The following is a 144,179-nucleotide window of genomic DNA, read 5'->3' as shown; positions in this document are numbered from 1 at the left end:
GGATTGGATTAAAAAAAAAGTACCAGGCAAGCTGGGATTCAAAACATTCAAATAAAAAAATAACTTTTTGAAAGGCATAGGGACCCTGGGAAAATATTCTAAACCTCTTAATCTTGAAATGGTATTTTGTCGAGCTCAACTACATCTTGAACAGCTGCAGTGCCCACAAGCCTACTGCAGGCTATCATCATGTGTACAGCAAAGGAAAGAGGAGACATTAGAATTGCTGATTCTAAAAAGATAGTCATGTAAGTATGAGGAAAGCAACCTAACTATCTACAGATGTCTCAATTCATATAGAGAAATATATCGAGGCTGACGCTAATCTCATCAAGTTCACAAAAGCGTTGCCTGGAGAGAACCAGGTGGACTGCAGTTAGTGCAGGTACAGGTTCAGGGCAAACTGCTGGACTCATTGCTGTCTCAAAAGGCCTAAGTCAAGGTCCTGGCCTAGCTCAGCTGCTTTCTGGAGGCTGGAGTGGGGTGGTGGAAGTGGGGGAGAATAATTAGCTTCTGAGGTCATTAGGGTGTCATCAATATATAGTTCCTTAGAGTTGCTGGCCTGACTTTCCCTTTTCCTAGATATCTAACAGTTACTCTATTTTTAGTCCCAATTCGTTTTCACATGCCTTCCTCCTTTTCATGTTTCAAATTTCTCTCCCTTTTCCTCTGTCCCAGAGAAATCTGTTTTCTAGGAAGCCTGTGCTTAGATTGGAAACACCTGGTATTCATCCCTTGCTACATACATGCTCCATTTTCCCATATGATTGCAATTAACCAAAGACAAGTCTAAGTTAAAATGAAGAGTTCAGAGAAGGTGAAAGCACAACCAAGCACACAGTATTTCTACAAACGGGAACCTGTACAAGCTGTACACCCTTGCAGCTTGCACTGGGCAAGAGTCACACAACAGCTTTCTTCAGTCTTATGTAAGCATGCTGAATATTTCAGGGTAATGGTCAAAGTTATAGAGCTCTGGGCTGTAAAGAACAGACTACACAGTAAGGGTAGGTTGGGGGAAGTAAATAAAACTCTTCCAAATATGGAGGATGCATTATGGACTGAAATGATTCACTCCATACTCACAGTAGTAAGTTTAAGCCTAATGTTGCTTCTATGTTGAGTGTTTACGTGACAAACTGAAACCTGGACTGACCAACCTAGCCCAACCGAAAGCCTAAGTTGCCAGTATACTCTTAACTGCTGACAGCCTATCAGTCAATCACAGTAGCTGAGCATCGATCTCAGGTAACCACCTGATTCAAATAGCGCAGAACACTCAGGTGTAACTCTTTATGCTACGTCTGTATGTCACTTCTGCTTTCCGCCTTAACTATCTAACCAGTTTACCGCTTGGAAAGTTGTTGGGTACGCTCGGGTTCTGAGGTCTGCTGGTTCTAGAATCGTGAGTAAAAGCCAGTTCACATTCTTCTTTCTTTCATTTTTAATTTGTTATAATTTTGTGCTTTGGTGATGGTTACAGCTGTTGAAACGATTTGAGGGCAGAATTGAGAATTCTGTCAGGGAAAAATGTGGGTTTATCAATTGTCTATTATTTCTTTAAATGAAAAATAAAAACAGGCAAAATGAAAACATTTATTTGGATAGGGGTAGTGGGTGTAAATTGTAGTGTTTATATTGTATATAGATGTATAAGAGTTAAAATAATATAACACATCTTCAAGACACTATAGAACTCAGAAGAGCAAGAAGGCAGATGTCATATGTGAAACTGCTCTCTCAAAATGAACAAAAACTTACAATCTTGAGACATTACAAATGTTGCAAAGTAATCCTGAAAGTTCACGTGAAAATTTAAATATGTATATATATAAATTACACATTTCTCAACATCTCTAATATTCCCAATGTATTTTCTGCTTTCCATTATGATTGTAGGATGCTTTTGATGAAATTCGAAATTTGTAGAGAATTAGTAAATCTTGACAGGTCTGAAATAAAGATAAACTGTAATTTGTTAACTTAAGCATTTACAAATCGTTTGGGGCATAAAGTGAAGTAGAAAACAAGGGGATGCTGCTTCTGGAACCACTGGTGCTGAATGTATGATTCTGTATAAAACTAAGAAAATGAAGATGTCAGAACTTAAAAAGAAAAACTGCCATCATTTATGCTACATAGTTTAAGATGATTATGTCCTTGAAAAATAGAAGAAAACAAATATCATAACACTTTTTTAAGCTTTATTTTATTTATTTGAAATTCAGAGTTATTCAGAGAGAGAAGGAGAGGCACACAGAAAGAGAGGTCTTCGATCTGCTGGCCAGAGCTGTGCCAATCGGAAGCCAGGAGCCAGGAGCTTCTTCTGGGTCTCCCACATGGGTGCAGAGTCCCAAGCACTTGGGCCATCTTCTGCTGCTTTCCCAGGCCATAGCAGAGAGCTGGGTCGGAAGTGGAGCAGCCGGGACCCAAACCAGCGCCCATATAGGATGTTGGCACTTCAGGCCAGGGCTTTAACCAGCTGTGCCACAGCACCGGCCCCATATCATAACACTTATTAAAGAGTGTTGTAACACATTTATGTAAAATATGCTTAAAAATCAGTGACAACAAACCAAAATTAAAAAGAAAAAATATTTATAAAAGCAACACAAAACATAAAGTCTTTTAAGCAATACAGATGCCCTCTTATGATAGTGTATTAACATTTGAGGAATATTTAAGAAGATGTGAAGCAAAGTGGGCCGTTTTATACTTTTTTACAATGAATCAATATTACAAAGAACTATTTCATGCCAGCTTATATATTAAAAAAAAAAAAACCTTTGTGTGCTCAGTGAACACCTCTTTATACTTTTCTATATTGTTTGCAATCTTTTAAAATAAAATCAAAAAACCAAATCTAGCAATCTGTAGAAGAAAACAATTAAAAGAACAACCTAGTAAGAGGGTGTGGAATTTGTCAACTAGATAAGGACTACAGATTCCAGTAACAGACCAATAGATGAATCAGATTCTGACTTACATTGAAACTGAGAGAAAAGAACATTGGTAGTAAAAGGTGAATAAATTAATGTTTTCCAAAGATAGACTCAATAATATCTCCCATCTCACAGGCTTTTTTTTTTTTCAATGTGACCTGTGAATGAACTAGTAATTAAAATACAAACCCCAAAGGGCCTTCAAGCATGTGGAGAGATTCTGAAATGTATTAGTAATTATACCCAGGCAAATTAAAGTAATAATGAAGCATCCCAGATCTGCACTGAGTGAAAAGGTGTGCATTACCAGTTAGTAAGGATATGGAGAAAAAAGGCTGACACATCTACTGAATAAGGCAGTCCAGATCAGATTTATCATAAGAATATGCGTGTGCTTTTGAGCCAATAATAACACCATTCTTTAGAGATCCAAAAAGAAATATGTAGACGATATAGGTTTCAGTTTGGTTTCTGGAAACTAATTTGAAGACATCTTGTGGGGGACATTACTTAACTTGATCAAGTCTACGAGTCATTATTAAGAAGATTTACTTATGCTGGGTTATTATTGTGATTGAATGTTTGAAGAATCATGCTCTATATAAAACTCTGCAAGTGTTTATGGTTCTGGTGCCAAATATTTCTTTGTATACTTCTTGATATCAAAGTCAAGTGTTTAAAAAATAAAGGCACATATCTACTTAATAAAGTACAAATTTGTATATAATTAACATTTATATCTGAACCTACCATGAAAGCCAAATCTCTGTTCTAAATTAGGTGAAACAGGATGCGTTCAGAGTGGTATGGCCATTAAACTAAACATTAATTAAACATTAAATTAAACATTCTTATTTTTCTATTTTATGTATACATAAATGTATTTTTCTTGTGTTAAATTTGTTCAAAAAGGATTGTATTGCATATATACTATCTAGAAACATGACTTTGTTTACATGACAAGAAATGATGAATTTTATATATTTGCCCTTTTAAGTTTAGAAATCCATAATTAGGATTTAATTTTTGTTTCTCATTATCTAACTGTGGAAGATGACATTTAATTAGTATTAGTCTATCAACTTGATTTGAGGAAAAATTCTAATTAATGTTACAGTGGTTTTCTCTCCTTTGAAAAAATACAAAATGAAATTATGCTCTAAGTGTTTAGAGTTCACAGTATGTAAAATTTTGTAAATTTATGGTGAAATGAAAATGCATTTGAACTAGTCAATATAACTTAGAAGATATTGTAATTCATTGTTTTCCTATGACACATTAGATTGAGTAAATTTTGCCTAGACTTTCTCACTTTTCCTTTGTACTATAGATGAAAGATAAACCTCTATTTCTGATGTACAGTCACTGTACAAGACAATGTGTTAAATGACTAACATTTCAAAGTAAGCAGTTTAAAAAGCCATCTTCTCATCATAAACTAATACAGAACATTTGACATTGTCATAAATCCTTTCACTTAGTATATTGTGAATCTCAAACGTCATGCTTCAGTTCTTTGAGAAGCTGAGCTCTCCTACCATGACCCACAGATTCATGCAAGGGTTCAGAGGGAGCCATTAATGTAGGCTCTGGCGTCAGCCTTATGGGTCAAGGAGGGAAATGGCCAGAACTGGGAAAATATTCTATACTGAGACCAGGCATACACATGTTGGACTGAAGGTGAGGATAAAGTAAGGGTCCCAGGCACAGGCAGGGACAAGTTTGATTTATTGTTGCCATAGCTATAGTTTCATTTTCACACACAGCAATATATCACCCTCAAATCATTCATTATTATGTATTTAATTTTGTTGAGAAATGCGTTTCATTTAGGTTAGCAGTTGGCATTATTTTTTTTCATGCAAGACCAGGGAGTAAATATTTCAGACTTGCTAGCCTTACACTCTATAAAATGATTCAATACCACACTGTGTCATGAAAACTGCCATATACAAAAACAATATCTAAATGAGTGGATGTGAGTGTGTTCCAATGCAGCTTCATTTCTAGAAACTGACATGTGAATTTCATTAATTTTCACATGCTATGATACATTCTTGAGTTTTTAAATTTAGAAATGTAAGCATCATTCTTAGCTCATGTAGCATATAAAAGTAGCACTATAATAAGCTTAAATATATATAATTTGGATTTTATCCAAGGGATGTAATCTGAAAGATACATCCTACCATCTTTAAAAGCAATGTATGACTTAGATGTATATATAATAGATACGTGTACAATATATGTCATACAGAACAGTGCTTATTCACGAAACATTTACTGTCTCAGGCTCTGGTGGAAAACACAAAGTAAAATTTGAAAACTTCAAGCATTTTCTTATTTTATTTGGTGAAGACTCATAACATAAGAATAAATGCAATAAATATTATAAAATATGTACACTTTGTTTTCAAATATAAGAATGAAAAGTTACAGATTAAATTAATAAGGCGTTATTATATAGAGATGGTAGAATTTTACAGAGAATTTAAATGTGTAGAATATCAAAGCAAAATATTTCATTCACATGGAATGAGAGAAACAAAAGTAAGCTGAGGCATTTGAAGGTATACAGAAAATAACAGTTGAAAAAATTGAGTCTTACGTGAGAATGAAGGCTAGATAGAATAAAATAGTCTGAAATTAAAAACCATTGATATTTGAATTTTTATTAAAATGTTAAAAATTGTACATATTTGTAGTACAATACATTTGTAAATTCCATACATGTGTACATTGTGTAATGTCTATTCAGGGTCAGTATATCTATGGACTCAAACATTTAGCATTTCTTTATGGTGAAGACACACAAAATTTGTTGTCTCATTTTTATTCACTAGAAAAATACACAGTTCTTTTTCTATATTTACTCTTCCATGCAGTAGTACTTCAGAATGTCTTATTTATGTCTACCTATGACATAGTGGGTTTCAAACACTGGCATTTATGGAAAATTATACATAGAAACAGATAATTGGTGTGCATGGATAACAAGTTGGAAGGGATATAATAATCAAGAAATGAGCATAAATCAGAAAGGTATTAGTTCACTCTTGGCAAGAAGTAAATGCTTAAACCAAGGCATTGGCAGGAGAAACAAATGTGTCACTTTAGAAAAATAGTTTTGAAATACTGTTTATTCCAAAGAAATGGCAGCAAAAAGGAATTTGAGGCTAACTCAGCTTTTGGTCTTGGTGACAAGAGGTTTAATACCAGGTATTTGGTACTTTTCACTTCCAATGTACTTTTACATATGGTATCTCATTGGAACTTGAATTCAATCAAATAAACATTGTTTCTTCTTGTTTTGTTATGAAACTTCAGTGAATTAAAACCTTAGCTATACAGTATTAAACAGGCTGTTTAACGGGCCGTGTTTGAATTGAGCTCTACTTTTTTCACCATTTGAGTGTTCCTTAACAATATTAACTTTGGAGGAGCAAAGATGCAGAGTGAGGCGGGCCGTGGCCTGCTGTCCTCTGGGCCGGGGGCGTAAGGCACCCGGGAGGCCAAGTGTAGCAGTTGGGCCGTGTAAGGTTCCTTATCACAGGAAGAACATTTCCCTTGACATTTAGGTGCTTTTTATTCATCTGGAAAACAAGATTCTGAACTCAGGATTTGGCAAATATTTCTGTGTTGACTCCTAGAGTGGGTAGTCCTGCTTCCTTTATCCAGTCACTTTCCTCGTTCTTGAAATATGGATATTCTTCTCTGCACATTACCTCCATGATTTGGGATGGAAAAGACTGCTTTTCTTTTGTTCCGCCTCTCAGATTCAACAGAGAACCCCGTGGCCTGCAGCTGGCAGGCTGACTTCCCCAGAAAGGAAGAAGCCACTGAGAAGGAATCTTCTGCTGCAGTTTTCCTAATTATAAAGAAATTATTTTACACACTGAAGGCTGATGTTTAGTTTGAAGCGGGTGCTTAGGTAGGGGTACTTGTCAGTTCTCTACCTGTTGTTCCAAACAAGAAGACTAAATACAAGGATGGGTGACTGCAGAGCTTGTCTTCCAGATCAGCTACTACCGTGAGGAGCACAGTTAAGACTGCAGCAGTAGATTCCAAATCTGCATTCGAATTTGAAATGAAAAGAGATGCTAAAAGTGACACATATTTATATATTTGAATCCTGGCTCATCCTGTGACATAGATTTCCTGGATAAGATCAAAGGTCCAGTTTAGCTGTTAAAGAAGAGTGAGGACAAGATTTCAAGGTTCATTTTATGTGTGAATAAAGCACCACAATTTCTTTTCAAATACACATTTTACATGTGTAAATCCACATTTTTGGATAAAAAGAGGGATTTTTCTCCTAGAGAAGAAAGTTGTTGACTTCTTTCTTAGAAGTCTGAACGGTTGAGTTTTTACAATGTGTTTTCATTGTTCTAAGGAAGGACCAGATTGTGCAGTGGCTAACCCTGTGAATGAATGCTTGGATTTAGTTGCAAGGATGCTGAAAGAAAGCAAAAGTTTTGTGTTCAGTATGAAACCTCTTCACCTCTCTAGATGGGAGGCCGCTGTGTTATAAATTACTTCATTTGTTGTGGACTCTTAATAGCACATGAGACTGTTTTCTGTGTTGCTATGGCTAGAATAAAAATGGCATAAGTGGTTTTTCAGTTCGGAAGATGTGATGGACCTTATAATATAACCTGCCTACAACTTTGGACATAGAGGAATGAAAAAATGAAAAAAAAAGTATCCATATAGTTTCTTTCTCCCAAGAAAAAGATACAAAGATATCTTATGTAGCACCATTGACATTATGGCATTTTGTATTATATCCCACATTTTATATAAAAGCATAGATGACTCTTAAAAAATATTAACTTTGGAAAGGCTTTAGTGTAGTAGACTTAAAGAGACTTTCTCAAAGTTAGAAATGTGGACCATGTGAAATAATTTTAATGATGTCACTACAGAGTTAGAAGCAGAAGTAGAGAGAATGAAGTTCTCCATGGGCAGAAAGTCTAATATTGTAAGAATACAGAAACCAGTTTTTTTCAATAGCATTTATTTGTTATGTGAATTTGAAGTGAAAATATAGAGTGGTGATTGCTAAGCCTGTTTGTTGTCTAGGGGTATTGCATGATAAAATCCCTGATGAATGGCTGCATTATCAAGTAACCCTGTATGATCAGATGAGATAGGCACAAGGCAAGTGAGAGAATAAAGAAATCCTCCAAGCAAAAACAACTTAAAGCAATTTTGTGTAGCTGCAGGGAGCTAGAGAGGGCAGGAACAGGCAAGTTAACCTTACATACTCCCATTAGCAATAGGGAAGGTTCTTTGGGAAAGCTGCATATCTCAGATAATGATAAAGAGAATGTGGATTAACATAAATATCTGTATTTTATCAAACAAATTATCTCTTGGAAGATGAACTGTTTTTTTATAAAGCAATAATACAGAAAAAACCACTATTGGTTAACTATTGGGAAAAATCTGATTTTTTTTCATACAGAATTTTCTTTTATGCTTAATGAAAGAAATCTTTAGGTGGACTTGGGTTTATATTTCTTTGTGCACATGGTATGATCCATTAAATCACTTTTCTACCTTGAGTCATCATTTATAATGTCATCTATGCTACTTTGAAAGTTGATTATAAGGCATTTTATTAAAACACACACACACACACATTTAGGCTGGCGTTTTGGCAAAGCCAATTAAGCCACTGCTTGTGGTGCCCATTCCAGCCTGAGTTGCCCTGCTTCCTGTACAGCTCTCTGTTGATTGTCCTGGAGAGGCAGCATATGATGAACCAAGAACTTGTACCCCTGCCACTTGCGAGGGAGGCAAGGATGGAATTCTGGGCTCCTGGCATAGGCCTAGCCAAGTCTGGCTGTTGTGGCCATTTGGAGAGTAAACCAGTGGGTGGAATAACTCTTTGTATCTTCCACTCTATCTTTGTCACTCTAACTGTGGAATAAATAAACACATGTTTTTAAAGAAAAAAATGCTCTTATAATGCCTGGGGGTTTTCCTCAAAAATGCTAAATAGCATGAAGTGATATTATATATGTCTCATACTTAAGTGGCTAGGGAAAAATAGTAGAGACATGGATGGATAGATAGATGGATGCACAGATAAGATGCTGGATGATAGACTCTGGTCCAAACTCCTGCAGCCACATAATGATACCTGAGACTTGGAAGGAATCCCCTCTTCCTAGAGACTGTGTCTTAGCTGACTTCCATTTTTTGTTTTTAAGATTTATTTATTTATTTGAAAGAGTTAAAGAAAGGGGGAGAGACAGAGGGATTTATTCCCCAGAAGGATACAACAGCCAGGGCTGGGTCAGTTCAAAGCCAGAGCTCCATCCAGGTCTCTCGGGTGGCAGAGACCCAGACACTTGGGCCTTTTTCTGCTGATTTTCCTAGGCCATTAGTAGGGAGCTGGATCAGAAGTGAAGCAACCAGGACTCAAACCAGCCCCCACATGGGACATCAGCTTTGCAAGCCACAGCTTTACCTGCTATGCCACAATGTGGCCCTGGCTCACTTCATTTTTCCAAGTATTCTAGTCTTTAAAAAAGGAAGTATTCATAGTAGAGTCAAGAAAATATCAGAAAAGGAATAGATATTTTTGTTTGTCTTTTTGATTTAACCATACAGTAAGATGAGGAATTAGCTCGCTGTTTATGACTTTCACACTCTATCAAATAGTGTGATTTAAGAACAAGTATTCACCTGCACCGAGGCTCAATAGGCTAATCCTCCACCTGTGGCGCCGGCACACCAAGTTCTAGTCCCGCTTGGGGCGCCGGATTCTGTCCTGGTTGCTCCCCTTCCAGACCAGCTCTCTGCTGTGGCTCGGGAGGGCAGTGGAGGATGGCCCAAGTCCTTGGGCCCTGTACCTGCATGGGAGACCAGGAGAAGCACCTGGCTCCTGGCTTTGGATCGGCACGGTGCACCGGCCACAGCGACCACTGGGGGGTGAACCAACAGAAAAGGAAGACCTTTCTCTCTGTCTCTCTCACTGTCCACTCTGCCTGTCAAAAAAAAAAAAAAAAAAGTATGTACTCTTCATGACATATTCTGTCCTCCTCCCCAGAAGTATGAAGCACAGTCTAGTTTTCCCAGCTGTGATAGCTTGTGTTACTGAAATGATTAGCACTGTTTAACAAGTAAAGGGCTAAGAAAAATAGTTAAGTATCTGTTTTAGCAGAAATTCATATCAACATATAAAATACATTTTAATACTCTGAACTATGATACTTTAATAACACATAAAATGGGTCATTTAAGCAAATGAGAACATAAGATTTTAGTAGTTATACATTTTATAGTTCTGTGAATTTTTGTGCCTTTCCTTATTTAGTTAGCACTTATAGATTTAAGCAAATTTATATATTATCAAAGAAGAGAATTTTCCTATAAAATGTGGTTTTGCATTTTTTTTTGACAGGCAGAGTGGACAGTGAGAGAGAGAGAGAGACAGAGAGAAAGGTCTTCCTTTTCTGTTGGTTCACCCCCAACAGCCACTGCGGCTGGTGCGCTGTGGCCTGCACACTGTGCTGATCCTAAGCCATGAGCCAGGTGCTTCTCCTGGTCTCCCATGCAGGTGCAGGGCCCAAGGGCCTGAGCCATCCTCCACTGCACTCCCGAGCCACAGCAGAGAGCTGGACTGGAAGAGGAGCAACCGGGACTAGAACCCCAGGGTGCCGGCGCTGCAGGTGGAGGATTAGCCTATTGAGCCGCGGCGCCAGCCTTGCATTTATTTTTAACTTTATGAATTAACCCTTAAGTCTGAAAAAAATGAAATTGTGTCTGATTTTTCATAGAAGGAACATGTGCTTGTTAATGGTAAATACTTATATTAAAAAACATTCATCGTTTAGTCTGAGATCTTAGGGCTGATGAGGTATTACTACTAAGATTCTCTAACATTGTTCCTTTGATGGCATCAACAGGGTCCATCAATAATAAAGCAAATCGTATGTGTGAGTATTTGGAAACTTAAGTTGCTTTATTTGTTCTGAAATAGTTATTGTCCAGTTTGGTTTTTAAGAAAAATCAAATTCTTCTTGAGATACTATCTTCAATATTCAAAATGCTATGTAGGACCCAACAAATTGTAACATAAGATTTGGGAATAAATCAAAGGTGATTTCCTTTTCAAGTGGGAATATTTTTCATATGTGTAAGTTTGTTTTTACTTTGCAGAAATATTTGTTTTTAATATATATTTTAGCAGAAATTCGCATGAATGTAAAAAATATATTGAACACTTTTTCTTAACCTAATATTTGAATTCCTAATATCTGAATTCTAGGGTATTTTAATTATGTTACATTTTGAATTTTTGTCTCTTATAATTATGAAAATCTCAATATATATTTATTTGAATTAGTTTTTCATATATAGACTTGTTTCTCTTGATTCTTACATCAGTTGATTAAAATATTTACCTTAATCAATACTGAAGCTATTTGATGAATTCAAGTGGACTTACTAATACAGTGAATATTACATTAATTCTATAAATAATACATATTATAAGAACCATCACAATTGTATTGATTTAGAGGTTTTTAAACATTACAACATTTCCACTAAGTTGAAGAAAATGAAGGAACTCAATATTTTAATGCTTTTGAAATATTTGGGAAAGACCTACCTAAATCTGGAAAATAATAAAGCAAGCAATAATTTGTTTGTAAAGAAATAACTAGTTATCACAGATATGCATAGTTATGGACATATAACTTTTCCTATGTAGTATCACAATTTTGGAACACTTCATAATAAGCCCCCGTGTGGAGGCCTGTGACTTTGACATACATTTGTAGCTGACTAAAGATGAGTCCTTGCTCATCTTTGTATTCGGTGGGTTAAAGAATATTTACTTGTAATTGTTTCTTAAATGTGGTTCAGAATTCATAAATACTTCATTAAAATTTCAAAGTACAGTTTGAACTGTGCCTGAAAAATTAAGCACATTAAAATATATTTTATTTTAAATTATTTAAAGAAATTTTGATTAACATGTAATGACTGTACATTTTATAGGGTACTTAGCAATATTTCAGCAATTATTCACAGCATAAAATCATCATGCTGGGCAATCAGCCTTTCTATTTCATTTTCCCTGTGTTTGTGCCAACCAGATCCTCTCTCCCAGTTCTGTATACAGGATATAATAGATCATTTTGAGCTGCAGACAACCCACTGTGTTATGGAACACTAGAACTCATTACTTCTATCTGTATTTTGAAAGCTGTTGTTGAGTCTCTTCTAGTCCCATTCACCCACCCTTCTCAGTCTTTAGCAATTTGTACTTTAAGTTTGGATGAACTGTTTTGCTTTAAAATACTACAAGTGAGAGAGAACAGGTGATATGTGTCTTTCTGTGTCTGGATTATTTCATTTAAAATAATAATCCCAGGGCCCGGCGCTGTGGTGCAGTGGGTTAATGCCCTGGCCTGAAGCACCAGCATCCCGTATGGGCGCCGGTTCGAGTCCTGGCTGCTCCACTTCCTATCCAGCTCTCTGCTATGGCCTGGGATGGCAGTAGAAGATGGCCCAAATCCTTGGACCCCTGCACCCACGTGGGAGAACTGGAAGAAGCTCCTGGCTCCTGGCTTTGGATCAGTGCAGCTCTGGCCATTGCAGCCAATTGAGGAGTAAATCATCGGATGGAAGACCTCTCTCTCTCTCTCTGCCTCTCCTCTCTCTGTGTAACTCTTTCAAATAAATAAAAATGAATCTTCGAAAAAATAATAATCCCAAGTTTTCTCCATTCTGCAAATGTCAGGATTAAGTAATGTTCCATTGTGCACATATATTACCTTCTTTATCATTTCATCCATGAAAAGCACTAGATTGATTTCCTATTGATTTCCTGTGCTGTAGTTAACATATAAATGCATTTAGTTATCTTTCATTTGCTGATTAGACTTCCTTTAGTTATATATCCCCAAAACTGTAATACTTGGGCATATGGTAGAGCTATTTTTAGTTACTTTAAAGTTATTTTCTTTATTTGAATGACAGAATCACAAGGGTATGGGTTGGAAGGTGGTGGTAGAGAGGAAGAGAGAGAGAGAGCAATAGAATCTTGCATCTGCTAGAGAGAGACAGAGAACAATAGAATTCTGGATCTACTGATTCATTCTCCAAATGCCCACAAAAATCAGAACTGGAATAGCATGAAGCCAGGAGCCACGAATTCCATCCAGGTGTCGCACTCACATGGGTGGCAAGAATCCAAGTACATGGGCTGTTACCTGCTCCCTCCTTGACCATTAGTCAGGAACTGATTTGGAGGTAGAGATCAGAATTGATCCTAAGTACTGCTGTCTGGAATGTGGGCATTTCATGTGTGGCTTAAATTACTTGTGCCACAACCCCTGCCCCTATTCTTAACTTTATGAAGAGCCTATATACTATTCCCTATAATGGATGTGCTAATTTGCATTCCCACCAACAGTTTATAAGGATGTCCTTTGCTATACATTCTTGACAGCATTTGTTAAAGTTTATCTTTTTAATAATACCCAGTCTAACTGGTGTTAGAGGATTGCTTGTTTTGGTTTTGATTTTCATTTTCCTGATGGCTTATGATGTTGAATATTTTATTCATTTTTTGCCATTTGTATTTCCTTTGTGAAGTGTATGGTCAAATCCTTTGTTCATTCTGTGTACGTGTGTGTGTGTGTGTGTGTTTTCCCATTGAAGTTTTTAAGCTCATGTGTACTCTGGGTATTAATACTTCGTTAGATGAATTGTTTGCAAATATAATTTCTCCCATTCCATTAGTTGTCTCTTAAGTCACAATAGTTTCCATTATTGTGTAGAAGCTTTTTAGTTTCATACAATCCCATAGTGCTTATGTTGCCTTTGCTTTTGGGATCTTAACCAAAATGTTACCTATGCCAATGTCTTGAAGTTTTTCTGCATTTTCTTCTAGTAGTTTCATACTTTCATGTCTTATATTTAGTACTTGATGAATTTCTAGTTTACTTTTGTATCAGATCAATGCCACACTGTGACACATTTTAGACTTCAAATTTATTATTGAAATTCTTCCCTGGTTAATTTGGGTTGCCAACAATTTGGTAGAATTTCTTACCATCTCAGGTGACTGCCAACATTCTGGTTAATTGGATATTAATTGGAAATGTGACATTCTGTACAGAATCTTTTTTCTAAGAATTTTTCTGCATATATTCATTCATAGAAAATGGTGCAAATAATTAAAAATATAGAGCCCATTTATGCAAACCTCAATGTTAAATGTCCTGGTACTGTTGGATATTTCTTCATTAATGTTGCTCTCCAGCTTCTGGAATACTGCTCAAGAAATATTTGTGCTTAAGAAGTGTTGTTCGAAAGAGAATGAGACATCAGCCAAGAGGCTTATCTGCTGAAGATTTCATATTCTAATATAATAAATGTGCAATAATTAAATTTATAGTATATTAAACTTGATCATATCAAAATATAAATGTTTGATTGTGGCATGACTTTTACTAAATGGTATGATTTCCTGTTAAAATATTACTTGAAAATTTGGAGAAGGATAACCTAGTAAAAAGTAAAAAAAAGTAATTAAAAAATAGAAGCTGGATATTGGAAGTAAAAGTTTCATCAAGTTCAAGAAAAGTGGATTTCATACTCTCTGAGGATTATTTCCTCACTATTATGAATTTTTCTGACGTTATCATTCAAAATTAAAAATAGCCAATCAAAGGTCACCAAAAAGGTCTAGAAAGGAAACATTCTAAGACTATATTAACACCTATTTGGCCTTTGTTGTGGCAACTTCCCAAGCAGTTGAAGTATCTTCATTGACTTTAGAATTCAGCTTTATAGTCAGAAATAGAAACAAGAAATAAATGCAGAGACAAAATTTCAGTAGCAGTATTACATGGTACCATTAATTGAAAATAGTCTTTAGATTTTGAATTTTTTCATCTATGTTCTGTGGGCTCTTCCCCTCACCCACAAAAGTGATGTAGTGAGTCTTTAGGAAGTAAGGTATCTGAGGCTAAGTACTCAGCTCCAGCCCTTGGCTTAGCAGGAGTTGAGATTCAGTGGTAGGGTAGATTGTTGTCATTGCCCATGTGAGCTCACCACAAGGAACAATATAGATGAACAGAAGCGATGAGACTGGCTTGAGTAAAAATGGATCCGTTAAGATTATTGTATTGTAGCAGAAGATTCTTTTTAATTAATATCATTTCATGGGGCCAGCATTATGGCATAGCGGATAAAGCCCCAGCCTGCAGTGCCAGCATCCCATATGGGCACTAGTTCAAGTCCCGGCTGTTCCACTTCTGATTTATCTATGGCCTGGGAAAGCAGTAGAAGATGGCTCAAGGCCTTGGTTCCCTACACCCAATAGGAGACATGGAAGAAGCTCCTGGCTCCAGGTTTCGGCTTAGCCTACCTCCCGCCTTTGAGGCCACTTAAGGAGTGAACCAGAGGTGGAAGACCTTTCTCTCATCTTTCTCTCTCTCTCTTTCCCTCTTCCTGTCTGTAACTATGACTTTCAAATAAATAAATAAATCTTTAATTGGCTAAGTGAAATGATCTTTTTTTAAACATTTTAAAAATGAAATCCTATATTCACTATATATTTCTTAGGAATTTAAAAGTATGATAGGAGTAGATTTAGATTTTTAAGGATAAGCTACACATTTTCATTGTATATCAACTTATCTGCAAAGAGAAAAATGCCCTTTCACTGATTATTTTAGGAGAAAAATGTGACACACTCAAGTGAAATGTTGAGTTTTTAATTAATGATAGATGGCTATATTTGTAACCACTTTTCTCAGTTTAATATTGATGTCTTGGGAACTTTTTGTATCTTAAATAACATTATTGAAACTGTCAGTTCTCTGGAGGCAATTATGTTTCTTCGTATCAAGTTCCCCTTTAAATTTTTAAGAAAATCACCATCAAAGGTGCTAATAATTTATTATCTTTTTTTCAAACTAGTTATGGGACTTTAATAGCTTCCAATCCTTTGACAGTATCATTTTTACCCCAGACAGAAAAATAATCAAGCAAGTATTTGTGACGATCTCTCTCTCTGTCTCTCAGTTTCTCTTTCTAATTTCCTATTTAAAATGTCCTCTACACTTAGAAAGGACAATCATCTTTAAATTTGAAATGATTCTCAAAATTGATTTATTTCCCTACTCACTGCTTTTATTATTGCTCCCATTCCCATGAGCTTAAGAATTCTTTATAAATATTTCCATTTTAAATGCTTTAAAAATTTAATGTAAAGAGTGATGCTTCTGGGACAAGACACTTGACTCTTTTGGATATCTAAATTTGTCTTTGAAATAACTCAATCAATATTTAAAAAGTCTGTAGCTAGAAAACGTACCTCTAACTCTCCAAAATTTAAAGGGATATTTTCCAAAAGAAAAAGTTCAGGGTGAATGGAGAAAAATGGAACACTAACTAAGTATATTTCATTAGGTACCAATGAGAAGTCTACTGCTATAATAAGTAAAATGTTCCTATTATCTCATGAGCCCACCTATCCATTTGCACTACCTAAAATGGGAATTAGTGATGAAGACAGGATGCAATGAGAGAAACAGATCTTACCAATCTTAGCAGGTGTGCATTTAAGTGATCTGCTCAGAGCTTAATATTCCTCCACCCCCTACTTTCCATGTCTTGATGTCCTATCATTTCCATACATCACTTTGCCTCTAGCTAGAAAAAGGACTGCTTCTTCTCCTTCAAAACTCAAACGTGCTCAAATCTGTTTATGTTCTCAGCACGTAACATACCTCCCCATTGTCGTATGTTGAGAATATTGTATTTGCGTAATTATTTGATGAAAACTGTCTCTTGTGCTTAAATTAAAATGCAAGCTTCGTGAAGCTAGGGTTCTCTTTTTTTTTTTTTTTTTTAGATTTATTTTTATTTATTTGGAAGGCAGAGTTACAGAGAGAGGTATAGAGGTAGAGGTCTTTGATCCGCTGGTTAACTCCCCATATGGCCACAACAGCCGGAGATGAGCCACTCTGAAATTGGGAGTTAGGAGTTTTCTTTGGGGTTTCCCACCTGGATGCAGGTGCCCAAGCTCTTGGGCTATCCTCCCCTGCTTTTCCAGGCGTATTAGCAAGGAGCTGGATTGGGATTGGAGCATCCAGGACTCAAACCAGCACCCGTATGGGATGCCTGTACTGCAGGCCCCAAAGGTAGCATTCTTAAATGCTTTTGCTCACCACTTCATAGCAGTACAATGCCAATCATTTCATATATGATCTATAAATACACACTGAAGGAAGGAAAAGTTATCTATATTTGAACCCATAACATAGAGTGAATGTATGCTAACAAACAAATTAATACTGCGTTTGGGGAATTATTGCCCTAAAGTCCGTAAGTAATACTTCGCTGCAATACATTCATTGACTAAATCACTTTTGGACTTTTAGACCTAAGATTACTGCAACCTTATTCATTTTGTCTTTTCTATCACTACTGCAGATTCCACCCTACCAAATCTTATCCCTTTGCTTTGAAAAGTAAATCATATGTAATTTTTTTTCTTTTGAACTTATGATTTATTTGCTAGATGAGGAGTGTTACTCATTTACATTCATGGATATCACATAGCTATTTTCTAAATTAAGTTGCTTATTCCTTTGAAATGAGCAGTATTGATAAAATGTGAAAATCACGACACTACTTTTTTTTTTTTTTTTTGACAGGCAGAGTGGACAGTGAGAGAGAGCGAGAGAGAGAGAGAGAGAGAGAGAGAAAGGTCTTCCTTTTGCCGTTGGTTTACCCTCCAGTGGCCGCCGCGGCTGGCACGCTGCGGCCGGCGCACCGCGCCGATCCGATGGCAGGAGCCAGGTGCTATCCTGGTCTCCCATGGGGTGCAGGGCCCAAGCACTTGGGCCATCCTCCACTGCACTCCCTGGCCACAGCAGAGAGCTGGCCTGGAAGAGGGGCAACCGGGACAGAATCCAGTGCCCCACTACTTTTATAATGTATTTTGGAGTTCTACATAGACATTCACATATATATTTGTCTATATTTGTGTTACATAAGAATACATATGTATGAACTTAAGAGCACTTATTTATGAATGGCAAATCTTTTATTATATGTAGTTTTTAAAGTTTCTTGACTATGATAGTTTTGAAATAATCAAAAAGTTGTATTAAAATGATCTTTAGGAAGCTGAGTTTTTGTAGTGATTTTTCTCTTATTTTTTTTTAACAAAGCAAACTAGGTATGTCTAATTTTTTATGTATTGCTAAATATGTTCTCAAATTATCGATTTTGAAACACTAATAATTTGAATTACCCTGAAAATTAATTCACAATATTAAACTAAACTGCTAAGAGTAGTACTTAGATTGTATCCATATTCTCTCCTCCAACTATAATAACCTCTCTTCCCACTGTACTTAAGACCAGAATAAAAGGCTCTCACTGTGGCATAGTAGGTAAAGCCTCCACCTGAGGTGCCGGTATCTTTTATGGTCGTTGGTTGAGTCCTAGCTATTCCACTTCCCATCCAGCTCCCTGCTGATGACCTGGAAAAGCAGTGGAAGGTGGTCCAAGTATTTGGGCCCCTCCATCTGTGTAAGAGACCTGGAAGAGGTTCCTGGCTCCTGCCTTCAAATTGGCCCAGCTCTGGCACTTGCAGCCATTTAGGGAGTAAACCAGCAGATAGGAGATTTCTCTATCCTTCCTTCTCTCTGTAACTCTGCCTTTCAAGTAAATACATTCATCTTAAAAAACAATAACAACAACAACAAAAAGACTAGAACAAAAGTACTGATATCCCTAAACACGTATATATCCCTAAACACTGACAGGAGCCGAACACTGAAAAAGGCAAGAACAAAAAAAAATCTTTTCATTCTCAGTCTACCCTTGTGCCACTAATGAAGCTATTTCATGTAAGAAAGCTCAGGCCACTTGGAAACTCACACCTTTGCTAAACTTCCCTTCTTGTAGTTGTACATCTAAAATTGGTCGTTTCCAGCACAGATGGTTATAGGGTAATGGACAGCACATGTATCTGCAAGAACCCTTTCTCCAAAGCACAGGTGCTAACTTACTTTTCCTAGCTCTGACTGAAGCTTCATGAAAACCCCTGGGTGGCAGGGGTAGTGGTAGAGTGGTAGGAATAAAGGACTTTGCAAATGTCAAAAATGACTAAATGGAGTCAGAACAATAAGGAGTCAGTGGTGATAACTCAAGTTACTGGATTTCTCCCACCAGTGTTCCCAGCTCCTGTCTCATACATTATCCCAGTCCAGGTCACTGTGAGTATTTCGGGAGTGAACTGGAGAAGGGAGTGTCTGTTCGTTCTTTAACTCCCTTTCTCTCTCTGCCTCTAAAACAAGTTAAAAATATTTAAAAAAATACTAATACTTTCATCTTCCAAGAAATTGAAAAAATTATCAAGTTTCTAATTTAATTTTAATGCAAATGAAAACCAGGGTAATCCTGTGCCATATAAACACAGATGGTTAATAAACATGAATTTAGTTTATGTGGCTCTTTAAGGATGTTTATGTTAAAATGTTATTTATTTTTTGAAATTCTAACACATATAGTGCAGAATATAAAATATACAAAAGTAATAGTTTTCTTAAAACATTATAAAGTATATAGCTTATTTCTGAACTAGCCTTGAAGAAATGGGAAAAAGACATGAACAATTTGCAGAAGGTAAAATGGCTAATTAATGATATTGACATATAGATAAGGTTTATACAGGTTAACCTTGAGTCATCTTAATGAACTTGGAAATATGTGAATGCAATGAGTTATAGAAGATAATAAATTTTCAGTACTCATGTTGTGTTCAGTTTTCCAAAATGTATTTCAGAAATTTCTGAAACATTATTTGACCAAGAGCACAGACTCATTGTTCTGACCCCATTTAGTCATTTTTGACATCTCTCAGTTGTTTGTGTAGCAAAGAAGTATGCATGCTTCAAGTCACTCTTTGGTCCTCATCCTTTGTTTGCAGGATCTTTCAGGTCCTCATTCGTTTTCTTGTTTTGCAGTCAGGTTTAAAGATGTATGTGAACAATCCTCCTGTGCTGCTTTAGTTGTTCTGGCTATTGCTTGAGCTTTTATGATTTTTCTCCAAATACTTGAATGTAATTACACTGAACCTTTGCTGTTGAAGTTAGTTTTCTCATTCTTCCTGTCTTTGGTCTGTTCTCCACTTATGTTTCTCTTGAAACATTCTCTAAGAGACTCCCTGCCTAAGTGAGCAAAGAGGAAAGTACACATGCAACATTGAGAATGTTCTGTCTGGCTTCCACTGACCTTCATCTGTGTCTCTAAAGAGGATTTTATGCTAATTATTAACTCTTTTGTGTTCTCTTCTAAGGCTTCCCTTCCCAATCTCTTTGCATAAGCTGGATGTACATTGTAAGGACCAGCCACCCATTTAGCTTCTTCCAGTATCAAATGCTTTGTATTCATACTGCAGTCAAAGAAAATACAATTTTCCTGTACTAAATACAGAAACATTTTTGCAAAGAATGAAAACTTTGGATTACAAAAGTAAGTTGAGTTATATTGTGTTTGCTTTTAAATTAGTTTTGGATCTATTTTATAACTCAAGTAATATTCAAGCACATTAATGTGGTGAAGATTTAAGTTAATAAGGCAAGTCTCAAAGTTTTATAAAGTTTGGGAGGATCAAATATTAACATGTTTCATAAATAACATTTTGTGTGGAACATTGTTTGGCAATGTTTTCTCTATTTCACATAAAATTAAGCCTATTTAATGATTTTAAAAGTGTAGACAACATTGAAATAGTTAATACTGAAGAACTGGAAGCATATATAAACTATTTATTTAGATGAAATTAAGTAATAGCAATTGCAGAAAAGTTAAGCACACATACCTTTTCATACCTCTATTGGGATAGCATATATATATATTCATATTGGTTAATATATTTTTTAAAAACAGTATTTTACTATAGGTGCAATTATGTTTCTTCAGTGTAGCATGTGGAACATTGTTTATGTTTTTAAATGAGCAAAAAAAATGATAAACCATGTCTACTTTTTCCCTTAAGACATTCTTTGGGTTCAAGCTGTTTGATTTCCAATTCCCTGTATTTTCTGAAGTTTTATGTTCAAATTGCATTTCTCATTAAAAACAAATTAAGTCATAATTCCCTTCCAGCAAACACACACATACACAAAAGCAAGCATGATTTGCATTACAATTAGGATTCTTCCCACATTGAGTTTAAGAATATGAGAGTTAAAGGATTGGCACATTTGGATGATATTTGAAATCATAACTCAAAATATAAGTCAATATACACAGAGTATTAAAAATTCATTTCAAATATCAGCCCAAACTATCAGGTAATTAAGCTACCATTTTATTGCCTGGCATGTTGATAGTGACCTCTGGCTTCTCTATTATATTGACAGCAATAAAATGCCTTGAAAACAAATTCACTGAAAGTAATTGCCAGCAGAAGAGAAATTTGAAAAATCTGCCTATTAAAATAAGTAAATCTATCAATATCACTACTAATCTTTAAAATACTTAGAAAACAGGTAAATAGTTTATATATGTGATGCTGTGTAACTCTGAAAATAATTTTACAATAATTATTGGATTTGATCATCTCATGGGAATATGACCATTTTTAGTACAAATATGAATACATAGAAAATTGATATCATTGGATATATTTTAGATAATTAATAACTTATTTAATGGCATGAAATGCGGCCAACATTTAAATTCAAAAATTGAGAGCAAATTGTTTAACATGCATTCTTTTTAAAATGTATACTCTCAACTTTTTTTTTGGTTATTGTTATAGAAATACGATTAAATGTTATTGGTAGAAATGTGAAATGGTTCTCATTTTGGGAGAGAGCTATGTTAACCTTTTCTCGTGACATATTTCAGAAAAATTTAATTTCTTAGTATTTTGAAAAAAAATAGTTAAAAATGCTAGGCTAAATTTCAACATAAGTACCTGAGGAATGTGCAAACTACAATTATCTATTAGTATTCAAGGTAGACTGGTTTTGGATTCCTCCATGGATTCTAAGATCTGTAGACACTCAAGTTCCTTATATAAAATGCATATAGCCTATGCACATCCGCCTATATATGTTAAATCATGTCTATATTTTTTATAATACAATTTAAATGCTATGTAATATTTTTATACCATATTGTTTAGGAAATAATAAGAAAAAAGGCTGAAAATGCTCAGTACAAACACAGCAATCATAAGCCCAAATAAGTTTTATTCTGTGTTTGGTTGAATCCACAGGTGGAGAACTCAGTCATGGTGGACTGACTATATACTGTTTCTTATATTAAATAACTTTAATAATTACTCACAGACATGGATTTGGGAGCTAATACACTGGTTCCACACAAGTTCCATTTTTGTCCAGTAATTGTGAGCCCTGGCTAATTTTAGAACGAGTTATAAATTCTGCTTTCTTTTTTTTTTCAAACTTTTATTTAGTAAATATAATTTACAAAGTACAGTTTATGGATTACAATGGCTTTTTCCCCACCCATAACTTCCCTCCCACCCACACCCCTCCCATCTCCCGCTCCCTCTCCCATTCCATTCACATCAAGATTCATTTTCAATTATCTTTATATACAGAAGATCAATTTAGTATATAGTAAGTAAAGATTTCATCAGTTTGCACCCACACAGAACATAAAGTGTAAAATACTGTTTGAGTAGTAGTTATAGCATTGATTCCCATTGGGCAACACATTAAGGACAGAGATCCCCCATGAGGAGTAAGTACACAGTGACTCCTGTTGTTGACTTAACAAATTGACACTCTTGTTTATGGTGTTCAGTAAGACAAAGACCATAACCTAATGTATAGGCTGATAAGGAGTCAGCCAGCAAAACGTTAGTATAAGGTAATTTTGTTACAAACTATAGCTCTTTCCATTTAATAATATCCAACTCAGACTTGTTTATAGAATGCCAACTTACAATACTATATTTGTTTTAAGAACTGCTAGTTAGTAATTAGATCCTATATTCGTATACTTTTTAATCTACATTGTGAATAATTGTGGACTTGATATTTTCAGGGTGAAGGGCATAAATTACAACCAATAGACACATCGAATTGTGTCCTATCAAAGCCAACCTTTGTTATGTCCTTATCCATTACTTGTGCTTCTTGTTGATGTCTCTTATAAACAACTACTTCATGAAGTAAAATAACATTTTTCTGTATTCCACCAATGGCACGCGATGTCTAATTGTGATTATTGAAGGTCATAATTAACTCAAGGGAATATTTAATATTTAAATGAAAATTCATGTAGTTTTTTGTTTTTGTTTTTGTTTTTTTGGCAGAGTCTAGGAATGGGGAAATGTCTGGGGAAGATTACCTACATGCAATCATTGGAATTAGGTTTTCTAAAGAGTGTTCTGTTGATGTTAATGGGCATTACACATAGTTAAATGGTATTGGGAAATGACAAAGATTCCTGTTGTAATTCCTAAAGTCCATCTCCAAGTGGAGGTGAGGAATTTTTCTCAGAGTATTTAACAGAGAATTTTTTTTTAAAAGATTTCAGAGACAAAGATTTTGCACTGCCATCCATTAGTACACTCCCAGAATGACCAAAATGAGTGGGAATCAGCCAGGCCAATGCTAGGTGCTGGGAACTCAATCCAGGTCTCACCCGTGGGTGGCAGGGACCCAACTGCTTGAGCCATTTACCTGCTGCTTCCCACAATCTACACCAGCAGGATATTTGAATTAGAAGCTGGAGTTTGGATTAAAGTCCAGGGTGAACTATTTTGGTGACACACCCCATTGAACAATTTTGAGAAATCTCAGTGTAGACTATTCATACACATTATCTAGCTGAGTCCATTTATTTTATAGATGAAATTGAAGCAGAGAAAAACCTCTAAATTTCCCTCATTTCTACTTAGTGATAGAGGAATTAGTTCATATTGATCTAGGCTAGGGATTTTTTCCAATATAGTATTTCGCTTTAGAAATTAATTTCACTACATTTTTAAATAATCCAGTTTATGTCAGTGATTTTAATAAAAATGTTGGTATATAACAAAATACAGCAATGCTGACCATCAAAACTTCCAGCCTAAAAGAAAATTGTGATACTTAAACTATGAAAACTTGGAATAAGTTCTTCAAGACATGATATACTTGAGGTATGATTAGAGGATACTGGTAGCTTTGGGATCCGCATGGAAGGAAGGCCTACTTTTCACATAAAGTATGTTGTCATTCAGGAATTGTTTATATTTAGAATTGCTCATATTTAGAAGTTATGAGGTCTGTGTTGTGTTTGAGGATTTACTGCATATGTTTTTAAATCATTGTGCTCCATGAATGTGTAATTTCTTTTTCCTGATTTTTCCTTTGTTGGGCATCCTTGTTTGAGTATGTGTGTGATAGCTTTGGGATCCGCATGGAAGGAAGGCCTACACTTCCGGGAAAGGAGAGGCCTACTTCCAGGGAAGAAAGTCCTTGTCAAGGTCCCTGCAGGTGCCTAAAGGTCAACCAATGAGGATCAGACCCGCCTCAACCTTTAACCCCCATGCCCTGAATCTTTTATAGGAGCACTCCCAATCTCTGACGTGTGACTTCCCCGGCCCCCCACTCTATTGCTCTGTTGGGACCGGGGAAGCTTGCCCGGGAGTGGAACCCCAATAAAAGCCTGTGAATGAATTGATTCGTCTGCCTGGGAAGATCTGTTACGCGCCAGACACCTTACAGATACTTTGTGTAATTCACAGGAACACTGGGCTGTAAGAGAATTGAACCTTAGCAGAACTACAGTAACATCAAGCAGAGTTATGAAAGGGCTAAATTATGAGTCTATGAGAAGCAGTTTAAAGGGAACAGAAGCTCTACTCTGGCTAATTCTTTCTTTTTAAAAATTATTTTATTTATTTGAAAGACAGAGTTACAGAGAGAGGTCGAGTCAGAGAGACAGAGAGGTTTTCCATTCTGTTGGTTTACTCCCCCAATGACCGCAACAGCCAGAGCTGAGCTGATCCAAAGCCAGGAGCCAGGTACCTCCTAAGGGTCCCCCATGTGGGTGCAGAGACTCAAGGACTTGGGCCATCTTCCACTGCTTTCCCAGGCCATAGCAGAGAGCTGGATTGGAAGAGGAGCAGCCTGGACATGAACCAACGCCCGTATGGGATACTGGCACTGCAGGCTGGGGCTTTAACCGTTTCACCACAGTTAGCCCCTCTGGGTAACTCTTAATGAGATTAGATTTAGCAATTAGTACTGTCAGGATTGGTAAATAAAATTCTTAGTAAGTTTGGTTTCGGCTAGAAAGAATTTGAAAGAAATTTGGAATACAGAATCCTGAATATTAGTGTTGCTGTAGCCACTGCTGTGTGATTTCACTGAGGTACAGCATTAAGGGGAGAATGGAAAATTTGTTTTTCTGAAGGTGAGTACAAAGAAAAGAAAATGTCACTTTCAGTTTTCCCCTATTTTTTCTTTGTTTGCTATTGAGATCTAGAGTCTACCAGTGATATGTTTGTAGTTTATTGGTCTGCCAATGATTTCATGGAAAAACTTTGTATACATTCATCTGGTGTCAGTGAGGTGGAAAATTAAGTCTCTCAATGCCATTTTGGAGCCTCTTTGGTTTATCCTTCAGAAACCTGTGAAATATGTAACAGTTGGATATGATTTCAATTCATTTTAATTAAAAGCCACACTATACACTAGGTTATTAAGCCACTTGCTCTATTCTTATGCCAACATTATTTACTGTAGATACACAAAGTAGAATATCAGGAACAAAAAATTTTCCAATTATATGTCATCCATTTTAAAGCACTTCCCTTGATCTCACAGAAAGCAGCCCTTTCCTGAAAGTAATTCTGTCATTTATTCTTAAAAATAAAGTTTCTTTGTGTCAAAACAAAACTATTTGTGCCTTCTTTTTTTATTTGTGTTTCTTTATCTCCTCATTTTATTTTTTAATTTTTTTAAAGATTTTATTTATTTGAAAGGTAGAGTTACAGAAGGAGAGAGGGGGAGAGAGAAAGGGCTTCCACCTGCTGGTTCATTCCCCCAAATGGCCCCAACAGCTGGAGTCAGACCAATCTAAAGCCAGGAGCCAGGAAATTCTTCCAGGTCTCCTACATGGATGCAGGGGCCCAAACATTTGTAAATTAAAGGCTTTTGTCCACCCTATGAAATTCCAGTGTGTATTTCTTGGGAAAAAAAGAAAATTTTAATATTGAGGAAATATTGCAATTTTGCTAAGCCTCACTTTGGTGGTGAACTTTGAAGAACTTTGAGGAACTACCCGCTTGGAAATAAACTTTCCACATCTTTTCAAGATTTTAGGAATTCACCTTTTTTCACATCCATATCAACCACAGGAAGTTGCTTCTATTTTATTTATTTATTTATTTATTTATTTATTTATTTTTGAAAGAGAAACAGAGAAAGAGAGGAAGAGTGGCAGGTAAACAGGGAGATCTTCCATCCACTGGTTTACTCCCCAAATGGCTGCAGTGGCCAGGGCTGAGCCAGGCCAAATCCTGGAGCCAGGAACTTCATGCAGGTCTCCCATGTGGGTGGCAGGTGCCCAATTACTTGGGCCATCTTTGACTGCTTTTTCTTTTCTTTTTTTTTAAATTTATTTTTTATTTTTTTTATTTTTTTGCCAGGCAGAGTGGATAGTGAGAGAGACAGAGAGAAAGGTCTTCCTTTTTGCCGTTGGTTCACCCTCCAATGGCCACTGCTGCCAGCGCATCTCGCTGATCCGAAGCCAGGAGCCAGGTGCTTGTCCTGGTCTCCCATGCGGGTACAGGGCCCAAGCACTTGGGCCATCCTCCATTGCACTCCCAGGCCATAGCAGAGAGCTGGCCTGGAAGAGGGGTGACCAGGATAGAATCCGGCGCCCCAACCGGGACCAGAACCCGGTGTGCCAGCGCCGCAAGGCGGAGGATTAGCCTGTTAAGCCACGGCGCCGGCCTTGACTGCTTTTTCTAAACCATTACAAGGGAACTGGATCAGAAGTGGAGCAGCTGGGACTCCAATTGGCACCCATTTAGCTTTCCTGTGTCAGAGGTGATGGCTTTACCTGCTGCTCTACAAAACTGGCTCAATGAAGTTATTTATCTTTTTCTGGATGCTTTCTGTGGAGAGGGACCTGAGATTCATTAAAGGAAAGCACTTAACAGGCCACACAGCAAACTCATAGAATGACAAAGGCCTAAATAGCACTTTGACCTCAGAATCAGCCCTAAAGGCATTCGGATCTGGCTGAAAAGCCCAAGAGCATTTCAGGCATGGAAAGCCAAGACATTGTGGCAAAAAGTTTCATAAATTTTGTTCAGATAAGTTTGGAGATAATTTTAAAAAGGCCTCAAAAAGATTTGTGTCCACATATATACATTTCTCAGTAGAATTTTTATTAAAATAGATTTCTATCCATCTGTAAATAAAATTATTTGTGGTTTTGTCTAAATGAAATAAAACATTATATTGCTAAGTGAATGTTTTAAATGTGAAAGAAGAAAAGTTCATAACCTACTTGCTCTGCCAGTTATCTACAGGAAAATCCCACAGAACATGTAGAATTGCAGACCTTTATGTCATGTAGAAAACACAGCTCTATACATGTAGGACTGCACACGCCTAGTAAAAGATCCAGGAGCAGGCTTGAAAATCAAACATTTAGCTCTACAATTCTACTTTGAAATCAAGTAATGTTCAAAGCTTGTTCACAAACCGAAATGTTTTCACTTCTGTATACCTCAAGCCAACCTGTGTATACTGTTTTACTGCAGCTATAATAGGAACTGTAGCAGATGGGATGAAAAGTTGATACCCAAGGATGGCATATTCAGTTATCCCTAAGGAAATGTGATTTAAAGAGCATCTTGATAAAGACAGGACTGAACTAAACAGCTGCAATTGCAAAACAAAGTAACAACTCAAATGCATCCTTTATGTGACATACATTCTCTTGGCAATATAACAGTATACAGAAGAGTGTGTATGTGTGTGTGTGTGTGCACATTCATAGCAGACTATAGCCAGAGTTTACACAAAGGACAGCAACAGCAGCTACTCTTCACAAACTGAGTGATAAAGACTTTTCATTGTTCTTATTATAGTAATTCATTTTGATACTCCTTAGTTCTTTAAGTCCCTGAGCTACAAAGACATAAAAAAAATTAGCCTACTTTATTTTGAGCATATGGTTAAAGAATGACTTTTCATGAAGATGAATTAATTTATACCTGCACCTGGTAAGAGCAACTAGAAAATAATCTGTCTAACCAACAAAAATTGGCCAGACTAATGTAAATGGAAAATAATATTCAACATTGTTTTATAAATCAATATTATTAATAGCAGAAGGTTAGTCAATCAGAACTTTGGAACAGAAGCAAAATTTTGGCTACTAAAATACTTAAGTGAAAAAAAAAATTGGGGCCAGCGCTGAGGCACAGAGGATTAATGCCCTGGCCTGAAGCTCTGGCATCCCATATGGGCACCGGTTCAAGACCCGGCTGCTCCACTTTCCATCCAGCTCTCTGCTATGGCCTGGGAAAGCAGTAGAAGATGGCACAAGTCCTTGGGCCCCTGCAACCCTTGTGAGAGACATGGAAGAACTCATGGCTCCTGGCTTCAGATCAGCACAGCTCCGGCCATTGCGGTCAGTTGGAGTGAACCACTCGATGGAAGACCTCTCTCTCTGCCTCTCCTCTTCCTGTGTAACTCTGACTTTCAAATAAATAAATAAATCTTTTTAAAACAAAAACAAAAAGATGGTTTATTACCAGTCCTTTGTTGAATGAAAATACCAAATTTTCTAAGGGATTTGTCAAGACTCCAAAATCTGACTCCATTAAAGATGCATCTTTATTATTTTAATCATTGTCCCTCACAAAAAGATAGTAAGGGAGCATCCTTTTTACTGTGTTTTATATGGGAACTTTGAGAGACAGAAAACATACTTGGAAAGTAACTGTGTCAGCAAACTAGCCATAGAGAATCTCAGGCGTTATCATGTTGTTATTGGACTTCTGGAGCCCTCAAACAACAACTTGCTTCTGAGGTTTTTGTCTGTGATTAGGAAACTCGCTAAAAGGAATTGTGATGACTAATTATGAATGGAAACAATTCTATTTGGAAGAATTTTTGCTGAGTTAACAACTTTCAAAACATTTCAGTCTCAAGAGAAATAATTTAAAGTGGAAAAAGAGGCATGAAAAGAATTGAAAGTGTAACAAAATTCTGTGCTTAAACATTACTCAGGAGACAGGAAGTCTTGAAGAATTATTTTTTATATCTGAAATGTAGAAATTGCCAAGAATATTTTGCCCATTACTCTCAGAACTTCTGCAGTATAACTCTCCAAGTCAACATTGTGGATCTCTCTATGGAATTACACTGTGGAGTTTTTATATCAGTGTTACCTTTGCTAGAATTACTTAAAAGTTAAGAAAAGTTGCCCCGTATTTGAGAAGGAAAGAACATTGTAATTGGAAAGCAACTTCATAAATTTTCTTATGTTTGATAGATTCATAGCCAGTGAATGAAAGTGATAGTCAATGATGTTGATAACAAATATGATAACATTTGCATACTTTTCCTTTTGTACTATTTCCTCAACCTAAAAATACAAAACAAAAACTCTTGGCTTTGCTTAATAAATTGTGCACAAAAATCTCTGCTTTTAAAAATCTTATTTTTCAATACGTATGCATGCAAATACTTTCCTGGACTAATAACTTGAAGTACTAACACTTACCTGGAATATTTTTTCCTAGCTGATCTCTTTATAACCTGTTAGAAAGAAATAATGTACATATTGAAACTTAGAGTTGCAAGATTCTTGGGGGCTACAGAATACAACCAATAATATCTACTTTATACATTAAGCATAATATCTACTTGAAAATATTTTATTATAACTTACTTGATGTATGAATTAAAACTACTATGTATTTACTGATAAAGTAGAGGCATAAAATAGATTTTTGAGAAATCACTGGAGGCAGAAACAACTAATAATAACAATTATGCTTCACATCAAAATTGGAAATCCAAATTTATTTTCCCTTTTAAATTTTATAAACTATGTATTTTACAAATCACTAGAGGCAGAAGATGCAAGTAATAACAAAGTATGCTCCTCATCAAAACTGGAAACCTAAATTTGGTTTCCCTTTTACATTCTCTCTACATACCAAAAGGGATATAAGAAATAAAAGATACTGCATGGATATCTGAAATTAGATTGTCACAAATGATGTTAGTAAATATCAAGGCTTTAAACATTCTATTCTACATTTTCTGACTAAAATACCTAACATATATTGTGTATGTAGAGGAACAGATGAAGAGGTTGAGTGGAAGGAAACCACTGAATAATGGGATTGTAGGTTCTGGTGGTTAATGCATATGACTCTACACTGATACATGGGATGCGTTTTAAGGATTTAATTTAAACAAGAGGGTTTACATAGAATGATACCTGGCATTTCAGTGGGATGGCCATGGTGGCAGTGGCAGATAACATTGGGAATAAGAGCTTCACATGTGCAACCTTCATGTTCTTGTTATCAAAACTGAAAAAATGGCAAAGGCACAACACAGAGAATACTTCTGCTGCAGAGGTAACTGCTTAATTAATATAGGTAGAAAATGTTTACCAAACACAAAAACTTTGTTGTTTAAAGGGATTACACTGCAAGAAAGGAGGGTAAAGTGAATAGGAGATGGCAGTTTGGGACCAGATCTTTATCACAACGTAACAGGTTTTAATTTATATCACACTATACTCAATAATCTCTTTAAGGCATTTTTTCTAAAGATTGATAATTTCTTCTGAATTTCAGAAAAAAAGTGACATATTCTGTTGCTCAACAAGGAGGCCTGACATCTGCACTAAGACTTATTATCAAATGAGAAAGATATTTTTGATATTTTATTCCCTTGAACAAGCTTCATGACTCCTTTAATAGCTACAGTGTCATATCTTCTTTGTTCTTAAGAGCAAATATTGAAACTTTGTTTTCATATATGCACACACACATGTGTGTGCACATGTATGATCTATTCTTTAACGCATGTTTGAACTTTCAAATATATTGCCAGTATGCCTTCCATGTAGCTCCTTTAAAATTTGATAACTTCTCACTACAAGTTATATTTCCTGCCCACCTGGAATATCGATTTATTATGTCAATGTGGTTTTCATCGTAATCTGCAATTTGTTAAATAAATAGCTCCATATACAAATCTGATTCTTTTGTCACATAAGCTAAAATATTTGAATAGAGATGTCAAAAAACTGACAGAACCCATACCTGTTCACAAAACTGGAAATTATATTTGTGTTTTTAAGAAGAATAAGCAAAGAAAAATAGCATTATGAATATGAATATATTAAGTGATTAATATAAATAGGATGACCTGAAAATTTAGAACAAATATACTTCCATAAAACATTCTGCAAAATATAAGATATTTTGAAAAAATGATTTAATTTGGATTCTCTTGGGTATCCTGCCATTTATAATACACAATGCCAACTATAATGGAGAAAAAATGATTATCACAAACTATAAAAAGTCAAGATGTGGTACTTGCAGTCATGATAGAAAAAATTCCTAGAAATCCTATGAATGAAAGAATATGGACATTGAAAATTAATCTGACTCTAGTCAGAGACAAAGCTTAACTTGAGGGGGAGACAGAATTATAGGTACTGATGTATAATCATTTAGCTGTGAAATTTTAAATTATAAGGAACGGAAAGGATGAGAGGACTAGGCAGATGGAAAATTATTCAGAAGTTTAAGAGAAGGAACTGATCCTGAACTTAAAGTGTGTGTGTGTGTGTGTGTGAGAGAGAGAGAGAGAGAGAGAGAGCGAGAGAGAGAGAGAGAAATGATTTTCAATACATATACTTCAGGGGAAAATATGGCAAAGATAGACATGCTAATAAAATCTTAAATTTTCTTGCACACAACATTAAAATAAAGCACATCCAATCCCTTCAACATCACCATAAACCCCAAAAAATCTGTTGGAAAACCTACTTGTTCAATTATTTTAAAGTAGTGAGATATATTTGATATTTGTGGCTATAAAAGTTTGTAACCCAAGTATGCTATACTCAAATGTTCCAGTCATATAAATTTTCTGTTTTTAAAAATAGTTTTGCATTATATCACACCTACAGTAAATAAAATCAGTGTTTTATAAAAATGGAACAAATTTCTCTCCCACTCCTTCAAGAAATACAATACGACCAGTATCTCAAGCCACCTGCCTTCGTACATCAGTCTAACCAGTCAGGGTGCAGATTGGGTATACTCAAGAGAGGATTGTACTCAAGGTCAGGGATCCACAAGCTTGGAGCTGCTCTTGAGCTGAAGCTGGGAGTTGGGAACTCTACTCAGGTTTCCCATGTGGGTGGTTGGAACCAAAGTACTTGAGCCATCCAATTGTTTCCAGAAACCTGCAATCTATGCCAAAGCCAGGAATCACCCAGGTGTTCTGATATGGAATGAAGACGTCTTAACTAGCAGAGTAACCACTACACTAAAACCTATACCTAAATCTATGAAATTTTCTAGTTTTAATTTTTTGTTATGTCTTTATTAAAGCATAAATATTAACTGTATTTGTGTATCAAGTTTATATTCAGTAAAATTGCTGAGCTTTCCCAACATATTTTATAATATTTATGAGATGACCTGTGGTTTCTTTTTTTTTTTTTTTTTTTTTTTTTTTGACAGGCAGAGTGGATAGTGAGAGAGAGAGACAGAGAGAAAGGTCTTCCTTTTGCCACTGGTTCACCCTCTAATGGCCACTGCGGCCGGCGCATCTCGCTGATCCGAAGCCAGGAGCCAGGTACTTCTCCTGGTCTCCCATGCGGGTACAGAGCCCATCCTCCACTGCCTTCCCTGGCCATAGCAGAGAGCTGGCCTGGAAGACGGGCAACCGGGATAGAATCCGGCACCCCAACCGGGACTAAAACCCGGTGTGCCGGTGCCTCAAGGCGGAGGATTAGCCTGCTAAGCCATGGCGCCGGCCGACCTGTGGTTTCTTAACAACACTATAATGCTTAACTCTCTGATTACAACCTTTTCTTTTTTTCTGATTATGTGTATACAGCCTTAAATTAAGTGCATATACATTATTCTCCAGCTAAGTCCTTGGCTGCATCCTACATTGCTTAGTACATAGTATATTACCATCCAGATAACATATTTTCTAATTCTCATTTTAATTTCTTTGAGAATATGTTCTTAAAATGCATTTTTCAATATTCATAAATGAAGTTGTTATCTTGATTTCTGTTGTTTATTTCTAGTACAGTGAATCATAGAACATATTGATACTTTGAAATTTGGTAGAATGGGTTTATATCCTAGTATATATTCTGTTAATATTTCATTTGCTAAAAATCATTACAATAGTAATTTTCATTATCTGAGAAGCTTCTTTTCAAAATGATCTGTCTCGGCAGTAGAATTTTCAACTTTTAAAGCATGCATATCTTATGATGGGTTGTATATCATGTGGTTCGAATATTTTGAAACTTGATAGTTTTCCTCTGCTTATTCTACAAATTACACAAAAATATGTCTTAGAATGTCCTGTGTGTTAGAATATGTATCCTTATCTTTTCAGCTGGGTGGATAATAATTTCAAAGTGCTTCGTCTTTCCTAGACAACTAGTATTATGAACAAGTCCTCTTTCTTTTCAGTGATATGTTTTGTGTTAAAATTATTTTTCTTGATACTAATGTAATGTATTTTATTTTGTATTATAACTGTACTTGGATTTGTTTGATGTTTGAATAGTTTATCATTTGTTATTTTCAAAATTTCTGAACTTTTATTCTATGATGTGTCTCCTTTAAGCAATACTTTTGTATTTTCTAAAAAATGTTCTTTAAATTGGAATATTATTACTGAGAAGGAAAGAACATGACAAAGTTTAGCAACACCATTATTTGCATCTTTGACAAAGCTTTTCATACACCTCTTCCAGTTTGAAAGATAAAATTTATATCAGAATTGATAATACAAAATATAAATATGTAAAATAATACATATAAAATTGAGTATGAAAAGTTTTATTTGAAAACTATATTTATATATACATTTGAAAGTGTGTGTGTATATGTATGTATGTGTATGTATATATAGACATATGTAAAAGAAGTGTGTCTACATCGGTTTGCTCATTTACTCCCATAATGCCTGCAGCAGCCAAAATCAGGCAAGGACAAACCTGGAGCTTAGAACTCCATCTGGTTCTCCCACATGTGTGGCAGGGACCCAACCAAGTACATGAATTACCACCTGCTGCCTGCAAAGGTGAGCATAAGCAGGAAGGAGGATCAGAGCAGACATGAAACTCAGACACTCCAATTTGGAATGTAGTCATCCCAAGGAAAGCCTTAACTATCACACTAAATGCTCACCCCTAAAATTGAGTTCTTTACAGAGAATTAGTATATTTTATAATAATTATAGAGGTAAATCACAGTAAAATTTAAATACCATCTAAAGTAAAAGCTTTCCAAGCAATATGTTACCATACTAAAACATAGAATGCATAATAAATGGAACAAAAGAGGTACTAAGGATCAAAGAGAAAAATTGGGAACCAATGTTTTGGTGCAGCCAGGTAAGCCATGGTGGGTTCTATAGGCATTCCAAATTGAAATACCTTTTTTTTTAAAAAAAAAAAAAGATTTACTTATTTTTATGAAAGAGTTACACAGAGAAAAGAAGAAATAGAAAAGCAAGGTCTTGCATCCACTGGTTCACTCCACAGATGGCTACAATGGCCAGGAGTGGGCCAGGCATAAGCAGGACCCAAAACCTTCTGGATTTCCCACTTAGACGGAAGGAGCCCAAGTACTTGGGCTGTCTTCTGCTTTTCCAGGCTATTAGCGCAGAGCTGGATCAGAAGCGGAGCAGTTGAGACACTGACCAGTGTCCATAAGGATGCCATTGTTGCAGGTGGTGGCTTGACCTGCTATGCCACAAAGCTGGTCCCTGGAATACTGTTTTGACTCCTGGCCACTTTGCTTCTGATCTGTCTTCCTGCTGTGTTTCAAGAAAGGCAGCAGAACATGGTCCAACAACTTGATCCCTTGCCACCCATTTGGGAAACCAGCATGGAGTTCCTGGCTCTTGACCTCTGGCTCAAATCTGGCTGTTGTAGATACTTGAGGAGTGAACCAACAGATGAGATATCTCTCTTTCTCTCCATGGATATCAGTATGTCAATCTGTCTATGTATATCAGGATGCCTTTCTAATAAAAATAGATAAATATTTTTAAAAAAAGAAAATCAAAGGTGTATGAAGTTTGCTGAAGTTAGGAGGCTCAGGTTCCATCCAGTTTGGGGTCAATTTGAGTTGGCTTCACTAACCAATATCCCACCTTGGGCAACACCGCATGGAGCAAGAAGTCAGTAGGCTGGTTCAGTTTAACACAGTCTACCCCAATGCATATTGTAATTAACTCTTGTAGGTTAAAGAGAGGATTCTCAAAGCTACAAGCGAAAAGAAACAAGTAACACAAGATAGCAGACTTAAGTAAATACCTTACAGGCTAGGTGGGAAAGGTACAAGAAACCTGAAAAGAATAATAACTTTATTAATATGTTAAGTTTTATGCTATATAGGTTTATGTCATCACACATCAAAAACTCAAAATGTGGATAAAAATAACATGAAAATGGAGTATTTTTTAAATCCTCTTCCATTTGTTTTTCTCACTGTAGTTTCAATGTGGCTTTCTATAACCAAATATTTCTTATAAGTCCTATGGTAGTTACAATGTGAAATCAGTAATAAATGTACTCAATAACTCATCAAAATGTACTATCAGAGAAAAATCACTTAACCACAAGAGGAAACTGTAAGAAGAAAGAGAGAAAAAGAAAAAGAAAGAAAGAAAACCAAAGTAAATGTATCATAGTAGTAATTAAAACTGTCAATAATTACCTTAAATGTAAATGGGTTAAATTCTCCAATGAAAAAGAAAGTTATTAATAGATTTTTAAAAAGTCCCTGTTATGTGCTGCTTATAAGAATTTCACATCACCTCTGTGGGTACACCCAGACTGAAAGTGAAGGGTTGGAATAAGATATTCTGTGCAAATGAATCCAAAATAGGAATAGTAGCATTTAGACAAACTAGAATTTAAATCAAAATTGGTAGAGAGAAAAAGGAAGTAATCATGTAATGGTAAAGGCTTAAGTTTAACAAGGGAAATTGTAAATATAAACGCACCTAATATTGTAATACCCAATTTTTTGATGCAGTGATTCATACAACTGACTTGGACAGATCATCCAGGCAGAAAATTAACAAACAGCAAAGTTAAATTTCACCCTAGATCAATTTGACCTAACAGACATCCACAGAATATTCTGTCCAACAGCTGCAGAATATGCATTGTTATCAGCAGTACATGAACTTTCCCCAGGATAGGGCATGTAGTACTTCAAAAAACAAATCTCAAAAAAATCTTTAAAAAATCATATCAATTCTTTTTCTGATCACAATGCAATAAAACTGAAAATGAATAGCTAGGAATTTTTTTAACTATATTAATGCATGGAGATTTAACAGCTTACCTTTTTTTTTTTTTAATTTGACAGGCAGAATTAGACAGTGAGGGAGAGAAACAGAGAGAAAGGTCTTCCTTCCATTGGTTCACTCTCCAAATAGGTGCTACAGCCAGCGCTGTGCCGATCCCAGCCAGGAGCTGGGTGCTTCCTCCTGGTCTCCCATGCAGGTACAGGGGTCCAAGCACTTGGGCCATCCTCCACTGCCCTCCTGGGCCACAGCAAAGAGCTGGACTGGAAGAGGGGCAACCAGGACTAGAACCCAGTACCCATATGGGGTGCCGGAGCCGCAGGCAGAGGACAATCCAAGTGAGCCATGGTGCCGGCCCATAGCAACTTATTCTTGAGAAACAAATAAAGAAAACTTTAAAATTTCTTGAAAGAAATAAAAAAGCAAATGTAACATACCAAATCCCATAGAACATTCTGGAAGCAGTAATTAGTCAATTTTAAAGCAGTTAAGATCTATGAAAGAAAGTCACAAAAAGTAAAAATAATTCAAATAACAATCTGTGGCTGTACCTGCAGTAACTAGATAACTAAAATAATCCAAACCCTAATTGGTAGAAGAACATAAATAAGAAATAAAAACAAATAAATTAGAGTAACACAATATATGAAAACTTGATGAACTGAATATCTGGTTAATCAGAAAAGATATACAAAATTGGTAGCACTTAACTAGAACAAGAAAAAAATAACACTGAGACACAATAAGAGGGACAGTGTAACTAGCACCATAGAAATAACAAGGATCATTAGATTTTCTACTACTGGCTGTGTATCCAAAGGGAATGAAATGAGTATGTTGAAAAGACACCTGCACTTCTATGTTTATAGCAGCTTTATTTACAATACCCAAATAATGGAAACAACCTTAATGCTCATCAGATTATGATGCATAAACAAATGGGCCTCAAATACTCTGTGGAATTCTGTTTTGTAGTAAAATGATTTTTTTTTTAAATTATGACAGTGTGAAGGGAGTTATATGTCATTTTGTTTACTGAAATTAATTAAGCACTGATAGAGAAATGCCTTATTTCTCACTAATGTGGAAATTAAAATAGTAGTTCTCACTGCAGTTGACATCATGAATGGTAGTTACATGAGGCTGGAGATAGGGGAAAAGGTGCAATGAGGTAATGTTGATAAAGTGAGTAATAAGTTATAGTTGGGAAAAAGTTCTTTGGTGCTATTGCACAGTGGGTGTAGATAATCATAATGTACAGTTTATTTCTTGTAAGCTAGAGGAAGTGATTTTGAATAGCTTTTCCTTAAATGAATGATAAAGTTTGAAGAAATATGTATGTTTACCTTAATTTGAACATTACCCAATGTGTACATGCATCAAAATGGTACATGATATGCCATAAATGTATACAACTTTATGTTAAAAATATAATTATATATATAATTATTATGAAATAATAGAAATCACAGTATCCACTAAAACAAAATAGATAAAATCTAGTTAAACCATTAATTTCATTGTCCCATTTTTATTGAATCATGTGTTCTGATAATGTAAGTCTTTGTCTAGAAGAATAAAAGGTCTTTTAATAGCTATAACTGTGTTTAATCCATGACTTTTCCTATGAAGTAATACTTATAGCTTTTGCTGCTTGAGTACAGTCTTGACAAAGAGACAGCTCTGAATTTAGTGATTTCTAATCTGGATCTGTATTTTAATTATTATTTATGGTCTTTATGCTCATTAGAGCCATTTGCCTAACTTTCCTTGATTAATGTGTTCTTGTTTCTTTTCAAATTTATTTGCTTAATTAACTTTATTTGCTTTGTAATGATTTAATTCTGTAATACTATAGATTTTACTATTATTCATATTTTATTTGTTCACATACTTTAATATATATGATGTTTTAAATGATTTTCTAGATATTTTATAGTATTGTTTTATTTTTTAATTTAAATTTTTGAATGACGATAAAAATAAAAGAATATATAGTATTTATACTTTGGACATGTTGTTGAGGTTAAATTCTGTAGTAAATTTTTTTTTTTTGACAGGTAGAGTGGACAGTGAGAGAGAGAGAGAGAGAGAGAAAAAGGTCTTCCTTTTGCTGTTGGTTCACCCTCCACTGGCCGCCGCGGTTGGTGCGCTGTGGCCGGCGCACTGCGCTGATCCGATGGCAGGAGCCAGGGGCTTATCCTGGTCTCCCATGGGGTGCAGGGCCCAAGCACTTGAGCCATCCTCCACTGCACTCCCTGGCCACAGCAGAGAGCTGGCCTGGAAGAGGGGCAACCGGGACAGAATCCGGAGCCCCGACCGGGACTAGAACCCGGTGTGCTGGCGTCGCAAGGTGGAGGATTAGCCTAGTGAGCCGCGGCGCCGGCTTAAATTCTGTAGTAAATTTAATACATTTGATTAATTTTGCTTATAATTAACTTAGCAGTGACTGTTGATTAAACTATTAAGCTTCTATGTAAGTTTACCTGAATAGCCATGGTCTGAGAGAATTATAAGAATATCTTAGGAATGACTTCATTTCAAAGGCTTATTGAATTTCCTATAATCTTTTTTTGCAAATTCTGGTTTGCTGTTAGATGATATTTTAGATTTGCCATTTTTATTTTTAACTGCTTTGTAATGTTGCTCTTGTGTATTAAATTTAATTTTAATACACTTTGAATTTTAAAAAGTAAATATGTTGCATTTGTGGTGGTAGATATGCTAAATAATTTATTTGATCATATGAATTTTTTGCTAGATATTTCCTTAAATCCATTAGCATCCACTACTTTTAAAAAAGTGTTGGTTTGGTGCCGGCGCTGTGGCATAGCAGGTTAACGCCCTGGCCTGAAGCACTGGCATCCCATATGGGCACCTGTTCTAGTACCGGCTGCTCCTCTTCTGATTCAACTCTCTGCTATGGCCTGGGATAGCAGTAGAAGATGGCCCAAGTCCTTGGGCCCCTGCAACCATGCAGAAGACCCCGGAAGAGGCTCCTGGCTCCTGGCTTCAGATTGGCGCAGCTCTGGCCATTGCAGACATCTGGGGACTGAACTAGTGGATGGAAGACCTCTCTCTCTGTCTCTACCTCTCTCTGTAACTCTGTCTTTCAAATAAGTAAAATAAATCTTAAAAAAAGTAATATTTTTTTGCTTTTGTTGCTATGTGATGCTGACTTTTTGTGCTGTTTGCTGGCTAATTTTTAAGTTTGTAAGATGAAACATTTGGTGAATTCAAAGACTTTTTTTGTTGTTGTTTCTTTGAGTTCTGGATTTCAGAAATCCAGTACACAGTCCTCTGGGCTAAAATCATAGTATCAGGAAGTTCCTTTAGAGGTTGTAAGGCATAATGTGTTTTCTTTTCCTATCCAACGGCTAATGGGTGCACCCACTTTCTGACTCATGACCCACTTCCATCTAAGCTAGCAATGTCCATTGCCATCTTTCCCACATCATATTCCTGACATAGCCTCTTCTGCCTCCCTTTCACACAATTAAGACCCTTGGTGGCAACATTGAATCCACCTAAAGTAATCTCTTGAATCAGCTCATGACATCTTACTCTCAACTAAATGCATTTTCTTTTTTCATGTAGTGTTTTCACAGGTACTGGAGATTAATGTGTGGGCATCTTTGTGGAGCCTTGTTCTGCCTACTAAAATGAGTTCGTTGTCTCAATCATCTAACAGGCAGAAAGATAAATAAGCTACAAATCAATCAGTATATATTAAGTTCTTGTTTTGAACAGCAGATTTTTTTGTGAAGATGTTTACCCATTTTTTTTATCAATTCAGGAGTGAAAATTTGGAGTGTATCATTATTCTTATTTGTATGGCTTGTATGTTTTTTTCTGCAATATAGTTGCACAAACCCTATGATGATTGTTAATTTTTTTAAAAAAAGATTAATTTTTTATTTGAAAGGCAGGGTTACAGAGAGGCAGAGGCAGAGAGAGCAAGAGAGAGAGGTTTTCCAACTGCTGGTTCACTTCCCAATTGGCCACAACGGCTGGAGCTCTGCCGATCTAAAGCCAGGATCCAGGAGCTTCTTCCTGGTCTCCCATGCAGGTGCAGGGGCCCAAGCACTTGGATCATCTTCCACTGCTTTCCCAGGTCATAGCAGAGAGCTGGATCGGAAGTAGAGCAGCCAGGACTCGAACCCAGTACTAAATGGGATGCTAGCACTGCATATACCACAGCACCAGCCCCACTGATTTTAAAATTTCAAATGAGACTGATTTATTCTTTAGCTATTCACAGAAATATCTGGGCTGGAAAAAAAATGTGATCGTATTGGTCACTTCTTCTACACTCTATGGATACGTTTCTGAACATGCCTCAGGGTAACAGAGAACCTGCATGATTAGACTAAAGCCGCAAGGTTCCAAGTCTTCTACACAGTTACTGAATGTTCTTTTTCTTTATAAACAATCTGACAGTCTCTGCATACTCTACAGCTTGAGAATAAATTAAGTTTGGAGTTTTGCTTGATGTAATGGTCATAACGTCCCACTTTCAGACAACTCTAAAGATACACATTTTCTTATGCATTAACTAACTGCTGACTTCTTCTCTCACCAGATTCAGTTTTCATTGTAATCAATGTCATTTCTTCATAAATTTCTTTTGTGATTATGATCATCAAATATTCTTGGCTGAATATTTGCATTTCCCTGATTTCAGGAGGAGAACTAACCTGAAATGACAACAGTTTGCACCTTTTTTCATGGGAAATTAAGTCTTTTGCTGTATTTGAAATATTTTCTGATGGTGCTAAATGACATAACATCAGGGTTAAGAATCCAGTTTATTTTGGGCTGTGTCATTTCTTTGGGAAAACAGTTTGATAACTTGCAAACTTTATTTCATTCTACTGTATAAGAATATGTAACCCCAAAGTATGTTTTAGAAATACATAGACATTAAAATGTAATGATATGCAATAGAGTAATTTAAAAATTTTTGTGGTGATGGGCATCAGTTACCATGCTGCTGCAGATGACCATATCCTATACTTGAGTGTCTAGGTTTGAGTCCAAGTTAAATTTCAGATTCCAGCTTCTTGCTAATGAGTACCCCGGAGGTAAACATGTGATGGCTCAAGTAGTTGTATTCCTGTCAGCCACGTGGAGACCCAGATTGGGTTTCTGGCTCCTGACTTTCACCTGGCCCACTCCTTGCAGTTGTGAGCTTTTGGGGTGTAAACCTACAGATGGAAGTGTGAGTTCTCTCTCTGTCTCTGTCTCTCTTTCCAATAAAATGAAGATAAAAAATTAAAAGAAACATAAATTTTAATTTTCAAAGATTTAAAGAGATCAGTAATAATTTCATTATATTAATAGAGCTGAAAACAGATGTTAAAAATTAAACTTGCTTAGAAGTATGATTATAAAATGGATTTTGCATCCTATAAATAAGACTTTTCCAATACTGCTGAATTTAATATCAATTTAAATATTTTGCCTTTTGTGAAAAATGAGGAACTCCTCTCTGAACTAAGAAGAAAAAGGAGTATCTGCTATCTTTGCTATTGTGGAAGAGCCTGGATCATTCATAGTAATTCATTTTGGCAACTGAGCAATAAAAAATTATAAACTCCAGAATGGAGAAGGCAATTTGCTATTTTCAGATGATTCTATATAAAATCCCTCAAAAATAGGTGAACACAGATCAGTTATCCAGTCCTAAATAAATGATTATATCTTCTTTTGCATATCAAATCAGAATTCCAAGGATTCAATGTTGGTGTCTTAATTTCTAATTTATTAAATCAATCATTTTTTCTAGAAAAATAAATAGCTAAATGGATTAAATGTTTAGTATGTTAAGAATTATGCAAAGTAGTTTCCATAAGTTATTTCTAAATATATACAGTTGTTACCCATATTTTACATAGTTTTTTTTTAGAGAGTCTATTTACCTGTACACATACACAGTTTTCATTAAAATTTGTGCTTATTGGAAATAGGGAGAGATTGACAAAAGGATTTCCCATTTATTGGCTCACTCTCCAAATGCCTGCCAACAACCAAGACTGGGCCAAGCCAAAGATGGGAACTGGATCACAATCTGGACCTCCCACATGTGTGTGTCAGAGACCCAAGTACTTGAACCATTATCTGCTGCCTCCCAGGGTGTGCATTAGCAGGAAATGTGATTTGAGAGCAGAGTCAGGACTTGATCACAGGTCCTTTGATGTGGTATGTTAATTCCCTGAGCTGGATCTTAATCAGTACGCCAAATACCCACTCTACTAACTTTCTAATTAGACACTGGATAATCCAGATTCACTATTCTTTATCTTTAATTTTCCAAAATTCAAGTGTATAAAATTCTGTCAATCTTTACTTACTATAGATTAAATTGATCTTCTGTATATAAAGAGAATTGAAAATTAATCTTGATGCGAATGGAATGGGAGAGGGAGTGGGAGATGGGAGGGTTGTGGGTAGGAGGGAAGTTATGGGGAGGAAAAGCCATTGTAATCCATAAACTGCACTTTGGAAATTTATATTTATTAAATAAAAGTTAAAAATAATTCTGTCACAAGATAAATTCAAAGTTTAAATCTGATATTAAATGTCAGAGAAACAAATCAGAATAAATTTAGAATAGCCCTTAAGTAAAATGTAACTCATTTCTCTATTCCACACTTATCTCAGTTCTGTTTCTTAGCACAGATGGATGAAGTACTTGTTTTAATATAACTATTGAGAGAACAATGGAAAATGAGATCTTTAAAAAAAATTAAAAAGCTTGTCCTCATCCAGTTAATACAGAAATCTGAAATTATATCATGAGTTTAAACATTATAAAAACCCAGGTATAAGACACATTCTAGAGTTACACTTCAGTTCTACAGTCATGAAGGAATTGTCAAAACCTTGATGCTTATCTAGATCTCCTGTTATGAATGCCCACCACAATGATGGAAACGTTTTGGTATCTCTTCCTCTGATTATTGTCAGTGAAACAATTTCAATTTATCATCTGTAGAAAATAAAAAGAGTTGATAAACATATAGAATCCTGAAAGGTTTTCCAGAAAACAAAATCATTCAATTCAATTAATTAATTAAATATCAGCCCTCCCACTGACACTCCCACATTTCCTCTTCCTTCCTCTCCCCACCCCCAGTCCTATTCTCCATTACGATTCATTTTCAATTAACTTTGTACACAGAAGATCAACTCTATAATAAGTAATATTTCCACAATTTGCACACACACACACACACACAACACTGAGAACAAGTATCACAGTTAACTCTCATATACAACTCAATGAACACAGAGGTCTTGCCTGGGGAGTTAGTGCAGAGTGACTCCTGTTGTTAATTTAACAATTAACAGTCTTATGTATGGTGTCAGTGAAAACCCATGACATGAGCTGCCTAGGCTATAGAAGCCTTTTGAATCCACAAACTGTTAATATTTAGACAAGAATAAACAAAGTGGAAGTTCTCTCCTCACTTTAGAAAAAAGTACAACCTTCTTTGATGGCCACTTCTTTCTGTTGGGGTCTCACTCACAGAGATCCTTATGTAAAATATTTTTTGCCAAAGTGTCTTGATTTTCCATGCCTGAAATGCTCTCAAAAGCTTTTCAGCCAGACCAGGAAGCCTTAAGGGCTGATTCTGAGGTCAGAGTGTTACTTAAAAAGCAATTGTCATTCTATAAGTCTGCTATGTGGACTGCTTCCCATGTTGGAACATTCTCTCCATTTTAATTCTATTATAATTACCCCACACTGGATCCTATCTATATGTTCACTTTAATACTTAATATGATCACTTTAACACTTATGACATTTTGATCACCCAGCTTAATGGGACTTGGGTCCCATGACAAGTTTTTAAACTCTACTCTTAGAAATTAGACCTTAAGAATGTATGCAGAACTATACAGCTTTACAGTTACAAACTTCTCCCCCCTAATTCCCACTCTATTTCTTACTGAGATTCATCTTCAATTGATGTTATATATGCATGATTAACTATTTTAAGTAAGGAGTTCAACAAATAGTGTGAAGACAAAAAAACTGAAAACCAAACCAAAACAAAAAACTGTTCCTTGACAGTCAATTTTTTATTGTTTATATAGCTCAACCATTTGTTTAAGAGAGAATATATTAGACCTCAGTTGGTTTAATCAAAATGATGGCAGTTGTTGAGCTAGGCAGTTGGCCCAATGGTTAAGACGCTGGTTGGGATGCTCACATCCTGTATCAGAGTACCAAGTCCACTTCTGATTCCAGCTTTCTGCTAGTGTGCACCCTGGGAGACAGCAAGTGATGATTCAAGTACTTGGGTCTCTCACCCACATGGGAGACCTAGATTGTATTTCTGGCTCCTGGCTTCAGCCTGGGCCAGCTCTAGCTAGAACAGTAGATGGGATACTAGCTCTTTCTCTTCCTCTCAAAAACTAAAATAAGTGATAGTTTTTTTTTTAAAAGGCAGTAAACTTAAGATTAATCCTTTGTGTAGATCGATGTGATGTGATTTTTGTTCTCAAGACTTTTAGCCAATTTGTAATACCCATATTAGATCATTAACCTTTAATTACATGATGTAGAGACAATGATAGTCTGGACAAAAGAAGGTAAAGTTTTCTTGCAGCTGATTTTTCCCATTTGTTCACTGAGTATTTAAGTCAAATTTTTTTGGTTTTGTTTTATTACTTTTTAAATTTACAAAATTATCTGTAATTAATATGTACAACATGTTTTATAGTACATAAACATTGCAGAATGACTAATCTTAGCTAATTAACATATGTATTATTATACATAGTCATTTTTGTGGTGAGAAAACTTATCTACTCTCTTAACCTTTTTAATAATATAATGTGTTATTAACCAGAGATGCCAAGTTGTACAACAACTCTCTTGTTTATTGCATCTGTCAGGCAAGCTCACCATTTCTAATTAACTCCAAAATTATTCTCCTCTTCAGATCCCTCTTGAAGTTAAGGCTGAATGTATTTGCTTCATTCTATTTGCTTTTTCTTGTGACAGTTCACACATATTAATCTTAATTAGGAAATTCCAACATTGATTCTAGTAAGAGATCTCTTATTAGCCACAGATCTCTTCCTTGGATTTTTCTTTCTACTACCAAATTAGAACTAACCATCGGCCAGCACTGCAGCTCAATCGGCTAATCCTCCGCCTGCGACGTTGGCACCCCAGGTTCTAGTCCTGGTCATGGCACCAGATTCTGTCCCGGTTGCTCCTCTTCTAGGCCAGCTCTCTGCTATGGCCTGGGAGTGCAGCGGAGGATGGCCCAAGTGCTTGGGCCCTGCACCCGCATGGGAGACCAGGAGGAAGCACCTGGCTCCTGGCTTCGAATCAGCGCAGTGCGCTGGCCGCAACGCGCTGGCTGTAGTGGCCACTTGAGGGGTGAACCAGCGGCAAAAGGAAGACCTTTTTCTCTGTCTCTCTCTCTCTCACTAACTCTTGCCTGTCAAAAAAAGAAAAAAACAAAAAAACAAAAAACTAACCATCAATTATTGTGTACTTTAATTTTATTCAAGTTACACTGTGACAACCGGCATAAGGCCTCATACTGAGGGATATGTTATGATTATATGTAAATAATGTGATGTGATTGTTACTACCAAGTCATGTAAAGATATCAACACAGATAAAATTCTAAACATTCCAGGATTTCTGGTTCCACATAGCCTATTAATCAAAAGGCAAGGTTTTTTATTCCTTCTTGGAGTGGCAGTGTTTGTTGCAGCCTTTCTTATCAGATCTTTTCCATGGAATACTTTACATTTCCTTGAACCTTATTGGTTGTCTAAACTGGAGGTGGGAAACCTTTATTCTACCAGAGACCATTTGGATATTGGTAACATCATTTGCAGGCCAAATGAAATTATTAGCTTAAGAGTTACCCTGCTGTAAATTTGTTGAATTTTGAGTGGTGGTCTTGGCCAAGCCAGATGGATAATTTTGTGGGTCTTATATGACCTATGGCCTGTACATTCCTCACTCTTAGGAATCTCTTATGCATAGCTGCTTTATTAGTATTTACCATTTCTCTGCATAGCTTATGGAAATTCCTTTCTATAATATTTGCTAATGTATTTAATAATATTAATATTGCTTTATGTCTAGCATATTGTCAAACTTACCTATTTTAACCAGAGAGACCATGCCTTGTTATGTGGTTTTGATACTACAGTTATCATCTTCAAATGTGAGAAATAATATCCTCACCTAATTATTGATACTGATTATTGTACAAAAGTCAGGGATGAGAACAATATGTCAACATATTTAACCTGACATTATTTCCAAAGCAGTTTACCTGATTTTGTTGCTCCAAGTACCAAAATACTATTTTGCGGTTTTATGGTTTAATGGGAAATATTCTTGATTTCACTTCCTCATTTCTCCCAAGATAATTGATGATTTACCTACTATTGCATTAACATTCCTAAACTTCTTTGCAACCTAATCCTAAGAATCTGAAGTAGTCTTTCAAACTCTAATTCATTGTCCTGTTTTATTTCTCAGTTCTAATTAAATGTGATTAGCAGCATTATCTTACTATTTGGGGATACTTGGAGTGTTATGTAGTATTTTCTTAAAATAATTTCTTTTATTTGAAAGCCATTGTGAGTGAGAAAGAAATATAAATCTTCCATTTGCTGTTTCACTCTCCAACTGCTCATAATTGGGCAGGGTAGAAGCCAGGAGTCAGGAAATCCATCTGGGACTACCTTGTGGGTAGAAGGGTCCCAAATACTGGTTCCATCATTTATGGCCTAGCAGGATACACATTAGCAGGAAACTGGGTAAAAAGTCAAGTACGTGGGCATCCCAAGCAGTGGCTTAACCCACTGAGTCACAATGCCTGTGCTCATATTGTATTTTCTAATAATATATAGAAAATCAACGTTTTTGTACCAAATGTATCCACCGACTTGCCAAGAAAGCTCAAAATTATCTGGTTTTCTAATGCAGGTCTCTGAAGAGTATGACTCTCAGGTTTCAAATCTTTTGAAAGCCGCCTACTAGGAAATGAGTGAGGGGATGATGGGTGTGAATAGTCACCTCTGGATGCAAGAATTGCCATGACTATTCACTGTCCAGCCTAGATCATAGCTTGCAGTCCACATGAAGACAATTATTTCAGGTCATATTGGCTTGGTACTTAGTCAAATTTGTTGTGTTGGGACATAGACCCTAGCCGCCTTATTCTCTATATTTTCTACCGACCTCTACAAAAGTACTGGTAATTTGATGTTTTAGAATCTGGCTGTTTATGGCCTCTTCCCCCAACCACAGTATTTGTTCTTGTGTTCCTTCATGGCATTTTGAGGTTTATTTCTGTATTTACTATTTCTCTTTATTGGCTTATCTATTTTTGTTTAAGAAAGGATGTGTCGGCTGCTTGAGTTTGGACATGGGTTTTTCTCTGCTATTGTATGTATTAGTTTGTTTAACAACTACATTTTATTCCACAGATTAGATATTTAATTTGGGATCTGTGAAAGGGTTAAGTGGCTTGATGACCCATGAGATTTTAATAAATGATAAAGCTAGACTTTACATTGAATTTCCATATGCCAATACTTTACCACCAGTATTATTTTTGAAGGCACTTTATTTTGTTTCTGTAAAGAAAATCCCTTTGGTATTTGCCTCGACAATAAATGACACTGAAATGAAGTTATGTTGACAGACTTTCAATTAGTGAGCTACTTTTATAACCTCCTGTCATTCTGTTCTCTTAAAAATTCTGTCCACATATCTTTAAGGATTCCCTTTCTCTGATTGCTTCCTTTCCTACTGTTTTCTGTAGCAAAAAAAATCTGTTTTAAATCTTTTCCAATTTTTGGTAATGTGCCGTCATTTCTCATCTACTTTGCACATCAGCCTCCAGAGCTCCCATCCTCATTTCCATTCCACCCTAATCTCCATGTAGTCAGAGGTTACACATTTTATTCATTTCTCATATATTGAACACAGTCAAATGAAGATGATGATAAGAACTTCAGGTTCTATATGAGAATGCCCCTGTGACACTTTACAAGAACTAAAGTGATGTTCATTGACCATTCTGCATTTTATAATAAACTAATTTTATATAATGACATCCAAAATTATCTGGGCTCAAAGTTAGTTTAGGGAGAAAATGGCATTTTCTAAAATATTGACTCTCTGAAATGTTTTCTGTTTTCAAAACATTAGTATTCAATCACAGATTATATTTCTTGTTGCATTATTATTGCACATTTATATTTAGTTTCTCTAATTGTGGCTACAAGCCTGAATGATACTTGATATTAATATGTGCAAAACTATATTTCTTATCTTTCCTAGAAAAATTCTTGTGATATTAGATACATACTCTTCCCAATTACAACCTGCATGATGCCAAGTAACTTTTTTAAATGAAAAAAATAGAGTACACTTAAAATTTGAAATGACTGTCAACAAAATTGAAAGACTAAAAGCAATATTTAAATCTACACTCACGTGGTCTTCATATTAAGTTCTTCAGATATTTTAAACAAATACTATTACATGCAATATACACAGAAACTTATGACTAATTCATAAAGGTTTTATTCTCCTGTTATCGCATTTTCTGAGCAATGATGCTCACTTTCCCATTCCAGTCTCTATCTATTTCATCTTTGGAGCCAAGGAAAAAATGGCCACATTGGACTGCTTCTTGCACATCATAGTGCTTGACAATGGATGTGCAATTTATGATTTTCCCCATGAACTGCAAACTCATGCTATATCCAGTTACTTATTTTTACAGCAAAATAATAGAAATTTTTATTGGCATTTGGACATTGTATCAACACACGTGATGTGATTTGCCCAACAGACAGCATGTAGACCACCTTTTGCTCTTGTCTGTCTCCAAGGATACAAAGCTGGTACTTGCTGATTCATTTCTCCTAGATCTGCGATACCAGGATATTCTCAGTAGTGTTTTTACTCCTAAAATCCATCATAGAAATGTAGATTTCCGGCCGGCGCCATGGCTCAACAGGCTAATCCTCCACCTAGCGGCGCCAGCACACTGGGTTCTAGTCCCGGTCAGGGTGCTGGATTCTGTCCCAGTTGCCCCTCTTCCAGGCCAGCTCTCTACTATGGCCCGGGAGTGCAGTGGAGGATGGTCCAAGTGCTTGGGCTCTACCCCCCATGGGAGACCAGGAGAAGCACCTGGCTCCTGGCTTCGGATCAGCGTGGTGCGCCGGCCACAGCACGCCAGCCGCGGTGGCCATTGGAGGGTGAACCAACGGCAAAAGAAGACCTTTCTCTCTGTCTCTCTCTCTCTCTCTCACTATCCACTCTGCCTGTCAAAAATGAAATAAAAAAAAAAGATGTAGACTTCCTTATTTTTAATTTGGTGATCTCAGTTTATATTAGGGAACATAGATGAATAACATCACAATCTAAAATACTATACCTAGATCTGGAAGATAAAATAATCTCTTATTTTTCAAAATAACGTGTTCAGTTAAAATATTTTATATCAATCAAGGAAGAGTAGATATGTAATTTTTTTTTATTGTTGTCAATATTTTTTTTTATTTTTTAACTTTTATTTAATGAATATACATTTCCAGTGTACAGCTTATGGATTACAATGGCTTCCCCCTCCCATAACTTCCCTCCCACCCGCAACCCTCCCCTCTCCCACTCCCTCTCCCCTTCCATTTGCATCAAGATTCATTTTCAATTCTCTTTATATACAGAAGATCAATTTAGTATAAAGATTTCAATAGTTTGCACCCACATAGAAACACAAAGTGAAGCATACTGTTTGAGTACTAGTTATAGCATTAAATCACAATGTACAGCACATTAAGGACAGAGATCCCACATGAGGAGCAAGTGCACAGTGGCTCCTGTTGTTGACCCAACAAATTGACACTCTAGTTTATGGCGCCAGGAACCATCCTAGGCTGTTGTCATGAGTTGCCAAGGATATGGAAGCCTTCCAAGTTTGCCAACTCTGATCATATTTAGACAAGGTCATAAAAGACAGAGTGAGGATAGTAACCAATGATCCTAAGAGTGGCATTAACCAGGTCTGAACAATTATACAGCATTAAGTGGGGAAGAGGACCATCAGTACACACAGGTTGGGAGTAGAGCCATTGGTGGTAGAGTAGAGGTTATGATTACAAAGGAATGAGGCCCAAGTGCACTAGACAGGGCCTAGAACAAAGGACAGAGTCATTATTAGAGGAGCTAAGAAAGGTGCTGTCTAAGCTACAAGTAATTTTTCTGATTGAAAGGCAAATAGAACCTGATAGAAGGGGCTTGATAATAATCTGGTGGGCTTTAGGTCTTGTAAATTCAGAGGCCCAGACCTATCTATCTCTTCACATGGGGTATATCCTAAGGGAGGTGTGAACCTCCTAGGGGAAGGCACTCTGTTGACTTTCATTACTTGGCTGGCCTGGAAGGAGAGCTGGCCAGGTAAAGGCAGGGGGCATCTCTAACAAGAAATTTACAGTTCTGCCTGCAATGTTGCTGACCCTACTTGACCATCCCCTCAGGTGCAGTGGTCACTTTGGAAGTTGGGCTGAGTGAAGGGCTTTTCAGCTTAGAGCCAATAAAATCTGTGGCTCTGACCTGGGCATCCTTCGACTCCAGGGCAGGTCCATTTCCAGTGATCCAACTCTTGGCAGAGCTGCCAGGGCTCTTCACAAGCTGACTTCTGCTGAAGCCCAGGCTTACCTCATGGAAAGCCACTGCAGTGGACTGGCCTGTTGCGTCACCTTGAGGGCAGATCACTGTACAGATCAGCCAGTGATAGGCCTGCCACCCATTGCTTCTGATGCCTAGCTTTCTTTTCCTCCTGGTTTGTGTTAAAGCAGACCAGAGGATGCAAGTCAAGGGAGTGCCCATGTCCCATCTCTAATCTTCGGTGGCCTGAACTACAAGTCTATAGTCACAGGCATGTTCTGTAGTAGTTTTTCTAAGGTAAACAATGCCCATGAGGAAAATTATATTCTCACTTTAAAACTTTCTTTCCCTTTGGTCTGAAAGGGAGGTTTTTTCTACTTACTGTATACTTCGCTGATGGCGAAGTGAATCTAGCTATGAGATTATTATTTAAGTTCTTATTTTGGGTATGCTATTGCAGAAAAATGTTAGCCATCTCTTTTATAAGGTCTAAAGATTAAATTGTGCATCCTACAGATTCCTTCATAATAGAATTAGTTTCCTACCTTGAAGAGAATAGAGAAATGAAAGAACAAGTTGGGCTTAGAATAGAGAAATGAGGGAGCAAGTCCTAGATTGCTTGCTGACAATAGCAATATCACATGAATACTTAGCAAACCGTTTCAACCATTAGATAACAACTTAAGAAAACATTTATTTATCTGTGTATCATATGTTTTAGACTTGTTGGTAGAAAGAAACTAAAAACATTTTATATGGATGTGCTTAAGTTTACTGGCTAAACAAACTACACCATGTTAGATATTTAAGAGGTGTTTTCAAATACATGATTCTTAAAATTTATAGAAGGCATTGGACCTTCTGGTAAATGTTTTCTTAAGTTGTTATCTAATGGTTGAAACGGTTTGCTAAGTATTCATGTGATATAGATATGTAATTTTTTATGATTATACTTCTTGGAAGGCTATGAGAAACAATTTTCATTGAGTAACGTTTCATATTTCTGTACTCATCATTCCAAGTGAATGAATTACAAATAATTTCTAGGGGTTGACACTGTGGCACAGTAGGATAAGCCTCCACCTGTGACACCCACATCCCATATGGGTGTGGGTTGGAGTCCCAACTGCATATCTTCTAATCCAGCTCTCTGCTATGATCTGGGAGAGCAGTAGATGGCCCAAGTGTTTGGGCCCCTGCACCTGCATGGAAGACCAGAAGAAGTTGTTGCTGGTTCCAGACTCCTGGCTTCAGATCAGCTCAGCTCTGGCTGTTGTGGCCATTTGGGGAGTGAACTAGTGGATGGAAGACTTCTCTCTCTTTCTCTCTTTCTGTAACTCTACCTCTCAAATAAATGAACAAATCTTTAAAAAGTAATTCCTAATGTTTCTGAACACACACACAAGCACACACATATGTTCTCAAATGTGTCAAGAACAGAAAATTTCATGATAGTGTTAAGAGATTTGGACATTGGTAGAAAACTAGAAAGATTTAAATATTCGTGCATTCACAGAAAATTATTGTGCATGTTTTTTTTTGTTTTTGTTTTTTTTATTCTTGGCCTTCTATTTTATAGTGGCTTTGATACCTTAAAATTAATTTCCTGAATGACTGGTAAAGTTGTGGAAACTTTAACCTATATTTTAAATGAAGAAACTGGTACTAGCATGGGCTTCTAGGCTTGTTGGAAAAGGAAATATTTCTGAGTGAAATGAATGAGCTTTCCTTCTCCCCAGGCCTACTAACACATGGAATGGAAAATGGATTCTATAGCATGCAGAGTGATCACCGTGTGACACAAACAGAGAGAGGAAGCTTAACAGAATAAATAATGCCTTCACCACCCCATTCATACACAAGGAATTCACTCACAGGTTAAGGAAAAGTAACTGCAATCTTTAGTGTTCTCTCAGCAACCTACTACTGTCAGGAATAGGTAGTCAAAGTAGTTTCCTATTGCTGGGTAATAAATTACTACAGATTTGGAGCTTTAAACAACATGTATTGTCATAAGTAATGAATCAGAGAATAGCTAATCTGTATTTTCTGTTCATGGTCTCACAGTGATGCTGTCAATATGTAGAGGGAATGGAGACTCATCTGAAGAGGTGACTTGGGAAGCATGTACTTCTCTTTTTCCCCAGAAACCTTTTATTTGAGGTATACAGACTTCATGTATTTCATAAATACTTTAGGAACATAGTGATAGTGATTCTTTCCACTGTACTCACCTTTCCACTGCTATAAATACCCTTTTTTCTCTTCTCTATCCTATTCCCATTTTTATTTTTTACTGTGCTCTATTTTCAATTAACTCTATGTACAGAAGATTAACTCCATACTAAGTAAAGAGTTCTTTTGGTTTTTTCTATGTCCCTAAGTTCATTCAAGAGCAATTTGTTCAGTATTCATGTGTTTGCATATGTTCTAGAGATTCTTGAGTTGTTAATTTATAATTTCATTCCTTTGCATTCAGAGAATATGCACGGTATGATTTTGATTTTTTTTTAATTTTCTGAGACTTGCTTTATGGCCTGGCCCGTGGTCCATTCTAGAGAGTTCCATGCACTGGTGAGAAGAATGTACATTCTGGAACTGTAGGATGAAGTTCTATAGATATCCATTAGGTCCATTTGGTCTATAGGTGTCAATTAACTGTTGTTTGCTTGCTGATTTTCTGTCTGGTTGATTACTCCATTGCTGAAAGTGGGGTATTAAACTCTCCCATTATTATTGTGTGGGAGTCTGTCTCCCTTTAGATTCATTGACATTTCTTTTAAATAGCCAGGTACTCTATAATTAGGTGCATATACATTTATTATAGTCACATCTTTCTGTTGAACTGATCCCTTAATCATTACGTAGTGCACTTCTCTATCACTTGTAACAGTTTTTGTGTTAAAGTCTATTTTTTTTCTGACTTTAGGATGGTTACACCAACCTTTTTTTTTTTTTGATTTCTATTAGCATGGAATATCTTCTTCTATCTTTTCACTTTCAGTCTGTTTGTATCTTTGTTAGTGAGATGTGTTTCCTGTAAGCAGCAAATAGATGGGTTTGTTTTTTATCCATTCAGCCAGTCTGTGTCTTTTAACTGGAGAGTTGAGGCCATTTATATTCAAGGTGACTACTGATAAGTAATGACTTGGTCCTGCAGTTTTTCCTTAAGTATTCCTATTTTTTATTTTGGATTTCTTTTCTGTATTTTTGGGAGATTTTCTCCCTTCACCTTCTTTCATAGTGATGATGTGTTTCTGTGTTTCTATGTGTAGCACATCCTTAAGCATCTTATTTAAAGGTGGACAAGTGGTGACAAATTCTTTAAATTTCTGTTTGAAGGTCTTTATTTCACCTCCATTCATAAATGAGAGCTTTGCAAGGGACAGTATTCTGGGTTGACTGTTTTGTTTTAATCTAAAGACTTTGAAGCTAAGAAGTCAGTTGTGAGTCTAATTGGAGATCCTCTGAAAGTAATCTGACATTTCTCTCATGCACATTTTAGAATTTTTCCTTTATGTTTTCTGTGGAGAGTTTGACTACAATATGTTGTGGTGAAGATCTTTTCTGGTCATTCTATTAGGAGCTCTGTGTGCTTCCCATACTTGGTCATCCTTTTCTTTCTCAAAATTAGAGAAATTTCCTGTAATTACGTCACTAAAAATGACTTCTAATCCATTCTCTGTTTACATGCCTTCGGGAACTCCTAAGATCCATATGTTAAATTGTTTGATAGTATCCCATAGATCTCCAGCACTGTTTTATAGTGTTCTAAGTTCTTCTCTCCGTCCCCCCTCTGCTTCTTCCCCTCCTCCTCCTCTTCCTTCTTCCTTCTTCTTTTCTTTCTTCTGTTTTGGGTGTAACTGAAAAATTTCCAGTGATTTATATTCTGACTTGGATATTCTTTTTTCTGCCTCACCAATTCTGTCATTAAGGCTTTCTACCACATTCTGTATATGTTCCGTTGCATTCTTCATTTCCAATATTTCATTTTGATTTCACTTTAAAATATCAATTTCAAGAGAAAAATTTTATTTCATGTCATGTAAAGATTTTCTTCTGATTACTTCTAAGTAATCTTACCATCAATTTTTAAAATTCCGATTCTGGCTTTTCTTCAGTCTCTTTATTTTCACATTCTAGTATTGAAATGTTCTGTTCCTTTGGGATCATCATGTAGTGTCTTTCTTATTCTTTTTTAAAAAATACTTATTTATTTAAAAGGCAGAGTTACAGAGAGCAGAGGCAGAGAGAGAGAGAGAGAATGTTCCATACCCTGGTTCACTCCTCAGATGACCACAAAGGCCGGAGCTGTGGCAATCCAAAGTCAGGAGCCAGGAGCTTCTTCCAGGTTTCCCACACAGGTGCAGGTGTCCAAGGACTTGTGCCATCCTCTACTGTTTTCCCAGGCCATAGCAAAGAGCTGGATCAGAAGTAGAGGAGCTGGGACTCGAGCAGGTGCCTGAATGGGATGCTAACACTGCAGGCAGAGGCTTTACCTGCTACACCACAGTGCTACTCCCTTCTTCATTCTTTTTTCTTGAATTACTGCTTGTGTTTTTAGGCATTGGTGGAGATACTTGTTGGTTTATTTTTACTCTGTAGTGGCTTTTATCTTTGGACTATGCCTCTGTGGATTAGTGGAATATCTTCTCTTTCAGTGAATATCCTGATGCATGTCCTGGGTGTGGCCAGTGCTCCAGGGTGAGGGAAATGTCCAGGGTGACTCACCAATTGGGCATGGTAAACCACCTCTTTTTTTTTTTTTTTATCAGAACTGAGGTTTATTCAGATCTGTTAGTGCGGTCTCACACTTACCTCCTCTCCTCCAGGGAGACCAATGCTTGGACACAAGCCCCAGTGGGTACAATATTCATCTGTGCTGCCACAAGAACCACACAAAGGATCTGTGCAGTCCTCAGTATGAATACAAATCTTGCAGCAATTCACCAGAGAATCAAGAAGCTCTGAGAATGAGGAGCTGCCCACAGTGACTGCCCAAAGACCCAGCCACACCCTGCACCCTCCTTGCAGCCAATGTTCTCACAGTCCCAGACACAATGCTCTCCAAGTTAGGAGCACCCAGCCCTCTTTCAGTGCTCACAGTCAGGTTCAGGTGTCTCCTCTTAGCTGGTAGCTGGGTGTGCAGACACAGCTGGCACAGCTGTTAAATATGTCCAAAATGGTCCCACCTGCTCTCGGCTAGTTACAGGACACCGGTGCTGGGTGGTTGGGAGAGAGAATCTTGCCCCCATTTTTTCCCCTCTGGGTTGGCAGGTATACTGTCCCCCTCCCCCCTCAGGGCTCCAAGCCAGACTCATGCCAGGCTCTTCCCATAGCTTTATCACCAGTGTCTTGGCTGCTGTAGGGTAGTCTCTGAAATGAAAGACCACCACAAACACAGCGAACACCAGAGTAAGGGAATAGTTTATTGTTGGGTGAGGAAACCCGACAGGCTGACTCCCTGTGCAGAGAGAGGACAGCAGCCTGTGCTGGGAAAGCAGATCTTACATAGCTTTGCAGAGGTAAGGACTTGGGAGCAAAAGATCTACTTAGGATGGGTGTGGAGCTGATGCTTGTGATTGTGCCATTTGGTCACCTGACTTCTAGTAAGCCAGGCTGGGCTTAGGAAGATGGTACCATTTTACTAACAGTCTCACCTCACTCTCCAAAGCTGGTGCTGAGGCTCTTGGCTGCTAGGGGCCTGAATTGTGCACGTACACACCCTACAGTTGGGTCCACAGTGTCTAGTTTGCATGGAGTTTTCTCTGCCATTTTCTCCCTGCCTCTTCCCTGAGATTACACTCTCTCCACGTTTTTTTAGCTATCTTCCTCTAGACTAGGGCAATAAGCTCCCTCCCTATTCTGCCTTCTTGGTATCTCTCCAGGATATAATTCTGAGCTTATTCAAGTTATCAGAGTTCCCTTCCTGGCAATTTTAGGACTGTAGGCTGCAGGGTTCTCCAGACTGCCTGGAGTCTAAATTCAGATCCCACCCGAGTTCCTAGAATCTTCTAGAATTTCCTTGTCATGAGGATTTACTTACAGTATTTATTTCACTAATTCAGCAAGGACAATTTCTTTCTACAGTGTGATTACACAGAGTCTTACAATAGGATATAATGAACCAAATGATAGCTTATTAACTTTGATAATTATGTAGATGCCATTCTATCACCTTTGCCACATTCAACTAGTTGGACGCAAGTTAGAGCTTCCACTCACACTTAGGGAGTTGGATATACAGCCCATGGACTTGAGGACATCTTAATGTCTGTTTCATACCATGTGATTGGTTCTTAGTCTGATATCCTGAGCATTTCTATTTCTATCATAACTCCCATTTTCTGAATATATAAGCTTGAAGCCAGTGTATACACAAAACACCATAATTTACTACAGGGAGATGTCCAAGAACAGGAGAAAAAAAAAACTTTGTTAGAATCATACATAAAGATTAAGATTTTAAAGATTAGATTGTAAAGATGTGATTGAATTTAGCTTTTTCCAGAAAAACCACTGAAGACACAGTAGAGTGTCTACTGCATTTTTTCCATGATCAAGAATCTGATGGCCATAAAACTGGGTTAATATTAAGAAACAGTGCATTCTAGTTACAAGATTAACAGTTTACATATATAAGAATTTGAATTGATGAGTGATATGCTTTTTCCTAGGTAAGCTATCTTTGTTTTTTTCTTTATATAATAACATCTGGGACAAAAAATGGCATTATATCTTCAGTGTGCTTATATGTATTTACAATCTAAAATATAAGTCCAAACAATACATTTTAGCAGATACAACTTTAATCAAGGAGCAGATAAAATTACTATGAAAATACTACGTACACATTTTTACATTAATAATAGGAAAAACATTGAATTTATTAGAAAGCTGGGTGTCAAGAAGTTAAAAGACCTGTTTTTGGAACACTTTATCTCAAAGAATTATATTTGCCAGTTATCAAGTTTTAAAATCAATCTCCAAAATTTGGTGTTTGAACAAAGAGAAAAGCTCAGACTTTGAAATAAGAACATCAGAAACTCAGGAAGATAGAGGATCAACTTGAAAACAAATTTTGATCTTGTGGTCAAGAAAAAAATTCAAGGATAGAAAGAAAAAAGATCCAACAAATTCTTTTAACCTACATGTGGTAGAAGAAGAAAGGAACCAAGTTAAGAAGGAGGTAAAAATTTTAAAACACAGATAAACTTTCATAAAGGAGGTATACATACACCATGTTGAAATGAAATGTAACAAAGTTTCTACTACTGTATTGAAAGAGATTGGGTGCAAGCATGTTTATATGGCTTTCTGTAGGAGAAGTTTTATCATGGCCTTTGATATTCAGGTACAGTTGTGTAAAGGGACCAAACTTTGGCATGCATTTTATTCAGAAAATGGTATGTTGCTTATATTGTAACCAACTGAAATAATTTTGATTGCTTCTTGAATATTTTTACTGTCATGTATGTCACCAGGAGTAGATAAGTTTTTGTCAGTTTTTGAGGTTTAATTGATAACTAAAATTATGTACTCTTACGTGTTTTGATAATCATGCATGTTGTGAAATGATCACCACAGTCAAGCAAATTAGCATAGCTGTACTTTACGTGGTTAGCTTTGTGTGTGTACAGATGGACAGCAGACTTCACATACACAATCTCTTGCATACGTATGCCATCCTAAATCACCAGAACTTACTCTTCTTACAACTGAAAATTTACACCCTTTTTACATCTCATTTCTCTCACTCCCCACCACTGATTACTACACTTATACTCTGTGCACTTTGAGATTTTTATATTCTACATAAGAGAAATTAGAAAAGAAAATTTGTCTCTTTTTGTTTGGTTTATTTCCTGTAGCCTCATGTCTTCCAGCCTTGTCTATGTCACTGGAGAATATCAAGATCTGCTTCTTTGTAAAGGCATTTTTCTACTCACCCTTCTACCAATGATTTTCTCTCAGATATTTACTCTGAGATAAGATTACTGAATCGTAAGGTAGTACTGTTTTGAGAGTTTTGTTTTGTTATGAGGAAACTCCATGTATTATTACAGAAAACTGAAAAGCAGCTTACACATTACAATAATTTATTTACATATTTAATATGAACGATAAAGGCCATTTTTTATGACTCAGTGGAAATTGCCAGAATTGGAAATACAAAGTGGAAAAAAAATAAGCTTTTGGCCTAATTGATAATTTAAATATTATTGTATTGGAGGGGTCTATCCATTTCCTGAACTACTTAGGAATTTACTGGGGTAACTTAGTTCTGTACCCTTGGTGAGCAGTTAATGGCCCACAACTGAAGATGGTGAATTCATTGAATTGAATACTGTATAGAATTTCCTTTACTGTTTTACTTCAGTTTTAAGTGTGTTAATTATGATTTCTACTCCCAAAAGGAATTTTTTACCTACAAAAAAAGTGGACTAAATCTACTAGTGTTTCCTTTAGTCCCCACCAGACCTTGTCATGGTGTGTTGGCATTAATTTCAGAGGTATTTACTACTTAATTTTTAAGTAAAGTATATTTATGTTTCTAATGTAAACTACCAAAAGTATTATCCTGTGTCATTTTTCTATCTGAACACCTGGAAAAAAAATCCTTGCATAAGTATTATTAATTTTATTCTCATATTGTATATACAAGTCTCTTTTAAAAACAAGATTTCTCAACATCTACACTATTGACATTTTAAATTCGGTAATTCTTTATTGTAGAATCTGCCTTGTGTGTTATAGAATTTTTACCTACATTTCTGGCCTCTGCTGTCTAGATGAAAGTGCTATCCTATCTATTTCTGGAAAATATATCTCCAAAGTTCACAGGCTTTCTCTGAGGGGGCAAGAATGTCTCTCCTTCCTTGGAGAACCACTGTGCTAATTTGTATGTCAGGTCCAAAATGATAAATTATTCGAAATGGTAATGGAAGTACTAGTTACATAAAAAAGTTATTTGATTAGGATAAAAACTGTTGGACATCATGTACCTAGCTTACAGCTCTAAAATTTTATTGAAATAAGGGAAAAAACATGGAAAGATCCATGACTGCTCCAGAAATTGGGTCATCCTTGTATACCAGATTCTTTTATGAGTTTTATAATGTATGTTTGTGGGTTTGCTGACTTTCTGTGATGTCTTTGTGAGGTGGCAGTGGAAGTGATCCATAGGAGGATTTCACTAGCATGACTCTGTGGAGAGCTTCAGGAAACAGAAGATGCCATGGGCCAGTCAACAAATGTTGATTGCATGAGGGATTTCAAAGCACACAAAAAACCTCACCCCTTCAATGGATTAGTCTCAGTTTACATTGAACATTAATAGCAAGAAAAAAAGATAAAATATGCATCTAAATTTAAGCACTGTCAAAAACATTATTTTGATCGCTAACAAAAGAGAAACAAAAACAAATTTTTTTAAGAATACTGAAGTGTCCTGAATGTTGAGAGTCTGTCCCACTTCTATCTCACAAACAATTTTTCCTCTTACAAAAACAATATATTAAAATTAATCATGTTAATTCTTTATTTTCTCTGGTCCGAGCCAGAGAGAGAGAGAGAGAGAGAGAGAGAGAGAGAGAGAGCGCAATCCACTCATCTGCTGGTTCATTCTCCAGATGGCTGCAATGACTAGGACTGGGCTAGGATGTGGGTCTCCCACATGGGTGCAGAGGCACAAGCATCTGGGCCGTTTCCCACTGCTCTCCTAGATGTATCAGCAGGGAGTTGGATCAGAAGGGGAGCAAAGTGACAAGAAATAGCACCTGTATGTGATGCTGCTGTTGCAGATAGAAGTTTAACTCATTATGCCATGATGCCAGCCACTAATTCTTTTTGTGTTTCATTTCATACAGTGTTGTTATATTTGTATATAAAGTAAGAATAATATTAGACATGATTATATTATTTCCCAATATTGTACTTAGATCCTCATTGTAGGACACTCATTAATATTTTTAAAACTTCTGATGTATTTTTTTTTATTTATTTATTTTTTGACAGGCAGAGTGGATAGTGAGGGAGAGAGAGAGACAGAGAGAAAGGTCTTCCTTTTGCCGTTGGTTCACCCTCCAGTGGCCTCCGCGGCCGGCGCATCGCGCTGATCCAAAGCCAGGAGCCAGGTGCTTCTCCTGGTCTCCCATGCAGATGTGGGGCCCAAGCACTTGGACCATCCTCCACTGCACTCCCGGGACATAGCAGAGAGCTGGACTGGAAGAGGGGCAACCAGGACAGAATCCGGCGCCCCGACTGGGACTAGAACCCAGTGTGCCAGTGCCACAGGCAGAGGATTAACCTATTGAGCCGTGGCGCTGGCCCTGGTGTGTATTTGTCAAGGAGATTTGAAATGGCATGTTATCTCTGAATTAAAAATAATCAGATCGGGAAATACAATCTTCTCATGACTATAATATAAGAAGATACAACAGAAAGAGGAAATAGCACATAACATCCTATGGAATCACACATTAGTTAGTTACAGATTTCACAGGATAATCTAGCCTAATATTTCTCCTTTTTCATATTTACTCTTTTTGTGATGAGGTCATCTATGGGTGAATGTGTTTTGATAGACAGCATTCAATGTAATTTTCTTGCTTACAGATGTTGTTTTTTAGTGATTACAAGCTAATTTACAGGATAAATTTTCACAAATTGAGTTTTACTGTTTTTATATTGATTTGGCACTTATTTTCATGGAGATGAGGAAAAAAGAAATGGATATAATATAGAAAGTCTTTGTTCTTGTAGGACTTGTATCTCATTGGAAGAAACAGAACATAAATAAACATGCATTTAATATTTATATCTCTTTGGTAGACTTAATAAAGTCTCTATAAATACTGTTTTTCAAAGATTTTTTTTTTTTTAATTTTAGAGTCCAAGTGACAGAGAGAGAGAGAGAGAGAGAGAGAGAGCTTCCAACTACCAATTTACTCCTCAGATAGCCAGAACAGACGGGGCTGGGCCAGGCTGAAGTCCCACGTGGGTGGCAGGGGCGTAAGTACTTGGGCCCTTTCTGCTGCTTTTCCCAGGCCATTAGCAGGGAGCTGGATCAAGAGAGCAGCCAGGACTCGAACCAGCACCCATATGGGATGCGAGTGTCGCAGGTGGCAACTTTACTGCTTATGCTACAGCACTGACACCTCCATAACTATTCTTAATAGTTGTTTTTGAAGACAAAAAAAATGTCATTTATCTTAGACATACATCTAGGATTCAGATGAATGGGCCATAGGAGAGTTCTATTTAGAGTTTTCTTAGAAACTGTCAATTAACTTCCTAAAGCATTTGCAGTATATTCTAGAAAGCAGTGCCTGAGCATTCTAGCTATTTTATACCATTATCAACAATCTTCGGTGCTTATTTCAAAGTCACTTAGCTAAGTCCAATTTCCTTCAACCCTTTCAGTTAATTTGTTTCATGCATTTATAATAAAGTTAGATTATTCAACAATATTTTACAGTTAATATTGATATCCATTAAGCTCTTAAATTATTATTATTAATTTAAAAATGTTTATTTTTTATTTGAAAGGCAGAGTTACAGAGAGGCAGAGGCAGGGAGGGGGGTCTTCCATCCACTGGTTCACTCCTCATGTGGCCACAACAGCCAAAGATGTGCCTGTCTGAAGCCAGGAGCCAGGAGCTTCTTCCAGGTCTCCCATGTGGGTGCAAGGGCCCAAGGGCTTGGGCCATCTTCTACTGCCTTCCAGGGCCATAGCAGAAGGCTAGATTGGAAGTGGAGCAGCTGGGGCTCGAAACTGGCACCCATATGATATACAGGCGGCAGCTTTCCCCTCTACACCACAGCACAGGCCCCAAATTATTTTTTTAATTTGTTTATTGAAAATTAATTTTAAAAAATATTTATTGAAAGTCAGAGAGAGAGAGAGATCTTCCATCCACTCGTTCACTCCTCAAATGGCCACAGTGGCCACAGCTGGGCAATCTGAAGCTAGGAGCCTAGATCTTCTTTTAGGTATTCCACATGGGTGCATGGGCCCAAGCACTAGGCCATCTTCCACTGCCTTCTAAGGCCATTAGAAGAGAGCTGGATTGGAAGAGGAGCAGCTGAGACATGAACTGGTTCCATGTGGGATTTTGGCGTCAGAGGCCCAACCTACTATGCCACAGTGCTGACCCTGTTAAATTATTTTTTTTTCATTTATTAAACTTTTATTTAATGAATATAAATTTCCAAAGTACAGCTTATGGATTACAATGGATTCCCCCCTCCCATAACTTCCCTCCCACCCGCAACCCTCCCCTTTCCCGCTCCCTCTCCCCTTCCAATCACATCATGATTCATTTTCAATTCTCTTTATATACAGAAGATCAGTTTAGTATATATTAGGTAAAGATTTCAACAGTTTGCCCCCATATAGCAACACAAAGTGAAAAAAATACTGTTTGAGTACTAGTTATAGCATTAAATAACAGTGTACAGCATATTAAAGACAGAGATCCTACATAATATTTTTTAAAAATTAATATTTTTTAATTGTGTATTCATTTTTTCTACTGTAAAGTTAAATAAACCCTTACATTCACTATTATATTATCACAGAACGGCTTCACTGCATTAAAGTTTCTCTGTCCTTCACCTATTCAAGACCTTCTCACCCCCACATCTTTGACAACCAGTAATCTGTGCCATGTGGTTAGTTTTGCCATTTCCAAACTGTCATTTTAAGAATATCTATCTCCTAAGTCATTCTGTGAGGCTAACATGACCCTACTATTACAAACAGACAAAGACGTTGAAATGAAACTACAGGCCAATATTTCTAATAAACAGATCTGCAAATAATCTCAAATATTCACAAATTAAATTCTACAATGTATAAAGTAATTATGTAATATAATTAGGTGTAATTTAGCACAGGTACACAAGGGTAACAGTGAAAACTTCAAAGGGCTTTGCATGTCTAAGCTTAACCTGAAAATATTTCATGTAGTTTTAATTTTTATTTTCCTGATGACAATGAGTGCATATCACAGTTTTTAGCCACTTGGATATAGTTTATTAATGCAAAAAAAGATTAATCAAAGTAAAGGAGATAATACTGGCAATACATATTAATAATATAAGACTTGTAGAATTAAAAAAAAATGCCATGAGATTCAGTAATAAAAATTCAATTAAAAGATGTTCTTGATACAATTTATTTGTCACCCAGATTTATTCACAACACATAAATTATCCCCTAAGTATGTCTACTTACCATCTCACAGACTTTCATTATCTAATCCAAAATACTTTTTCTTGCTTTCAAGATCAATACTCAAATACTGATCCTGTGTAGTTAGCTGAGTGATTTTTTTTTTTAAATTAAACTTTTATTTAATGAATATAAATTTCCAAAGTATAGCTTGTGGGTTACAATGGCTTCCCCCCTCCCACAACTTCCCTCCCGCCCGCAACCCTCCCCCCTCCCGCTCCCCCTCCCCTTCCATTCATGTAAAGATTCATTTTCAATTCTCTTTGCATACAGAAGATCAATTTAGTATATATTAGGTAAAGGTTTCAACATTTTGCCCCCATAGCAACATCGAGTGAAAAAACTACCATTGGATTACTAATTATAACATTAAATAGCAATGTACAGCACATTAAAGACAGAGATCCCACATAATTTTTTTTTTCAAAATAATTAATTTTCTATGCCGTTTCCATTTTAACACCAGGTTGTTTTTTGTTTTTTTTTTTTTTTCATTTCCAATTCTCTTTATATACAGAAGATCACTTCAGTATATAATTAGCAAAGACCTCATCAGTCTGCGCCCACACAGAAACGCAAAGTATAAAAATACTGTTTCAGTACCAGTCATAGCATCACTTGGCTTTAGACGACACATTAGGGACAGATCCCGCATGGGGTGTAAGTACACAGTGACTCCTGTTGCTGACTTAACAATTTGACACTCCTGTTCATGGCGTCAGTAATCTCCCTAGGCTCTAGTCATGAGTTGCCAGGGCTATGGAAGCCTTTAGAGTTCGCTGACTTTGGTCTTATTCCGATAGGGTCATAGTCAAAGTGGAGGTTCTCTCCTCCCTTCGGAGAAGGGTACCTCCTTCTTTGATGGCCCCGTTCTTTCCACTGGGATCTCACTCACAGAGATCATTCATTTAGGTCTTTTTTTTTTTTTTCCCATGATATCTTGGCTTTCCATGCCTGCTATACTCTCATGGGCTCTTCAGCCAGATCTGAATGCCTTGAGGGCTGATTCTGAGGCCGGAGTGTTGTTTAGGACATCTGCCATCCTATGAGTCTGCTGTGTATCCCACTTCCCATGTTGGATCTTTCTCTCCCTTTTTGATTCTATCAGTTAGTATTAGCAGATACTTGTCTTGTTTGTGTGATCTCTTTGACTCTTAGACCTATCAGAGCTATCAATTGTGAGCTGAAATTGATCACTTGGACTAGTGCGATGGCATTGGTACATGCCATCTTGATGGAATTGTGTTGGAATCCCCTGCACATTTCTAACTCCACCATTTGCGGCCAGTCCGATTGAGCATGTTCCAAATTGTTCATCTCCTCCCTCTCTTTTTCCACTCTTAGATTTAACAGGGATCACTTTTCAGTTAAAATTTAAACACCTGAGAATAATTGTGTGTTAATTACTGAGTTCAACCAATAGTACTAGAACAACAACAACAACAACAAATACTAAAATGGATAAAGTATTACATTGTACATCTAAAGTCAGGACAGGAGCTGATCAGTTCATTGTTGCTTATAGTGTCCATTTCACTTAACAGGTTTCCTCTTTGGCGCTCAGTTGTCATCGATCAGGGAAAACAAATGATATTTTTCTCTTTGGGACTGGCTTAATTCACTCAGCATGATGTTTTCCAGATTGCTCCATCTTGTTGCAAATGACTGGGTTTCATTGTTTCTTACTGCTGTATAGTATTCTATGGAGTACATGTCCCATAATTTCTTTATCCAGTCTACTGTTGATGGGCATTTGGGTTGGTTCCAGGTCTTAGCTATTGTGAATTGAGCTGCAATAAACATTAATGTGCAGATGGCTTTTTTATTTGTCAAATTAAATTCCTTTGGGTAAATTCCAAGGAGTGGGATGGCTGGGTTGTATGGTAGGGTTATGTTCAGGTTTCTGAGGAATCTCCAGACAGACTTCCATAGTGGCTTAACCAGTTTGCATTCCCACCAACAGTGGGTTAGTGTCCCTTTTTCCCCACATCCTCTCCAGCATCTGTTGTTGGTAGATTTCTGAATGTGAGCTATTCTCACCGGGGTGAGATGGAACCTCATTGTGGTTTTGATTTGCATTTCTCTGATTGCTAGTGATCTTGAACATTTTTTCATGTGTCTGTTGGCCATTTGGGTTTCCTCTTTCGAAAAATGTCTATTGAGGTCCTTGACCCATTTCTTAAGTGGGTTGTTTGTTTTGTTGTTGTGGATTTTCTTGATTTCTTTGTAGATTCTGGTTATCAATCCTTTATCTGTAGTATAGTTTGCGAATATTTTTTCCCATTCTGTTGGTTGCCTCTTCACTTTCCTGACTGTTTCTTTTGAAGTACAGAAACTTCTCAATTTGATGCAATCCCAAATGTTAATTTTGGTTTTGACTGCCTGTGCTGTTGGAGTATTTTCCAGGAAGTCTTTGCCTGTGCCTATATCTTGCAGGGTTTCTCCAATGCTCTCTAATAATTTGATGGTTTCGGGTCGTAGATTTAAGTCTTTAATCCATGTTGAGTGAATTTTTGTGTAAGGTGATAGGTATGGGTCTTGCTTCAAGCTTCTGCATGTGGAAATCCAATTTTCCCAGCACCATTTATTGAATAGACTGTCCTTATTCCAGGGATTAGATTTGGATCTTTGGTCAAATATAAGTTGGCTGTAGATGTTTGGATTGATTTCTGGTGTTTCTATTCTGTTCCATTGGTCTATCCATCTGTTTCTGTACCAGTACCATGCTGTTTTGATAACAACTGCCCTGTAGTATGTCCTAAAATCAGGTATTGTGATTCCTCCGGCTTTGTTTTTGTTGTACAGGATTGCTTTGGCTATTCGAGGTCTTCTGTGTCTCCATATGAATTTCAGCATCATTTTTTCTATATCTGAGAAGAAGGTCTTCGGGATCTTGATGGGTATTGCATTGAATGTATAAATTGCTTTTGGGAGGATAGACATTTTGATGATATTGATTCTTCCAATCCATGAGCATGGAAGATTTCTCCATTTTTTGGTATCCTCTTCTATTTCTTTCTGTAAGGTTTTGTAGTTTTCATCGTAGAGATCTTTAACGTCTTTGGTTAAGTTTATTCCAAGGTATTTGATTGTTTTTGTAGCTATTGTGAATGGGATTGATTTTAGAAGTTCTTCCTCAGCCGTGGCATTGCCTGTGTATACAAAGGCTGTTGATTTTTGTGCATTGATTTTATATCCTGCTACTTTGCCAAACTCTTCGATGAGTTCCAGCAGTCTCTTAGTAGAGTTCTTTGGGTCCCCTAAATAAAGAATCATATCATCTGCAAAGAGGGATAGTTTGAGTTCGTCCTTCCCGATTTGTATCCCTTTAATTTCTTTTTCTTGCCTAATAGCTCTGGCCAAAACTTCCAGAACTATATTGAATAGCAGTGGTGAGAGAGGGCATCCCTGTCTGGTACCAGATTTCAGTGGAAATGCTTCCAACTTTTCCCCATTCAATAGGATGTTGGCCATGGGTTTTTCATATATTGCTTTGATTGTATTAAGGAATGTTCCTTCCATACCCAGTTTGCTTAGAGTTTTCATCATGAAAGGGTGTTGTATTTTATCAAATGCTTTCTCTGCGTCTATTGAGAGAATCATATGGTTTTTCTTCTGCAGTCTGTTAATGTAGTGTATTACGTTGATTGTTTTGCGAATGTTGAACCATCCCTGCATACCGGGGATGAATCCCACTTGGTCTGGGTGGATGATCTTTCTGATGTGTTGTTGCATTCTATTGGCCAGAATTTTATTTAGGATTTTTGCATCTATGTTCATCAGGGATATTGGTCTGTAATTCTCTTTCAATGTTGCGTCTCTTTCTGGCTTAGGAATTAAGGTGATGGTGGCTTCATAGAAGGAATTTGGGAGGATTCCCTCTTTTTCGATTGCTCTGAATAGTTTGAGAAGAATTGGAGTTAGTTCTTCTCTAAATGTCTGGTAGAACTCAGCAGTGAATCCATCTGGCCCTGGGCTTTTCTTTGTTGGGAGGGCCTTTATTACTGTTTCAATTTCTGTGTCAGTTATTGGTCTGTTTAGGTTTTCTATGTCTTCCTGGCTCAATTTAGGGAGGTTGCATGTGTCCAAGAATCTGTCCATTTCTGATAGATTTCCCTGTTTGCTGGCATACAAGTCCTTGTAGTAATTTCTGATGATTCTTTTTATTTCTGTGGCGTCTGTTGTTACGTTTCCCATTTCATCTCTGATCCTATTGATTTGGGTCTTTTCTCTTCTTTTTTTAGTGAGTTGGGCCAATGGGGTGTCAATTTTGTTTATTTTTTCAAAAAACCAGCTCCTCGTTTGGCTGATTTTTTGTAATGTTTTTTTGGATTCAATCCTGTTGATTTCTTCTCTGATTTTAATTATTTCTCTTCTCCTACTGGGTTTGGGTTTGGTTTGCTGCAGATTTTCTAGATCCTTGAGATGACTTGAAAGCTCATCTATTTGGTGCCTTTCCAATTTCTTGATGTAGGCACCTATTGATATAAACTTTCCTCTTAACACTGCTTTTGTTGTATCCCATAGGTTTTGGTATGTTGTGCTGTTATCCTCATTTACTTCCAGAAAATTTTTGATTTCTCTTTTAATTTCTTCTATGACCCGTTGTTCATTCAGGAGCATATTGTTCAATCTCCATGTGTTTACACGTGCTTTAGGGATTCCTGAGTTGCCAATTTCCAATTTCATTCCTTTGTGGTCTGAGAAGCTGCATGGTATGATTCTAATTCTTTTGAATTTGCTGAGACTTGCTTTATGGCCTAGTATGTGGTCAATCCTAGAGAGGGTTCCATGTACTGCTGAGAAGAATGTAAAGTCCTTAGATGTAGGATGAAATGTTCTGTAGATGTCTGTTAGATCCATTTGGGCTATAGTGTCATTTAAATCTACTGTCTCCTTGTTGATCTTCTGTCCTGTTGATCTGTCTATCTCTGAGAGTGGAGTATTGAAGTCCCCCAGTACTATTGTATTGGGGTCTAAGTCTCCCTTTAAGTCCCTTAACAAGTCTTTTAAATAAGCTGGTGCCCTGTAATTAGGTGCATATACGTTGATAATCGTTATATCTTCTTGTTGAATGGATCCCTTAATCATTATATAGTGCCCCTCTTTGTCTCTCCTAACAGTTTTTGTAGTAAAGTTTATGTTGTCCGATATTAAGATGTCTACGCCCGCTCTCTTTTCATTTCTGTTGGCGTGGTATATCTTTTTCCAGCCTTTCACTCTCAGCTTGTATGGATCATTGTTGGATAGATGGGTTTCTTGTAAGCAGCAAAAGGATGGGTTTTGTTCCTTAATCCAATCAGCCAATCGGTGTCTTTTAACTGGACAATTCAAGCCATTAACATTCAATGTGACTATTGAGAAGGAGTAACTTTGCCCTGCCATTTGCCAAAGATATTTTCTAATATCTGGTTTGAGATTCCTGTGATCTTTTGCTCTGAGGTTTCCTTCCTTTACCTTCTTTCATATTGGTGACCGTGATTCTGTGTTTCTGTATGTAACACGTCTTTAAGCATCTTTTGCAGGGCTGGACGAGTGGCGACAAATTCTTTCAATTTCTGTTTGCTGTGAAAGGTCTTAATTTCACCTTCATTCACAAATGAGAGCTTTGCAGGATATAATATTCTGGGCTGGCAGTTTTTCTCTCTTAGTACCTGGGCTATATCTCGCCATTCTCTCCTGGCTTGTAGGGTTTCTGATGAGAAATCAGCTGTAAGTCTAATTGGAGATCCTCTGAGAGTAATCTGTCGTTTCTCTCTTGCACATTTTAGGATCTTTTCTTTGTGTTTCACTGTGGTGAGTTTGATTACGACGTGTCGTGGTGAGGATCTCTTTTGATCATGTTTATTAGGGGTTCTCTGAGCTTCCTGTACTAGGATGTCTCTGTCCTTCTCCAAACTTGGGAAATTTTCTGCTAGTATCTCACTAAAAAGGCCTTCTAATCCTTTCTCCCTTTCCATGCCTTCAGGAACTCCTAGAACCCGAATGTTGGGTTTTTTAATAGTATCCTGTAGATTCCTGACAGTATTTTTTAGATTTCTGATTTCTTCTTCTTTTCTTTGATTTGACTGTTTCCTTTCCTGTTCTCTGTCTTCTAATTCCGATATTCTCTCCTCTGCTTCATCCATTCTGTTTTTAAGGCTCTCTAATGTGTTTGCCATTTGATCTATTGAGTTCTTCATTTCATTGAGGTTTTTTTTCACTATCGCAATTTCCTGTTCCACTAGTTGTTTCATTTCATTTTGATTCCTCCTTAATATTTCATTTTCACGGGAGAGATTTTCTATCTTGTCCATTAAGGATTTCTGTAGTTCAAGAATTTGTTTTTGAGAACTTCTTAATGTTCTTGTGAATTTTTTGAAATCTGCTTCTTGCATTTGCTCTATCTCTTCATCTTCATAATCTTGCATTGGCATGTCTTGTTCACTTGGGGGCGTCATAGTGCCTTCCTTGTTCTTGGTACCTCCGCTTCTATGTTTCTTGCTTGGCATGTTAGAGATAATTTGTGGTGTTTTTGTTTTTGTTTTTTTTCTCTCGTTATACTATGCCTCTAAGTGAGCTGTCTGTTTTGTTGGAGCCTTAGGGGCTGTGATGGGTGTGGTCAGAGAGCTATGCTTGTTTCTTGAGGTTTAAGGCTGTGTAAAGAGCGACTCTCCCAGATTATTTGCTCCTTGCTGGGACACTCTCTCTCTCTCTCTTTTTTTTTTTTTTTGTTTTGACTTAGTTGGGAGTGGGGTTGGGGGTAGTTGAAATCTAGCCTCTGTGAGTATTCCTTTGATCTACCCCTGGGACTATACACAGAGTTTATGCAGTCCTCAATGTGTTCTCCAGTTTCGCTAAAGATACTGAGTTTGGCTGAGCTTTACATATGTAAAATCGCGGTGCTCTTTGTTTTGCTTGGTGAGTGAAGGGAGAGGCCTCTGTTCCCCCTCCCCCCAATGTCTCGGACTTCTCAGGTCTTTGTCTTTCTTGCCCTCCTCAGTTCCTGCTTGGCAAGTTAGAGATAATTTGTGGTGTTTTTTTTTTTTTTTTCTCTCGTTATACTATGCCTCTAAGTGAGCTGTCTGTTTTGTTGGAGCCTTAGGGGCTGTGATGGGTGTGGCCAGAGAGCTATGCTTGTTTCTTGAGGTTTAAGGCTGTGTAAAGAGCGACTCTCCCAGATTATTTGCTCCTTGCTGGGACTCTCTCTCTCTCTCTCTCTCTTTTTTTTTTTTTTTTTTGACTCAGTTGGGAGTGGAGTTGAGGGTAGTTGAAATCTAGCCTCTGTGGGTATTCGTTTGATCTACCCCTGGGACCATACACAGAATTTATGCAGCCCTCAATGTGTTCTCCAGTTTCGCTAAAGATACTGAGTTTGGCTGAGCTTTACATATGTAAAATCGCGGTGCTCTTTGTTTTGCTTGGTGAGTGAAGGGAGAGGCCTCTGTTCCCCCTCCCCCCAATGTCTCGGACTTCTCAGGTCTTTGTCTTTCTTGCCCTCCTCAGTTCCCGCTTGGCAAGTTAGAGATAATTTGTGGTGTTTTTTTTTTTTTCTCTCGTTATACTATGCCTCTAAGTGAGCTGTCTGTTTTGTTGGAGCCTTAGGGGCTGTGATGGGTGTGGCCAGAGAGCTATGCTTGTTTCTTGAGGTTTAAGGCTGTGTAAAGAGCGACTCTCCCAGATTATTTGCTCCTTGCTGGGACTCTCTCTCTCTCTCTCTCTCTCTCTTTTTTTTTTTTTTTTGACTCAGTTGGGAGTGGAGTTGAGGGTAGTTGAAATCTAGCCTCTGTGGGTATTCGTTTGATCTACCCCTGGGACCATACACAGAATTTATGCAGCCCTCAATGTGTTCTCCAGTTTCGCTAAAGATACTGAGTTTGGCTGAGCTTTACATATGTAAAATCGCGGTGCTCTTTGTTTTGCTTGGTGAGTGAAGGGAGAGGCCTCTGTTCCCCCTCCCCCCAATGTCTCGGACTCCTCAGGTCTTTGTCTTTCTTACCCTCCTCCGTTCCCGCGCTGGCGAGATTCTGTGGCTCTGCCTCCTCTCCCGCCGCTGCCGCTCGGCTTGTCTCGGTTGGTTTTCCACGCGGTGGGTTCCCTGTAAGTCCTCTGTGTTTCCTCCACAAGATCCGGAAGTGATTCCTCTGCAGTTTTTTTCTTGAGTCTTTTCCTGATGCTACAGTAATTCCGCTTTTATGAAAGTTTATTTTCCCAAACTACGGTGCACGTCCTCACTATCCGCCATCTTGGCTCCGCCCCAGCTGAGTGATTTTTAAAAGTAAAAGCATTTACTCTCTGCTTAGAAGTCTTTAGCAGTTTCAATTGTAATATACATAATTCCTTACCAAGTGATCAAAACTAAGTATGTTATCACACAAAATTTCAGCATTTTGTACCATCTTATTACACATTCTGCTGTATCCATTCTCATGCCTGTGTTGTTTCTTACAAATGCTGAAGCATTTGCTTGAATGACAATATTTCTTCAGCCTGAATTACTTTTGCATGTTAGCTCTTTCTTGTCAGTGAGGTGTTAATGTAAACGTGATTTATCAGGTTATATAGTTCCTTGCCATCTAATTAAACATGTTCTTCTAGGTCAGTTCAAATGTTTACAGCTGCAACAGAAACTCTATTTCCATTGGCTTAAATCATAAGAAGGATATACAACTTCCCTTGGTAGAGAGTCTGCATTCGGGGTGAATTTCTTTATCTACTTCTGCCTCGCTGTTTAACCTGAGCAATTTACTTACCCCTTTTATGTCCCTTTTTTCACAATAGATAGAGATGATTACATGTAGCATTATAAAGGATGAATTTATATGTAATATGCTGTGGAGAACACCTGACATATATTAAACGCTTTATCAGAGTCAACTATATTTCCAAATAAAGTTTGTTGCTTATTTTGTCTCCTCCTCAACAGCTAGATTCACATAATAGAAAATCTGCCAACAGAGCGAGGCATTTCTGTGACTCAGTGCAGAAAAGAGTTAATTTAGATACAGTTTCTATCTTTGTGAAGTCTGCTTTCAGTGTATGCTTTCAGTGTATTTTCTGGTATTTGGAATCTGTGATTTCGGGAGGCTTCCCTCCATTCCATAACTGATACGACCGACTCCCTCTGCCTAAACTCTGCAAGCAATGTGCTGCATGATGAACATTTGTTTTCCTTACAGGAATCTGAAATTTTGTTAGAGTACCTTTGTGAGCAGTATCCAGTAAAAACTGAGTACTGAGTATTTAATGAACATTTCTGGTAGATAATATTTCAGATGAATTGACATGATCCTCTACTGAAAATTTGCTATAAGAGGTCTTTTTGAGCTTGATCTTGATTTCCTTTGGACTTCACTTTATATACCTCTTACCTTTAATAAACCTTTAATGAACTTGCTTTGTTTCTTTTTGCTAGAATAAATCATAGCCATGAGTTCAGATATACTAAATATTGTGAAACCTGCTGGTAAATCATCAAACCTATGGACCCTGACAGACAATTGTTTCCCAGAATCTAGAATATTGGCTGGTTCATGGTATATTAATAATGAAAGCTGAATAAATGGATGACATAACAAATGGGTACTTAACATTTTATATGATCATACAAGGTTAGGAAATGAAATTATTTAGTTAGTTCCTTTCTGTTAGTGGACTATACTCTGGTGGCTATTTATCCCAACTTATAAATAACACAAATGTCAGAATAATGAGCAATAATGAAATTATGGGAAGGGACAATCATGACTCTACAAACAATTTCATTCTCTATCCCAGCTGATTTAGCCAATTCCTTAACCATCAGCTTTAAATTGTTGTGGAATATAATTGAGGGATGGTACATAAAAAGCTACTAATAAAGATATAATCTGAACTGGTGAAATCTGATACTACTGTGAGATAAAGTAACTGGACAGTCCATTTTACAACTGTGGAGTTGAGGTGAAGGTAAAATACATATGTTCCTCACAACAAAAAACAAGGGTCCTAGGAAGGTACACTGGAGCACTGTCTGTGCTCTGTCCCTGGGCCCAAGACTGATTCTCATTCTCTTTCTACTTCGGGCAAATGAAACCATACTAAATTTACATAGCCTGGATTTGAACATGATTAAGAGCAGCACACAAAATACTGCTGTTGTTTTTCGGCATTTCTATTAAAAGTACTTAGCATAGTGCTTGACAGATAATAAGTACTCACTGAAGAAAAGTTTAAAATCATGGGATTTACTTCTGGTCGGTATAGTCTCAGTATAGATACTCATGGGTAACATGTTAGTAGAAGTACTTCTAGCACTTTAGATAGCATTGTTTTTCTAGTTTATATTCCAAATACGTGGTAAGATGTGTTAACAAATATTGAAGCCAGTAAGTACTTGAAGGAATGATTTTGGCTTGCCTAGTTTGGAAAATGTAGAGGCAGCCATGGCATACTGGAAATACTGGGTTGGAGTCAGCAGGTATCAGTTTAAGTTTTACGACATTTAGGTGGTGTTGGATGAATCATTTAGTCTTTTTCTTTACTTATAAATTAATTCTAGAATATTTATAGGGATTAAATGAAATGGGATAACTTAGGAAAGAAATTGTATGTACACAATAGAAAGGGTAGGCTTTGTAATTATAATCTAGAAATAGTAAGAGGTGAGATAGTAGTGTTTTATTAGATTATAAAAGACCTTATATGTTGATTTCATTCATTTATATGATCATAATTTTAGGAGGAAAGTGACATAATTATTTTTGTGCTTTAATTTTCTTTGCTGTAGACAATATCATTGGAAGGAATAGTAAAATGAGTTTATTGTAAACATACAGATGATAAGTAAGCATTGATGATTACAAAACTGGAAATATAAAATAACAGCTAGAAAACTTTAGGAATTGTCCTATGTTCCTAATTTGTGGTTTGTTCTTCAGTTTCTACTAAATAATATTATGCTTATTAATGTATACCACATATTCCTGCCATAATTATTTCTTTACATATTTTTAAAATCAAAATTTGAGAATTAAATATTTTAAGATTTCTGGTAATAAGTATTTATGGCTTTATCATTTTTTTTGAGTATTCTACAGTTCCTTGCTCAGATTTTTTTCAAAAAGTCTACATTCAACAGATGAAAAGGAATTGGTAAATGAATCGATGAGTCACTTATTGTCTATACCAGAAAATTTTTAATAGATGACAACCAAATGCTAACAAAGCTTCAGAGGTTAATGCTGGATTATTGTGAAAGAAAGTACAGTAATTTAAGTAAAATCTAATTTTTCACCAAAAATCATAAGGTTTGAGGGAAATATCATAAGTTTTTAGGGAAAAATGGGCCCAATGCTTTTTTTAATGGTATTACTTTGAATTCAGTAGTTCATCACTCTTTATTTGTTCCTGTGTTTTCAACTATTTGTGGAAACAAGGTAAAAATCAAATATGGTAAAATTTTTTGTATCTCAAGACATCTGGAAAATAATGATATTTATTCTATAAATTACTTCATGATTGTTCTTTAACCACATTGTGATGTTTGATAATGTCAGAATGGTTTGGCTTTAGGGTATATAAGTTTAGATCCTGAAGAAAATTATTCTACCCAAATAATCAGCACTATATATATTTTACTTGTATTAAGGAATTTTTTAAGGTTAATTAAACTGATAATTTCTGAGAAGTTTTATTCAGGTCAGTTTGCTTATGTTAATAAATTGACACATAAGGAAAACAGTTTGATTCAATCATATTTGAAGAAAATTCCTTTCATTTACTCTCAATTCCGAAATATAAAGCTGTTTGTGTATTCTAGTTTCATTTATACTTTCTTTAAAGTATTGGGCCAGGAGTTGTGCTAGTCACTTTTACAAATGCTTCATTTACTTTAGAAAATAATCTATTGTGTGTATGCATGTGTTTATGTGTTACGTTTTCTTTAATTAATCTCCCCAAGAATTTGTGGCTAGATATGTGGATGTATATGTAAATTGTGGCATAGGTTAACAATACTTAAAAGGTAAGAAAAGTAACACCAGGCTATCAATAATAGTTACCTTTTAGGCAGAATAATGAAATGTAGGAGGGAATAAGTGAATACAGAAGAATTTTTACTTTTTCTGATCATTTTATTTTGTATCATTTATTCCCCATAATATTATCTTCAGTGATTTCAGGATCTGTAGTTGTAATTTACATTTATTATTTATATATCTTTTAGAATAATAAACACAGGAAAGCCTTTTTACCCCAACTCTAAATAATACCAACCATGGAAAGAAAAGTCATAAATATTTTAGTAATACTAGATGGGTCAAATATACAATATTAGTATTTATAAACATATTCATAGAACATTATAATGAACTATGATTGAATTTAAGTGACATTGAAAAATTTTATCCCTATTCCACAATTGATTGCATATATACATGTTCCCAGTACCATTCTAGATGCCTGGAATGACACAGTGAATAGGCCAGAGCAGGCACTGTTTGTCCACTTTAAGTGAAAGAGAACATTAGAGACATACGTATAAATGAATAATTGAATTGCTTGCAGAGATGGATTCTATGGAAAACATAAAACAGACTGATGAGAGGGAAATTGAGCTTTATGTAGGAGGATAAAATAGCCCTGTAAATAAATAACTCAATACTTGAATAACAAGATGACATGTGGGGAGTTGGAGGCTGACCATTCCAGGACAAGAAAATAGCCCACTGTATATTGTTGAGGCATATGGTTCCAATTCATAGACTGAATAAAATTTAAATCAGTTCAACTCTTCCAGAAATGAATTGATGAGCACTGGAAGTAAAAGTTGTAATGGAAGAACTTGTGTAAGGGAAATTAATGTAAAACTTTGGAATCTGTGATTAAAATGTTTGGGTTTTATTTTTTAAAAGGAAAAAAAGAACAGGAATTTTTCTACTGTATTAGAGATCTTAAACTAAGGGAATCACAAGTTATTTATATTAAGATTTTTTTTGAAGTTTCAACAGGATGAAAGATAGAAAATTCGTGGATACGGAGAGGCCAGTTAAGAAGTCAGTTGTTATCGTCCAGATGACAAATAGTGACAATGATATAAAATTGGGTGGATTTGAAATATTACGTATAATTAGATAAACTTTTAATTTTTAAACATCCCAAACCATTGACTATCATAATTTTATTATAATTGAATGATATTTTGATGATCTAGTAACAGTAATTATTATGGTAGGTACATGATAGATAAGAAGTGACAAGGGAAATAATAAAACCAATGATTACCTCTGAGTTGTTGGCTTTAGGAGTTAGATAGCCAGACCAAAAGTGGAGAAAAATTATTTGGTGTACAAGATACTTGGAGTTCTATTTTCATATGTTAAGTTAAAGTGAGTATTTCTTATTCAACTAGATATGTCAAATAAGAAATTAAGTAATATTCCAGAGTACAGTGAAAATATTTGAACTCTAAAGTGACATGATTTCTTGGTGTTTTTCAGTTTTGCAACTTGTAGCAGATTATCACCTACTTGTAGTAGTAGAAATTTCTCCCAGTCAATATACATACTTTCTTTCAATTTTTAAAAAATCCAGCATTTCACATTTAAAAAAGTTGTTTCCCTTAGAATCATGAAATATCTTTACCAGATACAATACCAGATTAAATAATTTATGCATTTGTATTTCTTATCAGCTGTCCGTATCTTCCTGAATTCTTATTGTCATCTTTATGAGCAAGGGGATTATCTGTTGTTATATTCCTTCAAATAGTGCAGCATATTATGGTATGCATAATATTTAGTAACTCAATTCTGTTCTTCAAGATGTATTATGCACTATAACTTCAAAGATGTCAGAAATGTATTTAATAGTATAGCAGTTGTATCTTCTAGAGACATATTGGAGGACAAAAACTGAGTGGACTGTACCTATTCCATTCAGATTCTTTTGAAGAATTTAGGATAGTTTGAAAATATTTCCTGCAATTTTCCACCTTTGAAACTTCTTGCAACTCATTAAATATATGTGACATTGTGAGGTTCTGCATATATATTTTATTATTCAATCTGAAAAACTAACCCATTTCCCATAGTTATATTTAGTAAACAAAATCAAATAAAAATGTAACTTTTATAGTTCTATAACATACTTTAAAATAGCAGTGACATCTATTTCATATTGTAAATAAAGGTTTGGATGACCTTTTGATGATGGACATGGAAAAAACTTGAATTTTTAATATGCATCATGGTAGTTCAGAAAATCTTTTTGTAAACTAAAGGTATATGCAGAAATAGAATTTTTCCAGTTGTGACAGTCAATTATTGACAACACATAAAATCATTTTCTGGTTGATAAAATCATTCCAATCTTCCATTTTAATTAAAAAACAAATGAAGAAAACTGGAATTGGACCAGTATTCTTTCCTTGTATCACAGTTGAAATTAATGCTATATTCATTAACATCATGCTATGTAAAGCAATTCTAAGAAACTTTTAAGATAAAATATAATTCTATATATTTATAAAGGCCTTTCTAAAACAAGAACTCAAAAGTGAACCATAAACATAATATTGATTAATTTGATTAAATATTCTTTATTTTCAACAAAATCTATCATTAAAGTATTAAAAATACAACACACATTGGAAGAAATTATGGTCAACTGATAAACACAAGGACAAGTAGGTAGGTAGGTATCTAGCAAAGGGATGTATCTGAGAATATTTATATAATTTCTGGAAATATTTAAGTAAAAGCCGGTTTATGGAAGACCAAACCTTGATGGCAAATAAATACACATGACTAAGCTATGCTTTATATTTTATTTATTTAAATTAAATTAAATCAACATTTAATAAAAAATATGAAAATATCATTTTATTGATATAGAACAGTGGAAACTTACAAAAACTCTTTAGTATAAATTTGTTCAATTACTTTTAAATAATTTGATAAACATATAGTTAAAGTGATAAAATATGTCATCCCTCTGAAACATGTATATAACCAGGAGTGTACTGCTAAAACAATTGGCTCTACATTAGGGGTGAATTTGTGTGACTAGTGGTATTTAATAATTTCTTTGATGTAAAAACTCTCTGACCTATTTCAAGCTACCAAAGTAGTATCACTGAGTGTGAAGAGATAGACCCTGCTGGCTCTTTTCAGTTGGTATCAGACAGCTTCAAATCAAATGTCGGATTATTTTAATATCACCTACAACAACTTTTCAACACCTGCATTAGGAGACATATTCTATGAAATTCATATTATTGTTACCTTAATAAAAACATAGACATGACCTCATTTTTATCCTCAAGATGTGGCATATTTATATGTAAAATATTAACATGACTGCAAACAAAAGCAACCAAACTATATTTCAAGTTTTTTTCTCACTGATCTTATGAAATAAACAAGAAGGATAAAGGTACATAGAACCTGAAAACAATTTTAAATACATAACAGGATGTATTAAGAAATGTACACACAAATATATATGGATATTCTCCAAATTTAAGATAGTAGTTATTTCTCAGAAATAGAAAGGGTGTCATAAATTTGAGGTTTCCAGGCAGTTAGAGAAGTATCAGGTACTGTGTACATTGGTTATTAGTGCAGTATTTCATGCATTTCTTACATCTTATATATAATCTCTGCACACCATTTTTTCTCAGCTGAATGTGTCTATAAAAGAACAAAACAAATCTATTGCTATGCTTATTTGTAAAAATACTATCTAATTTGTAAAAATGTCACCTAACTATGTAATGCTATTCTGATTGTTATAGGCTTTTTATCTCTGGAAACGATTGGAATGAGAAGTGTAGATATTGATATATGAGACGTAATAGCATTGGTCCAATGTTAATATGACTATAAAGCTGGGACTCTGAAAGGAAAAACAATATTGAAAACTGATACTGTAGATATGCTAACTCTCTTTACATGTAAATAAAATAAAAGTACAATCCTAAATCATTTATTAGAATTGTTTTTTATTGCAATGTTTTTTAAATACTCTGGAAAAATAAAATATTTAAGGTAGAGTTCTGTAACAGGCATTTGAATCAGTGGTTAAAGCAACATGCGGGACTTCTGCAGCCCTGAGCAGAGTGGTTAGGTTCAAATCCTGACTCTGATCCCAGTTCTGGGTTCCTGCTGGAATACCAGGAGAGACAGCAAGTGATGGGCTCAGGTACTTGGGTTCCTGTCACCTAAGTGTAACACTTGGATTGAGTTCCGTGCTCTTGGATTTGCCTTGGCCCTGCCCTGGCTCTTACAGGCATGCAGAGAAATCTCTATTTCTTTGCCTTTGAAATAAATAAAGTTAAATTTAAAAATAAAAATTAAAAGAGGGCATTCTGGTAAAATACTACATCCCTCAGATTGTTAAAGTTCTTGGCATACTTTAATGATTAAAACAGAATGATAGTGTTAAAGAAATAAACATGTTAAAAGAAGTATGCAGATAAATTTTGGGATAAAGCTGGCATTTCCAAGGATTAATGGAAAAAGATGTCTTGTTCAATTAATTGTTTTTGGAAATTTACGAAACTTTATCTCAACTTCATGTTTTGTTATCAGTTAAATTCTGTTTAGAAGAAAGCTTTATGTTTTCCCCGATCCGAGGTAACTAATAGAGTACTGGAAATGTAATGTATTGGAGTGAAATAGACATTTTGACATTTGATGATTATTTAGAGCCCTTGTCTCTTCTGTACAGGAACAGTGTTTTTTTTTTTTTTTTTTCTCTTCATACTAACTTTTTTACTTAGTGTACAGTTAACTATACAATCATTAAGTAAACTGAAAATAAGATCTTTGTAAACATTAAGAATAAGTGTGTGAGGAAGAAGGAGGAAGGGTTGTGGTGTGGGCAGGAAGGAGAGTGGGGGGGCAGGGTCACTGTGTTCCTAAATTTGTATATATGAAATACATGAAAATGTATAACTTATTTTTTAAAATCAAAACACACACATAAGAAGAACAGAAAGAAAAATGAAATGACAGGACCAGTGGTCAAAGTTAGCCCATAGGTTTAGCCAGAGAATTTCCTAAATACTTTTTGCTTTGCTTCCACATATACAGCAACCATGGATGTGTTTCAGTACCAAGACTTAAAGACAAATGGACAACTCAGTTAACCTGACTCCATACTCATAATAGAATGTGATAACTAAGTATAAAGCTATGGGGAAAACTGAATTAGCCTTAAATAGAGATAACCCAGGGCTGTGTGTTTTGGGATTCCTTGTGGAAGAGAAATGAAGCAAGCTCCATAACTAACACTTGATTTAGATAAAACTTGGCATGAAGGAACAGAGATGGTAGAAAAGAAAAGTAGGAAAACACTCTGCCAGGAATTGTAGCTGCTGCTGAAGTCCTACTGGGGATAGGGAGAAGCAGAGAACAACTTGCCCAGGACTTACCCAAATCAGGCTGTGAACTATGGGCATCTCCTTAAGGTGGAGACTCTGAGTCACCAAGGTAAGATCTGTTTTTGCATTGTTAAGAATAGAAAATCACAAGAGAGGTACAAAAATATATGAGAAAGATAAGCAATATTATTTCATTCAAGACAACAAAAATACCATATTTTTAAATCACATGAAAAAAACTGATTTCTTGGTAATAGCCCCCCAAACCTCGAAAAGTTAAAGGATCCATTTTGCAATAAATAGAAATGAAGTTGAAAAGTTATTTCCTATAATTTTATTTTAAATCCCTTCAAGATAAATTACAGACCTGCAGTCAGAAAACAAGATCTGGAAACCGTGTCGTTGGGTAGGAGGTTAGCTGCTGCCTGTGACACTTGCATCCCATATGGGTGCTGGTTCAGGTTCTGGCTGCTCTGTTTCTGACCCAGCTCCCTGCTAATGGCCTGGGAAAATCAGTGGAAGAAGACCACCATGTGAGAGATCTGGAAGAAACTTCTGGCTCTGGCCTGGCTCAGCCCCTGCAGTTGCAGCCATTTGGGGAGTGAACCAGTGGTTGAAAGAGTCTCTCTCTCTCAATCTCTCTCTCTGTCTTTCTGATCAACCTTTGTATGTTTTTCGTTTTTAATTTTTTTTTTTTTTTGACTGACAGAGTGGACAGTGAGACAGAGAGAAAGGTCTTCCTTTTGCTGTTGGTTCACCCTCCAATGGCCTCCGCGGCTGGCGCATCACGCTGATCCAAAGCCAGGAGCCAGTTGCTTCTCCTGGTCTCCCATGCAGGTGCAGGGCCCAAGCACTTGGGCCATCCTCCACTGCACTCCTGAGGCACAGCAGAGAGCTGGACTGGAAGAGGGGCAACCAGGACAGAATCTGGCGCCCCAACCGGGACTAGAACCTGGGGTGCCAGTGCCGCAGGTGGAGGATTAGTCTAGTAAGCTGCAGCGCCAGCCAAATTAATTTATTGTTTTAGGGTAAACAAATTTTATGTATTTTATATATACAGATTTAGGAACATAGTGATACTTTCCATTCAACCTTCCCTTCTGCCCATTCTCCTACCTTTCCTGTTCCTCCTCGTTTTATTCCCTTTCTTAATTTTTTCATTGATATACTTTCAGTATACTCAAAAGATTAACCATACACTAAATAAAGAGTTCTACAAATAGTATGAAGAAGAAAACATTTTTTCTCAACAGTAGAGACAAGGGCTGTAATTGAATCTCAAAATTTATCCAGTCATCAGTTGATGGACATCTGAGTTGGATGGGCCCAACACTGTGGCGTAGCCAGTAAAGCTGCCACCAGCAGTGCTAGCATCCCGTATGGGTGCCAGTTCAAAACCCAGCTGCTCCACTTCTGATCAGCTGTCTGCTATGCTCTGGGAAAGCAGTAAAAGATGGCCATGTGGGTGCTTGGGCCCAGCACCAACATGGAAGACCTGGAAGAAGCTCTTTGCTTTGTATCTGACCAACCCAGGACTTTTAGGACATTAGGGAAATGAACCAATGGATAGAAGATGTCTTTCACTCTCTCTCTGTACCTCTGCCTTTCAAATACATACATAAATCTCTGAAAAAAGATTGTTATGATGACGATTATTCGATATGTTAAGATATTGCATTGAACTCTTTAATTAACACACAATTATTCTTAGGTGTTTAAATTTAACTGAAAAGTGATCCCTGTTAAATATAAGAGTGGGAATAAGAGAGGGAGGAGATGTACAGTTTGGGACATGCTCAATCAGACTTGTCCCAAACAGTAGAGTTAGAAATGTGCCAGGGGATTCCAATTTAATCCCATCAAGGTGGCATGTACCAATGCAGTCTCACTAGTCAAAGTGATCACTTTCAGTTCACAATTCATCATAATGAAAGGAGTAAGAGTCAAAGGGATCACATAAGCAAGACTAGTGTCTGCTAATACTAACTGATAAAATTAAAAAGGAGAGAACAATCCAACATGGGAAGTGGGATACACAACAGACTCTTGGAATGACAGGTGTCCTAAACAGCACTCTGGCCTCATAACCAGCCCTTAAGGCATTCAGATCTGGCTAAAGTGCCCATGAGAGTATTTTAGGCATGGAAAGCCAAGACACTCTGGCAAAAAAACAAAACAAAACAAAACAAAAACACCTAAATGAAAGATCTCTGTGAGTGAGATCCCAGTGGAAAGAACAGGTCATCAAAGAAGGAGGTACCTTTCTCTGAAGGGAGGAGAGAACTCCCACTTTGACTATGACCTTGTCTAAATAAGATTGGAGTCAGCAAACTCAAAAGGCTTCCATAGCCTTGGCAACCCATGACAAGAGCCTAGGGAGATTACTGACGCCATAAACAAGAGTGTCAATTGTTAAGTCAACAACAGGAGTCACTGTGTACTTACTCCCCATGTAGGATCTCTGTCCTTAATGTGTTGTCCAATGTGAATTAATGCTATAACTAGTACTCAAACAGTACTTTACACTTTATCTTCTGTGTGGGTGCAAACTGTTGAAATCTTTACTTAATATATACTAAATTGATCTTCTGTATATAAAGATAATTGAAAATGAATCTTGATGTGAATGGGATGGGAGAGGGAGCGGAAGATGGGAGGGTTGCAGGTGGGAGGAAAATTATGGGGGAAAAAAGCCACTGTAATCCAAAAGCTGTACTTTCCAAATTTATATTTATTAAATAAAAGTTTAAAAATAGATATTGTGGTTTGCTATTTAGGGTAAGATAAATACAAGGTATACATTTTGAAAAGTGGAAATTAAACTCTTTTTGAGAAAAGAAAACATGATTGTCTACAAAGAAAACCCTACATCATTACAATTAAGAACATTTAGAAACACCTTTAGCTGCCTAGCAAATCTGATGGTCCAGGTTCAAGTCCCATTTTGGGCTTGTGATTGCACTTTACTTTCAATGCAGCAGGAAGGCAGTAGATGATGCCTCAAGTAGTTTTCTCCATGCCATCCACAGGGGAGACCTGGGTTGAATTTCTTGCTCCTGGCTTCAGCTGCAGATGCAGGCATTTGGGATGTAAAGCAACAGCTGGGGTTGGTGTCTCGGTCTCTCTCTCTCTCTCTCTCTCTCTCTTTCTTTCCCTCTCCTCTACTGATTAAATAATTTTAAAAGAGAAAAGCTAGCATAGTTAACAGGTCTCAAATCATTAGTTTATATGTGCCACAAATCTTTTAAAAATCTTTGTAATTTACAATAATTAAAGACTGTTTTGAAAATATTTTGAGTTAATGAAATAAATAATTATAAAACTTAAGAAAGATATGGAACTGTGTTGAAGATGGTTAATAATACACAAGAATAAAAGTTATATTTTAATAATAAAGGAAGATTATAGTATACTGTTTCTATAGGTTTGATGAACTTTAAAATGAAATATGAAAATAGATTATTTTGGGATTTTGATGCATTATACCATCAGATTTTGGGAAAAAATTTAAGCTATAATGCTATTGAATCACAGATAAAGAATAGGCTTTCCCAAATGTAGACTGTCTCCAAATGGACAATTTTGATGCCAGACAGAAGGCAATTCTAAATGGACTATAATTTGAATGTGACAGACACAATTTAAAACCTCTAAGAGTAATATGTTAGAAATGTGTAAGCAACTGAGAGACACAGAGGTTTCCAAAATAAAACAAATAATAGAGCAATCTAGAGATAATTGATAAGTCTGATGACCATGAGCATAAGAATTTCTTTTCTTTGAAAAAACCTCTAAGAAATGCAACCTGGAGAATATTTTATTTATATACATGCAAAATATTTTATTTTTCATGTAAATATAATTTTAATATAGTTACAATGTAATATGTGAATATCCATATTAAATGCAAATATAAACAGTATAAATATATGAATATGATTTAGCAAGTAAATATCTATACATAGAAACATGTATATAAATATATGTATATGTAGGTAGACAGATAGATAGATATAGGCATACGTCACTTAGCAGAGACATATTACTATTGGAAATGTGTCCTTATGTGATTTCTTCCTTGTACAAACCTCATAGAGCGTGCAAACCTAGATAGTATCCTTGCTTCCCACCAAGACTATATGTTATATTCTAGTATTACTAGGCTTGAAGCTGTACAGAAAGTTGTACTAAATCATTGAAGATAATTGCATAGTGGTTATGTTTATGTGTATCTAGATTTAACTAAACTTATATAGAATATTATTGTATTGAATACTCTAGCTAATTTAACAGGATACAAAGTATATGTGTATCTTAATATAACCACACAGAAAAGGTACAGTAAAAAGAAGGTGTAGTAGGTAAAGAATGTAAACTTGTTTTGGGTTTCCAACTATGAATGGAGCTCTTGGGACTGGAAGTTGTTTTTGATGAGTGATTGTGGAGGCCTCAAACATTTTACTGTAGACTTTCTCGCTTTATATGCAGTGTATACTTGAGCTACACTAAAGCTTTGAAAAAAATTTCTTCAATGATAAATTATCCTTAGGTTACTGTAATTATGAGCTTTTAAAGTTTTAAACTTTTGTGTCGCAGTATTTGGCTTAAAGCACAAACGCATTGGAAAGCTGTATAAAAATATTTTCTTTGTTTATAATATTTTCTATTACTTTTTTTTACTTGTAAAACTAGCTTATTAAAAGTCAAGACAAGGGTCAGCACTGTGGCACAGCATGTTAACACCCTGCCTGAGGCGCCAGCATCCCATATGGGCTCCGGTTCAAGACCTGGCTGCTCTGCTTCCAATCTAGCTCTCTGCTCTGGCCTGGGATACCAGTAAAAGATGGCCCAAGTCCTTGGGCCCCTGCACCCACATGGGAGGCCTGGAAGAGGCCCCTGGCTTCGGATCGGCACAACTCTGTCCATTGTGACCAATTGGGGAAAGACCTCTCTCTCTCTCACTCTCTCTCTCTCTGCCTGCCTCTCCTTCTCTCTCTGTGTAACTGTGTAACTCTGACTTTCAAATAAATAATTAAAAAAAAAAAAAACTTAAGACACAGCCATACACATTAGCTTAGGCCTATACGAATCAGAATCAGTATCATTGTGTTGCCGGTTCACATCTTGTCTGTCTGAAGAGCTTCAGCTACAGTAACAGGCATGGAGTTATCACTTCTCATTTTCATCAACTTCAGGGATTCCTCCTGAAGGACCTGCATTAGACTATTTTATGGTTTACCTCATTTTTTAAAAAAAAGATTCTATTTATTCATTTGAGAGGTAGAGTTACAGACAGTGAGAGGGAGAGACAGAAAGAAAGGTCTTCTTCCTCTGGTTCACTCCCAAAATGGCCACAACGGCCGGAGCTGCGCCGATCCGAAGCCAGGAGCCAGGAGCTTCCTCCAGGTCTCCCATGGGGTTCAGGGCCCAAGCTTTTGGGCCATCCTCCACTGCACTCCCGGGCCACAGCAGAGAGCTGGATTGGAGGAGGAGCAGCTGGGACTAGAACTGGTGCCCATATGGGATGCCAGCGCCGTAAGTTGAGGATTAACCTACTGCGCCATGGCACCACCCCCGGTTTACCTCATTAAGAATTGACACAGGCCAACACAGTGGCTCACTTGGCTAATCTTCCGCCTGTGGCGCCCGCACCCCAGGTTCTACTCCCGGGTTGGGGCACCAGTTCTGTCCCGGTTGCTCCTCTTCCAGTCCAGCTCTCTGCTGTGGCCCGGGAATGCAGTAGAGGATGGCCCAAGTGCTTGGGCCCTGCACCCATGGGAGACCAGGAGGAAGCACCTGGCTCATGGCTTTGCATCAGCGCAGCATGCCGGCTGCAGCAGCCATTTGAAGGGTGAACCAATAGAAAAGGAAGACCTGTATCTCTGTCTCTCTCTCTCTGTCTAACTCTGCCTTTAAAAAAAAAAAAAAAAGAATTAACACAGAGACAGAGAGAGAGAGAGAGAATCTTCCATGTATTGGTTCACTCCTCAGATGGCTGCAATGGCTGGGACTGGACCAGGCCAAAGCCAGGAGCTTCACTGAGTCTTCCCCCATGGGTGGCAGGAGCACAAACTCTTAGGTCATCATCCATAGCTTTTTCCAGGCTGTTAGCAGGGAGCTGGATCAGAAGTGGAGCAGCTGGGATACAAACTAGTGCCCACATGATTCTAGTAACACAAGCAGCGTCTTTACCTGTTATGCCACAATGCTGATTCCAGTTCACCTCTTCTTATAAGTATTTTGTATGTATTCTAAAACAATGGTAAAAAGAATAGTATGGAATATGTAAACCAGTAAGATAATTGTATATTTTCATTATCAAGTATTCTGTATGCTAGATTTGTTTACACCAGTCTCTCCACAAATGTATGGATAATGCACTGCCCTGTGATGTGATGGTGAACAAGCTCCATTAGAATAGGAGCATGCAAAAGTAGGGTCATTGTCAGGTGTGTACTCTGTCATGGTCTGAAATGTCACTTTCTAGTGCATGAATATATGTTACACCTATAGGGAAAAATGACAGCATTGAAAATATAAGAACATCCTCAATGAAAAAGTTAAATGAAAAATTTGAATAATAGACAGGACTAATACAAAATGTATCAACATTAAAGGACAATAAGAGCTAACATGATAATACGTATAATGAGTATACTATCACTACATTCTCAGCAATATAAATATCTGATAATGTGAGGGGTTGGCAAGGAAGTAAAGAAACAGCAAAATCTTAAATGTTTCTGAGTGGAGTCTAAGTTTTAGCAGTAATGTGGCAGACCATTTGGCATTTTCCAATGAGGTTGACAAACCAATACCTACAAAGTCTATTATGAACAATGGTTGTTCAGTAGTGGAGCTGAGTGCAATCATGGGACAAGTAAATAAAGCAAATTATGGTACCTTTCCATTACTCCTCTGGTGAGGAGGCATTGATCAGAGTAGTATGATTTCAAGTGTGGTGAAAATTCAGAAATTCCATTATGGGCCAGCAACAGCACTGATTTGAAGCATGGATTTAAATGTCAGAGATGTGCTCTAAGGCATGACTGAGTGGAAATCACATGGAGAAAAGATTGCTATATACTCAGGTAGACTAGAGCAGAGTGACCTTTGAAAGGAGAGTAATTAGACAACTGAATTGCATGCATAATCTGTGGAAATTTATTCCTCAGAACTCTCAGAAGGTTGCATTTGTTCTTTCACCCAGTCCTCACATTTTTTTTTCATATTTGGCAGTTTTTCTCAAGTTTAAGGATATCATTATTTGCACATATAATAATGTATGATATTCTAAAAATTGCATTGTTAGCTCCGCAAGTCTTGCTTAATTTGAGAGTTATAATTGGCTTCAATTTTCTTGAATGGTGTGAAGGCAAAGTGTATTGGATTTTAATTTAAAATGCTATTTCATAGTTGATTTAAGCACTAAAATGTAATACACAAATTGCACTTTCAGTCAAATGACTCTGAAGTATTTTTTGAAGTGTATAATTAAAATATTCAAATGTGTACTGATAAGCCACTTTCAGAAGCTCTAGAGTACTCCTAAAGGTGACTTATAAAAAACTCAAATCAAAACTTCCTCTGTTCCTGCCTTCCATAACACCTGGTAGACACTTTGAGTAATTTGTTTTTGAAGTACTTCAGAATAAGAAATTTTCCACTAGTGTTTAACATAACTCAGAAGAGTTAGTCTAGTTTGAATTTTATAGGCGTTTAGAAGTAGGACATATTTTCAATGACTACACCTCATTACCTTTAATAAAAGCAGCCTTACACTGTTTCAGTGGAAGCTATTCACAACCTTCATTGCCATATGTAATTTAATAAATGTGCTTATCTTATGCACATAATCATCACTATCTCATCATAATGAAAACTTTTAAGCCCTTGACTTTTCTTCAAAACAACCTATTCTTTAATAAGAAATAATTTGTATAATTTCTGGTGTTTACTTCATGCATTTTCTCAAAGAGCTCCAGTTGCCTACAACATAGTTTGTTAATCAAACCAGAGCTAAAAGAGAAACCCAAGTACTTCATCATGTCACATGAAAACAGTAAAGTTGAAAGATACTTGTTACTTTCATCATTCTGTCTCAGGAATTCTGTTTGCTAGGCTGTATTCTGTGTTGGATAAGTGATTTATATTGGTTTTAATAATTGTTCACTCTGTGGTTTATATGTTAGTCTGTGTATTGAAGTTTCTCTTAAACAGCTATGGAAACTTAAAATATTTTCCACTTTTCTCTGATGCCTAGATAATTTGAGGAAAAAATTGCATTTATTAGTGCTAACAACATTTCTTTAGCGATATATAGTGCAAAATAACATATTTCCCTTCTGAAATAGCATGGAAGGAGTACACTTGGTATTTTGTAGGTCTTGTTTATCCTATAACCACATTTTGCCTATCAGCCTTGAATCACACTCTCTCTTTGTTCTCCTAATAAAATGGTAACGGGCCAGAACAACTCACATGACAACTCCTCTAACCTGCCAGATAAGAGCCTTTATTTTTAAATGTAAAATAAACTAAGTATAATAATACATAGGAGAAAAATGAGTTATACCATAGATATAACATTTGAAACTTCTAAGTTATGTCTTCTGTATTGTACAATATCACTAATACATAAAGTCAGCAGGTTTCAGTATCAATGCATCATAATCTATGAGTCTACATTACTTGCCTCAAGGTTCATAGATTGGAAGCTAACATTCAAGTGCAATGGCTTTCAAGCTGTGGTCAGGGATTAAGTTGAATCAGAATCTCCTAGCATCTTTATTAAAAATGCAAGCTATCTGGATATTCTCCAGGTCTACCAAGTTGAATATCTAAAAGGAACACTCATTTGATGACCAACTAGCTTCGTGAGGTCCACATGCGGAGATGTCTAAGAATGACTGCTGTACTCTCAGGGTTCTACTTTTTGAGTTTTGTTCTCTCATTGTTGTCTCCATTTCTCTCCATTCTAGGAAACATATAGAGGGGTGTGGGTGAGGAAGAGCCAAGGGTAAATTTGCATCCTAAAAGAAAAGTAACATAGAATGAGAAAGACAGAAATATGCGGAGTAACCATGACATGTTAGTGACGTAGATTTTTTTCAAGCATTCTAACTACCAAAAATACCAGAGAGTTAGACAGTGGGGCTCAAATAAGAATCTATAAAGATACTCCAAAAAGTTGGTGGAGAATGTTTTCTTTTTAAAGATACATTTATCTTGGTATACAGTATTCCAAAGTTCACATATACAAGGAGACTTCAAAAAGTTCACGGAAATGCATATTATTAAAAATGTTATCATTTATAATCCTTGCCTATATTCCAGCTGAACTATGTTCTTCTGCTTTTTACTCGTTGATTTCTTTAAATAAAGAAGCATTAAGCTTTTGACCATGATGTAAATTAAAAATACATTATCTAAAACTTTTTTTAAAAAAGAAGGGAAGGGGAAAAAAAGAGGAAGGGGGTTTTGTATTCTTATAATTGCTTCTATGAACTATATTGAATCTGTTCTTTTTATTAATATCACATTAACATGATAATTCCATTATAAGAACCATGCATATTCTCTGACCCTAAGAATCCAATACATTAGCAAATTCCCTAACAATATACATTCATTTCAAAAGTTTTTCACCAAAATAAACTTAGCTTTTAATTTCTACTTATCCTATTAACTATCTGAAGTACCATAACTTGGATCAGCAGAGTGTTCATTGAGTGAAAGCCATAAGATCAGAATAGTAGCCACATCTATCAACTTGCCATCCAGGTACAGATCTCAGGAAACAATTTGAATACCAGTAAAGTGAATAGAAAATAAGACAAAAACAATTGCTACTATGATGAAAAAATACAAAGTGAAGATATTCTCTATCAGATATTTAAAGACACATTAGAAACTTTAGCAAAGAAAGGCAGTAGGTACGTATTTAGGGCAGGCATGAAAACTAAAATACTGCAGAGCAAAGAAAAGAGCACTAATGCTGAACAATGGCTGAATGGTCAAAGTTCTGAGAAATATATGTGTAGAAGCCGAACCATTGCTGTCCTCTCCGAGGAGCAAGAAACTGGGTGATAGGAAAGAAGCAGAAAGGCTGTTTGAGTACAGACAGGTAAGACTTCACTTGAGCGAGTCCCAGGGAAATGGTTCTGTAATCATAAGAGCCTGGATTTGTGAAAGGAGATAAGAAAACAACAAAACTTACTCAAAAATTTCAGTACCAGTTGTCACCCTGCAGGGCACAAAGGACTTAAAGAAGCTCCATGGCATAATGTTCCTGGTGCTGGCAGTCACAGCAGGTGCAAGAAAACAAACAAACAAACAAACAAAAAAGCTGGTTTTGAAGGGCTTCTGAATTTAAAAAGGGGGAAATTACTGTAAATTAAAGCAGGGATCCACCTTGAAAGGGCCTCAGAAAATACTCTTTCAAGCAGTATAGCATGAAGAAAAAGAACATTTTTGGATAATACAGGATTTCTGATAAGATTTTTGAAATAATTTGTGAAACCACAACCTTTTACAAGTTGAAAAATATTCATTCTTCAAAAAAGTGATTAGGAGATAATGGCTTAGAATACTAGTGCTTGATTTGGTAAAAATGAGCATTTTTCAGGCATAAACAAATAAGGAAAAAAAGAAAGGATAAACATATAGTTTTTAAAAAATTAATTAAAAGAGAATGGCTTTTTTATGTTCTTTTAATGACTATTTTCCTTGTTCAGAGTTGCCTTATTCTCTTTAGCCTATCTTTGAGTCAACTGTTTCGCTTTTTTGTTTCTAATTGCTTTCTTGATGTAAATTATTTAAACCTTTTGGGCATTCTATGTTACCCATGTTTTCTTGCTGTTTATATTTGATTTTTGAGTGTTTTCAATTTATATATGAAAAATAATCCAATGAAAATGTTTTTCATCTTTGTTCCTCAGTGACCTGTTTCTCTGTACAGGGTGACCAACACTGCCAATACTTAAGCAGTTTGAAAGGAAAACAGTATTTTTATAATAGAAATCTATGCATGAAAATGTATGAATGTGAATAACTATACTTATTTTTATTACAACGCAAAGTAGAGCTTATGTCTGCACCTTGCTTTTTCTTTTTTAAAGATTCATTTATATATTTATTTGAAAGGCAGAGAGAGAGAGAGAGACCGAGACCTCTTCACCCCCCAGATGGCTGCAACGGCCGGAGCTATGCCAATCTGAAGCCAGGAGGTTCTTCAGGGTTCCCCACATGGGTGCAGGGGCCCAAAGACTTGGGCCATCTTCTACTGCTTTCCCAGGCCATAGCACAGAGCTGGATCGGAAGTGGAGCAGGCAGAACTTGAACTGACACCAATATGGGATGCTGGCACTGCAGGTGGCAGCTTTACCCCTGCACTTTGCTTTTTAACATCTATTTATATATATATCAAATCTTATTCTGTATCAACAAATGCATTTTGAAAAATGTTCCTTTAAATATTTATGTATTTGAGGGCAGAGTGACAGCGGTAGACCTAGGAAAATTGATCTTCATCACTGCTTTACTTCCTAAAAAGCCATGACGGTCAGGGCTGGGCCAGGCAGAAGTCAGGAGCCTGGAATTTAACTTGGGTTTCCCATGTGGGTGCCGGGGACCCAATACTTGGGCCATCTTCTGCTACTTTCCCAGGTGTATTAGCAGCAAGTTGGATTGGAAGCAGAACAGCAGGGACAGGAACTGGTGCCCTAACATGGAATACTGTTATAGTAATCACAGGTTGAATCTGTTGTGCCATAATGCCGCCCCCATAAATACATTTTAAACAAAACTTTTAAAAATTATTTGAGAGTCTGGTGCTGTGGCATAGTAGATAGTAGGTTAAGCCTACACCTTCATTGAGGCATCACATATCAGCACTGGTTTGAATCCTGGCTGCTCCACTTCCAGTCTGGCTGCCTGCTATAGCCTGGGAAAGCAGTGGAAGACAGTCCAAATGCTTGGGCCCCTGTATCGATGTGTGAGACCCAGAAGAAGCTTTTGGCTCCTGGCTATGGATCAGCCCAACTCTGGCCACTGACTCCATCTGAGGAGTGAACCAGCAGATGGAAGACCTCTCTCTCTTTCTTTCCCTCTCTCTGTCTGTAACTCTGCCTCTCAAATGGATCAGTCTATTAAAAATTATTATTTGAGAGGCAGATATGCTCACACACAAACACTGATTTACTCAGACAGAAATGCAAAGAGAGAACTTCCATTTGCTGATTCACATTGAAATGACTGCAATGGGGGCTGGCACCTTGGCTCCCTTGGTTACTCCTCCGCCTGTGGCGCCAGCATCCCTTCTGGGTGCCGGGTTCTAGTCCTGGTTGCTCCTCTTCCAGCCCAGCTCTCTTCTGTGGCCCAGGAAGGCAGTGGAGGATGACCCAAGTGCTTGGGCCCTGCACCCGCATGGGAGACCAGGAAAAAGCACCTGGCTCCTGGCTTCGGATCGGCCTAGCTCCGGCTGTAGTGGCCATCTGGGGGGTAAACCAACAGAAGGAAGACCTTTCCCTCTCTCTCTCTCACTGTCTAACTCTAGCTGTCAAATAAGAAAAAAAAAAAAAAAATGCCTGCAATGGTCAATGCTGAACTGGGCCAAAGTAGTAAGCTATTAACTTAGTCCAGGTTTCTCACATGAATCACAGGAATCCAAATGCTTGATCCATATTAGTAGGAAAATGTATTTTAGCCTATTCTTTGAATGTATGCAGTATGTTTTCTGATATATAAGTGCTGTTTTCTTTTTCTTTGTTTGGAATTAATTTAAAATTAAATAAGACCTGTGAGCATTTTCCTAGCTTTTTATTTATTAATTTTGATGTTGTCCTGATGTGTTTTACTAATCTTACATTCAGAAAAACTGCCTCTCAAGCTCAACATATTTTCTATTAAATTAATCTGTCTTCCCTAAATTCTTGATTAAGTAGTGATGCTGTGTTGATGATCTTTGTAATTTCATTATAAATATTCTTTTTGATACAGAGCATTGTAAAATAAATGTACATAAAATGATAATTCATTCTAACAATGTGAATATTACCTTTTCCCAGTAATTGAATATTTTTTAAAAAATTAAACTCACAATTTAAAGAATAGTACAATAACACCAATATGCATTTGCTGGATTCACCAACTTCTAGCATCCTGTTATACACTCTATGTCTATTTCATGACAATCTGAATCTCAGTGTCTACCATATACCTTTCCCTATAACCACATCTACATCCATTGTATCTGTATTTTATCTGTGTATCCGTCGATCCACCATGACTTCACACACACACTCTTCTCTTAATCCATCTGAAGGTAGACTGGAAATATTTATTTATTTTAATTTGTAATTAGTTTTTAACAGATTCAGTGTGATTTGTAGATACAGTTCTAAAACATAATGATATTTTCTTACTTCCTCTTTCTCTCCCTTTTCCTCTCTGCTTCCTTCCCCCTTTCTCACTCCTTCCTGCTCTATCCCTCTCAGTCTCCTTTCTTCTCCCTTTCTTTTGTTAGTTTTTAGAGATAACATACTTTAAATTTACATTATAGTAAAAAGGCTTAATATTTCACTAAATAAGAAGTTTAACAAATGAAAAGCAAAAATACCCTAGTTTAATGGGAATATAGACAATGGCTATAAACAATGATTAAATGAAAAAAATTATTATTTTACCCATATACAGTAAATTTTAAAGTAATCACAGATCATTAAAACTATAATAGTATAACATTCTTAATTACTGGTTTGACGTAGTTATAAAACAAAACTTTACAAAACTATCATTGCAGCAAATATTTATAAACACAGACACTGTTAACAATAGCTAAGATTTGGAATCAACTAAGGTGTCCATCATCAGATGAATGGATAATGTAAATGTTATCAATGTACCAAATAGAATGTTATGCAGCTATAAAAGAGACAATGAAATTATACTATTTTCAGCAAAATGGATGCAACAGGAGGACTTCACATTCAGTGAAATAAGCTGGACCCAGAAATAATGTATGTTTTCTGTTATAAGTGGGAGCTAAAATTAAAAACAACAACAGAAAAGAAACAAATTCCAGTTTTTCTGACTGGGGATATCTTGACACCCATGCCTAAATGTTCCCCAATATAAATACGTATTCTTCAGCCCTTAAGACATTTGGATCTGGCTCAAGAGCCCATGAGAGTATTTTAGGCATGGAAAGCCAAGACACTCTGGCAAAAAAAAAAAAAAAACAAAAAAAAAACAACAACAAACCTAAATGAAAGATCTCTGCGAGTGAGATCCCAGTGGAAAGAATGGGGCCATCAAAGAAGGAGGTACCTTTCTCTGAAGGGAGGAGAGAACTTCCACTTTGACTATGACCCTGTCGGAATAAGATCAAAGTCAGCAAACCCTAAAGGCTTCCATAGCCTTGGCAACTCATGACTAGAGCCTAGGGAGATTACTGACGCCATGAACAGGAGTGTCAAATTGTTAAGTCAACAACAGGAGTCACTGTGTACTTTCGTCTCATGTGGGATCTGTCATTAATGTGTTGTCCAATGTGAAGTAATGCTATAACTGGTACTAAAACAGTATTTTTACACTTTGTGTTTCTGTGTGGGTGCAAACTGATGAAATCCTTACTTAGTATATACTGAATTGATCTTCCGTATATAAAGATAATTGAAAATGAAAAAAAAAACTTGGTTTCAAATTGGACATTGCATAGAAAATTAATCAGTTTTTAAAAAATATCATGTAGGATCTCTGTCCTTAATGTGCTGTACATTGTGATTTAATGCTATAACTAGTACTCCAACAGTATTTTTCACTTTGTGTTACTATGTGGAGGCAAACTGTTGAAATCTTTACTTAATATATACTAAACTGATCTTCTGTATATAAAGAGAATTGAAAATGAATCTTGATGTGAATATAAGGGGAGAGAAGCTGTACTTTGGAAATTTATATTCATTAAAAAAGTTAAAAAAATTAAAAGTAAAAAAAAATACGTATTCTTAAGAACATATCATCATGAACCCTCTAAGACATTTAACATTATTTCAGTTTCATCATATAATATATGGTCCCTATTCACATTTACCTAGACAACTTTAAAATATCTTGTGTTGTTTTCTGTTACTCAATCCAGAATCACAGTATTTGCTTATATGTTTTATTAGTCGTCTCCAACAAATCCCATTGCTTCATTGCTTTTAATAAAATCAGACGAGTATTTCTCAGAACTTGTGAGTCCAGATTCAGCCAACTAAATAGATGATCAGGTGCCACATAAGTCATGTGTTGCTCCCATTGCATTGCATCAGAAAGACATTGCCAGGCTTAACCACTTATTAATGACTGTGCCAACAAATCTGCCCAATGTAAATATATGTATCTTCCCTATAATTGACATATAATTTGTTAGATCTAGTGAGTTTTGTTTCCTAACTTTATCCAATTAACGTTAGCTTCAATGGATGAAATTGCCTTATGTAATAATTACATTGGTCATTAAAAAAAGGAGATTTGATTCTAATTAAATGAAAATGTCTTTATGTGTGCTACAATTCATTTAATAAAGGAGATAGTGCTAAAATGATATCTCTGTCAACCACAGTGAGAAAGCATCATGTAATTAAAAAGCTTTATCTTAGAATTCATTTAAAGACCAGTACCAACAAAACTCCCTTACAGCAAATGCATTGATTTTTAAAGTGTTTAACTGTTTTAATAATTTTAGTGTTTATTAAACAGTTTTCTTCCAAAAATTTTAAAATAGGTTTTCATTCCCTATGCATGAACCAAGTTACAGAATTCAATGCCCTATCTTCCTGAATTTGTATTTTAGATAAGATTTACAGTTTAGGTAAGATTTATATGATTGCTTCAATTTCCAGTCATAATTAGAGAACAAAAAGTTATCAAGGCAGCAGAGCAGAAGAGTCACAAGGATTTTCTTATGGTCAGACAGCATTGATAAATGCTCTGAGAACAAAACCGATTTAGGGCAACAGAATATCAAGGTAGAGGTGTTTCGAGGTGAAGGAAGGATAAGAAATCAATATTTGAATGTGGATACTAGGTGTAAGAAGCCATGAACCCCTGTGATGTGATGATCCTTGCAGTTCTGCAACTGAATAAGCAGGAACACTACTCTTTGTGTTCATCATTCAGTTTTAGGCATTGATTTATTCCATTTTGCTAAAATTGAATGACCAGTACATAATTCATAGCCGGATATTTTTCTTGTTTAACAAATTGAAATACTTTGGTTAGTAACTAGCCATGTGAAAAGCTCATAAATATTAATGAAATGTTCTGAAATGTTCCATTTACTGTCCATGAATAGTGAAAGATAGTAAAGTAGCTTGATTGAAAATAAACCTTAAACTTCTGTAATAAAGACACACTTCATTGGAAATTTTTCTGTAATGTCATGCTTTTATCTTTTGTTATTCTTTTTCATCAGTAATACAGAGAATTGCAGTGAGGGTGACTATGAAATAAAGGTCTGAGACTACCAAGCATAGCAAAATTCATTGCTTACATGAGGATTAATGATCCTTACATTGTTTAAGTTTTTGACTGTATATACATTTCTTTACCATACTCAGCCAGAATATTATATTTAGATTCAGATTTAAACTTGAAAGTATTTTGCAATTGCTAGCACAGAGATATTTTTAGTTAATCAGCATTTTTTAATTGATTAAAACTCTAGACAGTAATGATTTGGGAACATAATATTAGCAAGAATCAACATTTCAAAGGAAGATGCTTTGAGATGTCAATCAAAATTAGTCATAATCATTCTGGTTTAGTTTTCCAATAAACTTCATTAGACACAACTCTTTTCTTGCTTAAGCTCTTTTTAAAATAGTATGAGTGATGAGTATATAATTTTGGTAATATACAACTATATAATATATAGTAATATACAACTAATATATATATATACAACTATATGATATATAGTAATATACAACTAATATATATATACAACTATATGATATATAGTTATCAGAGTAATACCACTAAAATATCCAGTGCATGAGCTTGAATTTACAGAGTCAATCCTCTATAAAGCAAACTGGAACACATGACCTACTTAGTATAAGCCTAAGCAATTGTTCCAAGCATTGATGGTTGATCTTCCAAATCAATGGGTTCTTCATTTGTATATTCAAAAATGCAGATGAAAAATAATTGACAAAAATTCATCTGTGCTGAACATATACCATTTTTTATTCTCATCATTATTCCCTGAACAATATCATTTAATGGTTATTTGCACTGAATTGACTTTCTATTAGTTGCATAAGTAAATTAGAGATAACTTAAAGTATATAGGAGGTTGGGCCGGCGCCACAGCTCAATAGGATAATCCTCCGCCTTGTGGCGTCGGCACCCTGGGTTCTAGTCCCGGTCGGGGTGCCGGATTCTGTCCTGGTTGCTCCTCTTCCAATCCAGCTCTCTGCTGTGGCCCGGGAAGGCAGTGGAGGATGGCCCAAGTGCTTGGGCCCCGCACCCGCATGGGAGACCAGGAGAGGCACCTGGCTCCTTGCTTCGGATCAGCGCGGTGCGCCGGCCACAGCGGCCATTGGGGAGTGAACCAACGGAAAAAGGAAAATCTTTCTCTGTCTGTCTTTCTCACTGTCCACTCTGCCTGTCAAAAAAAAAAAAAATATATATATATATATATATATATATATATATAGGAGGTTGTACACAGGTTATCTGCTCTGCAAATTCATTTCATATAGGAAGTTAAATGTCTTTATATAAGGATTTTGAAGGCCACAGGGGTTCTGGAACCAATCCCCCAAAGATAATAAGAGATAATAAGAGACAATTACTTATCACCATGTACATCAGCTATTTCGCCCTTTTCCAACTCTTAACAATCATGGATGCAATCACTCTAAACTGTAACACAATATTCATAATACAAACCTTATAGGAACAAAATAATTCTTTTTAGTTAATTAAGCCATATTATTAGGGATTCTGTTACCTTCTTCATGTTACTCTTCTAACCTATAATTTCCTGAAGAATACAACGTGAATATCCCATTTATAAAGAATACCAATGTGTTTCCCTAGACACATTTGGAAAGCTGTGAGTGTCTGAGTTGTATTCCTCTACTATTGATGTGGTAAACAATATTACTGCTGAGTCCTTAGACCTGCCCAGGCTGGTAGGTCTGTTTCATGAGCACTGTGATGAAAACATTTTTTTGAAGATTTATTTGTTTATTTGTTTGAAAGGCATAGTTATGGAGAGGCAGAGGCAGAGGCAGAGGCAGAGAGAGTCTTCCATAAATTGGTTCACTCTCTTGTTGGCTGAAATGGCTGGAGCTGTGCCGATCTGAAGCCAGGAGCCAGAAGCCTCTTCTGGGTCTCTCACATGGATGCAGGGCCCCAAGGACATCTTCTACTACTTTCCCAGGCCATGGCAGAGACTTGGATCAGAAATGGAGCAGCCAGGACTTGAACCGACGCCCAAATGGGATGCAGGCACTGCAGGCAGTGGCTTAACCAGCTAGGCCACAGTTCCAGCCACATGAAAACCTTTTAATGCAGCCTGCCTTTCTAATAAAATGAGGAAGGGTGATCCTATTGCTAACAAGCGAATCTAAGGAAATTTCTTTTTGAAGTTGAGTTTGTAAGAAGCTTCTTAGATGTTACACCAAAAACAAAATCCATTTAAAAATTATCATTATAATCTTATCAGTATTTAAATTTCTTCTGTTTGAAAGAAACTGTTAAGTTGAAAAGACATGCTAAAAATTGAGAAAATATTTCAAAAACAGATATTTGATAAAATAGGTATCATCAGTGTATGAAAACTCAGAACAGATGAACAGTAATAATCAAACACAATCATTAGATGGATTAAGGTTTGAACAAAAGGAAAATGTATGACACCTTAACATATTTAGCATGTTCAATATCATTAGCCATCAGGGAAATGCAAATTAAAACCACAGTGAGGTATCAAGATGCACGTATTAGAAAGAATTAAAATCAATTTTCAAAACCCTGGTAATACCAAGTGCAAGGTATATACACTGTTGATGGGAATAGAAAATAAAATAGAAAAGATTCTTTAGAGAAACTTTTAGCAATTATATATAAGTTTAAACATTAAGCAAAAGAGGAAACTTGGGTAGTTTTTAAATACAGCAAAATGATACTAGTAGAAAATTCTTGGGAAATTTTAGGCAATGTCCTCTCGAAAAATGAGTTGATTTTTTTTTTATGTGAACATTCAGCTATTTGAGATTTCTAATTAGCCAAAATTGTTGGTTTGGACCACTTTGTGAAGAATGGATTATGCATGCATGTGCACATACATACCCTCACAGAGCAGTTAGGCAAATAGCACTACAGTTGTCCACGGGAAGACAACAATGGATGAAGTTTGTAGTTATGTAGGTAGAAGAAAATAAAATGTTTCCAGATATATTTAATAGAGATTTTCTGATTACAGCTTTTTTATGGTTTGCACAACTGGGTAGTTGATAGTATATTCAACGAGAAGGGTAATAACAAGGGAATAAAATATGGAGACAAGATGAGATTCTATTCTGCTTTTTCCTCCTGTTTGTTTCTCAGTGTCTGTATATTGCCAGAGTTTTCTAGGTATGATTAATATAAGGTTCAGGTTGTGCTTGTGTCAAGATTATGGAACTTCTTATTCAGAAATATGTTTTCTATCAAAGGCCATTATATGTCTAAACCCTTCAAGCATACCCAAATTGCAGTAAAAATGTAGGTGGAATGAAGATATGTTGCCAATGAAGTACAGGATAAAGGAGAGTTGAAAACTTGGAAAAGTGTATAGAATAAACTAAGGATATATGTGCCTGGAGGAATTCCTTGAGGATGATGAAAATACAATTTATAGTATTTGCACAGTTGCATTTTACATCTGTTAATGTGTCAATATCAGTCAATTCCAGTTGGCCTAGTGAGCCTAAATTTTCTCTGTGTACCCAACAGAGTTATGGTAACTTTGCTTAATAAACTCCTCTATGTGGGTTTTTAAAACACTTGAAGTTTTAAGGTCTCTCTACCCCACTGTTAAGAAATTTCATAGTGATAACTGGTTGTGGATCTTTTGTTCTCATGCCAAGTGATTGGAAGTTTCTATCTACATATTAATACTTATTAGTCCTGATTGCTTTTCATGTATATTCCATAATTTCTTTTTATGACTTCTGCCTGTTTTCTCTCTTACTGCTTATTAGGGCCTCTAGATCAAATTCTAATTAGTTTTCATAAGTGAGGATACTTCCAAAATTCCATGGAAAATGGAATTAAAAGGTTTATTTTTGTGCAATACAATTTGAAATTATGCATAATATGTTAGTGGAAAATACTTATTATGAAAAAACATGAATTAAAATTTTTGCTTCAAAATATATTGTTGATTTTTATTAAAAATTTTTTTCTAGGAGCTGGCACTGTGGTGTAGCAGGTTAAGCCACTGTCTGCAGTGCCAGCATCCCATATGGGTGGCAGTTCGAGTCCAAGCTGCTCCACTTCTGATCCAGCTCCCTGCTAGTGTCCCTGGGAAAGCAGCAGAGAATGGCTCAACTCCTTGGCCTCTGAACTTTCGTGGGAGACCTGGAGAAAGCTCTTGGTGCCTGGCTTGAGCCTGGCCCAGTCCTGGTCATTACAGCCATTTGGGGATCTTTCTCTTGTCTCTTTTTCTCTCTCTGTAATGTCTTTCAAATAAATAAATGAATCTTTAAAAATGCATTATCATATTTTTCCAAAGGCAGAGAGAAACAGACTGGCTGATATCTGCCCATATTCCCCCAAACCAGGGTTGTTTGACAATGATGTTAGGGTCTCCTGTATGTGCAGGAGAGACCCAAGGACTTGTGCTAACATCCGCTACCTTCCCAGGGTTGCGTATTAGCAGGAGGTTGGTTCAGAAATGGAACAAAATAGAACCAGGCAGGCACTCTTTATATGGAATACATGTGTCCTACTAGCATCTTAACTGCTGTGCCAAATGTCTGTCCCTATTTATTTTATTTAATGAAAGGCAGAGGGAGAAGGAGGGAAGAAGAGACAAAGGGAGAAACAGATAGAAAGAGATAAAGAGAAATCGAGAAATTTCTTATTTTCTGGTTCATTCCCTAGTTGCCTATACAAAAGCTGAGGCTGAGTCAGGCTGAATCCAGGAGCTAGGAACTCAGTCTGGGTCTCCCACAAGAATGGCAGTTATCCAGTCATTTGGAACATCATCTGTTGTCTCCCATGTTTTGCATTAGCTTGGGAGCAGAGCCAGAACTCCCACACAGACATTCTGATATGGGATGTATGCATCCAAAACACTGTCTTAACAGCTACACCAAATGAATACTCCAATATCTTTTAAGTCACTTTTCCATGCGCTTATTTTTTTAAGATTTATTTATTTATTCATTTTGAAAGAGCTACATAGAGAAACAGATTTTCCATCCACTGGCTCCCTCCCCAGATGACCTTAACAGCCAGTGCTGGGTCAGGCTGAAGCCAGGAGCCTCATCTGAGTGGGTGACACGAGGAAACACTTGGACCATCTTCCATGACTTTTTCCAGACCCTTGGCAGGGAGCCAGAACAGAAATGAAGCAGCCAGGACATGAAGTGGCACCTGTATGGAATTCTAGTGTCACAGGCATCTGCATTGCCCACTGTACCTCAACAGTTGCCCCTTCATGCATTTTTTTGAAGCTCTCAATGTACCTTTTTCATTTTCCTTTCTGTGTGTGTTTTAGTTCTAATTTCTGGAAGATTTACCTTTTAAACTTCTGGTTTTTAAAGATTGTATACAGTCATGATTTTTCACATACTTTTCTGCTGATTTTGTGATTTGATCCTTATTTATTTAGATTTTGTATAATATATTTATATTTTCTTTTAAATTAATTTCTCAAAAAAGGTGAATGGATCAGAACTTTGAGGAAGCAACATTATTATTTTCTCTTTACTGTTGATTGATAATTTAAACATGTCAAGTTTCAATTATTCTGCATAGAACCTCCCACCATGACCATCATCCATATCCATTAAAACCAGAAGCATTTCACTGTTCACTATCTAGACTCCCATCACCATTGTAGGCTCTTTTTATATGTCTCCAGCCTAGGATTTCACCTTTAACATTATGTATTGATAGTTATTAAGCCATTTTCTTATTGCTTCTATGAGCAGATATCATGCCTACAGTTTTAAGAACTGCTCTGAGTGGTATCACATTAATTTTCTTTCTTAAGAGCACTGTTTTAAAAATATTGTGGCTTAAGATGAACTTTGGCTATTTATAATTAATTCTACATTTTATTATTTTATTTATATTTGTAGAGAGATTCTGTGTGCAGGATCATTTTTTTCATCTTTTGCTGCATACAAATTTGTTTTTATAAAGTAACAGATAAGTCTAATCCAGAATTACTACCTTTATTCTAAACCTAACAAAAATTATTCCATAAACCCACTCTCTAATAGGAAATGTTAACACATTTTCTTAGCTAATTGCTTATTTAAATTACTCTATTATGTGTTCAGAGAAATTATCAGCAAAACAACTCATAAAATATCAAGTCATTTCTGTAACTTTCAAAGGATAAGAAAAGAGGACATGGCCATTATTAAAAATCATCCTACATCACATTTTTAAGTATAGGAAACTCATTAATTTTTTTCACTGTTAGAAATTTGAAAAGCTTATGGTTTCAGCACATACAAAGAGAAAATTACAACTCTATTAAAACATTAATAAATATAATTAAGCACATCACTTTCAGGCTGATAATGTGCACACAGTCACAATACATTTGGAAGAAAAAAATCAAAATTTATAAAAATGAAACAAAAAAATTACTTAGAAGATGCTACAAGCAATTACTTTGGCCTCTCTGAACTGTTATTGTTACTCTGATTTTTAAGCTAAATTATCTACTTTACACAATTACAAAAACTGATAAAATAAACATTAGTTAGAGTTGAATCTTCCTACTCACAAAAATAAAAAGATTGAATATATAATGTTTTGATGCTGTTTGTATTGAAAATATTTTAAGGTTTCAGAGATAGCTCTCTGATTATGGATATATATGTCTTTGTATGTAACTATGATAAGCAGGGGAACAAGTATGCAAAAGAAAATGAGGAATGTTCTTGACTTTGCCTGGATGACTTTCTATTATTTTTCTGGTAGTAGTATTCTGCCTTCTCATGGAACTTTACTAATTCATGAATTATTGATTGTCAACATAAAATTCTAGTTCTATGTGCTTAATCATAGGTTTGATAAGATGGTATTTATAAACTAATTAGAAAAATGCATTCTATAGAGTGAATGGTTTTATGTTTCTAAAGAATATCACTTAAGTTGTTATTCATCTTCCATACCCAGTTGTTTTCTTCTTCTTTTTTTTAACAATTAATAATACACCACATCTTCTGGTTACTTCTTTTTTTTTTTTAACAATTAATAATACACCACATCTTCTGGTTATAGGTGTTCAGAATGCTGTATTCTGGAGAGTGCTTGGTACTCAAATTGAAATCAATTCAGAAACTGAAGAATCTTCCTCAATTGTGAGAGATTTCGACTCTTACAAAGGGTGAGTCCTTCACTATATCATAACTAACCTATAGGATGGGAGTATAAGAACAAGGAAGAGGTAGATTCTTTCAATGTTGGAGGTAGCATGGTTGCATTTCTATTATTCTGTCATTTCTTTCAGCTCATAAAACTACTTTCTCATGTTTTCTTATGGCATGTGAATGTTTCTTAAAATACTTCAAATAAATCTATTTTTAAGATGTATTTATTTATTTGAAACTCAGAGCTATAGAGCAGGAGAGGCAGAGAGAGAGAGAGAGAGAGGTCTTCCATCCCGCTGGTTCACTCCCCAGATGGCCACAATGACCGGAGCTGCACCAATCCGAAGCCAGGAGCCAGGAGCTTCTTCCAAGTCTCCCACTCGGGTGCAGGTGCCCAAAGACTTGCCATCTTCCATTACTTTCCCAGGCCATAGCAGATAGCCAAATTGGATCTGGTGATCTGATGTCTTTCTTTATAAGTAAAATAAAAATCTTCAAGTGCCAGGAAAAAGACAAATTTTGCTAGCAAGTGTCTTTTAGAATAGTTTATTTTAAAAAGAAAACATAAATGGTAAAATCATGATATTTGAGCTAAAGTAATAATATAAGCCTTTTAACAGTGAGTGTATTTTTGCTTTATGGCATTTGAGGATTCCATTCTTTGTCATTTTGTTTATACTCCTTGTTTATACTCTTGTGGGGCTGTGGTCTTCCTACTTTTTACTTGTTGAATATTATGGTTAGTGGTGAATTAAGTCTATAGTTACAGGATGGATTGAAAGTATGTCTTTGCAAAAATTAGTGAAAAGAAAGGGATATGGAGAGAAGTATGAAATCTTTGTAGAGCTGTACCTATGAAGTACTTGAAATGTACTTGCTTTGAATTAATAAAAAATTTAAAAAATGAAGACCCACTACCAGATGATCAATAAGATATTTCTACTGTAATGGTTTACTATATATTTTTCCTCATTTTAAAAGTAACTTTTCTCTGCAAATACATTAAGCATCTATGCAGATTTAAAATAATCATGTGTTTTTTTCACACAACACAGGATAGACAACTTGTTCATACAAAAATTATTGAGAATTTGGTTGTAAATACAATAACAAAATGGAAAGATAATTGCCCTCTGTTCATAAGTATTACTCAGTAGGTATCTTGTTGTATTTTTATTTGTATAATACTTTTTCTGCTTTATGTATAGTTGATATTACAGTAGCTTTAACTTCAAAATAGCTATTGAAATCTACAGAAGAGTTCATGAAATAATCTTCAGTTAAATGCAATTTTCCTCACAGTATAACAGAGTTCCACAGAGAAGAGTACAAAAACATTCATCAAACACATTGATCTCATATATCTACTACTCCTCTGCCAGGAATTGTTTTGTACTATGCATGTCAGAGGTTTAATCTGACTGTAAAGGAAAATATTTACTAGATCATGCATGCTCCATAACTGCTTTTGCAGACTGTGTGCCTAGGAAATCATGGAATGTAAAATAATGCCATTTGATGAAGAGATTATTTTCCTGATAAAATATGCTTTCTTCCCTACCATAACACATAATACTTTTCATCAATTTTGTGATCCTATTGAAGCTTCTCAAAAAAAGTTCCATCTGTCTCTTACCTTGGGACAAGTTAAGTTTTATACTGAAAATACTTTGTGGATGCTCCGAACACTTAGGCTATATGACCAGAGAGCCAGAAAAAAAAATGTATTCTCTTTCTCCTTTTTGTTTATAAGTAGCAATTATTTAATTAAGTTGCTTGAGTAGAATGAATTCTCTAATGCCACATTTGTATTTGAATCTACTAGTTAAATAGTTAAATAGAACTATTTTAGCATGTTTATTTAGTTCTAAATTATAATGCTTATATTAATAGTTGCATCTCAAGCTATTTTAGTGAATCATTTATGTAAAAATTTGAAAAATTCACATGAAATACAAATAAAAATATAAGATTAATGTAAATAAGTGTAATTATTTGTCCACCTGAAACAGAAAACCAGGCCAGACTTAAAAAATAGCAATTTTCAGACTCTGGACCATAAATATCACAGGACTCGAATCTTCAAGAGAAGGGTAAAAAAATAAATTAGGCATAAGAATTTCATCCAATTACATTGTATAAGTAATTCCCAAGCTACAATGTTGGAGGAGAAAACCCAAGCACAGGAGAGTACTTTGTTAGTTAATTTCATATGACAATATAGCTAGGTTATGGTATCCAATTTTAGTCAAACATTATTCTAAATTTTACTGTGCAAGTACTTTGTAGATATGGTTAAACTGTATAATTAACTGATTTTAAGTAAAGATTACCTTTCATAATATAGGATGATTTCCTATAATCATTTGAAAGCTCTTTGAGTATATACTGAGGTTTCCTGAGGAGAAAGAATTTTGTTTGATGAGGACTTTAACATTGAAATGATGCTTAAATTTTCAGCCTGCTGGCTGGTCTATAGATTTCACACTTGCCATCTCTCAAAATCACATGAGCTAGTTCTTTAAATAAGTCAATGATAGATGTAGGCACAGATGGGAGAGAAATCATATATGTATATATGTATGTGTTTGTGTGTGTGTGCTCACTTGTACTAGACAGAAAAATATATATTAGACTGAAAAAATCATTTAATGGAATTAACAGCTATAGCAAAGTATCAATGAGGAAATGCCAATAGAGACTCCCCAAAATGAAACAGAGGGCACTGGAAAGAAATGTATAGAGGAGTACTGTGTGGGAAACTGGCAAAAACAAACTCTCTACAATATGTGTCAATGGAGTTAAAGAAATAGGCGAGAAAGTTTCAAAATACTTGAAGAAAAAAATGGGCAAATTTGATGAAACTTTAAACTGGAAAATCTAGACAAATCTAAGACACTAAATAAAATAGCAATGCACTTGACTGAAAATGCATGCACTCAATAATAGAGAAAGTATTAGAGAATTGAGAAATTTTAACACTGAAGATATGTTTATAACTGAAAGGAGGAAAGCAGAGTCCAGAGGAAAGTCCACATGTACACAGACAATAGATTTTTTTACCAGTATGCCTAATTAATGAAATTGGAAAGTAATATTCTTCCAATAAAGGTGCTGAGAATATAATTGTTATTCAAATAAAAGATTAAACTTAGCACTGGACCCTGCACAGGGAAATAAAAATATAACATAGACCTAAATGTAAGAAGAAAACCATGAAACTTCTGGAAGAAAACAAGAAGAAATATTTGGGACCTTGTGATAGACATTAATTCATCTCTTAACATAGTCAATATAGGAAAAATCCATGAACCATCTTTTTTTTTTAACTTTTATTTAATGAATATAAATTTCCAAAGTGCAGCTTATGGATAACAATGGCTTCCCCCCCCCCCTTAACTACCCTCCCACCCGCAACCCTATCTCCCGCTCCCTCTCCCCTTCCATTCACATCAAGATTCTTTTTCAATTCTCTATATACAGAAGATCAGTTTAGTATATATTAAGTAAAGATTTCCACAGTTTGCCCCCACATAGCAACACAAAGTGAAAAAATACTGTTGGAGTATTAGTTATAGCATTAAATCACAGTGTACAGCACATTAAAGACAGAGATCCTACATGATATTTTTAAAAAATTGATTAATTTTCTATGCAATTTCCAATTTTACACCAGGTTTGTTTTTTTTTCATTTTCAATTATCTTTATATACAGAAGATCGATTCAGTATATACTAAGTAAAGATTTCATCAGTTTGCACCCACACAGAAACACAAAGTGTAAAAATACTGTTTCAGTACTAGTTATAGCATCACTTCACATTGAGCCATCAATTTTTTTAAAAAAAGTTAAATGGCCTTCCTAAAAAGTTTGTTGTTTTTCAAGCAATATATTTAGGAAAAAGATTATTCACTTATGGAGACTAGATTTGTAATTCATTTATATAATAAGGATATATATATGTATACAGGATGTATAAGAAAGTCTTAGAGCTGAGCGATATGATAAACAACTTGATCTAAAATAGAGAAAATACTTAAAAAGGGAGTTCTGAATTCCACAAAGTATTTATGCAAATAGCAAGTAATCATGTTAAAAATGTTCAATATTATTATTTACTAGGACATTAGAAAATACAGCTGCACTGTCATATCACTATGTATCCCCTAGAATGACTACAATGAGAGGAGAATGAAAAAAGCAACTGTTGATGACAAAATGGGAAAAGTATAACTCTGCTGCATTGCTGGTGGGAAAAATGTTGTAATTATTTTTAAAAAATTGGAAATAAGCAATTTTAATTTATTTTTACTAATATAAAGAGACTGATTCATATAGTTCATAGATATATTTATAAGAATTTAATGATGCTTGTCTCCTTCTGCCTTCTATATTTATTTTTAAATTTTTTAAAATTTTTAAAATTTTGATTTTAATTTTTAATCATTTTAAACTTCTTTTTTAATTTTTGTGATAGCATTTTTATTTTACTTTATAGCACAGGCTTAATGCTCCACTAAATGTGCAATAAGTGAAAAGTATAAAGAACACTGTTCAGCAGGAATATAGACAAGGGCTGTAAACAATAGTCAAATCCTACATGTTAACCAATGGAACAGAATAGAAACTCCGGAAATCAATCCATGCATCTATAACCAACTTATCTTTGAAAAAGGAGCTAAATACAATCCCTGGGACAAGGACAGTCTTTTCAAGAAATGATGAGGGGAAAACTGGATTTGCATATGCAGAAGTATGAAACTATTCCCCTGCCTTACACCTTACACACACACAAAAACACATCCACTCAAAATAGATCAAAGACCTAAATCTATGACCTGATACCATCAAATTACTAGATAACATTTTAGGCAAAGACTTCTTGGAAAAGATCCCAGAAGCACAGTCAATCAAACCCAAAATTGACAAATGGAATTACATCAACTTGAGAAGTTTCTACAATGCAAAGTAAACTCAGCAAAGTGAAGAGGCAACAAAAAAATGGAAGAAAATATTTTCAAAGTATGTAACTGATGAAGGGTTAATATCCATAATCCATAAAAAGCCTGATAACATAACAACAAAATACAGTCTAGTTAAGAAATGGGAAATGTTGTAAACAGGCTTTTTTTTTTTTTTTTTTTTTTTTTGACAGGCAGAGTGGACAGTGAGAGAGAGAGACAGAGAGAAAGGTCTTCCTTTGCCATTGGTTCACCCTCCAATGGCTGCTGCGGCCGGTGCGCTGTGGCAGGCACACCACGCTGATCCGAAGCCAGGAGCCAGGTGCTTCCTCCTTGTCTCCCATGGGGTGCAGGGCCCAAGCACTTGGGCCATCCTCCACTGCACTCCTGGGCCACAGCAGAGAGCTAGCCTGGAAGAGGGGCAACCGGGACAGAATCTGGCGCCCCAACTGGGACTAGAACCCAGTATGCTGGCGCCGCAAGGCAGAGGATTAGCCTGTTGAGCCGTGAACAGGCATTTTTAAAGAGAGGAAATTCAAATGAGCAACAGACACTTGAGAACAGGATCACTAGCCATCAGGGAAATGCAAATCAAAACCACAATGTGTTTTTACCTCACCACAGTTAGAATGGCTCTCACAGAGAAATCAACAAATAACAAATGCTGGCGAGAATGTGGGGGAGAAGATACCCTAATCCACTCTTGGTAGAATGTAAACTGGTGTACCCTCTGTAGAAGACAGTATGGAGATACCTCAGAAATCTCAAAATAGACTCTACCATATGATCTACCTAGTTCCCTACTGGGAATTTATCCAGATCAAAAGAAATCATCTGAAAGTTATCTGTATCCCTATGTTTATTGCAGTGCAATTCATTATAGCTAAGATATGGAATCAACCAAGATGCCCATTAAATGTTGACTGGATAAAGAAATTATCATATATTTACACGATGGAGTACTACTCAGTGGTAAAAGAAAAAAAAATGAAATCCTGTCTTTTGCAACATAATGGATGCAACTAGAAAACATTATACACATTGAAATAAGCCAGACCCAGAAAGACAGATATCATATGTTTTCCCTAAAATAATAGAGTACCTATTATTGGAGCACCTAAAATAGAGTACTTAAAATGTAATATGTTGGAGTGAAATGGACATTTTGAAATTTGATGATTATTTACATCCCTTGGCTTTTCCTTGTAAGGAATAGCACATTTTTTTTTCTTCGTACTATTTGTTTAACTCTTTTACTTAATGTAGGGTTAACTTTATGATTATTAAGTAAACTGAAAATAGATCTTTGTAAAAACTAAGAGTGGGAATGGGAGAGGGAGGTGCAAGGAGGGTTGGAGCATGGGTGGAAGCAAGGGTAAGGAGGAAAGTATCATTCTGTTCCTAAACTCTGTGTGTGTGTGTGTGTGTGTGTAGTACATGAAACATAAAATTTTAAAAAAACAAAAAACTTTAAAAAAATATTTCATAAAAATGTCAGCTTCACTCTTATATGTTAAATGTTTTATACTCTATATATTAGCTACCACAAATCAGAGGAAACATGATATTTGTCATTTTAGATATTACTTATTTCACTAAGCATTAGTCTCCAGTTGCATCAATTTTGTTGCAAAAGACAAGGTTTCATTATTTTTTGTAGTTGAGTAGTGAAAGATAGTATGTAGAGTCCTCAGAAATCTAAAAATAGATTTACCATGTGACCTAGCCATGCCATTTTTGGGAATATACCCAAAAGAAATTATCAAATATATCAAAGGATTATCAGTATCAACATGTTTATAGCAGGGCAGTTAATAATAGCTAAGATGTAGAATCAACCTAGATGTCCATCAACTGATGGACTGGAAAAGAAGATGTGGTACATATACAAGTTGGAATACTACTTGGCAATATGTTATTTTTTAAATGTTTATTTTCAACTGCTTGACAGGCCGAGCGACAAAAGTGATGGAGAGGGAAGGAGAAAGCTCTTTCATGTGATGACTTATTCCCCACATGCCTTCAATATCCAGGGTTGGGTAATATTTTAACCAGGATCTAGGGACTCTATCCAAGTCTCCCACATTAGTGGTAGTGCCTCTAGCACTTGAGCCTTCATCTCATGCCTCCCAGGATACACTAGAAGCAAAGTAGCCAGGAATCCGCCAAGCAGTCTGGTATGGGAAGTGAGCATCCTAAGTGGCAGCTTAGCCTACTGTTTCACAACACCTACCCCTAGCAACTTAATGTAAAGTTAAATACATTTTTTATCATACAATGCACCACTAGGCATTTACACAAGATAAATGAGAATGTCAGTCTGCACAGAAGCTTGTGCTTGAGAGTTCATGGCAGTTTTATTCATGAGAGTCAGAAAACTCAAAGCAACCTACTGTCCATCAATACATGAATGTGTAAACAAAAATTCGTGTAGTGACATACAATAAAATACAATCAGCAATAAAAACAAGGAAATTAGTGGTACATAGAATAAATGGAGCTATCACAGGAGTGGCATAATGAGCGATGTCTTAACAAAGATACATAGCACTCAGATTGCTGAATGAGGACTGCAACAATTTTCAGGTGTTTTTCATGCTTACCCATCCTGTGGTTTTTGATTTGTCCTTCACACTGAAATCTGTTACATTTGTGTAGTATGTGAAGGTGAGACATGTTTGCACATGGTATATTTGCTCTTCACATCATTAAGATCTTAATGGGTCAAACCACAGTATTGACATTTTTGTCATATAGTGATACATTTTCACAGCAAAAAATTTTAAAATACTTATTAGGCTGACAAATATTTGTAACCCTTTATACTTTATTTTTTTTAATTTTATTTAATGAACATAAATTTCCAAAGTACTGCTTATGGATTACAATAGCTTCCCCCCACCATAACTTCCCTCCCACCCACAACACTCCCCTCTCCCACCCCCTCTCCTCTTCCATTCACATCAAGATTAATTTTCAATTATCTTTATATACAGAAGATCAATTTAGCATATATTAAGTAAAGATTTCAACAGTTTGCACCCACACAGAAACACAAAGTGTAAAATACTATTTGAGTACTAGTCATAGCATTAATTAAACACCTAAGAATAATTGTGTATTAATTACAGAGTTCAACCAATAGTTTTAAGTAGAACATAAAAAATACTAAAAGGGTAAAGTATTAACTTCTTTTTTTTCTTTTATTTTGTTTGTTATATAGTTATTATTTTTTATTTAATAAATGTGAATTTACAAAGTGCAACTTTTGTATTGTTGTGGCTCCCCTCCCCAACCTCCCTCCCTCCCGTGGCCCTCCCCTCTCCTACTCCCTCTCCCATCCCACCCTTAATCAAGTTTCATTTTCAATTACCTTCATATACTGAATATCAACTTAGTATATACTAAGCAAGGATTTCAACAGGCTGCACTCACACAACCACACAAGGTACAGGGTATTGTTCGACTAGTAGTGTTTTTAAGTTTCATAGTAAAACACATTAAGGACAGAGATCCTACGTGGGGAGCATGTACCCAGTGACTCCCTTTGTTGATTTAACAATTGGCACTCTTATTTATGACGTCAGCAATCACCCGAGACTCTTGCTATGAGCTGTCTAGGCTATGGAAGCCCCTTGAGTTCACCGACTCTGAACTTGTTTAGTCAAGGCTGTATCACAGTGGAGGTTCCTTCCTCCCTTCAGAGAAAGGCGCCTCTCTCCTTGATGGCCTGTTCCTTCTGCTGGGGTCTTGTTCACCAGGATCTTTCATTTAGATTGTTTTTTGCCACCACGTCATGGCTTTCCATGCCTGTGAGACTCTCATGGACCTTTTAGCCAGATCCGAATGTCCCAAGGGTTGATTCTGAGGCAGGAGTGCTGTTTTGGGCGTTTGCCATTCTATGAGTCTGCTGTGTGTCCTGCTTCCCCAGCAGGATCATTCTCTCCCTTTTAATTCTATCCTTCATTATTTGCTTACACTGGTCTTATTTGTGAAATCTCTTCGACACATACCCTATCTTTTTGATCAGTTGTGTATTTATACTTACCACTTTACCAAGTGCGCTGGCATTGGTACCTGCCTCCTTGGTAAGACTGATTTGAACTCCCCTGGCACATTTCTAGTTCCACCATTGGTGGTAAGTCCGAGTGAGCATGTGCCAACCTATATATCTTCTCCCTCTTATTCCCACTCCTATGTTTAACAGAGATCACTTTCCTGTTAATTTACTTTAAAAATATCAATACTTATAATTGGCAAGTTGACTCATTTCCAGAAAAAATATAAAGAAAATGTGAAGAGTAATTCTAAATAAGCAGGTTAATTTCATCTTTTGTAGGATTTTAGAATTAAATGCAAATTATAACAGTTATCCTCTATAGAAACCCAATTTAAAGATGAGACAAGTGAGACTCATTGTACCTGATGTATTTCATAGTTAATAGATGGCAGAAATGGAATTATGCTATTCAATGATATTCTATTTACATCAAATTATTTTTAAGTACTACAAAGTAGTAATTTTGGGTCTGCTCAAAATAGAGTGAAAATATGTTCAATTAAGAGACAGAATTATTGAAAAAATTGGTGATGTAATTGATCAGAGAGATATCAAATTTTCCCTGTATGTCAATGGTTCCTAGTTGGAAAATAGAAGTGTGTTTGGTCTCTGAATAACACAAATGTGTACTAGAGGAGATGTTGTTATGGATCTTTATAATATCTATTTATGCATGCACATGATTGTAGATTATAAATAATCTCAAGGGATTATTATGAAACCATCTATTCTTCTACACTGTGATTCCATGGCTAAAAGATAAGTGTATGCATGTGCATAATATATCCATATAATTGATATGATACATTAACTGTAAATACGTGTATACATTATATTTACATACATATATGATGTAAGACATTCATTGTGACTATATGCATTTAAAAATAAATATATAATGCTTTAGGAAGATATAACTTAAGTATTTGGAAGTTGTTCCTTAAATTCTAAATATTGTAGAAAAATAAGCTATCAGAATATGATTAATAGATAAAAATTTAAGAACAAGCATAAATATATTTTCATTGAATAAGTTAATTTGCATATTAGGTTTTGAATAGTATTTTCTCTCCATCATGTGTTTGATGCCAGTGTGTTTGATATTTGAATACCTACTTTTGAGTAAGTCTGCGTATCTTCCTCAACCATTTTGACAGTTTAATCACTAATATCAAATATAAGTGTAAATTAACAATGAAGTAGAATAGGATGAATCTTTATATGTTTTTTTTTAAATCTGTCTGTAACATTGTATTCAAAAGGGTCATAAAATGTCTTAGTATAATGAACAGACTGTTATGCTCATTAAGAACTTTTAATTAATTTGCTTCCTTCAGGTGACATCCTTGTTCACTGATTTAGGACACTGTGCAAATGACAAATATGCCACTAGAGCATTGAGAAGGTTATTTAATGAATGCCCAACCAAATAAAGAACTGTGTGAATCATTTAATTGGATGAGTTGCTTAAACAACTTTTTTCACTATTCATGTCAAGTATAGAGGTGACTTTCCTTTTTTTATTATTATTTAAATGGTAACTGGAAGGGCAGGTTTGAAACTAAACAGTTACCTCTAAAACATCAGTTCTGATGAGTCCTAAAAATAATTTTGAATATTATCAGATGCATGCTTTTCCCTTTTTGCCATTTATTTATTTCTACTAAATCATTTCAAAAACTGATAATATGGTTAGCCTTTGATATTTACATGTGCTGTATATATGAAGGCTTACAAATACGATTGATTTTGAAACTTCATAACAGAGTATAGAGGAAGCAATGACAATTGACTGGAATATAAACAACAGTTTCAGACTTGCTGAGCCCATGCATAACAACAATCCTTAATCAGTTCTGAATATGGTTTACAGCAAGTTATTCAAATAATCTATGAAGTACTCAAAAACACATTTATAGTTCCCAGTAAAGATAAACAGTTTTATCTAGAGATTATTTTTTCCTATAGAACAATTCCCTTTTCTGTCAAATGTCACTGAACATTAGCACATGAAACCTCTGAAGCATACAGTAGACTATTTTTAAGAGATTTATTTATTTATTTGTAAAAGAGAGAGATAGAGAGACAGACAGACAGACAGACATCTTCTCTCTGATGATTTACTCCCAGATGCTCACAACAGCTAGGGCATGGCAGGCTAAAGCTGGATCTGAACTGTAGACTCAACCAGGCATTCTGATACACTTCCATAGTATTGTCTATAAAGGGTATACTAATTTGGGTTTCAACCAACAGAAACAAGTGTTCCCTTTTTTCCACATCTTTCTAAGCACTAGCTTTATTTTTTCTTTTCAATGTAGCATTTTAACTGGGGTAAGGTGGTGACTCCTTTTAGTTTTGATTGGCATTTCCCTGATGACTAATAATGTTGAGCATTTTCTTCATGTATTGGCTAGCCATTTGTGGTTCTTTTTTGAAGTATGTGTTCAGATCTTCTAGTTTCTTAACTTGATTATTGTTGTTTTTTAGTTACTTATGGATTATTTGCCATGTGAATAATCAGTAGATATTTTCCTGTTCTGTTACTTTTCTTTTCAGTCTATTGTTTCCTTTGCTGTGCTCCTTAGTTTGATATAAACCAATTTTTCTATTTTTGCCTCTGTTGGCTGTGCTTTTGTGGCTATCAGAAAATCATGGCCTATACCAATGTCTTGAAATATTTCTTCATTTTTTCTTGTAATAGTTATGTTACATGGTTTTAGATCTTAAATATAGGTGTTTTATTTATTTTGATTTGATTTTTGTTTAATGTTAGAGGTGAGGGCTTGAGATTTAATCTTCTACATATGTTTATCCTGTTTTCACAGTACCACACGTTGAAGAGGTTGTCCTTTCTCCACTCTGTTTTGTTTCCTTTGCAGAGGTATGAAAAGAATCATAGGAAGGATTAATTAAATCACACATTTCTAGAATATGACCCATTCCACAATTATACACATCTGCTCACAAGTTTTATTTAATTCAAAAGGGACATAATGTGTTCGATTCTGGGAGTACAAAAAAAAAAAAATGCTGGCAGTGGGCATGCCATGGTAAGGTCTTCACTTGCTTGCACCTTGTTTCCGAGTGGCTGCTTCAAGTTCCTGCTACTCTGCATCCAGTTTAGCTCCCTCTTACTGTGCACCATTGGAGCCAGCAAATAGTGAAGCAAATACTTGGATCCCTGGACCCACATGGGAGAGCTGGACTGAGTTCTAGTTCCTGGCTTCCTCTGGACCCAGCCTCAGCTTTGGGGGGCATTTGGTGATTGAACCAGTAGATGGATGGAAGACTTTCTCCATCTGCGCTTTTGCCTCTGCTTTCCAAATTTTATATATATATATATATATATATATATATATATATATACATACATACATACATATACATACATACATATATATATGTATATATATAGTATATGTATATATTGTATATATATGTATATATATTGTATATATATGTGTGTGTGTGTGTGTGTGTATATATATACATATATATATGTAAGTTCTAGAGAGAACGAATTTCACATTCTGAGGAAGAGTCATTTCTGGGTGGTTGCTGATTGGCACAGAAAGCAAGCAAGCAGGAAGATGTGAATAGCTTTTCTCTCTTCCAGCACTGCTGTTTTCATCAAATACTAGTGCCAGGAATTTGACACTAAGCTATATTTACAGGATATTAAATAATTTTTGACTTGTGAAGTTTATGTTAGTTTGACCCCTCCAAAGTCAGTCTTTGCACATCATTTTGATGTCAGAGCTATATCATTTTGGAAATACAGAAGTATAGATAGAATGGAGAAGAGAAACTGTTTTTGTTTTAATTGACTTAATATCTTACACAACATAAAACTAGCATTACCTTTTCAAGAAATGGTTTCCCCCTCAAGAAGGTGAAAGTGGGCTGATTTAGCAATTGTGTGGAACTCAGGTCCTTTCTCTATTTATCTTAACCACTTGAGACTACTGCCATTTTGAAGGTTCCTTAATGTTCACATATTACTGAGTGTGTTCTCTTATGTTTGTATGTGTGATCTAGAGAGAAAAGAAGAAGAAAGCAGGAAAAGCATGACGAACACTTTCAGTTTAGTCACTGTTTTTGATGTCTCTTTCTTCAAATCTCACAGTTTCTGCCTAGGTCTCATTGTTAAGAATATATGCACAGACTATATATTTCCCCTAGTGTGTCTCAGACTCTTTGCATTTTTAAGTAAATTCTGGATTCTGCAATTAAGGAATGAGGAGCTAAATGTTCCTGCGAGACACCTAAGAGGTGTTCCCTGAAAATTAATTCAAAAGCCAAAAGAGAAGAACAGAATTTGCTGTCCTTTCAATGAACATGTCCTCTCAATATTTCTATGCTAGAAATTTAATCCTGGGGCTCGTGTCATGGCTCACTCGTGGCTCACTAGGTTAATCCTCCGCCTGTGGCGCCGGCATCCCATATGGGTGCCAGGTTCTAGTCCTGGTTGCTCCTCTTCCAGTCCAGCTCTCTGCTGTGGACCAGGAGTGCAGTGGAGGATGGCCCAAGTGCTTGGGCCCTGCACCCCATGGGAGACCAGGAGGAAGCACGTGGCCTCCTGGCATCGGATCGGCGCAGTGCGCCATCCGTGGCAGCCATTTGGGGAGTGAACCAACGGAAGGAAGACCTTTCTCTCTGTCTCTCTCTCTCTCACTGTCTATAACTCTACCTGTCAAATAAAAAAAAAAGAAAGTTAATCCTTTCATGCAACAATTTCAAGAAGTAGGATCTTCAGTAGGTGATTAGGTCATGAGGATTTAAGGGTATATGCACTTATAAAAGACCTCAAAGGAACAACCTCACTCCTTTGTCCTTCTGTCATGTGAGAACATAGCATGTGCCCCTTCTGTCCTTTGGGAAGGCAGTAACAAGGCTCCATCTAGAACGCAGAGAGCAGCCTTTGTGGGACCCAGAAAACCAGTTTAGTGGGAAGAACATTGGAAGAGAAATGCAGAAAGCAATACTAGAGTTACCAGAGTCATTAATAGTTGTCTTTAAGGGATATATTGATAGTAGCTTTTCCTAGAAAATTTTATAATGTAAAAATTCCATTTCCAAGCAACCAGTTTGGGATGGGCATTGTGTCACAGTTCCATCACTTGGGACATCTATGTCCCATATCACAGTGCCAGCTCAAGTCACAGCTACTCTCCTTCCAACTCAGCTTCCCCCAGTGCATCAGGAGAGGCATCAGATAATGGTTCAAGTGCTTGGACTCTGACATCCATGTGGGAGACCCAGCTGTACTTGCAGGCCTCTTTTTGACCTAGCCCTTCCTTGGCAATTGTGGGCATTTGAAGAGTGAACCAGAAAATGGAAGATCTCTAAGTCTTTTCTCTTGTCACATCTACTTTAAAGTAGGTTAAAAAGATTTTTAAAAATCCTGAAAAACCATGTTAACTTCTCTATAGGATTTCAGTATGATAGATACATAATGCAAATGATAAAAATAGTACCTTATTGTTAGCTGGGGTTTTTGGCTCCAAAACCTGAAATAAAGTGACTTTAAGCTGGGTTGAAGTTTTTGGGTCTCTCATTGGTTAGGCTTCTGAGGAGTTTTGAACCAAACTTAACAAAGTTCCCACTTTGTTCCCACTATGTTCCTCTACATCAATTCCCAAATTTGATTCTCATGCCAAACCATTCTAAAGCAAGAAAATATAAAATGTGTATCAACATATATATTTGCAAACATAAGGAGAAAATATAGTTGGGAAGAATGATTGTTCTTAAACTGTTTGTTGTCCAAGTAGGGCAAAGGCAGAGCAACTTCTATGCACAAAATGCCTTTACTTTGACATGCTGAACTACAGGATGCTTTCATGATTCAACTCAGTACTTGAGTTGGGATATTTCAATCCATGGTCTCAGTAACACTTTGAGGTATACATATTTACACACAAGAGGCCTGATTGATAGAGACTTTATGTTGTGAGTCCTGATCACAGTCGTTGAGTTGGTTTATGAATCCATGGACCTAGAATCTTATAGGACTTTCTCCACTGTGCCATTCTGTCTAATGGGCAAAGCACTTTCAATAATAATTCACTAATTGCACTTCTTAGAAACTACATGAGAAATGCAGATTAGACTTTTCATGTATTCCATTATTTAGGTGAGGAATCTATGGTTCAGGGAGATGTATTCAATGTGCACACCTCGCTTGACACAGTGGGGATGATGTATATTTTGTGATTCCAAAAGCAGTTTTTTGGTTCCACTCTACGACTTACTGAGATTTGTAAACTCCTTGCTCTGCTGCTTTCTCTTCTTAACTCATATCTGAGTAGCTTTAACTCAGTCACATTCTGTGGAGGATAATATAATACATGGCTTGAATATCTTGCCTGTATTTTGGAATTAGACTGTGACTCATTCTTATATACTTACTTTACACATTACATTTTAGTTGATAAGTAAAGGTGTTCTGAAAGTAGTGGAAACATCTGAGGCCTTACTAAATCTTGTGAATCACTTCTTCGGTCTCTCTACACATGTACAGATTCAGAATTTGTTCTCATGCATATTGAGGCCTCTGTTTCAAACATATGTATTTTTGTTTCTATAAATGCAAAATGTGAGGTAGAACTAATATCCTTTAGTGAGGTTATGTTTGAATTATTCATCCTGTCAGTGGAGTTTAAAACAACAACATGGGGAATATGATTTTTAACATGGGAAGCATTATTTATTTGAATACAGATTGTGTAGGTGGGAGATAATAAAGTTAAGAACTGAGCAGAAAGTATATAGGAGACAGATTCGTATCTCAGTAAACAATAGGAAATGTTGGAAGAAATTGTTGATATAAATTCAAACGGCAGTAACATTATGCCAAGTTAATTTTCAACCCTAGCTTAAAAATGCTGGGAGGAGAAGCTTTTAATAAGTGTCATCTAATTAAGTTGTCTTATTATCAGGAAAGACTGCCTTCCCCAAAGCTTTTATAAAGGTTTCAGTAACATACAGGTTCAATAAAATAATTTTAAAGCAGAATGGAAAACAAAAGAGGCACATGTATCTACTAAAAGCTTAAAAAGTAAAAGGACCACTGTGTTCACTTAAGAAGTATTACCACATAAAGGTGCAGTGAATAAATACTGAATTCAAGAAAGACTAAGAAAAAGAGAAAAAGGTTAATAAAAGAGATAACAAATAGGGTAGGATGTAGACAAAAGGAGTCACTGTGACAAGGACAGAGAATCTGAAACAGTTTGTAAGAAAATATTCTCTTTAGCTTGCTTTTCAAAGGATATTTCTGGAAGCTTATCTTGCAGCATTTTACTTTCCAGGGTGCCAGACCACAAAAAATGCATGGTACAAGTTGCAAGGAAGCTATTCCTACAGCAGAGACATGAGCAGGTGCCAGCTGACAGTTACCGGAAGTAAACTTGTCTCGCTATAATACTAAAATATCCTGCTCTAGGCAGTATTTGGCAACCATTTTTTGAACATGAGGTATATGAAGAACATGACAATCTTCTGTGCCTCTGTGGATAAAACCCTATCTCTACATACAGTGAACTTTAGTAAATATGTACAGATGCACCTGTAAAGACTGTGCTGCCTTGTAGATCAGGGAAGCTCTACTCTGGGAACCATTGGCACTGAATCCTTGCTTGCATCTTGAGATTCCCCTGGTATGATTGTTCAGTGGCCTTAAACAAAATGCATAACCCATTTACTTGGGTAGCAAAGTGAGGATTCCATTTGGTGGAACATGAAAAGCTGATTTTTGTTTAGTTTTATTTTATTTTGTTTTATTTTATTTAGAAAGCTTTTATTTAATGAATAGAAATTTCATAGATATATCTTTAGGAATATATTGGTTCTTCTCCCCATACCCGCCCTTACACCCCCACTCCCGTCCCACCTCCTACTCCCTCTCTCATCCCATTTTTCATTAAGATACATTTTTAATTATCTTTATATACAGAAGATCTACTCTATACAAAGTAGAGATTTCAAAAGTTTGTACCCACACAGACACACAAATATAAAGTAGTTTGAAGACAAGTTTTATGGTTAATTCTCATAGTACAACTCATTAAAGACAGAGGTCCTTCCTATATGGGGATAAGTGCACAGTGACTTCTGTTGATGATTTAACAATTGACACTCTTATTTATGATGTCAGTGATCACCCAAGGCTTGTGTCATGAGCTGCCAAGGCTATGGAAGCCTTTTGAATCCACAAACTCCCTCAATATTTAGACAGGGCTATAAGCAAAATGAAAGTTCTCTCCTCCTTTCAGAGAAAAATACATCCTTCTTTGATGGCCCCTTCTTTCCACTGGGATCTCAATCACAGAGATCCTTCATGTAGATCATTTTTTGCCACAGTGTCTTGGCTTTCCATGCCTGAAATGCTCTCATGGGCTTTTCAGCCAGATCCAAATGCCTTATGGGCTGATTCTCAGGTCAGAATGCTGTTTAGGATGTTTGTCATTCTATGAGTCTCTCTGTGGCCTGCTTCCCATGCTGGAACACTCTCTCCTTTTTAATTCTATCTATTGTTATTACCAGACATTTGATCTTATTTATGTGAGCCCTCTGACACTTAATCCTATCTATACGATCATTACACACTTAATAGGATCACTTTAACATGTAACATTAGTACCACCCAGCTTAACAGGATTTGGCATCCCATGACAAGGTTTAAACTTTACCCTTAGGGGTAAGTCTGAGGGAATGTGTGCCAAACTGTTCATCTCCTGCCTCTCTTATTACCATTCTTAGTTTTTACTGTGATCTATTTTCAATTGAAGTTAAATACCTATGAATAATTCTGTGTTAAGTAAAGAGTTCAACCAATGGTATTAAGTAGAAAAAGAAAATAGTAAAAAAATAAAATAAAATAATAAACTATTCCTCAACAGTCAAGACAAGGGCTGTTCAAGTCATCACTTCTCAAAGTGTCAATTTTACCTCTACAGGTTTCCTTTTAGGTGCTCTGTTAGTTGTCACAGATCATGGAGAACATATGGTATTTGTCCCTTTGGGACTGGCTTATTGCACTAAGGATGATGTTTTCTAGATTCATCCATTTTCTTGCAAATGACTATTTCATTTTTTAAGACTGTGTAGTATTCTATAGAGTATGTATCCCATAATTTCTTTATCTACTCTTCCATTGACGAGCATTTAGGATGAATCTTTATCTTAGCTATTGTGAATTGAGCTGCAGATTGCTCTTTTATTTGCTGATTTCATTTCCCTTGGGTAAATTCTAAGGAGTGGGATGGCTAGGTTGTATGGTAGGACTATATTCAGATTCCTGAGGTATCTCCAAACTGTCTTCCATTGTGGCTTTAAGAGTTTATATTCCCACCAACAGTGGATTAAGGTACCTTTTCACCACATCCTTGCCAGCATTTGTTGTTTTCTGATTTCTTTATGAAAGCCATTCTAACCAGGCATTTCCCCAATGACTAGTAATCCTGAACATTTTTTCATGTGTCCATTGGCCATTTGGATTTCCTCTTTTAAAAAAACGTTTATTTAAGTCATTAGCCCATCACTTAAACGGGTTTTTTTATTGTTCTGGAGTTTCTTGATCTTTTTGTAGTTTCTGTTTATTAATCCATTATCAGTTGCATAATTTGGAAATAATTCTTCCCATTTTGTCAGTTGCCTCTTCATTTTCCTGTTTCTTTTTACAGATAGAAATTTCTCAATTTGATGTATTTCCATTTGTTAATTTTGGCTTTGACTGCCTGTGTCTCTGGGGTATTTTCCAAGAACTATTTGCCTGTGCCAATGTCTTGGAGGGTTTCCCCAGTTTTCTCAAGTAATTTCATGGTGTCAGGTAGTAGGTTTAGTTCTTTAATCCATATTGAGTGAATTTTTATGTAAGGTGTAAGGTCTTGCTTCATACTTCTGCATATGGAAATCCAGTTTTACCAGCACCATTTATTGAAGAGATTATCCTTGCTCCAGGGATTGGTTTTAGCTCCTTGATCAAATATAAGTTGACTGTAGATGTTTGGGTTGATTTTTGGTGTTTCTATTATGTTCCATGTGTCTATCTATCCATTTTTATACCAGTACCAGGCTTTTTTGATTATAACTGCTGTGTAGTATGTCTTGATAGCTGGTATTGTGATGCCTCCATCTTTTTTTTTTTTTTGTATAAGGTTTATTTAGCTATTTAAGGTCTCCTATGCCTCCATATGAATTTCAGGATCATTTATTCTAGGTCTGAAAAGAATCTCTTTGGTATTTTGATTGGTATTGCATTGAATCTGTCTATTGCTTTTGGAAGAATGAACATTTTGATGATATTGATTCTTCAAATCCATGAACTTAAAATATTTTTCCATATTTTTGTACCATCTTCTATTTCTTTCTTTAATGTTTGGCAGTTTTCATCATAGAGGTCTTTACATCCGTATTCCAAGGTATTTAATTTTTTTGTAGCTATTGTGAATGAGATTGATCTTAGAAATTCTTTCTCAGCCTTGGCATTGTCTGTATATACAAAGGCTATTGATTTTTGTGATTGACTTTATAGCCTGCCACTTTACCAAACTCTTCTATGAGTTCCAATAATCTCTTAGTGGAGTCTTTTGTATCCCTTATAGATTGAATCATGTATCTGAAAATAGGGATAGTTTGACTTTCTCCTTCCCAATTTGTATCCCTTTGATTTCCTTTTCTTGCCTAATGGCTCTGCCTAAAATTTCCAGGACTATATTGAATAGCAGTTGTGAGAGTGGGCATCCTTGTCTGATAACAGATCTCAGTGGGAATACTTCCATCTTTTCCCTGCTGAATTTGATATTGGCCATATATTAGTCATAAATTGCCTTGATTGTGTGAGGAATATTCCTTCTATACTCAATTTTCTCAGAGTTTTCATCATTAAAGGGTGTTGTATTTTATCAAATGCTTTCTCTGTGTCTATTGAGACAATCATATGGTTTTGTTCAGCTGTTTGTTACTGTGATCTATCACATTGATTTGTGAATATTGACCCATCCCTGCATGCCAGGTATAAATTCCACTTGGTATGGGTGGATGATCTTTCTGACGTGTTGTTGTATTCAGTTGGTTATAATTTTTTTGAGGATTTTTGCATCAATTTTCATTAGGGAAATTGGTCTGTAATTCTCTTTTCTCTGTTGCATCCTTTTCAGGTTTAGGAATTAAAGTGATGCTGGTTTCATAAAAAGAATTTGAGATGATTCCCTGTCTTTCAATTGTTTTGAAGAACTTGAGAAGAATTGAAGTTAACTCTTCTTTAAATGTTTGGTAGAATTCAGCAGTGAATCCATCCAGTCCTGGGCTTTTCTTTGTTGGGAGACCCTTTATTACTGGTTCAATTTCCATCTTGGTTATGGGTCTGCTTAGGTTTTCTATATCTTCTTGGCTTAATTTAGCTAGGTTGTATGTGTCCAGGAATCTATCTGTTTCTTCTAGATTTCCCAGTTTGCTGTCATACAGCTGTTTGTAGTAATTTCTGATGATTCTTTTATTTCTGTGTTGTCTTATTACATTTCCCTTTTCATCTTTAATTTTATTAATTTGGTCTTCTCTCCTTTTTTAAATTATTTAAACCAATGATATTTCAATTTTATTTATTTTTTCAAAAAAACAGTCTTCATTTTGCTGATCTTCTGTATTTTTTTATTCAATTCTGCCGATTTCTTCTCTAATTTTAATTATTTCTCTTCTCCTACTAGTTTTGGGTTTAGTTTGCTGTTGTTTTTCTAGATTCTTGAGATACATTGATTGCTCATTTTTTGGTGCCTTTCCAATTTCTTGATGTAGGCGCCAATTGTTATAAACTTTCCTCTTTACACTGCTTTTGCTGTATCCCATAAGTTTTGATATGCTGTTCTGGCATCTTCATTTGTTTACAGAAATTTTTTGATTCCTCTTTTAATTTCTTCTATGACCCACTGTTCATTCAGGAGCATGTTGTTTGGTCCCCATATGTTTGTATATGCTCTAGAGATTCAGATTTGCTCTTTCCCAGCTTCATTCCATTGTTGTCTGAGAAGATGCATGGTATGATTTTGATTTTTTTGAATTTGCTGAGACTCGCTTTAGGGCCTAGCATGTGTTCAATCCTAGAGAAAGTTCCTTGCACTGCTGAGAAGAATGTGTATTCCGCAACTGTAGGATGAAAAGTTCTGTGGATATCTGTTAGGTCTATTTTGTCGGTAGTATGGATTAAATCTGCTGTTTACTCGCTGATTTTCTGTCTGGTTGATTGGTCCATTGCTGAAAGTGGGGTATTACATTCCCCCAGTACTATTGTATTAGAATATAAGTAACCCTTTAAATGCCTTAACATTTCTTTTAAATATCCAGGTACCTTGTAATTAGGTGCATATAAATTTATAATAGTTATATCTTCCTATTGAATTGATCCTTTAATCATCACATAGTGCTCTTCTTTGTATCTTTTAACAGTTTTTGTGTTAAAGCCTATTTTGTCTGATATTAGGATGGCTACACCAGTTCTTTTTTGTTTACTATTGGCATGGAATATCTCTTTTCCATCCTTTAATTTTCAGTCTGCATGCATCTTTGTCAGTGGTTCTTGTAGGCAGCACATAGATGGGTTTTATATTTTAATCCATTCAGCCACTCTGTGTCTTTTAACTGGGGAGTTGAGGCCATTTACATTCAAGTTGGCTGTTGAGAAGTAATATTTTGCCTTGACATTTTTCATAAAATATCTCTTATTTTCTTTGAATTTCCTTTGAACTTTTACTGGGAGTTTTTCTTCCTTTACCGTCTTCATAGTGATGAAAATGTTTCTGTGTTTCTGTGTGCTACTCATCTGTAAGCATCTTTTGTAAGGCTGGACAGGTGGTGACAAATTCTTTCAATTTCTGTTTGTTATGGAAGGCCTTTATTTCACCTTCATTCATAAATGAGAACTTTGTCGGTATAATATTCTGGGATAACAGTTTTTTTCTCTTAAGACTCGGACTGTATCTCCCCATTCTCCCCTAGCCTATAGCGTTTCTGATGAGAAATCCGCTGTGAATCTAGTTGGAAATCTTCTGAAAGTAATCTGGCATTTCTCTTGTGCACATTTTAGAATCTTTTCTTTATGTGTTACTATGGTGAGTTTGATTACAATGTGAGGATCTTTTCTAGTCATGTCTATTAGGGGTTCTGTGTGCTCCCTGTACTTGCATGCCCCTTTGTTTCTCCAAACTAGGGTAATTTTCTGTTATTATTTCACTAAAAAGGTCTCCTAATCCTTTCTCTCTTTCCATGCCTTGAGTAACTCCTAGAATCTGTATATTGGATCTTTTAATAGTATCCCATAGATTCCCAACAGTGGTTTTTGGTTTTCTGATTTCTTCTTGTCTTTGGTTTGACTGTATACTTTCCTGTGCTTTGTCTTCTGAGTCTCATGTTCTTTTTTTTCACTGATTCTGTTGTTAAAGCTCCCCACTGCATTTTTGTTCTATTGAATTCTTCATTTCATTATTTCTCTTTAAGATCTCAATTTCATGGGAGAAATTTTCTTTCATGTCCTGTATGGATTTCAGTAGTTCATTCATTTGTCTGACTACTTCTATGTAATCTTATGATCAATTTTTTGAATTCCATTTCTTCCATCTCATCATCATCTTCACAATCTATTATTGAAGAGTCACATTGTTTTAGGGGTGCCATATTGTCTCCCTCGTTCCTGATTTTTGAGTTGGTACATTTGTTGGATTTGTGGTGATACTCATTGGTTTTTACTTTTTTTGCTGTGGTAGCTTTCTACTTTGACCCTCACGTTCCAACGTCAGTGTGTAGGCTCTCAGCTGCTGGAATCCTGAGTTGTGGGCATCCATGCCCTCCATGGAGGTCCACTGTGTCCCTCTAATTTTGGTAGAGTATCCTCTACCATTTTCTCCCTGATTCTTCGCTGAGACTACACTCACTCCACTGTTTTTAAACTGTCTTCTCCCGGACTAGTGCAGGAAGCTCCTCCTTACTCTGTCATCTTGGAACTGTTCTGAAGCTGATTTTTTTTTAAGTATGAGGTATTTTTCATGTCAAGAGCTGTCACACTTGATAACAAAGGAAACAAAAAAAAATCACAATCTTAAAAAAATAAACATTTCTCAGAATGGAGGTAGTTTGGAAAGAGGCAGTAATGTTTAAGGGAACATTAATTGTTGGTAACTATAAAAACTGCCCTGTTCAATTATTTAGAAACTTTCATGACCACAGCAGTATTCAAATTCAGGTTTTATGATACATCTTCTGCTAATCCAGTAATCCCCTTATTTCATACACTTTTTTTCTCTCTCTTTTTTTTTTTTTTTTTTGACAGGCAGAGTGAACAGTGAGAGAGAGACAGAGAGAAAGGTCTTCCTTTTGCCGTTGGTTCACCCTCCAATGGCCGCCGTGGTAGCGCGCTGCAGCCGGCGCACCGCGCTGATCCGGTGGCAGGAGCCAGGTGCTTCTCCTGGTCTCCCATGGGGTGCAGGGCCCAAGCACTTGGGCCATCCTCCACTGCACTCCCTGGCCACAGCAGAGAGCTGGCCTGGAAGAGGGGCAACCGGGACAGGATCGGTGCCCCGACCGGGACTAGAACCCGGTGTGACGGTGCCGCAAGGCGGAGGATTAGCCTAGTGAGCCACGGCGCCGGCCTCATACGCTTTTTGTTAAGGAACCATCATTGCCCAAATCCTCTGCCAGGTATTAAAGACATAGAAAGAAATGAAACACACCCTGCCCTCTGGTATTCCAAAATCACTTGGAGAGAAACAAAACTACCATCTAAGAAAACCATATGGATAAATCATGTGTTAGGTAGGGCTTGTTGCTTTACTACTAAAGAATGAGAAGGATTGTCTGGAATGGTTTTGTTTTCTGGTTTCTTCCTGATGGATGATGGTTATATTTACTGACATTAAATGGTTCTACAATTTGAAAAAGATCTGAAAGATATAATTTTGGGATCCATATAGATAATAATTAAAGAGATAAGTATGTGAAATCATCTTGAGAAACAGTATATTCAGAAGAAACTTAAATTAAACAGATTAAGATGCAGTTGTTAATAGAAGAAAATCTCTATCTATGAATAATGCTTAAACTGGTCCCTGAAAATGAAGCAGAGTGAAAAGGAGGTGGTGAGGCCATGGAAGTCAATAGAATTCATAAATAAAAAATGTGTGGCAACAACATCAAGTGAATCAGTGAAATCAAAATCAGGACCAACAATATCAGGGTTTGTTTTCACATTAAAATACTTTAAAATGATAAAAATGTAATCTGTATTATATGATAATGTAAAAAAGTATCTACTGCCAAAAATGAATAATATGACTGTGTTTGTATTTCCTACTCTTCAAATTTTATAAAATTAAATAAAAATCAGAGAATTTCAAATTCCTTTATGCATATGATTAGCAATGACGTGTGATTGGTGGGTGCTTTAAGATCTGGTGTCTCATTTGTTATATTGTCTTTCTGTCCTTCTTTGATAACTGACAGTGTTGTATATTTGCTTCATGCAGTATAGTTGCCACCAGATATATGTGGCTATTTACATTTAGATGAACTGGAATTAAAGGAAGTTCTGTCCATTTTCCTTTCTTATGAGCCACATTTTCAATGTTCAGTAGCTACATGTGTATGACTAGTGACTGCTATAATTAGCAGAGGTAAAGCATTCCTATCATTGTAGAACATTCCATTATTTCTGATAGTGGATTTTCTTTAACTTGTGTTTCTTTTTTTAAGATTTTTTTATTCATTTGATTGGAGAGATCTTCTGTTCTGTCTCACTCCCCAGATGGTCTCAGTGGCCAAGCTGGGCCAGGCCAAAGCCAGGAGCTTCTAAGTCTCTCATGTTGGTAGCAGGGGCTGAAGCACTTGGACCTTCTTCTGCTACTTTCCCAGATAGATTCGCAGGTAGTTGGCTCTGAAGTGGAGCAGCTGAGATTTGAACTGGCCTCCTTGTGGGATGCTGGCATTGCTTTGAAGAAGGTATCCTAACTGACCACATTAAAAAAATGATGCTTGAGTGTGATTTTACAAATCAGAGCAGTTGTTACTGAGGGAGACAGTCTCCTAAGGAAAAGAAAATACTGCATTTGTCTTTCTCTGTCTGGCTTATTTTGCTTAAGATAATGACTTCCAGTTCCATCTATTTTGCTGCAGATATCAGAATTTCATTACTTTTTATGGCTGAATAATATTAAATTGTGTATGAATTAAATAGTTTCTTTATTCTTCATCCCTAAGTTGATGTCTAGGATGATTTTATATCTTGATTATTGTGAATAGAACTTCAATAAACATGAGACTTCACCTATATCCTTAATAATCTGATTTCATTTATATATAGAAGTGGCATAGATTGATAATATGATAGAATTATTTTTAGTTTTTTGAGGAACCTCCTTACTGTTCTCCCCAATGGCTCTGCTAATTAGCATTCCAATAAAAAGGATATAAGGGTTCCCTTTTTTCCACATATTTGCTAGCATTTGCTATTTTTTATCCTTGGGTAGAGCTATTCTAACTGCAGTGAGATGATTTCTCATGGTTCTGATTTGCATTTCCTAATGGTGATAGCATTTCTTCATGTATTTATCGGCAGTTGTATTTCTTCTTCTGAGAAATGTTTATACAGATCTTTGGCCCATGTCTTAACTGGATCAATTTCTGTGCTGTGTTTTTGTTTTTTTTTTTTTTTTTTTTTTTTTTTTTTTTTTTTTTTAGTTTCTCGTGTAATCTGAATATAATTATTTGGCAGAAGAAATAGAAAATATTTTCTTCCATTCTGTCAGGTGCCTCTGCACTCTGGATTGCTTCTTTTGCTACCAAGAGGCTTCCTCGTTTGATATTATTCAGTCTGTCTATTTTTGCCTTTGTTGCTTATCTGCAAAATTGTTGCCTGTACCAATGTCTTTGAGTGTTTGCCTATGTTTTCATTTAATAGTTTCATTCTTTCAGGTACAAGATGATAATTAGAATATGTTTGAGTTTGAGTTGTTGTTATATGGATATCCCTTTTTATCAGTACAGTTTATTGAAGAGCCTGTCCTTGTTCCAGTATATGTGTTTGGAAATTGTTTCAAGTATCATGTGTCTGTAGATGCATGGATTGACCTCTATTATGTGTAATCTCTTTCAGTGGCCTATTTGTCTGTTTTTATGCCAATGTCATATTTTTTGGTTATAATACCTATGTAGTATGTCTTTAAAAATTAATCTTATTTATTTGAAAGAACAAGTTATAGAGAGAGGTAGAGACAGAGGTCTTTCATCTGCTAGTTCACTCTCCAAATGGTCACAACAGCTGGAGCTGAGCCAATCCGAAGCCAGGAGCCAGGAGCTTCCTCTGGGTGCAGGGGCCCAAGGACTTGGGCCATCACCTACTGCCATCCTAGGTGCATTAACAGGGAGCTGAATTGGAAATGGAGCAGCCATGACCTGAACAAGTGCCTATATGGGATGCCAGCGCTGCAGGCCAGGGCTTTAACCCATGGTGGCACAGTGCTGGCCCTTGTAGTATGTCTTTAAATCTGGATACTGTAAGGTTTTGTCCTTTTGTTTAAGATTATTTTGCCTTTTGGGCATATTTTGTGCTTCCCTATGAATTTTAAATTTTTTTTCTAGATTTTTTTCTTGTTTGTGAAGAATGTCATTGTTATTTTGAAGAAAACTGCATTGAATCTACAGATTATTATAGATAATTTGCACATTTTAACACTAATTTTGCAATCTTTGGACATCAATGTCTTTTCAATTTTGTGTGTGTGTTCTTTAATCTCTGTCTTCAATGTTTTGTAATTTTCAATGTAGAGGTTTTTCACTATTGGTTTTTTCTTATCCATAAATATGTCGTAAATACTCTATCAGTATTTTGTAAGTTATATACTTTCTTGGATTTTTATATCTTAAAATATGCATTTTGATAATTTTCACTGAATATAGAATTTGTTGTGATAGTTGCTTTCCCTCAAAGATAAACTTTGAGGATATTACCTCATTGTCTTATAATGCTTATTCTGCGATTATTCTGTGATTGTTCTCTAATGAGTCTAATTTTATTCCTTTAAATATTTTAATTTCTTTCAAATAGTTGTGCTGTTTTCTATTTAACATACATTGTGCAGTGTTTCTCCTCTTTATCAAGGTATGGACTTATTTCTTTTTTTTTTTCATTTATTAAACTTTTATTTAATGAATATAATTTTCTAAAGTACAGCTTATGGGTTACAATGGCTTCCCCCCTCCCATAACTTCCCTCCCACCCACAGCCCTCCCCTTTCCCGCTCCCTCTCCCCTCCTATTCACATCAAGATTCATTTTCAATTCTCTTTATATACAGAAGATCAGTTTAGTATATATTAGGTAAAGATTTCAACAGTTTGCCCCCATATAGCAACACAAAGTGAAAAAAATACTGTTGGAGTACGAGTTATAGCATTAAATAACAGTGTACAGCACATTAAAGACAGAGATCCTACATAATATTTTTTTAAAAATTAATTTTCTATGCCATTTCCAATTTAACACCAGGTTTTTTTTTTCATTTCCAATTATCTTTTTTTTTTTAACTTTTATTTAATGAATATAAATTTCCAAAGTATAGCCCATGGGTTACAATGGCTTCCCCCCTCCCATAACTTCCCTCCCGCCCGCAATCCTCCCCCTTCCCGCTCCAAGTGATGCTATAACTAGTACTGAAACAGTATTTTTATACTTTGCGTTTCTGTGTGGGCACAAACTGATGAGGTCTTTACTAATTATATACTGAATTGATCTTCTGTATATAAAGAGAATTGGAAATGAAAAAAAAAAAACAACCTGGTGTTAAAATGGAAATGGCATAGAAAATTAATTAATTTGAAAAAAAATTATGTAGGATCTCTGTCTTTAATGTGCTGTACATTGCTATTTAATGCTATAATTAGTAATCCAATGGTAGTTTTTTCACTTTGTGTTGCTATATGGGCAAAATGTTGAAATCTTTACCTAATATATACTAAACTGATCTTCTGTATACAAAGAGAATTGAAAATGAATCTTTACATGAATGGAAGGGGAAAGGTATGGACTTATTTCAACATCTCTATTGATACTTGTTATGTATATTCCATCTGTGGGTTCATATATATTTTTGTCAGTTCAGATACATTCTTAGTTGTGTCTTTGAATGTTTCATCTTCCATTAACAATGTTCTCTTTGGTTAGAACTCCTCTCAAACATGAATTGAAACTTTGTTAATACTCTGCATTTGTTTTTAAATTTTCTCATACGTTTCATTAATTTTTTATGCACTGCTATCTCAATCAACTCCTTGTTAGTAGCTTCCATTAATGTGTTTTTCCTTTGGCCAACTAGAATCTGCACATCCTAAACATTCTCAAGGTTCCTAATAGTTTGTTTGCATATCTATATGAGATGGATTTACAGTATATTCACAGATTCAATGGCACTCCTTTCACATAAACTGGAATCTGATTTATCTCCTTTTAAAAATCTGTTGAGCTTACTGACACACTTGTACAAAAAGCACACAGATGAGGTAATACTATAATACTATGAAAATGGTTTTATAGATTGGAAGATAAAAGCATCTTTGTTAGGAGGTATTGTCCTGATGGTATCACCTTTCTCAGCATTATCATTCAGCCAGACTACTGAATAATATAGAGAAAGAAATTTCTAGTTAAAATGTCTAAAAGGCACCACTTAGTATCTTGATAACTATAGTACAACTTGAGACACTCTAAAAGTAAAATTCGCTTTTCCAAGATGCTCACATTAAGAAAGGACTTAAGAATAAATATCAAATTCACGTAGGCTTACAAATCCTTTAAAAACTGAGAAAGACATAAAATGATGCTCTAGGAAACTATGGTAATAGCGAAGGCACACGGAGGGATTTTAAGAATACTCACAGATGCTCTCTATTATTCAGTGGAACTTAGGACCACTTCGTGTTGTCTCTCAGAAGTCTTACTGAGCACCCGAAGTCAAGAAGAGTTTATTTCCAAGTTACTTAAATGTGTGTCTTTTCTCTGGTACTGGAGGTTATAAACTGACTTAGACCATAACCAAGGGGCCAGCGCCGTGGCTCACTTGTTTAATCCTCCGCCTGCGGCGCTGGCATCCCATATGGACACCTGGTTCTAGTCCCAGTTGTTCCTCTTCCAGTCTAGCTCTCTGCTGTGGCCTGGGAAGGCAGTGGAGGATGGCCCAAGTGCTTGGGCCCCTGCACCCACATGGGAGACCAGGAGGAAGCACCTGGCTCCTGGCTTCGGATCGGTGCAGTGCGCCGTCCATGGTGGCCATTTGGGGGGTGAACCAACGGAAGGAAGACCTTTCTCTCTGTCTCTCCCTCTCACTGTCTAACTCTGCCTGTCTAATAAAATAAATAAATAAATAAATAAGGAAAAAATTGACATAACCAATACAATTTTAATTTTAAATATGTGTTTATTTGGAAAGCAAAGCAACACAGAGAGAGATACACACACAGGTGTCTCCTATCCATTGTTTACTCTCAAATGGCCATAATGGCCATGTCTGGACCATGCTGAAGCCAGGAGCCAAGGACTCCATCCTGGTTTCTTACATGATTGGTAAATGGAATAGCGGGGAGCCATATCAGAAGCAAAGTAGTCAGGACTTGAACCCAGTACTCTGGTGTGGTTGCTGTGTTATATGCAACAGCTTTACCCACTGCCCCTACAATACCAGTTTTTCATATTTTTTAATATTCATTTTATTTATTTGAAATACAGAGTTAAAGAGAGGTAGAGGTAAAAATGTTTTTATTTGAAAAGCAGAATGAGAGAGGGAAGAAGAGAGGGAGGGAGGGAGAGAAGGAGGGAAAAGGAGAAGTTGAGGGAGAAGGTGGGGGGTCTTCCATCTGCTTGTTTACTCCTCAAATACCTCTAAAAGCTGGATGTGGGATAGATGAAAGTCAGGAGTCAGGAACTACATCTTCATCTTCCAGGTAGGTGGCAGGGACCCAGATACTTGAGCCATCAAATGCTACTCTCCATATATGCATTACCAGGAAGCTATAGTGGATGGGTATCAGGGACTTAATACCAGACATTCTGATATTAAATGCAGGGGTTCAAAGCAGTATCTTAATCTGCTACACCCAACACCCACAACAAGAAACTAGTTCTTATTTGCCTAATGTTTATTTCATCCTGCTTGTATTGGTAATCACCATGGCACTTAAGCAGTGATCTCATTTTACTTTAGCTACTCCTCACCCCCTTTTTTTTTTTCGAGAAAGTCAGTTAATCCACGTAGGCATTTTTAAATTGCCCTCTGCATAGGAGTAGATGAACATGACCTAAAAACCATAGAAATATCAATATAGTACTTTGCCAGTCCACCTCTAAATTTAGATCATGGATTTGTCATGAATTGATCTCAATATCTGTCTGATTTATTCAAAATCTTAAGCAGCCCAGGCATACTAGAGTGTCTGACATGTGGAAAGATCAAGGCTTGAAGTTTTCTTGTGGATACAAAGAAGAGAAATGACTAAATAAATCAGTTTTCCACATAGTTGTTGTACTTTGGCCAGATTAACATAAATGTGCGTGTACAAATGTGAATATATATAAGGAGAGATAGAGACCAGGTAATGAGATACCTCATTGAGTTGGTGATCTAGTTATTTCATAATAAATGGATGATGGATGGAAATGAAGGAAGGTGAATTCAAAATGGAGAATGCTTGATTTCATATTTCTGATATAGACATTTTATATGATTTAAAAACAGATATGGCTACTCCATTGTGCAGAGTGGAGGTGATGTTCACTAGCATTAAAAAAATCTATATTTAAGCTTTGGCTTTGGGATTCTCAAAGCTATTAGATTTTCCCAAAATGATGTAACGCTTGAAGACAATGAGGTATCTGATAAAATAAGTTAGTCAAGGATAAGAGGCTGAAATGTTGGTTATTTGCTTATATTTACTGACTGGAGAAAATAGTCATAATTTTATTTGAGAAAAAGGATATATTTAAAAGTATATGTTATAAATATTAATGTTAGGTAGGAAGTTAGAAATTAGCCTATGTGTGTGTGAGAAGGGCCTAAGGTAACAAGCATCTCCAGCAGTCCAGCATCTACACTTCAAGGTCCTGCCCAGACCCTGATAACCTTCCAAGTGGTCCCAGCACTTAACCCACGGGAAATCTCTCTTCTCGGCACCAAATGTGTTACCTGGCCTGATAACATAGAATAGAAAAACTATTGGCCAGGTGCCAGCAAGACTCCCCCTGTCTGATAATAAACCTGGGAAGGAATTTCCTAATTTATACTCAGCAACCCTTTGTCCCAGAGCAGAAGGAGGAGATGGTATAGAGAGACTCCCTGAAAAAGTGGGAGCCTAAACAAAGACTTCATGTTCAGCTCTCTGCTCTCCACTAAGCTGGCTGCCTGGCCTGCCAGGTGTATTCTCAATATTCAGCCATGTACCCTCACTTTCCCCAGTCTGAGTGACTGGGCACTCTCTCTGTCCTTTTCATTATGATGGATGCCCTATCCCTAGTAAAACCTTGCTACTCTGCTTTCTGTGTCACAACTGAATTCTTTTTGTAGGAATGACCTCTCTCTGGTGACTTTGTATCTTTAAAGTATATGATATTATATAAATGTTACAAACATGGAAGTATATAAATAGTCATATTTTAATTGGTGAGAAAATTCCTAGAATTTTGTTATACTTAATGTTAATAGTGTTTAATTCTTTTGTGTTTTCTGGTTTCATACATTTTTTTCTGATTGTAGTATATTGCTCTTTGTGGTAAAGGATTAATATTTGTATTACTACTTCATGATTTTTTGAAAATTTAAAACTTTATAAATAAAATATTACAAAAGAGAAAAGAAATACATAAATTTAAGTAATATATAATTTGAAAATATTAATGACAAACACATATGTTTATAATTGTTTATTTCTTATATTCATGTGGTCCACCTTGTTTCGATGTCCATAAAAAGCTTGGGGAGTAGTCCATATAGCAGATTTATAGAATGACAGTCACCTTAAGTAGTGCTGTGACCTCAGAATCAGTCCCTTAGGCATCCTGGTCTGGCTGAAAAGCACAGGGCAGCATTTCAGGCATGGAAAGCCAGGATGTTGTGGCAAAAAATGTTCTAAATGAAGGAACTCTGTAGGTGAGATCCCAGTGAAAAGAAGCGGCCACCAAAAGATGTACTTTTCTCTGAAGGGAGGAGAAAACTTCCACTTTGCTTATGGCCTAGCCGAGCTGTGGATCCAAAAAGCTTCCATAGCCTAGGCAGCTCAAGTCAGGAGCCTCTGGTGATCACTGAAGTCATACATAAGAGTGTTAATCATTAAATAAACAACAAGAGTCACTGTGCACTAACTTCCCATACAAGACTTCTGTCCCGAAAGAGTTGTATTATGAGACTTAATTGTAAAACTTGTTACCAAAGAATCATTTCCTTTTAGTGTATTAAGTAGGGGATATTCTTATGTTTCGTAAGTTGTAGTTATGTCTAAGAGCCCACAAAAGAGTAATCATTCTTCAGTTCCTTGTTAAAGACAATTAAATTTCTAAAAGGTAATGGGGTGAAGGAGGGAAGAAGAGTGAAAAAAAAAAAACAGCAAAATTACCTTCAAAATACAATAACATTGAGCAGCCTTTTATGGACTGTTGAGGAACAGTTTTTGTTTTTGTTTTCTTCTTTTTCTTTTCCTCTCTCATACAAAGCACTAAAATCTTTACCTAGAATAGAGTTAGTCCTCTGTATATAAAGTTAAATAAAAATAATTCTTTTTGTAAAAAATAAGACAGGGAACAGGAGAGGGAAGAGAAGAGGGTGCGAGAGTAGGTGGGAGGGCAAGTACTGTTGGAAAAATTACTATGTTCCTAATGTATTTACGAAATGCATGCAAATGAATAAAAACAGTGGTTCAGTAATAAAAAAATATATCCATTATGCAAGACATATTGAGTATGTGCTTAAGAACAAATAACTGGCCAAATATTTTTATTTGTACATATCTTTGCCTAAAGAAAATCATCACTTTCCTTCCCTCTCTCCCCTCTTCCCACTGTCTTTTCTCTATCTTTACTATCTAGAAAAGAATATTGGATTTGGGGACAGCATTGTGGCTTAGCATGTTAAGCCACCACTTGGGATGCCAACATTCCACATGGGCTCTGGTTTGAGTCCCTGCAGCTCTGTTTGATCTATTTCCCTACTAATGCACCTGGGAATGGAGTGGGAGATGACCCAAGTCCTTTTGCCCCTGACAGACATGTGGAAGACCTGATTGGAGTTCCAGGTTCCTGGCTTTCGCTTGGCCCAGCCCTGGCTTTTTGCAGCCATTTGGGGAGTGAGCCAGTAGATGGAAATTCTTGATATCTCTGTCCGTGTTTCTTTCTTTGTCTCTCTCTCTCTCTCTTTTTCTGATCTCTGCATATAAAATAAATTAATAAATCTTTTTTTGTTTGTTTTTTGGAAAAGTGTGTTAGTCCTTGGGATAATTTCCAAATTATAATATTCTAGTGTTCCAAGTGTTTGGTAATTTTTTTAAGCTAATCACTGTATAGGTTCCTTAATTTAAAAGGCAAAAGGTGAGGTGAGATCCTGACTATCAAGCTGTTAAAATTCAGATTGTTGTGAAATTATAACATGTCATAGGTTTTATCTGATTTATGTGTGTAACTATCATAATTTTTTGGATATTCCTTGTTGAGACTCTAACAAAATCCTTATGGGTTTGCTATAAAATGATTTTAATAGAGAGTTCAGTAATTTCTTTATACCTATCAATAGTGATGAAGGTATGAGGTCTAAAAGAGTGACATCTGGTGGATTCACATGAGTGCTACAGAATAACTAAACTTAGTTTTTAATTAAAGATACAGAAGTTATGATAAAACTCAATGTATATGCTTAAAGCTATTTATTTTAGAAAATGTGCTTTTATATATGCTAACAGAATACATTAATACATGATTTAATAAATGTATTATGTAACAAAGAATAGACGCTTTTCTTTTAGAAAACATGCTAACAATATATAGATGAATATATAGATGATCTGAATATATAGATGTCTTCAAAGATTCATGGAAAATGCTTACAAAGAAGAAAAGTTATGTATGATGGATTTCAAAAAACTTGCAACAAAATAGATATCTTTTAATTCCATTTATCATAAACTTTTTGAAGTACTCTCATACATATGGTTTTAATTTTCATATTTGTAATAAAATAACCGGTTAATGAAATTTAGAGCCCTCTCCTCAATTTCTGCAAGAATTTAATGAGGGAGAAGTTTAGACTGACTTGATTCTTTTAAGATAATTTGAAATCCTGTCTGGTCTTAAAGCTATTATCTTGTCTTCAGACTTCTTTCGCAGTAGTTAAGTATGCTTTTTTTTAATCTACCACCAAGTACAGTTACGGAAGTTTCCTGAAGGTGATCCACTTTAATTGAGCTTTCAGACATTTTTCATACATCTTTTACATGGAGGGCAGAACATCAAACTGGTCAGTGACACCAATATTCTTAAAATTCCTTGGCTCTCTGAATCATAAGAATTTCCTCTGGCCCTCATTCATTTTCAGCCCCTTCCTGCCAGCATTCTGCTTAGAGCCATTTAAGTCTTATTTCCTGTCCTACTACCTTTCCTCAATCCAGGGGTTCCTCTCCACCAACAATGAATCTCAGTTTGTAGAAACTGAATGTCCTAATTTACAACCTTCTTAAAAAATTCTTTAAACCCCATAAATTAAAAAAAAATAGTTTATAAAATGAACTCTTCAGCTGTAGCCTGTCTCTATATTGAAGAAGTGCATGATTTCAATTATATTCAATTGATATTATCTTCCTTTTTGCTCTAGGGAGATCATGCCAGGCATTTCCTATAGCCTAACATCTTCCCTGTTATTTTATCTTGTAATGTTCTTACTCCAATTCATTTCCAAAAAGGCATCTTTTTATTACCTCAGCTTAGACATGGGCAAAGACAGGCTTCCATTCAATTTCAAATTGCCTGCTTTGTCTTAGTTCCCTCCAGTTTTGTAGTTCTGAAACAAAAATATTTTCTTTCTCTTGTGAGTTTTCCACATAGAGATAGATCTTTAGACATCTCTACTGTATGTGTAAACATTTACTTGATTTTTCCCTGATATGATTAAGATGTAGATATAGTAAACTAAGAAAGTTGTGAGTACACTGGATTTTTTTTTAAAGATTTATCATATTTATTTGAAAGGCAGAATTACAGAGAGACAAGGAGAGACAAGGGGAGGTAGGGGAAGATGGGAGAGAGAAAGATTGAGATTGAGGTCTTCCTTCTGCTGTTTTACTCCCCAGATGGCTACAATGGCTGGGCCAAAGCTAGGAGCTTCATCTGGGTCTCCCATGTGCATATAGGGATCCAAGTACTTGGGCCATCTTCCCCCTGCTTTCTCAGGCATTTTAGCAGGGAGCTGGATTGAAAGTGGAGCAGCTGGAGCTCCACTGGTGAACATATGGGATGTTGGTGTCACGAGAGGCAACTTAACTCTTTGTGCCCCAAGCTGTTGGATTTAATATGAGGTGATGATTTGAAATTTTATTTTTTAGATAAGAAAGATATATGTAAAGTGGGTCTTTAGTAGTAAATACACTCTTTATTTTTTCCTAGGCTATGTCTATATACATGTATATACTCACATATGTGTATACATATATATAATTATATATATATATAGAGAGAGAGAGAGAGAGAGAGAGAGAGCTCACAAATGTTTGTGAATGTTTATACTTATATAATTTTTGTACTTTTTGTGTGTACCATTCCATACTCTTTTTTCTGGTAAGTACAATTTGAGAAACAAGGATAAAATGACTTATCTTGCTCAGGTAATATTCTTCAAGTTGTGACAACTACCTTTAACTATCATGGCAATCTTGATTTAATTTATCATGATTCAACCTTTTTAAAGTACTTTTTAAGTACTTTTCTTCAACTGATATCTACTTAGAACTTTAAAAATTTCCTCAAATAATTATAAGTAAAGATTATTACAATGGATTATATATTTTCATACATATATATCATGCATGCATGTTCAGAATAAATATTTCAAATATAACATAGTAAGAGTTATTACAAATCTAGTAACCACAATTCCATCATAAATAATGGAAGTATGTTGAATATGTTGCTGGTTTGAGTTCTCTTGTATTATTTTTAGACAGAAATAATCTTTTGACCTTTGACATTTCACATTGGTCTCTGTCAAGTCTTCTGCATCTGAACTGATAAATTAATTGCAGTTTGTCATTCTGAAGTTGCTAAAGGATCAAACCTTAAATGAAGGATTGTCATTGATGTTTTTATCTTCACTTACAAATATTATCATCTACTTTACAGATTTGAGACCTTTGGAACACCAAAAACATTTATCGTTTAACAGAATACTGTGAGGAAGAGAACTTAAAATATTTTCAGTCTCTAAAGATATTTGGCAGTTTTATGAGATGATGAGTACAGGTACTAGATAAACGTCTGCTTTACAAAATTCTATGCAAGTCTGTGTCAGCTGCCTTTGTAAAACAAAGGATCTACAACTATGACAGATTGGAATTTTGTTATTTAAATATCTGGCAGTCAGTTAGGTAAATACACTGATAAGCATTATTGGTTTTGAGAGATAATAAAATTCAAACTGATCAATAGAAACATATGAGGTGATGTTACAAATGTTGAGAGGATGAGAAAGTGATTTCAGTTTGGGAGATGAGTTCACAGAAATTATGTTGAATACATATTTTGAGACCAAATTTGCCCCATCACTAAAGTGATTGATTGTATTTTCTCTATGGTCTTTTATAGTATCCTGTTTAGGAAGAAATCCCTAATAATCTTTTGCATTTACATTCACTGTTAGGCTTATGATTTCCCATGAAAATATACACCTCTAACTTCTTCTAAACATGAATTTCTTTAAACTTTTATTTAACGAATATAAATTTCCAAAGTACAGCTTATGGATTACAATGGCTTCCCCCCCCCCCAAACTTCACTCCCACCTGCAACCCTCCCCTTTCCCGCTCCCTCTCCCCTTCTGTTCACATCAAGATTCATTTTCAATTCTCTGTATATACAGAAGATCAGTTTAGTATATATTAAGTAAAGATTTCAACAGTTTGACCCACATAGTAACACAAAGTGAAAAATACTGTTTGAGTACTAATTATAGCATTAAATCACAATGTACAGCACATTAAGGACAGAGATCCTACATGATATTTTTTAAAAACTGATTAATTTTCTATGCAATGTCCAATTTAAAACCAAGCTTTTTTTTTTTTTCATTTTCAATTATCTTTATATACGGAAGATTGATTCAGTATATATTAAGTAAGGATTTCATCAGTTTGCACCCACACAGAAACACAAAGTGTAAAAATACTCAGTACTAGTTATAGCATCACTGCACATTGGACAACACATTAAGGACAAATCCCACATGAGACGAAAGTACACAGTGACTCCTGTTGCTGACTTAACAATTTGACACTCCTGTTTATGGCGTCAGTAATCTCCCTAGGCTCTAGTCATGAGTTGCCATAGCTATGGAAGCCTTTAGGGTTTGCCAACTTCCATCTTATTCTGACAGCGTTATAGTCAAAGTGGAAGTTCTCTCCTCCCTTCAGAGAAAGGTACCTCCTTCTTTGATGGCCCCATTCTTTCCACTGGGATCTCACTCACAGAGATCTTTCATTTAGGGTTTTTTTTTTTTTTTTTTGCCAGAGTGTTTTGTCTTTCCATGCCTAAAATACTCTCATGGGCTCTTGAGCCAGATCCGAATGCCTTAAGGGCTGATTCTGAGGCCAGAGTGCTATTTAGGACAGCTGCTATTCTATGGGTCTGCTGTGTCTCCCACTTCCCATGTTGGATCGTTCTCTCCCTTTTTGATTCTATCAGTTTACCCCAAATGGTGGACTTAGGAACGTGCCAGGGGATTCTAATACAATCCCATCAAGGTGGCATGTACCAATGCCATCTCACTAGTCCAAGTGATCATCTTCAGTTCACAATTGATCATACTGATAGGTCTAAGAGTCAAAGGGATCACACAAACAAAACTAGTGTCTGCTAAACATGAATTTTTAATGTGAAATACTTCTTTTCTAGACTATAAAGATGTTTGGGCTAATGTTAACAGAGTTATTGAGAAGCAGAAGTTTATATCAGAATGGACTGCAGCCAGACAGACTTGTGTTTTAATTCTTTATCATCCTTGTTTCAAAGACCAGATAGTATAATGGGTTTTTTAAGGGTATATGATGAAAATAAAGTTAAATAATGCATTTTATATTATATTAGATCAGATATATATTATTATTATAGGCTCTCAATACATGGCAATTTATTATTAATAGTTGATATTAAGATTAGATTAAGGTGATTAAACCTCTTTTAACATGGATGTATTGAACATACTATTGCCTTATCTCTAAGAAACCTTCCAAAATAGCAGAAAACAAACAGAGCAACCAGAGAAATGGATAAGGGCTGGTGTTGTGGCATAACTGGTTAAGATGCCTTCTGCAATGCTGGCATCCTATATGGTCACCAGTTGGGTCCTAGCTGTTGTACTTCCAATCAAGCTCCCTACTAATGTGCCTGAGAAAGCAACAGAAAATGGCCCAAGACCTTCAGCCCCTGCACCCATGTCAGAGACCTGGGAGAAGCTCCTGGCTACTGGATTCAGCGTGTT

Source organism: Lepus europaeus, chromosome 13 (assembly GCF_033115175.1).
Source record: "Lepus europaeus isolate LE1 chromosome 13, mLepTim1.pri, whole genome shotgun sequence".
NCBI classification, from domain to species: domain Eukaryota; kingdom Metazoa; phylum Chordata; class Mammalia; order Lagomorpha; family Leporidae; genus Lepus; species Lepus europaeus.
Note: the sequence above shows the minus strand (reverse complement) of the source record.